General features: G+C 36.8%; 1 protein-coding gene across 1 annotated transcript; it reads right to left on the reverse strand.

The window, feature by feature from the left end:
• Positions 1–11,240: 11,240 nt before the first annotated feature.
• LOC131031516 (protein MODIFIER OF SNC1 11) lies at positions 11,241–89,498 on the reverse strand. The gene is made up of 5 exons (XM_057962635.2): positions 88,790–89,498; positions 12,818–12,901; positions 12,559–12,684; positions 12,360–12,443; positions 11,241–12,261 (listed from the first exon to the last, which is right to left on the reverse strand). Exons 1-4 carry the CDS (start codon positions 89,182–89,184, stop codon positions 12,362–12,364), a joined length of 687 nt encoding a protein of 228 aa, XP_057818618.1. The 5' UTR covers positions 89,185–89,498; the 3' UTR covers positions 11,241–12,261; positions 12,360–12,361.
• Between the last annotated feature and the right edge of the window lie 54,681 nt (positions 89,499–144,179).

The raw sequence follows: 144,179 nt of genomic DNA on the forward strand, positions 1-144,179 counted from the left end.
AGGGTGAAATATAGTGACATGTGTCTTTTTACCTTTTTAAAACTTGACTCCAAGCACCAGTTGCGCATGTCTACCACATAGCAACTCATTATTGTGCTTGAGCTCCTTCAAGTTATTCTCTTAGAAGAAGAGAGAAAAAAATTTAACATCCATGAGGATAAAAAAATCCTATAGGACAGTCGACCTTGTCATTTTTTCCTTCTACATTTTCAATCATGTTCCTATTTATGGTGATGATGAGCTCCCCCAACTTCTTGATAGTCTTCTCGTTGAATAAATGGTACAAAGAATCAAATGTCAAGATATATACATGATTTTCCCTAATGTCCTTAATGGCATCATGCTTCATAATGAAATGACTTTCTAATTCCACTACTCTAGTAGTGCAAATAATTTACACCCTTTCTTCCCAAACTTCTTTGGACTTTTCCACTACCAAATTTCACATCAAAGTTGATAAGATTTAGTTATTAATTGAGAAATAAAAAATTTTGCTCTCCATGGCATACTAGCCCCTATGTACACTTTTTGATGGTGATCACATGTGGGATTGAACACCTAAACATAATACTTCCTCTTTTTCCATAGCACTTTACCCCAAGTACGTTTGAGGAACTTATCCATAACAAAAGCATTTATGTCTTTACTATTCTTGGGGTAAGCATTTGAGTATATATTCCATTTAATCATCTATTTATTGTTATACTTCATCTGAGTCATCTTTCTTTCACCCAAGATAGCAGTGAAGACAACCTTAGGCCATATCCTTACTTACATTTGCTTAACTCTTTTTAAATATATAAGGAATCGTACCAAAGCAATTGCTTCAACAGGAGTACCCCCTTTTTCACTTAGCATAATTTCATAATGGACCAAACTTTTTATTTTGAACTTCCTTGTGATCAAGTGCTTTTGGATTTTCTCAATTTATTTCCTTTTTGAGTCTAAGGAGTTGCTAGCCCACAATTCACACTCATGTAGAACAATCGGAAGCACTAGAAGCCTAAAAAGAGTCTATGTAGTTTTTCAATCGCATAGCTATTAGAATAAGGTGTTGTACTCCTTGCATAAATTAATTATTATATGTTGTAATTAAAAAATTATTTAGTTGTAGTACATTTACAAGATGTGGTTATCCACAATAGGTAATTATTTAAGTCTAGTTTCAAAGTTTTTTATTAAGGAAAAATAGGTTTTAAGGGACCTGAAACCCACTTACATATCATAAAGAAAAACATTATAGAAGCAAGAAAGGACAGAACGAAGAAAGATAGGCAGCAAAAGATCAGCACAAAAGATAGCAGCCAGAAAAAAGAACAACAAAAGACCAGCGAGATATTGGCACACCTAAAACAAGTTTTAAAGTTGTACTCTAACATGTTCAGTTAAATTTTTTTTGTGTGGGAGATATAGAATAATTAGTTAATATTTGGAGAAATGTATTTAATAATGTGAAAACTACTACCCAATATTTGATGCAAGAGCATCCAGGAGTGTAAGAGAAATCTTGCATCACCCAAAAATATTTATTTAATTTGGTTAAGTTTGATGAATGATTATATCTTGAATAAGGGTTAAATTCAATCTTTTACATGTCTCCACATACATTGGAAAGTGTTCAAGGGGACATTGGAGATAAAATGATTTATTATTTAGGGCCTATGTCCAGTTCCATATATACAAGGTGATGTTCTAAAGTTTGTTTGAAGTTGTAAGATATGTAGTGTTAGCGAAGCCAAGTAATTGGAAGTTAGGTTTGTATTAACCACTTTTGGTCATATCTTGCCCATGAAAAGCATGATTCTCTTTAAGGTGCTTCATGGGCTGGCAAGATGTTGGACTTAATCGCATGCAAAAAACACTAAGGATGCAACCAAATTTTTATTTTTGGATGGGGGTGAGTTCATAATATTATATCAATCTTGGGTTCAAGTTTTCTTGATAAATTTTGTGTGCACTTTATGACACAAAGTGGATACATGATTGAGGAGAAGCATTAGTTTCCATTAGAATAGTCTAAGGTAATAAATATGGCATTGGTCCAATTGCTCTAAGGTTATAATACGAAACATCCTAAGATGTGGAAAGAAACTCTTGTGTATACATCCATGTAAATTTTACAATCATGTGATACATCCTTCAACAAATTTTTCAATGTTTGGAACATGTTATGCTTATTTATCTCCAAGAAAAGGAAGAAAAGTTGACTTGGAGGTTGAGAAACCTAAGAAATCTATACATGTCATATCCAACAAATACATCTTTAAGTGTAAGAGAAGTTGAACACAAGACAAGACATGATTAACACCACACTAAAAACAAGTTTAAGGTGGATGACAAAATGTGGTTATGTATTGGAAAAAGACTAGCAAAAAAAAAATGAAGTGATAATAATGCTTTTTCATTTAACTTGCCAATATTCATGAAAATTTATTCAATTGTTAATGTAGAAAGTCTATGTTTGTTTGAGCCCTCAATTTTGGATGATAGAGAGTTAGTGTTGCTTTCAATTGAAGATCTCACTCCAGCTATTTAGTAAGAATTGGAAAATAATATCACAAGAAACTTTGTTGGTTTGTTTGAAATGACTTTCAATTTTAACTGTTTTTGAATTTGATTGTGTTTTTTTTTTTTTTATCAACCTTTTGGATCACACTCTATGATCCATCATCAGGATGTTAGAGAGTGTCAAGAGATGTAGAATTAATTCTTCATCCCCAAAAATATCATAGAACATATATGTATAGTGTATCATTGACTACAACATCTCATAATTTACCAAGGACTTTCTCACATTGAAAAAGAACCCAATACGGACAATAATATGAAAATTCATAAAAGATGCATCCTCTCTTGTTACATGTGTTATATAAAAAAATGTGTTTTTATTAGTTAATAGATTAGAGAGTATTTTAGCTTTATGTTATTTACAAACCATATTTCAATTACTAAACAGATTAGAATGTATTTTAGCTTTTTGTTATTTTAAAGTCAATTTTAAATTAGTAAATAAATTAGATAATTTTTTACTTTAAAAAAACTATATTAATATATTCCATAATAATATCAAGCTGCCAGCGTTTCGATTTGAAGAAGTGTTGCTACTCAGAAAACAAATGACGATTCATAGAAATAAATAGAAAGGAGAAAGAAAACATTTTTTTGAAGTTTTAAAGTTGTTGCAGCTTGATTGAAGACCATATAAACTTGGTAATTGTTGTGTTTGTCGGTGTCCAAGGTAATTGCATGCCACTACACTATCTTATGCACAATAAAATGCAGTTGCATCTGCAGCATTCTTTTCTTTGCATGATCGATGTTTTTCTTTACTTAGTCTTTTCTCTATTTTTAGATGTAGTTGTGAACTAAGCCCTCCGATATTATTAGCATGATTGGGCAGCCAAGACTTAGAAAATTTGTTCTTTATGTTGTTTTTGAGAATGAATGAGCAGAGAAATAATTTAGTCCATGTTTTTTTTACAGCCCATTATTATTGAGAAAAACCCAATTAAGACTAAGCATAGATAAACGGAAAAGAAGAATGTCGAGTGCTCAACGTTTCCCACTTGAGTTTGCTGAGATTGAAGGTGTTGGGAAGGAAGCTTTTTGGACAGTAATTTCAGGGCGGGCAGAAATTCAGAAAGAACACCCTGAACTTTATGGGCAGGTCGAACATGAGCTTGAGTGGGTTGATGTTACCCTCTTCAAATATCCAGCAAACTGGCCAGGTGCAGAAGAACGTTGGCTACACGGAGTTATTAGAGAATTAGAATCAAATGGGGTTCCAGCAAAGACATATGTGATTCCCTTCAGAGGTTCAATTGTTGATGAGGTGGTATACTATGACGGAATTCCTGGGGATGTGTTATTCTTTAGGGTGCATGGAGCTGAGCCCTACCCCATGGTGTCCCTGAGGGATGAGCACGTCCTTGCTCAATCTTATTACAGTGAGAAGCTTGCTGAGCTTCCATCTTTCAGAAAAGAGAAGCTTCGTCTTAAACTTGAGCAGCGCATTGCCTCCACTTCTGATCCCCACTGGACTAGAGTTTACAACTTTCTCTACCCTGAGCTTCAAGAAGACAAGATAGAAATACAATCATGATTCGTTAAATGTTGTTGTTCTTTCATATGATGTTGTTGCTTTCTTAACATTTGTTGGATAAAAAATATTAGAAAGTTTGATATATATTTTTCATATATAAAACATATATTAAATTAAATAATGGTCAAAGTTAAACTAGTTTAAACTTACAGTTTTATTGTCTAGAAAACAAATGTTTAAAAATGGATTAGCAACATACAATCATCATTTTCATGGTAAATATATATTTTGTATTTTGTAGACAAATGAATAAGATTTCAAAAATCCATTCTTGAATTCTCTCTACAACAAGTACACAAGCATGATATCATAACATCATATTGCATGTATGTAATCTCTACTAAATGTGAAAAATGAATGGCCAATACTCCTAAAACAAACATAAACTGTAGAGCACAAATCTTAAAATAGTGAAACTTGGATCCACCACCAAACCATGTATATCCAAAATTATTAATATTGAAACATGTGCTAGCAACAATAGAACTAAAGTGTTGTACAATATTTTTCCCATGAAAAGAACATCAAACTCAGAACACTTTCGAATCTAAAATTGTCAAAAATAGTTTGTAGCTTTAGCAAAAGAATAAAGTCAGAAAATAAAGACTTTAATGACCAAACTTTTATGCATAATTAAAATAAAACATTAAAATATGATTCGAAATGCATTAAAACTAGAAGAGTTGTACAAAAGAATCAATCAAACAAGGTCACTTTTAAAATTAAAAGCAACCTTTTACAAGGGAGTGGCATAAAATGAGTGCTAGATTATAAAATGTCATACAATGCAATACAATGGTGTACAATATTGTACAAGATGACGCTTACTTATACAAGCAAGTTGAGATATGAAATAATATAATTATAAAAAAATTCACAATCATATGGCATAATAAATAAATAAATAAATAATCTAAATTTTCTCTAATAAGCAAAACTTAGGTTTGAATACCTAAGAAAAGAGATATTTGTTTCAATTAACACTCCCCTTAAGTGCAATATGGAGAGAAACGAGAAAAAAAAAAGCATGCAAAGATGGGTTCTAGAAACGAGATGCCTTTGTGCAAAAGATCTCTCACAAATGGAATAAAAGATGAAAAATCTCTCCCTTAAAAATTAAAAACATACAAAAATGTAGAAGTGATGAAGTGATGGAAGAAGAAATTGATGTGAATCTATAATGATTATGTCTGTCATGAATATACAATCAGTATCCACCCATTCAGAAGGAGTGAATCTATATATCCCCCTATAAAGAAGTAGCTCATGTGTCAATGATGAGTGTTGAAGATTAAAAAAAATTAGCCAGCAATATCTCTTCCTTTGGGGTAATCCCACAATAATAAGTTACAAAATTGGGAAACCAAAAAATTGTAAGCAGGGTTGAAAAAACTTTGCATCTACCTTTGAACAAAGGTCTTGGAAGGGTATTCGTTCCAAAGTGTTCAATCTAGGAACTTTCATTTGAACATAGTTTTTTATGCATTTGGCATTTTGAAACCATTGTCTTTCATGCACTTGACATTTTGAAACCTTATTTTTTCATAAACAATGAAAACTAGCATCTAGTCTTTGGTTTTTTATATCATACAATGGAAACTAGCTTCTGGTCATCAGTCTTTAATTTGGTTGTTTATCCAGTCGTTGGTTTTTTATCATACTATTGGCATGATTCCATTTGATGTAGAATTTATAATAATGATGAAAATTCAGTATATAGGAGCTTGATATGAACATGAATTGAAATATACAAATAAAGCTACTCATACTCTTAAATCAAGCTATTACAAATTCAACCAAGTCATTTGTGTCTGGTTATTTTTGTCAACTATTCAACTCTTTGAACTGTGCTAGATGTACCATGTCATTATACATGATACCCTTTATAATTGAGTGTAAAAGAAAATCTTAACATGACAACCAATCAATCAATAATAAATTTAATTTTAAACATTGATATGCATATTACAAACTAAAATTTAATGACCTAACCTTAAAAAAATCCTTCTTAGTCACATTAAAAACCTAAAACTAGTGAATCTAATCAAACATTATGACTTTGGAGGGAAACCTTTTCTTCTTCTAGTCACATTATAAACCCGACTGATGGATCTGATCATACATTTTGGAACCCTGAATCATAAGTATGTATGACAAGGACCATATATCTTTGAACCTATAGATGATAAAGTATAAAGAGTGTAAAATGCATATGTCAACAAGATTATAAGAAATGTATGACTACCAAAATTTGGCATTGATTTAAATAGCCCTTAGTAGATCAAAATAAATGCGCCACTCAAGTACATGATAAAATTTGGTTAAAAATAGGTTGTCATGTTCATCTACATAAGTGTGCAAGTGCACAAATAGATTTACTTGGGTGAGTTTAACTAATTGTGTTGTTTAATGAATCAACTACAAGGTGACACGATACTTTATTTATATGAAATGTGTGGAAAGCCTTGAAAAATCAATTCAATGTGAGGGTGGGATGTACGCGTATTTAAAATTAATGTGGTAGTAATCTCAAATATACCTAGGACTGAAATAAATGAATAAGAAATCAAATAATGACATGAATTTTTGTGTTGTGTATACGATTCAACAATTTCTTATTTGAAAATTTTCATCACTACCAACAAATTATTTTTGCTAATCACCTCAAACTAATGTATCATCATACAAAAAATCATATTTTTGAATTTCTCCTACATCTAAAAATAAATTATATTTTCTATAATAGTATTGTCACACAAAATCTTGAATCTATGACTTTAAATATGTTGAAATTTTAGTGGAACCATAATATATGTCTTTCCCATTAGTAGGTGATGATTGAAAATTATTGAAATTTTTATAAAAGATTGTGAAAGAAAATTTTTGAGTGATGCAATATTTTCCCACCCCAAAGATGATTATTCGTCAAAAACCTCAAGTAACATAATTTTGAGCAAGGTGCTCAAAATTAAGGAAGTGAAATAGGTTGCAATGGTCACCCCAATTGACTAAATGAATATTTTAAAATTTATATATTGTACTCTATAGATCCTTCTTTCTAACCAAATTAATGCCCCTTATACTCCTTAGAATTTTTCTTCTCATGTGCTTAATCAAAACTTTCTATATCTCATCTCTAATGCCTCTAATTTGGCTCCTCTTGTGAGAGTATCTTTTTATCTACTACTTTAATTTCATAATATTTATACTGTTGAATTTTACAACACAAAAGCTTCCAACACAAGTCTGGAAGATCAAATAACAAACTAGAACACCTTCCACAAACGAGAGTAGCAACAAAAATATGTCATATTTCTCAAAAGCAAAGATTACAGAATGAAATTGCAATGCATAATGATGGTTTTTAAAGTATGGTTGTATATTTTGAAAAAGACTAGCAAAAAAATGAAGTAGGTAAGAATGCTTTTTTATTTGACTTGCCACCATTCATGATTGTTAATGCAAAGAATCTATGTTTATTTGAGCCCTCAACTTTGGATGATGAAGAGTTTATTACTTTAGAAAGAATAGGAAAATGATTTTACAAGAAGCTTGGTTGTTTTGGTTAAAATGATAACTTTCAATTAAGGCAAAATAGTTCCTTAAATAAGAGGGAATAAATTCCCTAATTAGATTTGAGCTTTGGAGAAAGTGTAACTCCAAAAATGGATCTATGAGTCACTCGAGGCATGATCTCTATCTCATTTCTTATGGTGTTGGGGCCTTGCACTGCAAGAATCGATCTTTGTTAGGCTCATTCAAAACCATTCAACTTTCTCTTAGCCAAAGATGTTTCAACCTAAGACGCATGTTCCTATATTGAGTAGCTAAACAACTATGTAGATTTGATATAAAACACACAGCAAAAAATGGATCAATGCCAAGATCAAAAGACTACTTTTACATCAAGAAGTGATTTTAAATGTTCCTTCACCAAGGAGAATTTATTTTATGTATCAAAGCATGAGGAGCTTGTGTACAAGTCAAATTAAAACTCAAGAATGTCCATAGCATCCTAAACAATGTGACATTTAGTTTCATATTTAAGTAGTTTTCTAACTTTGGCAAAACTATCAATTGTTGTAAGCAATAAACTCAACAAACACTTTTCTATAGTGACAATCGTAAGAAATACTTTATTAAACTTTGTTATTACCCATGGGAATTTGTCAAGACTACAATGAATTCATGTTTGTGCCTGGTGAAACCAAAAATATTTACTCCTAGACAAATAAAGGGCTGGAATTTAAAGATTTATGACATTTCATTTAAATGGTTATGTATTAGTTAATGTTTGGATATCAATTACATATATTAAGGTCTATACCAAGCCAATGGTTGGCATTATTTTCCTCTTAATAGCTTCATAGTTGTAAGTTTGTATCACATAATAGCATGCCTTTAAGGACAAACTTTATTGTAGGACATATAAGCTCATTGATGTTGCATGTAGCGCGGTTTTATGGGTATGTCATACTATATTATAACTTCATAGTGGATACATGGAGCTTTTAGCTCTCTCGCTAGAGTTTTCTTCCCACACTAGGTTTCTCATGGTCAAAACTCTTCCCACACTAGGTTTCTCATGCTCAAAACGTTGTGTATTATATTGCCATGCATCCTTTTAAACTTATTAATTGTTATACATTCTTTTAAAATTGTCATTCTTCCCACACTAGGTTTCTCATGCTCAAAACGTTGTGTATTATATTGCCATGCATCCTTTTAAAGTTATTAATTGTTATGCATTCTTTTAAAATTGTCATTCATTTTCTCGCGTGTGTGATGTGTATTTGATATGCAACTCTTTTTTAAAAAAATTTAACAAATATTTTAAATTTTCATTCATTTTCTTGGTTGTGTGATGTGTATTTGATATGCAACTCATATTTATTTAAGTAAATGTTGTTGCAACAGATTGATAAGCACATCTAATAATTTAGAAGAAGCAACAATGAGCTATTTAGTGGTATCTCACTATTACAAATCAACAAAATCCTTTCTAACTCACCAATCTTAAACGATGCAGCTTTTTTCATTTGTTCAGAAGCCATTGTTCCTTTTCTCAATCCAACGAAAATAAATGCACCCCAAAAAGAGAAAACTTTCTACCAAAGAAAGTGACTACTAAACGGTGCCTAAACCAGCATTACTAACGTGTTGCCAATCTACATATCAACTATGTACAAAACTTTTAACAATTGCAAGCTATAATTTGTGCACTTGTTTTGTAGTTTACATCTCAATATCCATTCACATTTAATTAGAGCCATGACCATTGGTGACGAATCACATTTCACATGCAAGTAGTCTCATCTTAATTTTCTCCTTACTTCAAAGGTGCAATTTCAAATAGCAACTGTATCGGTATCATCATCAACAATATCTCATTTACCAGAGATGTTTTTATCTATAGACTAAGACCCAACATATATATACTCGGTCTTACGTGAAAAACGTAGAGCACGTAAGTCAGGTCACTATTTATTCCTTGTCCAATAAAATAATAATAGGATGCACTGCTTTTCTATAAATTCCCTTGTTATAGCAAAAGATGGACCTTGTATATGACATGTCATTTAGAAATCACTTTTTTGGTAGTTAAATTTGTGAGCGTTTAGCCCAGCAGGTAAATATTAGACGACTTCATTTGTGTTCTTACAATAATTCTAATTTTATTGGACCTACTCGCCCATATTGCATTGCTCTCGACACAATGGTTAACAAATGCTGACTTGTCTACAACGATACCTTAGTTAAAACATGATAATTCAATTAAAACCTATAAAAATAGCAAGGTTGCTCTAGCTCTCAAACCAGTATCCCTAATGCCAATGGCATTGTCGAGATGACAAGAATGCAAGGGGTATGGCTTGGCCGTCCCCAAATTTTTTCATAACCCTAGAACGTCCCTAAAAATAGGGATGAAACATTCCAAAACATCAGTGTGACATTTGCCCGCCCCTAGGTTGGCCAGGTACATCCCTCAACTATCCTGAGGACGTCCAAGCATCCCAAACAGATTATTTTTTAATATTTTCATCCCTTTATACTATTTAGGGTTTTACTCGTCCACTTTTCTGTCCTGCTACCTGTTTTGTAATTTACACATCTAGTTTATGAATAGTGGAGCATTGGATCACATAACCATGTTGTTTGCAGCCAGCAAATTTAAGTCCCAGATGCCATTTGTCACAGTTAGTAGTAGAGTAAAAACACCTTCAGACTGTTGTTCGGTGTTACCACACAAATTCAAGTCAATTACTAAATCACATTCTTCGACTTTGTATTGGCCTTTGTGTGATGCCCAAAATAGATAACTCCCCCTTCCACTCACTCCAAGGTAAAATATAGCCTAGTTCTCCATAGGCATTTTCCTCGTCCATAGGGCATTCCTTCAACACAATTGCTTTTTATTGTTTTTTTAAATTCCAACTTGTTTACAATTTAATCATTTGCATCTACCTCCTCCCACATTATTCTCTATATAGAAAAACTAGAGCACGATCTCAAATTCAAAGTGACCACACAAGATATGCTTCCATACGAAATCGAGGGCAATGTCTCATCCATTCAATGTGAACCCTATTCTTATTCTTGGAAAAGCATAAATCAGAACTGGGCTCAAGAAAAGCAATAGTAACTTGTAGAAATTAAGAGTAGTCGTAACTTGTAACAATTATACATACATATACTGCCATCCCCAAAAAATGGCCCACAGATTGCTGTCCCTGAAATGCATCCCCTGACATCTGCCATCCCCATCCACAAAATGTCAGAACATATATGATATATCTATACTGTATCATCGACTACAGCATCTCATCATTTACCAAAGACTTTCTGCCGCTGAAAAGGAACCCAACACAAACAATAACATGGGTATTCTACTATTCATAAAAGACACATCCTGTCTATTACATGTTATAAACAAAACATGTTTTTATATAGTTAATAGATTAGAGAGTATTTTAGCTTTATGTAATTTAACTTATTTACAAACCATATTTCGATTAGTAAACAGATTAGCTTTACATTATTTAAAAATCGTTTTTAAATTAGTAAATAAATTAAAGAATTTTTTACTTTTACAAAAAAACGGCATTAATATATTCCATAATAATATCAAGTCTTTGCATGCGCTCCAAAGATTGAGCAGAAAAGTGAAGGCATCATTTCTTCCTTTAACAACGGAACAATAAATGGATGCATATTATTTCCGTATATACACCTGGGTATTCATGAAGGATATACCTTGAATATTACATTAAAGCATATTTTTAATTAGTAATTCAATTAAAAAGTACTTCAGCTTTTACAACCAAAAGACATTTAAAGACTTCATTAGTAGTCTTGTTCAACTACAATTTACCATTCCTTTCAAATGCAATATAATTTCAAAAATGCATCATCCCTGCACTCATGGAGGAGCCGTGTCTTTAGATAGTAAATCGGTCAAACATACGCTTGAAGAGACCAGAATGGAAATGTCAACACCTCATGTTCTTACCACAGTAACTCCGCCATGGTAGGCATTCCCTCTGGGCTTGATAGAAAAACAGCCCAGCAAAGCACAAAAATTATCCCAACAGTTTAAAACAATTTAAGCGAACAAACACAAGTTAGAAACTAGGACACTAACAGCCAATTTGCAGAGAGCAACTGCAAAAGTAAAACACCACAACAAATGAGGGTAGAAAGACAAAGAAGTATAAAAAAAAGGTATTCCAGGTAGAGCAAGGAAAACCAAGACAAGAAAAGAAAGAAGTTTACTACATTAGTATGGATGGTGGAAACTACCCAGTACACAAGTAATGCAACAAAAAAGAAAGGGTCCGAAACCCACATTAGCATTGGTCAGGTTTATAAACTAGATACAAAAGTGAGATAGGTCAATTTCAATAAAATACAAAAAGAAAATGGAAGGGGAGAAAAATCAGAAGTAGATAAGCTAGTCAATAAAACAAAAAGAGCGTGGTTAGTCCAAAATAGTTGGAAGTAGTCAGTCTAGAAAACGAAGTTCAGAGTGTCAAAAGAGTAAAACAAAACCTAGATTAACCCTACAGCGCCCCTTCCCTAGAGTTGTTTCATTTCTTATTTCATTATTCTTTTCGAGTAGCTGATGAAAAGCTTTCATGATAGCAAGTGCATTCCCAAACCTGAAACATAAAGATGAAATTTAGCAAGAATTCACTCACAATGAGAGTAAATGTATCCATGCAAAATATATATGTCGTGTACAATTAAGTGCCCTTACCATCACACTGAAGCTACAGCACCTTGTGCATTACTACTATCATTGTTTACATCGGAAGTGCTATTGCTGGATTTTAATCCAAACCTAAATCAAATCAAATCCATAAACTTTAGGCCTCTCGTGTGTAAAAAAGGAATTCCAGAAGCTTTTGTTAAGGCTACTTGCTGCTATGAACAAAGAAGAAAAGGCTACTGTTTACCTTGCAGCCCTAGCTTCCCTTTTCTCTACTTCAGCAGAATCACATTTGATGCCCATTCCAAACCTTTCCATACGAGCTTTCTTCTTTGCCTCTTCGTCATGAACAGAACTTGCCGGAAGTCCAAACCTATCAAGATCAAAATCTTATCATGCCATGCACCAGCCACATTGTAACTGGTAAGTTTATAAACTACAGCAAGGAAAATTACGAAAATTAAAGATGAAGTGACCAATAACATGAAATTAACCAAGAAAAGAACCTTTCAGCCCTAGCCTTTCTCTTCTTTTCCTCTTCTACACCAGATGAGATGGTCCCCACAGTATCAGATGAAATTCCACCAAACCTGTAAGACAAAAGGAAAAAAATTTACCATGGGCAATGTTCCGAAGGAAAAAGTCAGAGAAATGATAATTGCTCATTCTTTACGAGCATAATATCTAAATAAGCCAATCACAAATAAATTGTGGCCAGAAAAAAAAATGTCAATTCACTGATTACCAAACATCACAGAAATGATAATTGCTCATTCTTTACAAGAATTAGATCTAAATAAGCCAATCACAAATAAATTGTTGCTGCAAATAAAAAAGAAAATGTCAATTCACTGATTACCAAAAATAGCTAATCATAATATACATTACATCATATAAAATAAGTGTCGTTATAAAGCATCTCCATCCAACTACATAGCCTGAGTTTTAAATCAAATAAGAGGCAACCATCACAGTTACCATGTGGAAGTGAGCATTGAAATACAATTAGAACATTTTGAAGATTATAAAATTATGATGTGTAAATCTACCATATCAATAAAGGACTCGGACTGCTTTTGATGAACTTTCCATTAACACTTCTAAACACAGACAGTTCTATAACATAGTAAGCAAAATGTAACTAAAATTACAAATATGCCCAGCAAATACTACTATTAAACCCACTCTGTTGCACAAAGCATCTCCTTACAACTCATGGGATAGGGACCACGGAAGAGAATATCCACCAAATATGAATTGATAAGGAAAAAAGATGATCACCCTATTAAGTATAGACAAACCCCAATTATACTTCCATGAATAACCCAAATCACCAGGAGAGAATCCAAATACCAGAATGGATGAAAGAATGATTTTTCAATTAGTTAATAGAATCAAATACATCTGCATGCATCATACACAATGTACAATCCCACAAAAATTAATGAAGGGATCAATCAAAAACAAGAGTTCTTTGAAGAGCGCTCAGTTATACTGAGAGGGAGGCTGAATCGGTATAACAACAAACTTTTACATTTCAAAAGTTAATTAATCACAATTGCATTACCTCAAAACTTAATCATCCACAGCAGCAACACAATTGCAAGATCTAGCAATTACGAACACAAGAAGAACATACAATTTACGTGGAAATCCTTGTGGGAGAAAACCATGGCAAAATCTTAATTGTATTAGAAACTTTTTACAATCTTTGTTAGAAACTTCTAACAATCTTCATAGGCACCAATCCCCTTTAGATGATTCGTAGGCACCAACCCATTGGAGACACTAATCCCCACAACTAAGCACTTCCTCAGCAAGAGACACCAATCTCCTTGAATAAGAGGCACCAACCTCCAAAAGATTGATGTGATGAATACTTGATCTTCTTCTGGAATCAGATCTAATTCTCCTTTACAAATTGGCTCAAAACTTTGCCAAAATCTGCCTTAACATATGCTCAATATATCTCTTAGATCTACCCAATATTCTTCTTCAAGTCTGCTTATAAACTTCACCAATTTCTGCTCATAGATCTGCAATAATATTCTTCATAAGTCTGTAATATCTCTAAACAAATCTGCAACAATGTCTTCCACAAATTTGCTACAAACAACTTTTATTCCTGCTGTAATGTAGAAGATTTCCAATGAATGCTTGTTAAATTAAACTCAAATGATCTTCTATTTATACATGCTAATGCACCTCTTCAACCAATGGTACATCCAATTTTCCACAGGGACGCATCCCCCCTAAAAAGTAGGTGTCTCTGAGAGGGGGTCTTCCCCAAGACGCAGAGACACCTAGGGAGCATCTCCCCGCCACCCCCCCATTGCGACCAAGTATCCATTGTTGTCTCTGAGTCGTTTACTCTGCTGGGGGATGTCTCCTAGAAGTTTCGTGCAAACAAGTGGACACCCTTAGGTTAGAATGTAGAAGCGAAAATTGATCAAGTCTAGGTGGATGAAGTTGAGGGAAATACAAAAGAGTACAAGTTTGTTTTCCTTGGATTTCCGAGAGGAAATTCAAGGATGAAACCCTCACAGTGACAGAATCGACCTCAGTGAAGGATGAAGTCCAAATGCAGTAGTAATTCCATATGAGTGCCCAAAATCCACGACTATGAAGTGAGGCGGTGACTTTTATCCTTAACATGCCAGAATCCATGACTTGGATGTTCACTGGGTCAAGATAAGTGAAGGTGACAAAATGAAGTGTTTGCCCTCCAAATCCACAATCAAGAAGTGATGATCAATCAACTGAGATGAAGTGCTTGATGAAGATGATTCAATACTTGGAATGATTATGGGAAGCAATGCAACACCAAGTCAACCTCACAACGATGCCATCTCCCACTTGGTGAAAACAGTGAACTTAAGAAGTGAGAGTGAGTTTGTCCACCACCTCAAGGAATCCACGCCCAGCCAGAATCCACAACCTAAGAAGGTAAGTGAGGAAGTTTGTCCTTGAGTTGCTAAAATCCACGACCTAAGGGAATCCGAAGATCTTTGAAGGCAATAATGATGAGGAGTTGTGCTATCCCTAAGTCTTGATGAGTGATGCTAAGCTTGTCTTGAGGTAGGTTGAATGAAGAAATCTTGATGATGAGGGTGAATGATGATGATCAATCTATGACTCGAGCACATCCATGAGGTGCAAAAATCCACAACTCAAGCATGAAAATGGCAAGATTGACCCATGAAATGAAGAAGAAACAATGAACTCACTTAATCTTGACTTGGAGAATGAGGATCAACAACATGATGAAAGTGAGTTAATTGACTAAGTGTTGGAGTTTACAAGCTTGAATGATGATGACTATCCATGGACTCAAGAAATCCATGCCTCACCAAAATCCACAACTCATGAAAATCAACGATGATCAAAAATCCACACTCAGAATAAATCCACGCCCTCCAAAAATCCGCAACCTAGGGTGAAGCAACATGTTTGGTGGGCAACGCTAAGGTGAGTAAACAAGTCAACCTTTGAGAGATAAACGTTTTGATTTTGAAAAAAGATAAACAGGTCGACTTCCCTTGAAAATCAAAAACATTGCAAAACATTTAACTAACAAGTCGCCCTCTTAGGAAAGCAAACAGCCAAGGGTCACGTCTCAAAGTGAAGCGCCTATATAGGATTGATTGAGCACTTCATTTGCTCAACAATCCAAGCGATTTTACCTTAAGCAAGTGGCAGATTTCTTCAGTCATTAATCAGCAAGCGAGTTTCCTCAATCAGCATAAGACCTAAGCAAATTTTGTGTGAGGGCGATTTCCATGTTATAGCAGCAATTTTGATCAACATCCAAAAGAGGTTCCAGCGAATTCAATTTTAACATTCAACATCCAAGCGAATTCCACCAGCATTGAAGGCAGATTTCTAAGCAACAGCGAAGTTAGAAGCATCATTTGATCATCAGTCAAGGCTTATAGAGGTCTGATTTCTGAGATTTTGAAGTCATTTATTAAGAATCAGGTCTAATTGTAGGTAGGTGCAGGCTCAGATCAGAATTATAAGAGGTTTTGGATTTTAGAATTCCTTAAATTTTATTCATTTCTGAGCTATCAATTGATGACTACTGTTCTTAATTGACTAAAATTGCATTAGTATGATCAGTATCAAAGTAAAATCTTAGTCTGATTGAGGGTTAGGGTTTGAGTTTGAAGCTGAAATTAAACCAATTCATTAGATTTTATGTTGATCTTCAATTTTCCAAGACCGAATTGCTCTCTTTGCTAATGAGTTTCCATCAGCGTATGGAAGGTCCTAGGTTCGAGTACTAGCTGGTCCATGTCTCAACATGGTATCAGAGCAAGGTCCAGGCTAGGAGCCCCAAGCACACGAGAGGTGTGGCTTAAGGGGGGGGTGTTGGTGTTGGAAATAAGCCACACCCGGACCGACGATAGAATGGTACAAGAGGGGCCAGTAGCTCAGTGGTAGAGCACTCCAGCAGCGTATGGAAGGTCCTAGGTTCGAGTCCTAGCTGGTCCATGTCTCAACATGGTATCAGAGCCAGGTCCAGGCTAGGAGCCCCAAGCACACGAGAGGTGTGGCTTAAGGGGGGGTCTTGGTGTTGGAAATAAGCCACACCCGAACTGACGATGGATTGGTCCAAGAGGGGCCAGTAGCTCGGTGGTAGAGTACTCCAGCAGCGTATGGAAGGTCCTAGGTTCGAGTCCTAGCTGGTCCATGTCTCAACATGGTATCAGAGCCAGGTCCAGGCTAGGAGCCCCAAGCACACGCGAAGTGTGGCTTAAGGGGGGGTGTTGGTGTTGGAAATAAGCCACACCCGAACCGACGATGGAATGGTCCAAGAGGGGCCAGTAGCTCAGTGGTAGAGCACTCCAGCAGTGTATGGAAGGTCCTAGGTTCGAGTCCTAGCTGGTCCATGTCTCAATATGGTATCAGAGCCAGGTCCAGGCTAGGAGCCCCCAAGCACACAAGAGGTGTGGCTTAAGGGGGGGTGTTGGTGTTGAAAATAAAGAGGGGCCAGTAGCTCAATGGTAGAGCACTCCAGCAGCGTATGGAAGGTCCTAGGTTTGAGTCCTAGCTGGTCCATGTCTTAACATCAAACCCTATCCTTTTTCACATTTTTTTATAAGTCATTAGTAGTGGTAAGCAAAGCAAGTCATTGAAGATCATGCGAACTTAAGACTCATAGGGCATTTCCTTGCTTTTGAGTGATTATCTCCTAGAACCATTACATAAATCCCATTGGATTACCAACAATCACATCAACCATTGAGACTATCCACACGTCAAGACCTGACAGTATAAACCTTGGAGTCTAATGTGGAGAACAAACCATAATTAATCCTGCATACAGATCGGGATTGTTACTATTTGAATCGCCTTCCTCCTACAAAATGCCTCTCCTTAATTTAAATAAGGGATCGTTTCCTTAATAGAATGGAGAGTTAAATAGAGTTAATATACTCTAAATTAAGAGAGGAGATTAGACATTGAAAAGGTACGATTGTAACTGAAAGACATGTTGCTGTCCAAGAGTCACAACCATAAGGGAGGGTCACTATCTACCGAAAGATATAAAAGAACAGGCCAAGCAAACCAAGGGGGATCATCAAAGGATATAGAGACTGAAAATATATAAGATATTAACTCTGAGCAAGTTTAATTGACTAAGACAGTTTGGTATGAGTTCTCTCTGTGTAAAAACAATAAGTACTATAACTGTATATATTATAATTCTGCATATTTATTATTTATTAATGACTGCTGCAATAATTGCTTATACATATCCAAATAGATATCAGTCTGATTTAATGACATTCTAAAGTTAATCTCATGTTATGTTACTATGTTCCTTCATATTTTCTGAGTGCTTCCAGCCATGGTAGAAGGAGTTAGGCCAGCAAGAGGGGTACAGTGATGGTGCACTTCTCTAGGTACGCCACCTCTAGGAGGGGAATAGATGGTTCCATGAGGCCAAGGGGGTACAGAGGGTACTGCCTTTGGGTCTAGAGGAGATGTCTTCCAGGGCACCCTGTTGTAGCCTCAATCCCCTACCACGGTGCACCAATACAAGGAGACCAATAATAGAGAGAGGGAAAGGGTTGGCAAGATGAGGGGATAACAGAAAGTGGACACCTCACTGAGTAGACCACCTTATATGGATGGCATGGGCCACATGAGGCCAAGAGGGATGGTATATCCGCTCTTGGGCCTAGGGTAGAGGGTCTGAGACAGCCCATCGAAGTTAGTCTTCCCCATGCTCCCCTATGATTACGCCTTCCTAATGTGTTTAGATGCTTTATGATTGAATTGATAATTCTGCCATAGATATACTAATATTTAAATATCATAATCTGCTCATTGGAATTCTTGTTGTAAGTGTTTTCTAATCTGTTTGCAGGGTTTCAATCAGGTGAAGGTACTCTCTATATCCACTTGCTTACTTGAAAACTGAGAATTAGGGCAAAATTAGGGCATTCTCAATTAGGGAACATTACAGAGCGCATATCCTAAATCATGATCAAGAGAACATTATTATCAAGCAAAAACATTATCATCTACTAGCTCTCTATCCGCACAAGCAAGCAAGCTTTCCTAATCTATCAAGTGCTATCTTTGCGCTATCATGGTTATGCTAGTTTGAAAAGCAACCCATATTTCAAGCATACAAGCAAATATCAAGGTAAAAAATGGAACCATCTAAGGTTATGCTAGTTTGAAAAGCAACCCATATTTAAGTATTTACAAGTGAACACTTTCTATGAAAACTTTTGCAAACACGGAGGCTGACTTTCTGTCGAACCATGCAATTGATCAGACTGGAGAATCAATCATCGCCTGCAATCCTCAGGCTTAGAATGGATTCAACTGGAGTAATGAACTGGAAGGATATGGGAGAAGGACATCTTTTCCGGACTTTCTATTTCTCAAGACAGGGACAGAGACAGTGTCTATCTTCTTTGGCAATGCCCCTGACGATGGAAAAGACAGGAAGAAGAATGTGATCAGACCATCATAGTCTATAAATTGGACCCAAAGAAAACAATGGACCAGACTTGTGGTGGTGGAGCGGGGCGACAACTATGGCAGGATCTTCAGAATTTATATCAATCCCGGGTTGCAAGTGTAGCTGTTTGTAATGGAGGGAGACGTGGAGGAGGGAGTGGTTCAAGGATCATTGGAGAGAAGATGTTACAGGGCTCCCACTCCCACAATGCTGTTCTGCTGGAATGATTCATTTATAACATCGCTAGGACAACAGGGGACCATGGGGCCATGGTGAAAGCCATCAGACGAATATTTATCCCCCAGTTCAGGGAACAAGCAATGGGGGCACTCAAGGAAATGAACACAAAAGCCTTTAAAGGTCTGGTGGCGGACACCTTCAGCATTAAGTGGGAATAACTTGGAAACTTATGAACATATGATGGCTGTAAAGGGGAGCATGTTCCCTCCTGAGCAGATTGAGAGATCACAAGAGGTCATAGAGGCCATCCGGACCCTGTTGTTCTCTTTCTGTAACTGATATGTAATATTTTTTCTGATCAATATATAGGTAGCTACCCCTAGGTAGCAATTCGCTTAAAAAAAAGAAAAAAGTATTTACAAGTGAACACTTTCTTTTAACAATCGCTGAATTTTTCTTTCCCAAAACCTAAGCCAATTCTGCTGCATGAAGGTGTTGTGCAACATAAAATCATATCAGATACAGCCCAAAAATGAGCTTGTATATAGATAAATCCAAATATGGTATCCATAACATATCTGAGTGTGTAATATCTGCATCCAGTATCTGATAAGAAAATATGAATATCTGAACAGGGGAAGGGAAGCATCGAGCAAATGTGTTTGTAAAGCCTCCACAAGTACATAGTACTTGTAAAACGTGAAACATGATACAAAAAAAATTTAAATATTTTAAGTACCAGGCATGTGAAAGATACTGCTAAATCAAAAACCGTAGACCTACACACAGTCCAAGATGCCCTAGCATTCACTAAATAGGCATGAGCATATTCCCGCCAAACAAAATAACTATAACCAGACTAAAACCATATAAGCTACACACCAAAACTGCTGTTAAACAATCTAGCTGCTAAGGATGCATGTGCAACCACTAGAGGATTGTCCAGAAAGCAACAGACCACATGAGGCAAATTTCTAAATAATGATTCCAGGAAAAGCATCCCACTGATCTTGTAGAAGCTGCAGCTCCATCTTTTTTCTTAACAAGTTTTCAACCCAATTGATGGCCCATAAAAATCAATTTAGTTACCATTTCCGAGGATAGTTTCCATTCACATTAAACATGGACACGGGAGAAGGCAAATTTTGATAATGTAATCTATAAAAAATTCACTTTAGAGATGATTCCCACAAACAGAAATTCCAAACTGAAAATTAAAAAGATTAAAAGACCCATTTCCACAGAAAAACTAACCTTTCCAAGAAACAAATCAACCAAGCAAACAAGAGGGAATGGGTAACCAAACAGCAAAAATCCTTAAAGTGACCCACATCACAAAATCATCCCTCCTAAACATTAAGCAACAAATAGAATTAGATTGAGATTAAGTTTGACTCTGTTACAAGATTTCTTATTGAGGCCTTTGAACAACACTATAAGTGTCACAACACCTTGTGACACATTTTTGGAGACAACTTCCCTAGTAATTACTTGACCTGAGAGATTTTAATAGACAACATCTGAATTCAGCTTATAAATCAAGTTACAAAGAGCACCAATAAGGGGAGAGAATAATTGCATCATCTCTACGAGCCACTCCATTGATAGATTAGAAATTGCAAACTCTCAGAAATAACTGGGCTAAATTTAGTAGGCATTTGTTATCAGAAGTTTTCAAGCTGTTTAAGCATCTCTTACAAATTTATAAATATAGAAGGTTAAAATTAATAAAATCATAAAACTTGGCATATGTGCATGTTTGTATCTATGTATTTATAAATTTATCATGTATAATACTCAAGATCAACCCTGTAACTGAGTATACAATTTCTGAGTTCGGGTACTGTTGACGTGTATTTTGTACACAATCAAACACAGAATAAAATACCCAAGGGTACCTTATCCTCTCTTGAATAAAGCCTCTGATTGCTGAAGATGTCGCAAAAAAAGGATCAATCAGGATGACTCCAAGGTTCTTTGATGTAGGGTCTTGTTGTGACGTATTCACACATCGCCCCATTGCAAATGGGGACCCTTGCTTTTTGCTTTTTAGGGTTTGTTTTCTAGGTCTTTTAGGGTTTTGTTAGTTAGCCTTTGCATTTTGAGTGCTGTCGGGGAGATCAATAGGATAGCAGGTCCTGCTGGAGTGAAGTCCTGATCTTGAAAATTTGGCTAAGTCTAAAAGTCCTGATCCTGAAATTTGACTAAGTCTGGAAACTGAAAAACCTCAAAAAACTAGATTTTGCAATATAACTCCTGGAGGTCTGAAACCACTCTCAAACATCCTGAAAGTATATATGGAATATAACTCAAAGATAGAAGGAAATGTCACTTATACTTAAATGTTATATTCCATAAAAATTATCCTGATAGAGAGTTCAAAAAGTCAAATTTCGCTCCTGTCCTTCACTAAGGATCCAGAGCGAAAACCGCTCCTGTCCCTCTCCAAGGGTCCAAGGCGAATCGCTCCTGTCCCTCACCAAGGGTCCAGAGCGAAAAGGCTTAGTGGAGTCATTCCTGACCTTGTTTGGACAAATTGAGACATCAAAGGCATGATGGAGGACAAAATGAACATGATAGAGCATCCAGACTTGATTAAGGACGATGAAATGATGGAGTATTTGTCTAGAAAGGTAAATTCGCTCCTGTCCCTCACCAAGGGACCAGAGCAATTTTATTCATATACACATTTTTAGACCTTGTTTGGACTCGAGCTTTTATTCATGGCGTGTAAAGAGATGATATTTTCCTCAGCGAAGGAAATTTGAAGTGAAAAGTAAAAAGATTTGGCCCTGAGAGCAAAAATCGCTCCTGTCCCTCACTGAAGGACCGGAGCTTGAATTCCAATTTCGCATTATCCTTGCAAGATTTAAGTGGTTTCCCGATTTGAGGAGGTCAAGGGAAGTATGTTTTGCCCGTTGAATATAACTTAAGTATGCCACAATGAAGAAAATCGGCCTAAGTAACAAAATCGCTCCTGTCCCTCTCCAAGGGACCAGAGCGATTTTCCCTCAAGGCAAGTTTTTGGCAAAAGGAAAGCAAGTTTCGCGTTTGAGGTGGATGGAGGAAGACACAATCGATCCATTGAAGATAATTTTCGAAGCTAGCAAAGGACGAATTGGCTTGTAATTGCAAAAGTGCTCCCATCCCTCACTGAAGGACCGGAGCTTGAATTTCAAATTTGCACTGTTCTTGCAAGATCAAGACAATTTTATGATTTGAAGAGACCAAGGAAAACATGATTTATCCATTGAATATAATTTGGAAGGCTAACAAAGGACGGATAAGCTTGGATTTGCAAAATAGCTCCTGTCCCTCACCAAGGGACCAGGGCGAAAATGGTTCTAAGGAGCATTCATTCCAAAAATTGGATAGATCGAACTCAAAGTTACGAATGAGAATCCCATTTTGGACGTCCAGGAAGAGATTTTGAACGTGAAAAAAAAAGAAGTGTGAGGTCTAGAATGAGATCGCTCCTGTCCCTCACCAAGGGACCAGAGCGATCTTGTTAATAGCCATTATTTTTCATGATTGGGCGCCAAATATCCTTCAAATTACATTAAATGCCAGATTCGATAAAACCTTGAAATATTTTTGGCATTTAATAAAAGCGCATGGTATTTAATAATTAATTTTGAGCCTAAAAATCGAATTTTTTTTATTATGAAGGCATTTAAAATTAATTATTATTAAATTAAAAAATAAAATGGGAGCGCTTGGGGTATTATGTAATGTTTTTTATCAAGTCGGCCTCTCCTTTTATTTAATTTTTATTTATCTTTTGGCCTATTTTTCAAGTCGGCCTATGGGAAATGAAAGGATGAGCGCCCATATAAGAGAGGTGTGTTGAGCGATTTTAATCCATCATTCATTCATTCACACAAGTGCGATTTGGAGAAGAACAACAAGGTGCGAAATCTAGCTTGTGTGGAGCGAATTCCTACCAAGTGTGGAGGCTAAGGAAGGCAAAATTCATCTTGAAGGCTATTGGAGAGGCGTATTTCTTGCTAGATTGGAGGATAATTTCCAGATTTTTGAAGACATTTGAAGGCGAATTTCCAGATCTTGAAGGCTAGAGGTGGTAGAGTTGATGCTTGTGAAGACTAAAGGGGGCGCATTTTGCTAAAGGGAGTTTTGATCTACATTTTACCTAGCGAATTCTCCTATTTTTGCATCATTTTTTAGAATTAATTCCCAAGTGGAGGTATGGCATAATCACCTTGGCACCATTTTTGAAGATTTAAATTTTGCTTTGAAAATCCTAAATTAGGAAATGATAACTCAAGATTTATCATGAAGTTTCTTAATTAAAATCTTGAATCTTCCTTTTAAAGTTTAATTTTTAGATTTCAAGATATATTACTAATTTTGAAATGTTGTGTAGGTATCAAGATGGCGACTCCCAAGCTCGAAAGATCTACAAGTCAAAAGACTCTCCTCAAGGAAAACCAAGCCAGATCAAGGACGGTCTCCTCCAAGAAGATCAAGCAAGGACTAACATCATCAAGGACGACCTTCTTCGATCAAACATCAACAAGGGCGACCTCTTCCAATCTAGCATTCCAAGGCGAGGTACATCAATCATCCTGCACATCAAGGACACAAGAAGTTAGAACAAGGGTTCGTTGAAGAAGCAGATAGTTCCCGATGAATTAATTAAAGCTAGCTTCTCAACAACATCAAGTTGAATATCTACCAAGTTACAAGTGTCAGACGAGGTGGCATCCTAGTCATCGCTCATCCAGTCAGTGTGGTCCACCTCAGCATGTCCAGATTCAATGTACCTAACTCATGGAAGGTGGCACAAACTCCGATGTACCTACCCCGGCTATCCATTGGTCGATTTTTTCAAAGAGGACATGTGTCCAAGCAATACAATTATTTCATTGATCGAGCATTAAATGTTATGTAATGGTTGTAACAAACCCTAATTAGGGTTTTCATTGTTGAATCTTGGCCATTGATCTCGAATTGATCTAAGCCATCGAATTGTATTGAGGGCACTATATAAGCCCTGGCATTTCATTTGTAAAGGCAATTAGAGAGAGTTGGAAACAGTTGGAAGCAGTTAGTAGATAGAGAGTAGTTAGAAGTTGATAGAATAGCAATTAGAGTAGAGTAGAGAGAGAAGGGAAAGATTGTTGCCAAGATGTTGTTGTAAGAGACTTGTAACTTCATTGAAGAAATGGTGAAATTTATGGGTCGATTCGACAATTTGCATGGTCTTTATACTTCTCATGTTTGATTTCATGTTATTAGATGAGTGGAAGAAATGTGCTTGATTGATGGTGGAATTCGTATATCCATACTACTAGCAGTTTGTTGATTGCAGACTTGCCTTGCGTAGTCAACTGGAATCATTCAGCTTAAGCTTAACTTCAATTGTCGCTTCTTCATGGATATGCATCAACCTGATGGTGTCTATGCCTGCAGTGATGATTTGAACATCATAAAGCTTTCCTTCGAAGATCGCACTAGCCTTGTGGAGATGGTCCTGGGATGTCAAAACAAGACTTAGTTAGAATTTCATCAAAGATCATTCATTGCTCTTACATTCTTAGTGTTAGGATTAGATCCTTTCCTCGCCCTCATCTTTTTTCCTTTTTTTTCAAATCGAAGCTAGTAAGAGCCTGTGTTCCAACAATATTCAAAGCAAATCAGAAGTTCAGGCATCAAATGTAAGTCCCCTTGTGATTCCAGCAAATCACATCATACCACAGAGAGCTTATCCACACGTAGAGACCCTACATACAAGAACCTTGGAGTCATCCTGATTGATCCTTTTTTGCGATATCTTCAGCAATCAGAGACTTTATTCAAGAGAGGATAAGGTACCCTTGGGTATTTTATTCTGTGTTTGATAGTGTACAAAATACACGTCAACAGGTCTCTACGTGTGGATAAGCACCAGTGGTCGTTGTGAATATTGTTTCATCAAGGGGCCTTACGTTTCCGTATTGTAGGAACAGGATTTCCTAAAACTAACAAGTTCTCAAAAAGATCAAAAGGAAGAGTTTGCAAGGGATGAATTCTAATCTAATCCTAAGAATGACTCAATGTAGGCTAGACTTGGTAAGATTCTACCAATTTCAATATTGCCAAAACATAACAACTCAACTGAAATTGATGCGATCTTCTAAGGTGACTAATAATTTTCCAATTCGTCAAGGATCGCAGACACTACCATGAAGGTACATATCAATAGTTCAATGATGATTGAAGGTTTAAGTAATCCAAATATCTCCAGTTGACCACACAAGGCGTTCTTACAATCAGTAAGAAGCTAGTGGTTTGGAACGTGAATCTCACCAAAGATCAAGCCCAACACTTAGTCCTTCAAATTTAAATACTACTTCGACCAAGAATGATTCAAGAAAGTAAGCAACCATGAAAGTAGCCACAAGAATTGCAATAAAACACCATAACTTCAATATTTTATTGATCTCAAAGCCAAAATAGACAACAATTGCTTGAAATTCTCTCTTCAATGCTCAATCTTGCAACAAAATAACTTTCTTCTCTCCAAAAGCTCTAATCTTCTAATTTCTAACTTACTATCTTCTAATCTCTAATTCTAATGACAAAATGAAAATGAATGAGGGTATATATAGCATCCTCAATTACAATGAACGGCCCAGATCAAAAGAAGATCAATGGCTGAGATTTTGACACCTAAACCCTAATAGGGGTTTATTACAAAAAGTTCCCCTTTTATTGAACAATATTAAATGCATAGCCAAATATTTAATTGGCACAAAAATCTAGGAAACATAGACCAATGATAATTAAGGTGCCACATCATCTATAACAACTTCTCTTCTAGAACCTTGTTCCCTTTCCAATGCTCCTTCTTAGCATATGCAATGAATCTGGACACAATTCCTTCAATCTCAACAATAGGAATCTCGGGAAGATTCCTCATTCGTTCCTCCAAGTGGATGACCTAATCGAAAGCCTTGAGAAGAGCTGCATCCCATCCAAGTTCGAGTTCCCTAATTTTCTCAATCAAGAGCATAGTAGCGAACATTTGATCCCTTTGCTCATCTGTGATAATATTCTCATCTTTGCAAAAGATGACTTTAACCTTCTCTTCCAACTCTTGAAGATTCACATCTGTCTCATCTTCAATCCTTCTGCCAAGAATAGAACATAACACCTCAAACACCTTGTCCTGAATTGGATGGATGACCTCCTCAACTTGATTGCATTTGGTACTAATGTCTTCGAAAAGAACTTCCTTCATCTGGAGTAGAGTTGACCACTGGAGTAAATTATGAGCTCCTCCATCCATTATCTTTTCTTGTGCTAGGATCTTCCTTGGTGTTTGCCTGATTACTTGCAGAACAGGAATGATAACATCTCTAGTGTGGGCAAAGGCGGCAACTGTTATCATTAGGTTGTGGATGATCTCAAGGACCTGGATAGCTCGATGGGTGGTCTGCATCATTCTTGTTGTGAATTCAACGGCAACTGATTTGTCAATCCAAGAGCTCATAAGCTAGACCAAGCTCTTAACTCTTTCTGCCTCACCAACTGATTCAAGGGGAAGTGCTTGCACAGGAGATACTGCTGGATCCTGACGTCCCAAAGGCTGATTGAGATGGCTAAAGTAGCCTCTCCAAGCACCGACCTCTCGCTCAAGCTTTCTATTCTTTTCCATTTCTTCTTTAAGCTTGTCTTTAAGTGCCTCAAATGAATCAGTTGCCTCATCCAGTGTCTGCTCAACTGTGAGTGGACCAAGCTCAAATGTTTCTACATCATACTCTTCTGCAAGGATTTCACCTTCATACTTGTCCACTGCCGGTGTAGCTATCTGTAACTTCCTGGACCCTGTCTCATCTCTGATCATCTTGGACATCTTGGTGGCCTTCTTCCTTTCTGATACTCCCTGAGAATTTCCTACAAGGCACTCTAAGTCAATTACATTATCTTCATCTTCGATCACAATCACCCTTTTTAGCCTCTCCTTCAACCAATCTGGAATGGCGGATCTTGTCTCTCTAACTTGTATCTCTTTAGGCAATGGTTCTTCTTCTTGTCTTCATGTAGCTCATTATCTTGAGGAGATTGACTTGATGAACGTTGAGACGCCTGCCCTTCTTCGTGTGTATCATTTTGTACCATTGATTCCATAGATTCCTCAACTTCAGGTACCCTCTTCTCTTGTCCTACATTCCGACTTGTCCTTTTTTCATGTCGAGAAGATGTACAGGATGAGCGATCTCGATTGGCCTCTTGTTTCTTCTTGGAGGGTTCTCTTTTCTCAGGTCTTTCTTTTCTCTTCGCACCTCTAGGATGGGGATTGCCTTCACTTGCGCTTCGAAGATTACCTTCACTTGTGCTTCTAGGATGAGGATTGCCTTCACTTACACTTGCTCATCCTTCCCCCGGTCTTCCCTCCAAAGTAAAGTCATAGGTATGTTCTGTTCTCTCAACTTTTGATGTTGCACATCAACCCATCTGCGAGTACAAGACAAAACTGGAGCCATCAAAGCTTTTAAGTCAAAAACCTCAGGTTCATTCCAATCTATCTTCACTGCTTTGTCTTCTCGGTCATAAGATGATTGGAGATGTCTGCCACTGTCCTGAGCTTGATCAGCCACTCTGTAAACTTTGCATTTCCTGATGAGATCTAAAGGTAACCTGGAATGCATCTTTCTTTTCACTTCTAAATCATCTGTGAGATTCATCAAAAAGTCCTCTATCTGAAATTCGTGCTTGTACTTTCTACCAACTGTTTCTTCTATATATCCATAAGGATCAAAATTCTCCCTCAAGGCAAAGAATGAAAATGAATATAAGGCCAGCTCCTTCTCTGCGTCATCCATGGCTAGAGCATTAGGACATACCTCAACTGAATTCCCTAGTATGATAGGCACAGGAATTCCATTTCCATGCCTGTGTCTGAATGCCTTTGCATAAGCTGCCAACTGCCTAGTCACCTCAAGTAGCACTATCCTGTCTGTTGGATATCTTGGCAACATATAGGGAGGTGAAGGACACCCATGAACTCTAATATATGTAAACTTCTGGAATTGGATAAACCAAGCACCATACCTCTTCACAAGCTCCTGTGCATCTTGAGATAACCGGTTGTGAATCCCGCCTTGCAATGTCCTGGTGATATTCATCGTGAAGGTATCATTGACTAACTTGTAGTCACTTCCAGGTGGATGATGCAAATGGACATAAGAATCACAAACTCTGACTTCTCCGGGCCCTCTTCCGATCACTCCTCTGTGAGGTAGTCCTGCATATTCAAAACTCCTGATCAAGGCATATATGATGTACGAGCTCGTGTGGAAGGATTTGGTAGCCTTCAGTGTTCTTAACTGCACGTCCAAGCAATGGCTAATAATTCTAGCCCAATGAATTGTTCCTTTTCCTTGAACTATCACTTGGATGAAGTAGAACATCCACTTCTCAAAATAGAAGGCTTGAGGAGCCCCTGTAACTCGATTGAGTAAAGTTATCAAATCTCTGTACTCCTCCTGGAAGTCGATCCTATGTGGTGTGTTGGGAATCTTGCTCAGGCGAGGACGACTTTTGAGTAACCAATTCTTATTGATGATGCTCAAGCAAGTGTCTGGATCATCTTCATACATGGACCTGGCTCCTTCTAAGCTTTTGTAAATCATATCCCTATGTTCTGGAAGATGAAGAGCCTCACTTATAGCCTCCTCTGAAAGGTAAGCCAAAGTGTTTCCTTCCTTGGACACGATTGATCTTGATTGTGGGTTATAATGGCGGGCGCACTCGATCATCAGCTCATGGCACTGGACTGCTGGAGGGAAACCGGCCGCCTTGATAATGCCACTTTCAATTATTCTCTTTGCGACAGGTGATGGCTTTCCAATGTAAGGGACCTCTCGAAACTTCTTCACACTGAAGTTTCCCAAGTTGGTATCTCCAATGTTGCTCCATTTTGACACGATCTTGGTCTCCAATTCTTCATTCCTTTGATCTTCCTTCATGAGAGTTGGACGACTAGTGGATGCTCCTGCCTTGGGGTTGCCATCTTGACATCTACACAACATTTCATAATGAGTAATATATTTTGCAATTTAAACATTTAGGAAACTTCATGATAAATCTTTGAATTATCATTTCCTAAATTTAACTACGCAATTTGAAATTCAAAATTCAAAATTTCAACGTTGGACTAGGAAGATCTCGCCATACCTCCACTTGAGGATTAATTCTAAGATATGATGCAAAATTAGGAAAATTTGCTAGGCAAAATGAAGATTGAAGACTCCCTTTAGCAAAATGCGCCTCCCTCTAGTCTTCGCAAGTATTAATTCTATCACCTTTATCCTCCAAAAAAATTCGCTCCTCTTAAATCATATTTCGCACTCCTCCTTGATCTTCCAAATCGCACTTGAAACAATAAGTGAATGATTTGAATAATGAAAACACACCCCAAATATATAGAGCGCTCACCATTTCAATTTCCCATAGGCCGACTTGGAAAATAGGCCAAAAATAAATAAAAATTAATAAAAGAATAAGGCCGACTTGCCAAAATATTAAAATAATACCCCAAAGCGCTCCATTTTTAAATTTAATTTAATAAAAAAAATTAATTTTAAATGCCTTTATAATTGAAAATTTTGATTTTTTTTTTTTAAGGCTCAAAAATTAATTATTAAATGCTATGCGCTTTTATTAAATGTCAATTTAATTTTTAAAATATTTTGGAGTTTTAGCGAAATTGGCCTTTAATGTGATTTGGAGGACATTGGCACCTAGGCATGGTAAAATATCAATTTGTTAATAACCTTGCTCTGGTCCCTGGGAGAGGGACAGGAGCGCCTTTTCTTTTTTGGCCTTGTATTCCTTGCCTTCACGTTCAAAATCTCTTCCTGGACGTCCAAAATGGGATTTTCATTTGGAACTTTGAGTTTGATTTATTCGATCTTTGGAAGGAGCTTTGCCTTAAAGCATTTTCGCCCTGGTCCCTTGGTGAGGGACAGGAGCGATCTCACCCTTTGTCCTTGGTCTTTGTCTTTCAGTGCATGCTCAACTCGTTTTCTTAAGGCAAAATAGACTCTCCAAAGATTTTCGCCCTAGTCCTCCAGTGAAGGACAGGAGCGATTTTTACATTTGAGCCTAAGATTGTCGATTCTTGGGGGCAATTCCTTGTTCATCATCTTTCGAAAGATATTTCTCACCTTGCACAACCTTGTCTTGGCGTGATTTTGGAGGGGATTTGTTGATTTTATGAAAATCACCTTGGTCCTTCAGTGAATGACAGGAGCGCCTTTTAGTTTATTGTACGAATTCTTGACCACATCGACCTCCAACTACCCTCAAGGCATAAAACATGATTCTCCATTCTATCTTGAGTCCTGGAAACAAGAAATAGCATTTCAAACGTTAAGTGTTTAGGCATACTTGAAGATTTCGCTCTGGTCCCTTGGAGAGGGACAGGAGCGCCCTAGCCCATTTTCATCGAATTTTGTGGTCCTTGCAACTCCATTCTTCCTTGAAGCATTTTTAAATATCACTCCAATCTTGTGCCTTGACCTGGATTCGTCCCAATTTGAGGAGGAAGGCTTGTTAATGTGTTTTTCGCCCTGGTCCCTTGGTGAGGGACAGGAGCGCCTTGGCAATTATGAGATCACTTATGTTTTGCTAACTTTCAAAATTATCTTCGATGGACCGATTATGCCTTCCTTCATTCATCCCAAACATGAAACTTGCTTTACCTTTGCCAAAAATTTGTCTTGTGAGAAAATCGCTCTGGTCCCTTGGAGAGGGACAGGAGCATCCTTTGAAAATCGCTCTGGTTCCTTGAGGAGGGACAAGAGCGCCTTTTGTCATTTGAGTTGATTTTCTTCATTGTGGCCCACTTAAGTTATATTCAACGGACAGAACACATTCCCCTTGACCTCTTCAAATCGTAAAATCACTTAAATCTTGCAAGGATAATGCAAATTTGGAATTCAAGCTCCGGTCCTTCAGTGAGGGACAGGAGCGCCTTTTGTCCTCAAGGCCAAATCATTACAATTTTCATCTCAAATTTCCTTTGCTGGGGAAGATATCATCTTTTTACAATCCATGAACGAGAGCCCAAATCCAGAAAAGGTCCAAGAAGGTGTGTACAAAGAAAATCGCTCTGGTCCCTTGGTGAGGGACAGGAGCGAATTCATCTTGCTAGACACAAAGTTCAACCTTTCATTGCTTTTAACTAAGTCTGGATACTCCATTATGCTCATTTCATTCTTCCTTGTGTCCTTAATGCTTCAATTTGATCAACCAAGGCCAAAAATGACCAAAATAAATCATTTCGCCTTGGTCCTTCAGTGGAGGACAGGAGCGATTTGTCTTGATCCTTCAAACTTCATTATTTTCAAACCTTCAAAATCCTCAAAATCTTCAATTCACGTCAATCATCTCCCCTGGAGACCCTGCACAAAACAATTTAGAGGAAGTTAGAGACAAATATGCACTAAATAACATTTTCACCTTGGTCCCTGGGAGAGGGACAGGAGCGATTTCACCTTTATAAGCCAAAATATCCATAATTTAAATCTTCAATCACTTCACCAGGCAGGGTTAGATCATCTTCAAGGCCAGGGACCAGTTAGCAAGCCTTCAAAAATTTGGTCAAAATTTATCCAGACAAAAAAAAATGTACAATTCCATCATCAAAATGCTAACACTTAGACATGGCTTGAATTTGCCTCAAAATCCTGATTAGACCTAACCCGAGACATACTTGACTTTCTGACAGGCTCATCCTATTTCAGAAATTGCAATCTTCGGGAGGATGCTTAATAATCTTCAAAATTTGACTGGACTCGGCTTGAAAATATCCAAAAGAAACCCCTAAGGCTTAACCCTAGTCCAAACAACACCACTCACTTACTCAGAACCCTAAAAGCAGAGAGAAGAACAGGCAAAACAGAAGCAAAAAAGAGGGGGTCCCCATTTTAATGGGGCGATGTGTGAAATGGTCACAACATCTGGTGACACCACTGAGAAATGTTGTTAAACATTTGGGAATCAATCTTTCTTGAAGAAAACTCAGAGAACCTCCCTCAATAAAACAAGGAGTTAAACAACACTTACAAGAAGAGATCTTCATATTGAGACAAAGTATCAAGTCCACAGTTACCCATGTGTGTGCAAATGAGTTAATTCCTCTCGACAAGACAATCATGATCCTCCAGGTTCCCCTGTGATAAGCTACGTAGTTTATCTGGACCCCAAAAGCATCCTGGATAGAGCCTCGCTGCCGGTCAGACGTCCATAGTCCCGACGAGGTTATCGCCGCAAGCTCACGAACATTGCTCCATTGCCAGCCAGGCGTCCATAGCCCCGATGGAGTTACTCGTATATTCCCTTTAGCCAATTTGATATTTTCTTTTCGGCTCATTTTCTTTTCTTTTGATTTTTTTTTTTTTTTTTTCGATACTGCTTTTTAGTTCCGTCAATTCTTTTGGCTTGTGAGCAATGAAGCTCACTAGGGTTTGAGGATTGCAGTGGCGCTAAAGTCAGATTTTAGATTTTTCACCGATCACAGCTTTGCCTGGAAACCACAACGACTCGGAGATTATAAGTGTGAAAAGATATAATAACTGGAGGACAAAAATAGCTAAGTTCAATAAGCTAATCTTGCTTCATTGCAAATACGGCCTGACTCAAAGTTTTATCAAAAGAAACCCCTTTGTAATTCCAAAAGACCTCATAATTGCTCAGATGCAACCAACAACCTAGCGAGAAGTCAGAGTGCTACATGACAAAATCGCCCAATTTCCAATGAATACCCCTCAAGACAAACAACTAACCTAAGACAAGACACCTAAACTAAGACCCAGAAAGCAAAGCGAAAAACAAACAAAAACAAAACAGACAAACGAAAAAAAAACAACGAAAGCAAACTAAACTAGCTATGTACAAGGGAAGGCCTTTTTCACCCTAAGACTGGAAATAATGTTTGAGATAACTCCCATTGACAGGCAATGGAACATCTTCTCCGGTTAAAGTCTTCAATCTGAATGCATTTTCTCCCAAAATCTCTGAAATTTGATAAGGGCCTTTCCAAAGCTTATCAAATTTGTCATGTAGACCCTTCTCTCGTGTGCTTTATCCCAGTATAAGACAAGATCTGACATCCGGAACGCCTTGACTTTAGCTTGCCGATCGAACCATCTTTTCACCACTCCTTGATGTTTCGCAAAATTTTCCAATGCTTGATCTCTCTTTTCCTCAAGATTCATTAACTGTGTTAATCGAGCTTGAACAGCATCAGTGTCTTCCATGTACTCCTAAATAAATCTCAAGGTCGGGATCCTGAGTTGCATGGGGAAAACTGGGTCTTGGCCATAAACCAGAAAGTAAGGTGAAATTCCTAATGCGTTCTTGGTCCATATTCTGTCTGCCCAGAGGGCAAATCTCAATTGGGTATGCCATTCTCTTGGACTTCTTTCTAGCAACTTCTTGATAACACTGAGTAGGTTTTTATTAGTTGACTCAGCTAACCCATTACCCTGAGGATAATAATTTGATGAGAATTTGAGGGTTATCCCATACTCAAAAGCCCAATTTGAAAATCTCAATGATGTGAAGGCTGAGCCATTGTCGCAAACCAATGCATAAGGACATCCAAACCTCGCGATAATGTTCTCTTCAGGGGTCTGACTATCTCGGCAAATCCGGTAATGAATTTTCTGACGAAGTTAATCTTGCCGAAAAATGATTTGAGTTCCTTCTTGCTAGCCGGCAAATTAATAGTGGATATGGCTTTTACTCTTTCAGGATCGATGGAGATTCCTCTTTCTGAAATGACATGTCCTAAAAGTTTTCCTTCTGTTACTCCAAATATGCATTTCTTCGGATTGAGAGAGACACCATATCTTCTGCACCTTTGGAAAACTCTTCTTAAGTCGTCCACATGATCTTCTCTTTGCCTGGAGAAAACTGTGATGTCATCCATATATATAACAATGCATTTACCAATTAAGTCCCTGAAAGCGATATTCATGGCTCTCTGGAATGTGGCCCTGGCATTTATAAGTCCAAAAGGCATTCTCTTGTATGCAAACGTTCCCCATTTGGTGGTAAAAGCAGTCTTTAGTCGATCTTCGGGCTCGACCAGAACTTGGTTATATCCTGAGTATCCATCCAGAAAAGACATCATCTGTGACCCATTGACAATTTGTAACACTTCATCTAGTGATGGTAGCGGATAATTGTCCTTTTCTGAAGCTCGGTTGAGATTTCTGAAATCAACACACAATCTAATCTCTCCATTTTTCTTTCTGACAGGAACCAAGTTGGCGACCCACGTCGAATGTCTTACCGGGAAGATGATCTTGGCCGAGAGCAGCTTCTTCACTTCTTGGTAAATCAAGGGTTCCAATAACGGATTAACCGGTCTTTGTCTTTGCCTAAATGGCTTGCTTCCTGGCTTCAAAGGGACTGTGTGAGTGATAATTGTAGTGTCGTAGGTCTTGAGATCTTCATAACTCCATGCAATGACATCTGGGAAATCCCTCATGTTTTTTAGGATCCCATTTCTTTCAGTTGTTGTGCAAGACTTACCAATAAACACATTCTTAGTTTGTATGTCGTCACCTACGTTGATGGTGTCACACATGTTTCCTTCCATGTTGTGGTTCCTTTTCTCTTTCAATTTGTCGGGATCAAAAATTCTCTCCAATTCTACCATTCCTTTTGGAATAGTGTTTGTCTTTAAATTCAGGACACCTTCGGCATCAAATTCTGCTTCTCCTACTTCTTCTTCATCAATGATCTGGGTTAAGAAGACATCTGCGTTGGTTAAGAAATCCAGGATGTGCTTGTCGTCTTCGAAAACTTGAAAATTGGTGATGTTATCTGGGACCGAAGGGACTAACGTTAATTCAACTGTGAACTTCTTCAATCCTTCCATTGCCAATGGTATCAATGAGTTGGCGGCTTGTGCAAGGGAATTAGCCACTTGATTCTGATGTCTGTATATAGAATTGATATTGAAAGCTTCAAAACTCTCAATGAGATCCCAGACTCGATTTCTGTATCTAGTCAATCTTTTGTCATGGCAAACATACTGCTTCCTGATTTGCCTTATAGCTATCTCTGAATCTCCATATACTTGTAGTATTTTCGCCCCCTTTTTGATGGCTAATAATAGTCCACGAATCAAGGATTCATATTCAGCTACATTGTTGGTGCAAGGAAATTGTAATCTGTGAGCGGCAAGGTAGGTTTCTCCTGTTGGGCTAATTAATTCGAAGCCGGCTCCAGATCCTTGTTTAGACTTAGATCCATCAAACCTTAATGTCCATATTGTATTTTCTTGATTTTTTGTCTCTGGGCCTTCCTGACTTTCAGTTGATGTATCGGATAAGGTTTCATGTTCCACAGAACTCTCGGTCTCTGAATCTTGAATTTCTTCTAAGATCAATGCCTGCGGGGCTCTCTTGTATACTTGTTCTAATGCGGTTTGACATAAAGCACAAGATAGTTCTGAATGGACGGCATTGTGTATTCTACACCAATTTGGAAGAAGCAGATCTCGGACGGACGCCAAATTACCAAGTTGCACACTTTGCTGTATGTTTCTATGTACGAACCTCCTGAAATTTTCAAACATTCCATCATCCTCTTGGTCAGATCCTTGATCGCTTTCGATGACAATTTCTGTAGATTCCATCACTTCTTGCTGGCCATCTTCATCTTGTATGTTTCGTATCATCAGGACTTCCTCCACTTTGGGCTTGTATGTCCCCAGATCGGATTCTAAGAAAAGGACTTCATTGTCTTCCCCGTACTTGGTTATCATAAGTCTCAATCTTGGAGTGCTATCAATCTTGATTTGATTTGGGACTCCTCTCCATGGCAACCACATGTGTGCAAAGTCTGTCGACACATACCCATTCAATTTTCGTGACCAATCTCTACTCAGAAGCATCCCATATGAATCAAGGATATCCACCACTGATATGTCTATGAAATTTTGAACTCTTGGGTCCGCGGCCAATTGCATGTGAATATTGTTCAACTCGCCCATGACTGGAACTTCGGTCTTGTCTAGCTGAGTGACCTTTCTTTTGGTAGGAGCCGGAGTTATTCCTAGTCTTTGACAGACAGCCAGGGGCATCACATTACTGGAAGCTCCTGAATCATAAAGGCAATTGTGTAATAATTTCCCAAAAATTCTAACTGATAGCAGGAACGGGGCGGGTTCATCTTTTCCTTGAGAAGGGGCTGAAGAATCCCCATTGTGTTCTTGATGTTTCACTTCATTGACTTTTGGATAATCGTCTTTTGCTAAACTCTCCTCTTTTGAGTGATCTGTTTTGTTTAAAGATTTCGCTTTCTTGACCACATCCCTTTTAATTGCGACTTCCTTTTCTGGAAGAATCTGGTTAGTGGCGAGGCCTTCTTCGATGGTAGGTTGAGTTTTCTTAGTCTCGCCCCTTTTGAGTAATACCTTTCCTTCCAAAATGTCTTCCTTTTTAGCCGGGAAGGTTATGGTCTGGACCGAGCATTCATTTTGTTCGGATTGTCCTTGGTCATTCGTTTCCTCTTGGGTCACATTGATAGTGGCTTGAGCTCTGTTGGTCAAGTCCTAAACATTTGACCTTACTGTACTAGACTCACTCAAACTATTGATCACTGCATCTTTGATTTGTGACACTTTGAGCAACTCGTAGAGTGGTAGACTAACTTTAACTTTCTTGAGTTCATCTAACACCAATGCGGCCAATCTTTTCATTTCACTGCCTACAGGGGGTGCAATATTCCTCTGTCTGTATTCTTGTGTGTTTTGTGGATATTCTGGATTGTTGCTGGCTTGGGGATCGGGAGGAGTAGAGAAATTGTTCGGAGGAATTGATGTAGTTAAGGGCTCTTGATTCCTCTAATTTCTGTGATAAACCCTTTGGTTCACACCTCCTGAAGATTGGTGAAATACTTCTTTTATCCCTTCTACTAGGACACTATTGTTCAAAAGTGGAAAATAATACTCTGAGTCTTCTATAGGTCCATTTGCTGATGCAGGTGGGAACTGGGATCCTGGAGGTACCATTGGTCCATTAGCAGACTCTGGTGGAAATCTCCCATTTCGTGTTTGATTAACCTCTTCTTGTGAATACTTGCAGCTTTCAACAATCATGGCTTGACCGTACTACGTGGTTGGGACCATTTCGTATCCTGTCGTGGGTGGATTTTCAGGTGGATCAGTGCTACGCATCTCCTGTTGGAAAATGTCGGCCGCAATCTTGAATTCAGGACACTGTAACTCGGAATGTTGGTTTGTATTGTGGAGTCTACACCAACTGGACAAGGCCGCCTCTGCTAGAAACACTTTGCTGGTGGAAGGATTTTCTTGATTCTGTGAATTGGGCGGGTTATCTAGTGGCGTCACCACATTTCCGTTATTGGGAGCAGTATTCCATGGCCGCCTCTGGAAACCTTGATTATTATTTCCTTGAAAGTTATTTCTGAAACCTTGATTGTTATTTCCTTGGAAATTTTGATTGTTCGTATGTTGGCCATGGTTGATCCTTTGCATACTTTGGAGTTGATTATTCTGGTTCCTCAGGTGAGTTACCTCGGTTGATAGTTTCTTGACTTGTTCAATCAATTCTTTCATTTCGTCCTTTTCTTCTTGTGTCCTTGACGAGCTTGTGGCATTTTGCAGGTACACAGGTTGTGCGGGTGGAGCTTGTGAAATTGGAACTCCAGGGTGAAGGACCAACTGGTTTGTAGGCTGTACGTTTGAGTATGTTGCTTGTGGAATAGGATTCATAACTGGAGTCTGGTTAGCCAATGCCATTCCAACTGCCTGCATCTGGTTCGGTGCTGCGACAGGTCCCATGTGCAGTAGTGGTCCGGTGATATTCTGTCCCATGTGCTTACTAACTTCAATAGCCTTTGCATATGCTGCATTTAGATCATTCGGGGTCGGATGCGTCCTTACAAACATAGCAGTGAGATGATCTAAAGCTCCATAGTAAATTTCCCTTGGGTCCGCAATGAGATAAGGGTGTCGTAACATCGTGTATGCGCGGTGAAACCTGTTGTTGAAAGAAGTGATGGGCTCATGTTCTCTCCTTCGGACTTCCACAAATTGTCTATATAACTCAGTTGGTGTAGTTGGTATACCAAACTTTGCAATGAATGCATCTTTCATTGCGTCCCAAGTTCTGATTGACCCTGTAGGCAAGTGAACGAACCAAAAGTATGCCTCTTCTCCTAATGAGTAGGGAAAAAGCCTACATGCTACATCTCCATATTCGATTCGCCTGTTACGAAGAAGGTCTTCGAACATCTTGATATGATCTTCTGCTGTGCGATGGAAATCACTGACATTGAACTTGGAACAAAAATGTTCAGGATTCTTTGGCATATCATGATAAACTGCAAATTCTAATGGTGATGGGTTGTTGATTAGCCAAGTTGCGCCATTAAGCACATGAGGAGGAGGAGGAGGAGGCGGAGCCTGGTGAGCCATCATACTCTTCGAGGCTTGAGAATTTGAAGCAGGACTTGATAAACTGGCTTGGCCCTTTGTCTGAGAAATTGCTTGGATACTTGATTGGATCGCCGCTTGTACTTGTTCTTGAAGAACTTGTGATGACTCAATAGATTCCTCCAATCTTAGTTCGAATTCCTTGAGAGTGTCCTCTCTTTTGACTCACTTCGCCTTTGAAGTAAACTGAAGTTCACTTAGATTCTTGATGCCTGGTGTTGATCTCAATAATCTTTGATGTTTCTCGGGCGAGAAAGAACCAATGCGATCCAGCATGAAGTCTTGCAAGGATTATTGTGGGTTCCTTTGATTGCGAAGTTCTCTAGCTGCGACCCTTTGATGTTCCTCGGCTCTATCCTCTTCTTGCTCCAAGATGATTCTGACTCTGTTATACTCAACTTCACTTCTCCTTATGTTCCACGCTAGATGATTCAATCCTGAAACGATATCTTCTTGAGTGTTGCCTATCTGTAAATTTGGTTGTACTACTTGATTCAATCCTTCATGTGGCAACACCATCGTGATTCATGATTGTGCTAGGAATGTATTCTTCTCCAAAATTTTCGGACTTCGGAAACTAGGGCCCTCCTTCTAGCGCCAATTCTGTTGTGCGCGGGAGGAGGGACAAAAGTCCTGCACAACTCCTTGCGAATATGATTATCTATGAACAACTTGATAATGATCGAGGCGTGATAGTACTGCCCTCCTTCTAGCGCCAATTCTGTTGACGTGCGCGGGAGGAGGGTGAAAAAAGTCTTAAAGATTACTCCCGCAAACATAAATAGATAGAATTTGAAGTCTGGCTCTTAAACATTGATCGCGATCATGCCCTCCTTCTAGCGCCAATTCTGTTGACGTGCGCGGGAGGAGGGTGAAAAAAGTCTTAAAGATTACTCCCGCAAACATAAATAGATAGAATTTGAAGTCTGGCTCTTAAACATTGATCGCGATCAGGCCCTCCTTCTAGCGCCAATTCTGTTGACGTGTATTTTGTACACAATCATACACAGAATAAAATACCCAAAGGCATCTTATCCTCTCTTGAATAAAGTCGCTAACTGCTGAAGATTTCGCAAGAAGGATCAGTTAGGATGACTCCAATGTTCTTTTTAGTAGGGTCTCTACGTGTGGATAAGCACCAGTGGTCGTTGTGATTGCTGTGTCATCAAGGGGCCTTACGTTGCCGAAGATTTTGCTAAACTAAACAAGCTTTTCAAAAATATCAAAAGGATAGGGTTTGCAAGAGGTCTAATCTAGTCTAACCCTAAGAATGACTCAATGTGGACAAGACTTGGTGAGATTCTACCAACTTCAATATTGCCATAAATTAACAACTCAATTGAAATTGATGCGATCTTCTAAGGTAACAAATGATTTTTCAATACATCAAAGACCAAGGACACTACCACGAAGGTACATATCCAAGATACAACAACGATTGAAGGTTTAAACGATTCAAATATCTCCAGTCGACCACGCAAGGCGTTCCTACAATCAGCAAGAAGCTAGTGGTTTGGAAAGCGAATCCTACCAAAGATCAAGTCCAACACTTTGTCCTTCGAATTAACACACTACTTCGATTGAGAATGATTCAAGGAAAATGAACAACCATGAAGATAACCAAAAGAATTGCAACAAAACACCATAACTTCAATATTTCATTGATCTCAAAGCCATCATGTACAACAATTGCTTGAATTCCTTTCTCGAAGCTCAATCTTGCTACAAAAGTAAATTGCTTCTAAACTCTAATCTCTCTAATACATCAATAATTTCTAACTCTCTCTAATTTCTAGTTTTTCCTTCTTACAAAATGAAAAGAAATGAGGGTATAAATAGCATCCTCAATTACAATGAACGGTCCAGATCAAAAAGCAGATCAATGGCCAAGATTATGACACCTAAACCCTAATTAGGGTTTTATTACAAAAGTTCCCCTTTTATTGCACAACATTAAATGCATAGCCAATTATTAAATTTGGCACGAAAATCTAGGAGACATAAACCAATGACAACTAAGGTGCCATGTCATCTATAATAACCTCTCATCTAGAATCTTATTCCCTTTCCAATGCTCCTTTTTAGCATATGCAATGAATCTAGACACGATTCCTTCGATTTCAGCAATTGGAATCTCGGGAAGATTCTTCATTCTTTCTTCCAAGCGGATGACCTGATCAAATGCCTCGAGAAGAGTAGCGTCCCATTCAGGTTCAAGTTCCTTAGTTTTCTCAATCAGGAGCATGGTAGCAAACATCTGGTCCTGTTGCTCATCTGTGATATTAGCGTCCTTGCAAAAGATAACCTTGATTCTATCCTCCAATTCCTGCAAATCCACATCTGTCTCAACTTCGATCCTCCTGCCAAGAATAGTACGTAGTACCTCAAATATTCTGTCCTGGATCGGGTTGATAACCTCCTCAACATGGCTACATCAAGTACTGATGTCCTCGAAGAGAACTTCCTTCATCTGGAGTAAGGTTGACCACTGAAGTAAACTGTGAGGTCCTCCATCCATGATCTTTTCCTGTGCTAAGACCTTCCTCGATGTTTGTCTGATTACTTGCAAGACAGGAATGATAACCTCTTTGGTATGAGCAAAAGCAGCTACTGTTATCATCAAGTTGTGGATAATCTCAAGAACCTGGATAGCCCTATGAATAGTCTTCATCATCCTTGTTGTAAATTCTATGGCAACTGTATGAGATTTGTCCATCCAAGTACTCATATGCTGGACCATACTCCTAAATCTCTCTGCCTCACCAATTGATTGAAGGGGAAGTGCCTGTATGGGTGATCTTGTTGGATCCTGACGTCCTAAAGGCTGGTTGATATGACTGAAATATGTTCTCCATGCACCGACCTCTCTCTCAAGCTTCCTATTCTTCTCCATTTCTTCCCTAGGCTTGTCTTTCAAGGCCTCAAATGAATCGGTGGCATCATCTAGTGTCTGCTCGGCTATGGATGGACCTAGCTCAAATGTCTCTATATCATATTCCTCTGCTAGGATCTCACCTTCATACTTGTCCACTGCCGGTGTAGCTATCTGCAACTTTCTGGATCCAGTCTCATCTCTAATCATCTTGGACATCTTGGTAGCCTTCCTCTTCTCTGTCACTTCCTGAGAACGTCCAACAAGGCTCTCCAAATCAATTACATTGTCCTCGTCCTCAATCACGATCACTTTCATTAATCTTTCCTTCAACCAATCTGGGATGGCAGATCTTGTCTCTTTAACCTGTATTTCCTTGAGCAATTCTTCTTCTCTGGGAGGAGATGTTACTTCATTATCTTCCCCATCTTCATGCAACTCATTGTCTTGAAGAGATCCACCTGGTGCCTGTCCTTCTTTATCATTCTGTACCATTGACTCCATAGACTCCTCCACTTCAAGTGTCCTCTTCTCTTGTCGAGAAGATGTGCCGAATGAACGATCTCGGTTGGCCTCTTGCTTCTTCTTGGAAGATTCTCTTTTCTCAGGTCTCTCTTTTCTCTTCGAGCCTCTTGGATGGAGATCGCCTTCACTTGCACTTCGAAGGTTGCCTTCACTTGCATTTCTGGGATTAGGATTACCTTCGCTTACGCTAGCTCCACCTTCGGCTGGTTTCTCTTCCAAAGTGAAAGTCATAGCTATGCCTTGCTCTCTCAACTTCTGATGCTGCACATCAACCCATCTGCGAGTACAAGACAAGACTGGAGCCATCAAAGCATCTAGATCCACGACCTCGGGCTCATTCCAATCTAACATTACTGATTTGCTTTCTCGGTCATAGGATGACTGGAGATGTCTGCCACTGTCCTGAGCTTGGTCGGCCACTCTGTAAATCTTGCATTTCCTGATGAAATCCAAAGGCAATCTAGAATGCATCTTTCTTTTCACTTCAAGATCGTCTAGGAGATTCATCATAAAATCTTCTATCTGAAATTCATGCTTAAACTTCCTACCGACTGTCTCCTCTATATATCCATGTGGATCAAAGCTTTCTCTCAAAGCAAAGAATGAAAAAGAATACAAAGCTAACTCCTTCTCTGCGTCATCCATGGCTAAAGCATTAGGACATACCTCAACTGAATTGCCTAAGATGATAGGTACAGGAACTCCATTTCCATGTCTGTGTCTGAATGCCTTCGCATAAGCTGCCAACTGTCTTGTTACCTCAAGTAACACTATTCTGGCTGTCGGATATCTCGGCAACATGTATGGAGGTGAAGGACATCCATGAATTCTGATATAAGTAAACTTAGGAAATTGGATAAACCAAGCACCGTACCTCTTTACTAGTTCCTGTGCATCCTATGATAGCCTATTGTGAATCCCACCTTGCAACGTCCTGGTGATGTTCATTGTGAAGGTATCATTAACTAACTTGTAGTTACTTCCTGGCGGATGATGCAAGTGGACATAGGAATCACAAACCCTGACCTCGCCGGGTCCTTTTCCAATCACTCCTCTGTGAGGTAGTCCTGCGTACTCAAAGCTCCTGATTAAGGCATATATGACGTATGAACTCATGTGGAAGGATTTGGTAGCCTTGAGTCTCCTTAACTGTACGTCCAAGCAATGGCTAATCATTCTAGCCCAATGAATTGTTCCTTTTCCCTGAACTATCACCTGGATAAAGTAGAACATCCACCTCTCAAAGTAGAAGGCTTGAGGAGCTCCCGTGACTCGGTTGAGCATTGTAATCAAATCTTTGTACTCCTCCTGGAAATCGATCCTATGTGGTGTGTTCGAGATCTTGCTCAGGCGAGGACGACTCTTGAGTAACCAGTTCTTGTTGATGATGCTTAGGCAAGCATCTGGATCATCTTCGTACATGGACCTGGCTCCTTCTATGCTCTTGTAGACCATATCTCTGTGCTCTGGAAGATGGAAAGCCTCACTTATAGCTTTCTCTGAAAGATACGCCAAAGTGTTTCCTTACTTGGACACGATTGTTCTGGACTGAGGATCATAATGACGAGCACACTCGATCATCAACTCATGGCACTGTACTGCTGGAGGGAAGCCGGCCGCCTTAATGATGCCACTTTCAATTATCCTCCTGGCGACAGGTGATGGCTTGCCAATGTAAGGGACCTCTCGAAACTTCTTCGTACTGAAGTTACCCAAGTTGGTATCTCCAATGTTGCTCCACTTAGACACGATCTTGGTCTCCACTTCTTCGGTCTTTTGATCTTCCTTCATGAGAGCTGGACGACTGGTGGATGCTCCCGCCTTCGGGGTTGCCATACCTACACAACATTTCATGATAAGAACTAGATTTTGCAATGTATAACATAGATTAGATTAATTTTAGGAAACTTCATGATAAGTCCTTGAGTTATCATTTCCTAAATGACGATTGAGCTACTGAGATTCAAAATTTCAAAATTCAAAAATTTCAAGCTATGACGATCAAAAATTTAAAACAAAACAAGAAGAAAACGCCATACCTCACTTGAGAGCTAACTCTAAAAAGCAAAACAAGGAAATTTGCCTAGGCAAAATCAAAATTTGAAGCTTTCCCACGTGATCTTCCTCAAGCGAATGTTCAAATGAACGTCCTCCTTAACAACTTCGCCACCTTTGGGGGGGGGGGTCTTTGACGTGATGATAGCAAGTTCGCCTTACTCCTAACCAAGGTTCGCACTCCCCTTTTAATGATGCTCGCACCACTTCCTTTGCTAAATTCGCTCCTTGCTTGGAATGGAAATCCGCTCCACTTTGAACACAATTCGCACCTCTCCAAATCGCATGTGAAGGATGTTTGAATAATGATTTGAAAATGAAATAAACACCCCCCCTTTATAGGCGCTTACCTCATGCATTGCCTTAGGCCGACTTGGTAATTAAAAGATAATTAAAAACAATTTTAATAAAAAAAAACAATGGCCGACTTTGTAAGAATTTAAATCCAAGCGCTTAATTTGATTTTTTACTTGAATTAATAATTAATTAATTAATGCCTTCGTTTTTTATTAATTCGATTTTTTTTTTAATAGGCAAAAAATTAATTAATAAATGTCATGCGTTATTTTTAAATGCTATTTAATTGAATTTTTTAAATTTATCGATTTTTAGCATTTAATAAAATTCAAAAAATGTTTTAGCGCCAAAATTTGAAGTTGAGAAATACGAACCATATCGCTCTGGTCCCTGGGAGAGGGACAGGAGCGAATTGTCATTTTAACCTGGATTCTCCCCTTCGACGTTCAAAATCACCATCTCCACGTTGAAACTGGCATTTCCGCTAGGAACCTCAAGCTTGATCGACTTGATTTTGTGGATGAGTGCCTCCTAAGGCTGATATCGCCCTGGTCCCTTGGTGAGGGACAGGAGCGAACCTTATGTTTTCTCCTTGACCTTAGCTCCTTCGATCACCAGTTTTCATCATGAGGAAGAAACAACGTTAGTCTTTCACTCCACGCTTGCTTTACTTGGCTTTTACGAGGCATATTTGAAGTTTTAAGGATTTTCGCCCTGGTCCCTTGATGAGGGATAGGAGCGAACCTGGTGCTCTAGTCTAAATTTGCCGTCTTTCAACCTTTGCTCATGTTCATTGCCTTCCAAATGACATTTTCAACCTTATATAATCTTGCTTTGACATGATTTTCGAAGGAAAATGATAGATTTAATGGAAATCGCCCTGGTCTCTGCCTGAAGGACAGGAGCGATTTAGCTTCTTGGCTCAATTTGATCACCTTTTGACGTTTAACTTCCTCGCATATCATCTTCTTAAGAACACTTTGACCCTGTGCAACCTTGTACGTCCTTGACTTAGCGTGATTTTTGAAAGAACTGGCCAATATGGTGAATATCGCCCTGGTCCTTCACTGAAGGACAGGAGCGAACTTTGGTGTCTTGGGCGCATCCTTGTTCTTATCAACTTGCAATTGCCTTCGCAATATAAAACGATGTCCTTTGGTCCTTCTTGAATACTTGAAACGTGATCAATATTCAAAATTTAAGCCTTCATAGAAATTTCGCTCTGGTCCCTGACTGGGGGACAGGAGCGAACTTGAGCATATAGTGCAATTCCTTCATCATATTAACTTGCAGTTGTCTTCAAGGCTCAAAAATGATGCTCTTTACTCCCTTTCGAACACTTAAAATGTGAGTGGCAACTTAAATTTGGACACATTTGAATATTTCGCTCTGGTCCCTTGGTGAGGGACAGGAGCGAACTTGGGCATTTAGTGCAAATCCTTCATCCTTGGCGGTCTTTGCGACTTCGTTCTTCGTCGAGACACCTCAAAATGTCCTTGCCACCTTATACTTTGACTTGGAATGACTTGAATTTGGGTGGAAGGCAAGATAGCTACCATTTCGCCCTGGTCCCTGACTGAGGGACAGGAGCGAATTTTCACTTATAGGCTCCATCACACTTCACTAACTTCCAAAATTATCTTCAATGGTCTTGTAGTACCCCCTTTCATTCATCTTTGCCTTGGAGTTCATTCTAACTTGGTGAGAAATTGACCTAAGGCAAAAATCGCTCTGGTCCCTTACTAAGGGACAGGAGCGCCTAGGCCAATATGGAGTTCACTTTGGTGTCTTGCACTCTTCAATTTGTCTTCAACAGGTTCATTACGCCTTCTTTGTTTGCCTCAAACTTAAAACTTGCTTGATCTTTGCCCAAAACATGCCTCATGAGGAAATTCGCTCTGGTCCCTCGGAGAGGGACAGGAGCTACCACTGAATTTCGCCCTGGTCCCTGATTGAGGGACAGGAGCGATTTAGCTTCTAGATCAAGTTTTCCTCATGTTTGTGCTTTCAAATTATATTAAAATGATGAAATATATCTCCTTTGATCTCCTCAAATCGTCAAATTGTTCGAATCCTGCAAGGACAAGGCAATGTTTGATTTTGAGCTCCGGTCGTCCACTGAGGGACAGGAGCGATTTTTGCTCCTGGCACATTTCCATGCTTGTGAAATTCTTCAAATTATATTCAACGGAAAGATCATGCCTCCCTTTATCATTTCCAGTCAAAAATTTGTCTTGATCCTGCAGAGACAGTAAAATCTTGAGAAACAAGCTTCGGTCCTTCACTGAGGGACAGGAGCGATTTTGCTCCTACAGGCCAAAATATCAAGATTTTGGGAGTTTAATCACTTCACAAGGCAAAAACAAGTCATTTCGAATGCCCGGGATCAATTATCAAAATTTTCAAAATTTGGTCAAAATTACTCAATCGAACGAAAATCAAACACTCATCATCAACACTTAGACAAATTTTCAGAGTTGCACTCAAAATCCCAATTGAAACTAGACCAACTTACTTAGCCTTTGGCGAATTCACTTTATTTCCAAAATTGCATCCCTCGGGAGGAAGCTCTCAAATTCAAAATTGGACTGGACTCTGGCTTGAAAACACAGTAACAGAAACCCTAAGGCTTGACCCTGGTCCAGACAACTAACAAACTAAACCAAAACCCTAAAAAGCAAAGCGAAAGGCGAGCAAAAAAGAGGGGGTCCCCATTTAAATGGGGCGATGTGTGAAATGTTCACAACACTATCTCAGCAAATCCGGTGATGAATTTTCTAACAAAGTTGATCTTGCCGAAGAATGATTTGAGTTCCTTCTTACTAGCTGGCAAATTGATAGTAGATATAGCTTTTACTCTTTCAGGATCGATGGAGATTCCTCTTTCTGAAATGACATGTCCTAAAAGCTTTCCTTCTGTTACCCCAAATATGCATTTCTTCGGGTTGAGAGATACCCCATACCTTCTGCACCTTTGGAAGACTCTTCTTAAGTCATCCACATGATCTTCTCTTTTTCTGGAGAAAACTGTGATGTCATCCATATATATAATAATGCATTTTCCGATTAAGTCTGTAAAGGCGATATCCATGGCCCTCTGGAATGTGGCCCCAGCATTGATAAGTCCAAAAGGCATTCTTTTGTATGCAAATGTTCCCCACTTGGTAGTAAAAGCAGTCTTTAGTCGATCTTCAGGCTCGACCAAAACTTGATTATATCCTGAATATCCATCAAGAAAAGACATCATCTGCGACCCATTGACAATCTGCAACACTTCATCCAGCGATGGTAGCGGATAATTGTCCTTTTCCGAAGCTCGGTTGAGATTTTTGAAATCGACACATAATCTGATCTCTCCACTCTTCTTTTTGACAGGAACCAGGTTGGTGACCCACGTCGAATGCCTTACTGGGAAGATGATTTTGGCTGAGAGCAGCTTCTTAACTTCTTGATATATCAGGGGTTCCAATAAAGGATTAACCAGTCTTTGTCTCTGCCTAAATGGTTTGCTTCCTAGCTTCAAAGGGATTGTGTGAGTGATAATTGCAGTGTCATAAGTCTTGAGATCTTCATAACTCCACGCTATGACATCTGGGAAATCTCTCATATTTTTCAGGATTCCATTTCTTTCTGGTGCGGTGCAGGTCTTTCCAATGAACACATTCTTAACTTGTATGTCATCACCTACGTTGATTGTGTCGCACATGTTTCCTTCCATACTGTGGCTTTTCATCTCTTTCAGTTTGTCGGGATCAAAAATTCTTTCTAACTCCACCATACCTTTTGGAATAGTGTTTGTCTTCAAATTCAGAACTCCTTCAGCATCCAATTCTGCTCCCTCGGCTTCTTCTTCGTCAATGATTTGAGCTAGGAAGACATCTGTGTTGGTTAAGAAATCCAGTATGTGCTTGTCATCTTCGAAAACTTGAAAATTGGTGATGTTATCCGGGACTGAAGGTACTGATGTTAATTCTACCGTGAACTTCTTTAACCCTTCCATTGCTAACGGTATCAAAGAGCTGGCGGCTTGTGCAAGGGAATTAGCCACTTGATTTTGATGCCTGTATATAGGTTTGATGTTGAAGGCCTCGAAACTCTCGATGAGCCCAAACTCGATTTCGGTATCTGGTCAACCTATTGTCATGGCAGACGTACTGTCTCCTGATTTGCCTTATAGCTATTTCTGAATCTCCATATACTTGCAGTATTTTTGCTTTCTTTCTGATAGCCATCAGTAACCCATGAATCAAGGATTCATATTCAGCTACATTGTTGGTGCAAGGAAATTGTAATCTATGAGCGGCAAGATAAGTCTCCCCTGTTGGGCTAATTAATTCATAGCCTGCTCCGGATCCTTGTTTGGACTTAGATCCATCGAACCTTAGTGTCCATATTACATTTTCTTGGCCTTTGGTTCCATATTACAGGAGCGATTTCACCTTTATAAGCCAAAATATCCATAATTTAAATCTTCAATCACTTCACCAGGCAGGGTTAGATCATCTTCAAGGCCAGGGACCAGTTAGCAAGCCTTCAAAAATTTGGTCAAAATTTATCCAGACAAAAAAAAATGTACAATTCCATCATCAAAATGCTAACACTTAGACATAGCTTGAATTTGCCTCAAAATCCTGATTAGACCTAACCCGAGACATACTTGACTTTCTGACAGGCTCATCCTATTTCAGAAATTGCAATCTTCGGGAGGATGCTTAATAATCTTCAAAATTTGACTGGACTCAGCTTGAAAATATCCAAAAGAAACCCCCAAGGCTTAACCCTAGTCCAAACAACTCACTCACTTACTCAAAACCCTAAAAGCAGAGAGAAGAACAGGCAAAACAGAAGCAAAAAAGAGGGGGTCCCCATTTTAATGGGGCGATGTGTGAAATGGTCACAACAGGTACCAGGCATCAGCATCCTGCACATGATTGCACAAAAATTCATAGCACTTAACAGCTCTTTCTACAAAAACTTTGGCAACAAATTAGCAGCACAAATTGCAACTAATTCACATGTTATAATTGTTTGGTACAAATAACAGTTATCATGATTCACTTGCTAGAAAGCTTGGTGCTCAAAATGATCATCATAAAACAGCTTTATAAAAAAACACACAATTAATGTGGCCCTTGATAGTTTTACATAACATTACCTTTCTGTGCAAACCCTTCCCAGTACAAAACATATAATGCTACAAAACACTGTAGATTTGTATTGTTATCATCTAATGGCAGATTGATACCGTCTTTAATACTGTAGAATTGCTGAAACTGTGGCGTAATAATATTGTCACTAAAATTCATTCTGTGTGAGATCTACAAGCCACACAATCAAAAACAACTAAAATACAGGCATGTATTCAATCAAATGCAAAAATATGACAATGTTGACAGTAGCAGCATGATCTGAAAACAGATTCTTGTTAAATGAATAGATTGGATGTTTCTCCACTAAGTCAAGAAAACTTAACTTTTCAGAGTTCCTTCACAAGAGAGTTTACATTACGTCTAATTGAAGCATAAAGAACTTGTATGCAAGGTTGTTGAAGACTTGGGATGATCTAGAGCATCATAATGAAGAAAACAGACTTATGTGCAGGCATCAGAAGACATCAGCTTTTTGAGTTTTGGAAAAGATGCCATTTGTCACGGGCAGCGAACTCATCACACACCCCAACAAACTCATCACATGCCCCAATCAATAGGCAACCATCCACCTGGAAGAACCAGTGAATTCACAATAGTCTAAGAAATGTCAAGGGTTTAAAATGTTCAGTTTAACTTCTTGGCATTGATTTGCATGTTTGAACACAAAAAGGATGTGAAATAGTCTACATTACCCAAATTTTAGACATAGGCCAAAGGTTGGCACTCAAAGTTTCCTCTTGGAGCTGAGATTTCGTAAGTAATTCTCACCATTGAGCAGGGTTCTTGGAGTTGCATATCATATAGTGTATGATTTGAAAGCTCTTATACATGGTTGTGGAGCTTACATGGCCATATTCTGACCTTACTACACTGTAATTTGACTGATGGGTAGTGGAGATGAAGCTTTTGCTCCTATTACTGGATTTTTCCCCTTTTTAGTGTTTCTCAGGCAAATTTATTCTTACAGACATTGTCACGCAGTTTCTTCTTGTTTTATGCTTCTATACTCTTTACTACAAAACTGTCTCAAGAGGATATACAACTGAGAAAGCTAACAACAATGTCTCACAGGTGTGCATGAAAAGCGAAATGAAGAGAATACATAGTTGATGAGCTGCTCAAGAATGTCACTCAATTTATGTATCAAGTTGGTACAATGAGTATGCATGGGCCAAAGGTTTTGCAAGTTATTGTCACCATTGAGCAGGGATCATATAGTGTATGGTGTGCAAGCTCTTGGACATGATTGGTTGTATTGTGACCTCACTTCATTGTAACTTGAGTGGTTGGTAGTGGAGATGAAGTTTTTGCACCTCTTGCTGGATTTTTTTAACCCCCTATTTAGGATATCTATAAGACAAATTCATTGTCACAGACATCATCATGCAGCTTCTTCTTCTTTTATGTTTCTATCATTCTATGCTCTTTTTGACAATGCATGAATGCAGACACATGTTAAAAGGAAGTACAACTGATAACAATAACAATATTTGTCTAAAGGGTGTACATGAAAATCCAAACAAAGAGAATGTGTAGTTGACAAGCTGTTCAAGAGTATCAAACTCAATTTAGTATCAAATTGGTATCAGCGCAGGTTTGAGACACCAGAAACTTAATCAAATATAGTCATTCGGTGGGTATTTTGGATATGCCCACCACACAGTCCAGTAGAAGTAAAATGTAAGCACTTTTGAGTCTGAGATAGGACCTGAGAATGGAATAGAGCACAAAGGAAGATAGCATAAGAAAGGGACAGAGATATGGATGACGGAAAAGAGGGTTCCACAAGTTAGAAGAGGTTGTTACCATGACTTCAAGGCATATGGTAAAGATAGACATGTTTTTTGAGGGTCTTAATTGCCATTACCCAAAAAAATGGGGATAGAAAAGAAACTCAAAGATGAGGAACAACAGAAGTCCACTTACAAGAATGGAAAAACTTCCATTTAAAGAAAATGGCAAATATAGAAATCCAGGCATCAGGTGCGAAATGAATGCAGAAAATTTGGACCTATATATCTCTCAAATGGAGGTACACTTTAACTTGCATAAACTAAACCAATGCCAACAAATTTCATTTGCCCATTTTAAGTTATATGTTCATTCCTTGATATGTTATGAAGCTCATGCCACCTTGTTGCAAACAAAAAGAGCTCCACCCATTCCAAGATGAGAAGAATTCAAAGACTTGTTTGAAAATGCAGTTTTACCTTATATTGCAAGGAAGAGAGAGCAATCCAACATCTCTTATCTCACCAAATCATCCAGGACTTTGCAAACGAGTTGCCAAAGAAGGCAATGCAGCCTGATAGGGATGTAGTGGACATAGATGTACTCATGAAATACATTTCCAGATTGTTTGGAGATCCAAGAAGGCCGTTTTGATGGCCAAGCCCGAAAATCTTTAAGAGGATCTTGCACAAGCCCACTACATAGAGATGGATAAAAATTAATCCAACTCCTTGAAAGAAAAACAGCAGAGTGGTGATTTAAAAAGAAGTTTGTACAAACAGAAGGGCAAGAATAGTGCAAACGCTACCATGACACACTGAGAAATGCAAAGAAAGGAGATTTTTCAAGTATTCTGACAAGGTGGTCTACCAAAAAAAAAAGAATGCTTTATGTAACAAGAAAGTGAAAGAAATAAAATGTACTTGGAATGTCGATAAACATTTATCTTGTGCAGCTATATGAAGAGGAGTAAATGTGGTAAGAGATGGTGCTCAAAATGAGGACAAGGTTACTAAGTTGTTTCATGTCAAAGTGGAGCTTAGAGGACAAAAGGATATTTTACTCTTTGATATTTGCTATGAAGTGAACTTAATTTCTCAAAATTTGGTAGAAGACCTTGGCTTGCAAACAAGGAAACATGCAAATCCTTGAATCAAGGTATGAAGATTTCAGACAAAACACAGTGGGTAATTAATTTTGGGCTCTCCATAGACATCAAAGATAAGGTATTAATAGATATCATTCCTTTGGATGCTTATGAGATAGTTGTTGAAAGCCACTATCTCTATGAGAAGGATGCAGTCTTCGATAGATGATGTTTGAGGACTCTTCGAGTACTCTCCAGAACTCTCCAAACTCCCAAGTCCTATCTCTGGTCAAGTCCATCCACCACTGACTCCAGAGGTGAGTCCGGAAGAGTTCTAGGGAGTACTCGTACAAGTCTCGCCCCGGGACTCTCCAAGTCCCAGACTCGGATTCCCAAGTTTTGGGAACAGACTCTCAAGTTCACACTTAGGTGCAACTAGGGAGGTTAAAAAAGAACATTAAAAAGTGACTTTTTCTTCACTTTTTTTTGTCCAATCTTGTCCAAAATAGGTCTGAACAGCAAAATAGGAAAGGAAGGAGAGAAGAGGAGGAGCATTCAAGATCCAAAAAGACAATGTTAAAGAAACAATTCATCATCATTTTGATATTATAGCACCTTTTAGTTCGAGGTCTGAAAAACTGAATTACATTAGGAGGGGCAAGAGAAAGATGTAGATTGTATTTGGTTGTTTTTCTCATTTATAAACTTATGATTCTGTTATGCATTTGAAAGTTCTATGAGTACAAATTATGAAATTTCAAATATTGAGTGTTTGAAGATCCTGTGACGTGTAATTTTAGAATTATGACAAACATGATAGTCAAATTAGGCTTTTATGTTCTCTAAAATTCTAAATGCATTAATTTCTTTTTGTTTTTTGTAAAACCATGGTTTTATTTTTGCCAAGTCCAGAGTCCAAATCCAAATTTTGGGATGCCAAGTCCAAATCATCAAACTTTGGCACAAATATCATTTGGTCAAAAGATGGGGAAGAAATAATGATCAAATCTTATGCAGGGAAATCCAAAGTTTCTATGATATCTCAGTCCAAGCTCTTATCATTGCAAGTGGCAAGCTTGTGCTATTGATGTTGAGGGGTAAACAAAAAGACAATGTGGCATAACTTAAAATCTAAGTCACAGAGTTCGCCGAACTTCTGGCTTAGAGTTCGAAATTCGGCGAACCCATAAACGCTGCCAAAAAATCGTAAAAATACGCCTAAAGTTCGTCCCGGTTTTCAAAGCATTTTTTTGTGGGCGCTTTTTAGGGTTTACGTCATTTTTTTTAATAAATATTATCGCACCGCACGGAATAGGGTTTTCTGTTTGTTTTTCCGCTCGCGTCGTGCCTGTGCGTCGCGTGTTTGTGCTTGTGCGTGCTATGTTTGTGCCTGACCCTGCGTGTTCATGCCTGTGCGTGTCATGTTCACGCCTGTTGTTGGCGCCTGTGTGTTCGCAGTTCGCACCCTGCGTGATCTCCATTCGGGCGCCTGTGTGTTCGCGTTGTGATCTCCATTCGAGCGCCTGTGTGTTCGTGCCTGCTGTTTGCGCCGTGATCTCCATCACCCTGCGTGATCTCCATTCGGGCCTGCGTGTTCAGGTACGCCATTATTTCTTCCCACCTTTTTTTTTTATATTTTATAATAATTTATCAGATATTATTAATATTTTATATTTATATAGATTATTATTTATTTATATTTAAATGTTTTTATATTTTATATTTATATTAAGATATTAAGATGTTTTATATTTATATTTATATTTATATTTTTTTATATTTTATATTTATTAGATATTAAGATATTCTCCAATCTTTTATATAAATGTTTTTATATTTTTATGTTTTATTAGATATTAAGATAAATTTTATATTTTATAATAATATTTGTATTTTAGATAAATTTTATGTTTTCTAATTTATATTTTAAATAGATGTTTTTATATTTTATATGTTTTATATTTTATGTTTTATGTTTTACATAAAAAGATAAAACATGTTTTAGAAGATATATTCAGATTTTATAATAAAAATTGATATATTTTTGTTTTATGCTTATTGAAATATAATTTAATATTACTTTTCCTTTTTAGAGTCAAAAGTAAAAATTTCATATATTTAGTTTTGATGTTTTTTAAATAGAATGTAAATAATTTAAATACTAAATATTGTTTTTCTTTTGAAACATTACAGATTGTAACAAAATGCCTCCTAAAAAATCAGATTCTCTAGTATGGAAATATGTGACACGTGATGGTAATGAGTTGTTTTGTAAGGAATGTAAGAAACCTTTCAAAGGAAGTTTAACAAGGGCAAGAGACCACTTACTTGGAATCAGTGGAGGTAAAGGAGGAGGTGTTAGTGCATGTCCAAAAGTGACTGCAGAAATGAGAGCTGGTTTAGAAAGAGAACAGTCCTCTTCGATTGTAGGAATGCTCAAGACGACACAAAAAAAAACAAAGAATTCAAGAGGATGTGTCCAGGTTCACATCTATCTCTTCCTCTTCCAGTTTACCCAATGCCCCTTCCAGTTTACCTAAGGCCACAGGTGCATCAGGAGAAAGTGGAACATTGAAAAGCTTTTGGAAACCGGTAGAGAAACAACAAGTGGATGATGCATTGGCTGATTTGTTTTATACAAGTGCCATTCCATTCAACGTGGCAAGAAATCCTCATTTCCGTAATGCAATTCAGAAAGTTGCAGAGTTTGGCAAAGGGTACACACCTCCAACTTCAAAGGCTTTCAGAACAACTCTTTTAGAGAGGTCAAAAGATAGAGTGACAGAAAAGTTAGCTGAGGTCAAAGCTTCTTGGAAAGTAACAGGTTGCACCATATTGAGTGATGGATGGTCAGATATATGTCAAAGGCCATTGATTAATGTTTTAGTAGCTTGCCCTGAAGGTGTTGTCTTCTTGAAAGTGATTAACACCATGAACCAGAAGAAAACTTCAGAATATATTTTTCAGATACTAGATGAAGCCATTCTTGAAGTAGGGGTGGAAAATGTGGTTCAGGTGGTTACTGATAGTGCAGCGAATTGTGTAGGTGTTGGGACGCTGATTGTAGAGAAGTACCCACAGATATATTGGAGCCCATGTGAAGCCCATTGTCTAGATTTGCTACTTCATGACTTGGCAAAATTCCCATGGATACATGAAGCAATCCATAGAGGAAGAGCAGTGGCAAATTTCATTAGAAACCACCATCTCACATTGAGTCTATACAGGCAACATGCATCTAGGGAGTTGTTGAGGCCTTGTGACACAAGGTTTGCTTCATTTTATATCACTTTGAAAAGAGTGATTGAAGAGAAAGCAGCTTTGAGATTGGTTGTTTGTTCCAATGAGTGGGAAAGTTCAGCACTTTCTAAAAGTGCTAAGGGGAAGAACATAGAGCAAATCATTTTGAGCAACAACTTTTGGGAGAGTGGAGCAAAAGTTTTGAATATATGTGGACCAATTGTTGATGTTCTTCATATGGTGGATGGTGACACTACTTGCCTTGGCATGCTTTATGAAAGCATGGACCGTTGTAAGGAATCTATTCAGCGAGCACTAAATAATGTAGAAGCAGAGTACATGGAGATTTGGGAGACAGTTGATTCCAGATGGAAGATGATGCACACACCTTTGCATGCAGCAGCATGCTATTTGGAGCCTAAGTTATTTCATATTGATAGACAAGCTGATCCTGAAATCATGCCAGGGTTTTATGAAGCCATTAGCAGGTTTGAACAAGATAGAACAATTGCAGGGCTAATTAGAGACCAAAGTTGGAAATACGGGAGAGCAGAAGGGTTGTTTGGAATAGAAGCAGCCCGAGATGATATGACACGAGATGAGGTACCTGGTTATAGATGGTGGATGAGCTATGGAGCACAAAATCCTGAACTACAACGCTTTGCCATTCGAATATTGAGTCAGGGAGCCAGTTCATCAGCTTGTGAGAGGAACTGGAGTTGCTTTGACCACATCCATTCCAAAAAGAGGAACAAGTTGCTGTCCGGAAAGTTGGGAGATCTTGTCTACATTCGAAGCAATTTAAAATTGTTCATGAATAGATCAGCAAATGACTCCACATCTTCTTCACAACAACAAATTTCAGAAGGCATGGTAACTGGAGTTGCAGATGAGCCTGAGGATGACTGTGTGGATGATGAATTGGGCAGTGATACTGATGATGATGATGCTACAGCAGCAACTCAGCCATGTGCTCTTGACGACCTGGAGCTTTTTTGAAGCTCTATAGTCTTGAATTTTGATTATACCTTTTTGACTAAAAACATCTTCGCAGTCTTGATGACTTGTAGGCTTGTAGCTTTTTTGAAGTTCTAAAGTCTCGACGTTTGATTGTATCTTTTTGATAAAAAAAAACTTGACAATCATGATATCACATGTTTCCTATGGTTTATATTAAGAATGTTGCATCTTTCTATAATGATTTTGAATCTATTCTGCAATCTTAAGTATATTGATAATTTGTTGGATATATTACTAATTTTAAAAAAAAATTATATAAGGCGAATTTGATGCCGATTTTTTTTTCCGAACTTTTTGCCCTTGCCGAACTTCATCCGAACTCCATAGCTGCCAAACTTGAACTCGAACTTGAACCTTGTGACTTAGCTTAAAATCATGCATGAGCAGCATACTTAAAATCATGCTATTGATGCTGAGGGGTAAACAAAAAGGCAATGTGGCATAACTTAAAATAATGCACGGACTGCATCTAGCTATAATCAGCTCATATGCCAATTTAGTGAATTTTTTTAAAATCCTTCCTGGCTACCCCTCAACAAGCATATTGAGAACAAAATACAACTCTTCCCTGATTGTCCACAGCCCTATGTAGGTCTCTATTGGCAAAGCGTGGAGAAGACTAATGAAGTGAAAGAGCAGCAATGAGAGTTATTAGAATGTGGTGTGATAAGACTTCATTCATACTTCAATGTGGAGTTCTCCTATTGTAGTGATGTGTAAAAAGATAGTACTTCGCAAAAATGCATTTATATAGAGTGCTAAACAAGATCATAATAAATAATTGGTACCTTCTTCCTTGTACTAATGATTTAACAGATCAAATGCATAATGTTAGGTTCTTCACAAACTTGAAGTTGGATTTAGGGTCCAGCTATCAACAACTTCAGATTACAAAGGAAGAAGTATGGAAAACAGAATTGAAGACATGACAAGAGCTGCTCAATTTCCACTCGAGTTGTGTAATGTACCAGAAATCTTCAAAAGGTTTATGAACAAAGTACTAGACCCTCTTATTCAATAGTGTGTGATGGTCTACTTGGATGACAATCTTATTTTCAGCCAGACATGTGAGGAAAATGATGCACACCCAAAGAAGATATTGCTATTTTGAAGGAGAACAAACTTGTTTCAATGGTAAGACATTTTAATTTGCAAAAAAAAGTTTGTTTCAACTTGTCTTAGTGATGTTGTGGTCCATAGTGAATTGGCCCAAGCCTACAAGCATCACCAAAACAATGAGCTTTGTAAGGGCAGCTCAATAGTTACCATAAATCATTAAATCCTTTTCCTCCATGGAAGCAACCTTGAATGCAATAAGAAGTATTGGAAATAACTTAAAATGGGGTAATATGCAACAAAACTGTTGGTTGTAATTAGGGCGGGCAGATTCCAATTGCCTTGGGCAACATTGGAATCCGCCTCCTTAATATATAGGGCATGGCCCAATACCTTTCGGTGCACCCAAAAGGTTCCACACTTCACTTAAACCCTTCACGCCTCCTTGATAGGGCCGACCCTAGCTAATAAGGAATTAATATTTTTAATTAAGTTAAAAGAAGGCCGACATGTTAAAAGGGATAAGTCTCCTATAAATGTGGCATTTGCTTCTCATTATCAACACACCAGAACAAGCAGATGAAAAGTATTTTTCGGTGAAAAGTGAATTCCATATTCAGGGATCTGGCAACCAGCGAACTACCCTAGATAGGGGCAGTAGACAGCGAACTCCATTAGGCAACTTCAGATCCCCAACAGCAGCCAGCGAACTTCATCAAGACATCTACAGATCCATAATTAAAGGCAGCGAACTTCATAAGAGGCTACAGATCATATGTAATGTCCAGTTGAATTAAAATCATAATCAGATCTGAGGATCCTTTGGCTGGGTTTTTCCTCCTAGGTTTTTCCTGGGTTTTTCCTCCTAGGTTTTTCATAAGAGGCTACAGATCATATGTAATGTCCAGTTGAATTAAAATCATAATCAGATCTGAGGATCCTTTGGCTGGGTTTTTCCTCCTAGGAGGTTTTCCCAGGGTAACTGTGTTTTGTCTTTTGCATTTCATTTCCTTTATTATTGCTTAAGTCTGGAAAACAATAAGCTAATTAACCTTATTCTAAGTTTTATTCAATCTGAAAGTATCAAATTTAACATGGTATCAGAGCTAATTGGTTAGATCAATCTTCAGATTTAAAATTCAATACTCCTTTATTTCCAGATTGTTGTAGCTTTTGCAGATCAGGTCAATGGGGCTGAAAGTTGAAGATAGGCTTGATGGGAATCTAAATTTTACTGCATGGAAAGTTCGAATCAAGTTGGCTCTTGAGGAAGAAGATCTTCTCCAATTCATTGAAGCGAAAGAGCTAACCGAGCCTTCGGATGCAGCTGAATTTAAACAATTCAAAAGGGATGCTATCAAAGCCAGGAAGATTCTCATTGATTCAGTCAAAGACCACCTCGTCACCTCTATTGCTTCATTCACCACTGCAAGGGAAATGTTCAGCCACCTACAAGGTACATATGAAGTTAACAATCTTAGTAAGGCAATTACATTAAGACAGCAACTACTTAATATCAAAATGACTAAAGAAGATTTTGTTATTTCCTACTTCATAAAAATTTCAGAACTAAAGAATCAGCTAGGTTTAATTGGCCATAACATGGAAGATAAAGACCTTGTCATGATTGCCCTTAATGGTCTTCCTCACTCTTGGGAGTCATTTATCCAAACCGTAAGTGGTCGGTCGGAGTTACCTTCTCTTGATCGCCTTAAGAATGATTGCATCCAAGAAGAGTCTCGCCTCTTCTCAAGGAGTCAATCCAAGAGCCCCCATGTAGATGAACATCACATACTTGCAGCTCAATGCAAGAAAAAGGGAAATTGGAATCAACCTTATCCTAAAAGAAATAGGGATTCCAGATCCTTTAGTTCCCATCACCCTTGGAAGAAACCAAGAGATACCTCGCGTGTGCGATGTTTTAGATGTGACAAATTCGGTCATTATGCTAAGGAATGTCAGTTTAACCCTAACCAAAGTGAAGCAAACCTAAATGAAGTCTCAGAACAAAATGATGACTTCTTATTCATATCCGCTCTATCTAGCAGTGTTCCATCAGATAGCAATACATGGTTGATTGACAGTGGTGCATCCAGACACATCACAGGTTACTGCGATCATCTTTCAGGCCTAGTAGAAAAGGATACCAGCCTTCACGTGGTAATTGGTGATGATGCTCGTTATTCGGTAAGAGGTTCTGGCTCTACTTCTCTAAAATTAGATTCTGGTATTTCCTTGCATCTTAGTGATATATTGTTTGTTCTTGGAATTAAAAGAAATCTAATTTCCATTTCTGCTCTAGAAGATAAAGGTTATCAAATTGCATTTTCTGAAGGAAAAGTTCTTGCTTGGCCTAAGAAAGATAGTTTTAAATCTGCTCATATAATTGGCCATAGATATGATAGTCTTTATAAGCTCTCTACTAACCCTATTCAAGCCCTCATTAATGAGGCCTCGGGATCATGTGAACTATGGCATAGAAGACTTGGACATCTACATTATCAAGCCCTTCCATCCCTTGAAAGGTCAGTCAAATTCATGCCTAAACTCAGTCAAATTCATGATAACACTTGTAAAGGTTGTGCTATTGGTAAGAATGTTAAAAGTCCATTTCATAAAAGTGAAAATAGAGCTAAAGACAAACTAGAACTTGTTCACTCTGATTTATGTGGTCCTATGTCTATAGCATCTCCTAGTGGATTCCTTTATTATGTAATCTTCATAGATGATTTCTCTAGGAAAACTTGGATCTACTTCTTGAAATCTAAAGAATCCGATGAAGTCTTAAGTAAATTTAAGGAGTTTAAAGCATTAACTGAAAACGCCTCTAGTAAAAGAATCAAATGTTTAAGATCTGACAATGGAGGTGAGTTCACCTCGATAGCTTTCATGATTTTTGTGTTGAGTCAGGAATTAAGAGGGAGTTTTGTGTTCCATACAATCCTCAACAAAATGGTGTTGCTGAAATAAAGAATAGGACCATTGTGGAGGCTGCAAAGGCTATGATCCACGATCAAGACTTGCAGACTTTCCTATGGGTTGAGGCTTCTAGAACAGCAGTATATATCCAGAACAGATGTCCTCATCGTACTCTAAAGAACATGACCCCGGAAGAAGCCTTCACGGGATTCAGACCAGACATTAGTCACCTCAGGATCTTTGGAAGTCCAGTCTATGTTCATGTGCCCAAGGAAAAGCGATCAAAGTTAGAACCCTCCGGAAAGAAAGGCATGCTAGTCGGATACAGTGAATCCTCCAAAGCATTCAAGATTTACATCCCAGGCCAAAGGTATGTTGACGTAAGTAGGGTTGTTAAATTTGAAGAAGACATTGCGTTTAAGAAATCGAAAGGTTCCTGTGCTATTGATGAATCTAATGATAATCAAAATATAAACGTTGATACTAACCCTGAGATTCAGAGGGAGCAAGTTGAACCTCCACCTCAAGATGATCATGATGATCCTCCAGAACCCATGAATCCCACTGATATTCCTAATGACATTGTCGTTACCAAGAAGAGACCACTTTGGGTAAGAAACACTATTCAAGAAGCTGAAAGATTTGCTGCTCCAAGTGGCACCTTCCGTGAAACTAAGAGACCTCAAGTATTTTCCAACTATGTTTCTTTAATGTGTAATCTCATTGAAACTGAACCTTGCAATGTTGAAGAAGCCTTAAGTCATCATGCCTGGAAGCTTGCTATGGATGAAGAATATCAGTCTATCATCAAGAATGATGTATGGGACCTTGTGCCCAGACCCAAAGGTAAGTTTGTTGTTTCCTCTAAATGGTTATTTAAAATTAAACATAATGCTGATGGTAGTATTGAAAAATATAAAGCTAGATTTGTAGCGCGTGGTTTTTCCCAAAAGGAAGGCATAGACTATGAAGAAACATTTGCTCCTGTTGCTAGATATACTTCCATTAGAACAATTATTGCTATTGCTGCTTCTAAGGGTTGGAAACTTCATCAGATGGATGTTAAGATTGCCTTTCTCAATGGTGTCATTGAGGAAGAAATTTACATTGAGCAACCTGAAGGATATGAGATTCAGGATAGATTAACCCATGTGTGCAGGTTAAAGAAAGCTCTATATGGTCTTAAACAAGCTCCTCGTGCTTGGTATGAAAAAATAGATAAATATTTGCTAAGTCTAGGCTTTTGTAAAAATGATGCTGACCCTAACATTTACTTTAAAGTAGCCAATGATGAAATGCTAATTCTAGTTCTTTATGTGGATGACTTATTTCTGACTGGTAAAGATGAACTCATTATTAGATGCAAGAACGAATTAGCTTCAGAATTTGAAATGAAAGATTTAGGCCTAATGCATTATTTTCTAGGTCTAGAAGTATGGCAAAGATCTAACGAAATCTTTCTAAATCAAGGAAAGTATACTATTGACATTTTGAAAAGATTTAGAATGATGGATTGTAAACCAATGTCTACTCCTATGGAATCTAACTTAAAGAAGTTAAGTGTTTCTGTAGCTAACTCTGAATTTGCAGATCCATCCGAGTACCGGCAGTTGATTGGATCACTGATGTATCTAGTTAACACTAGACCAGACATATGTTTTGCTGTGAATGCTTTCAGTCAGTTCATGAGTTTGCCCAAGCATGTTCACCTTGTTGCAGCCAAGCATATTCTAAGATACTTACGGGGCACAGTTGGCTTTGGGCTGAAGTATCCACGTAACACTCCAATAACCTTGGAAGGTTATTCTGATGCAGACTGGGCTGGAAGCGTCAAAGACAAGAAAAGCACCTCCGGTATTTGTTTTAGCTTGGGTTCTGCAGTGATCTCTTGGGCCTGCAGAAAACAATCCTCAGTGGCATTGAGTACTGCTGAAGCTGAGTATATTGCAGCAAGTGTAGCATCCAGAGAAGCAGTGTGGCTTCGCAAGCTTCTTGCTGGACTGTTTGGTCAGCCATGGGACCCTACAGTTATTCACTGTGATAACCAGAGTTGTATTAAAATGTCTATCAATCCAGTGTTTCATGACAGGTCAAAACATGTGGAAACCCAATATCACTTTATTCGGGATATGGTGCAAAGGGGTGCCATTCAGCTGAAATACGTCAACACTGATGAGCAGGTTGCAGATATCCTTACCAAGCCTCTATCCAAAGTAAAGTTTGTGTACTTCAGGGATAGACTTGGTATTGTGGAAAATGAAACTCCGATTGAGAGGGAGTCTCAATTTTAGTGATACTTTGCATTGTATAAAACCACCCTCTGCGGGCAATGTAAGGTGGTATTGTAAACTTCTTAGGGAGAAGTATAATTCTTAACCATCCTCTGCGGGCAATGTAAGATGGTATTGTAAATGTTAACCACCCTCTGCGGGCAATGTAAGGTGGTATTGTAAACTTCTCAGGGAGAAGTATAATTCTTAACCATCCTCTGCGGGCAATGTAAGATGGTATTGTAAATGTTAACCACCCTCTGCGGGCAATGTAAAGTGGTATTGTAACCTTCTGACCATCCTCTGCGGGCAATGTACGATGGTAGAAAAGGATCCTCTCCACCCTCTGTGAGCAATGCAAGGTGGATCCAGTCTATGCTTGTGTGCAAGCTAGAAGATTATGATTATGATTCTATTCCCTAATTAAAAGGGAGTGTTGGTTGTAATTAGGGCGGGCGGATTCCAATTGCCTTGGGCAACATTGGAATCCGCCTCCTTAATATATAGGGCCTGGCCCAATACCTTTCGGTGCACCCAAAAGGTTCCACACTTCACTTAAACCCTTCACGCCTCCTTGATAGGGCCGACCCTAGCTAAATAAGGAATTAATATTTTTAATTAAGTTAAAAGAAGGCCGACATGTTAAAAGGGATAAGTCTCCTATAAATGTGGCATTTGCTTCTCATTATCAACACACCAGAACAAGCAGATGAAAAATATTTTTCGGTGAAAAGTGAATTCCATATTCAGGGATCTGGCAACCAGCGAACTACCCTAGATAGCAGCAGTAGACAGCGAACTCCATTAGGCAACTTCAGATCCCCAACAGCAGCCAGCGAACTTCATCAAGACATCTGCAGATCCATAATTAAAGGCAGCGAACTTCATAAGAGGCTACAGATCATATGTAATGTCCAGTTGAATTAAAATCATAATCAGATCTGAGGATCCTTTGGCTGGGTTTTTCCTCCTAGGAGGTTTTCCCAAGGTAACCGTGTTTTGTCTTTTGCATTTCATTTCCTTTATTATTGCTTGAGTCTGGAAAACAATAAGCTAATTAACCTTATTCTAAGTTTTATTCAATCCGAAAGTATCAAATTTAACAAAAACGTCTTTGAGCAGTTGAAGAAGAAAATTAGGAACGCATCAGTGTTGGCTTTTTCAAATTTGAGGTAGAGATGGACACTAGTCAATGCTATAGGAGATGTCCTAATGCAAGGAGGCCGACCTATGTGCTACCATTTATAAATATTTCATGGATCCATCCTTGGCTATTGCACCTATAACAAAGAGCTCTATACATTTCTGTGGGCACCAAAAATGTGAAAGCACTATTTGTTGGGCAAAGAGACCATCTATCACACAAACCACCAACCATTGCAATATTTGCAAGCATGCCACTACAAGCACATGAGGTTTCTCCAACAATTCCATTTAGTTATAAAGTCAAAGAATTAGAATTAAAAAGCTCGCAAAATTAGAATTAAAAAGCTCGCTGATTTGTTGTCAAGATCATCATTGTCAAAGTAGTTAGTATTTTATCTCTTACAAGATCCTTTGCAAGTGAAGTATATGCAGAAGTTTACAGGCATGACAAGAATTTTGGAAAGCTATATCAGCAACTTAAGAAAGAAAGGAAAGATGAATTGATTCCTAAGACTTATTTCATGTGCAAGATGATTTTCTACAAATTAGGCTTCTTGTGTATTCCAAATGAGAAGAGATTTGTCTTTTTGAGAGAGGCTTGCAACTTTGAGGTGGATGAACACTACAGGGTCGCAAAAACTAGAGCTAATTTGCAGCAGTATTCAATGACCATATGGCCAAAGTGATGTTGCCAAGTTTATTCATAGTTGTAAGGTGTATAGAGTTAGCAAGCAAAGTACCAGGAAATCAGGATTACATCAACCACTTCCAGTACCATCTTACACATGAGAAAGTATATCTATGGATTTTGTAGGTGATTTGCCCATGACAAGGAAAGGGGATGACTACCTCTTCCTATTGATTGATAGGGTTAGCAAGATGTGAGTCTCAATCCCATGCAAAAAGACACTATTGGGTGTAAAGGTGCAGCTGAAGTTTTCTTTTCATATGTGTGGATACACTTTGGTTTGCCTTAAAGTATCATGCCAAACTAGAGCTCAATGTTCATAAGTTTTGGTGGCAATATATGGGACAAAATGGATGGCTGATTGAGAGCAAGAACTGCTATCCATCCTCAAGTGGATGGACAGACTGAGATAGTAAATAGAACATTGTTTCAGTTGCTCAAAGGCTGCAATATGAAGCATCCTCAGGCATGGTGGGTTAAGAGTCTTGTGCATGTCCAGGGTTCCTACAACCAGGCCTTACAATCTTCAAAAAATCTTTCAAAATTTTAAACAAGTTATTGTCACTGACCTCCCACAGCCCACTTGATGTTGTTACAGGACAAACACAAAAAAACGAAGGAAATGCTGACTTAAAGGTTGAAAAGGCTTAGAAATTCATAGAGCATATCTCAAAAATGCAACTTCAGGTGCAAGAGACTTTCGAAGCGAATAAAAAAAGGTAAATGTGAAAACATGTTGAGCATGGCATTGAGCATATGTTTAAGTTGGGTGACAAGATTTGGACGTATATGGAAAAAGATAAACTCTAAAGAGCAGCAGGGGAAATGAAACCCATAAGGCATGGACCATTTACTAGAACAGATCAATAAGAATGTTTTTTGACTTGATTTGCCACCATAAACAAAAATCTAATCAGTGGTGTTGGAAACATAGTTGCCATTGATGTCAAAGGAGAGTAGAGCTTATTGATGCTGTTAAAAAAGAAAATTGTGCCCAAAACTTGCTTTGAGTATACAAATCAGTCCTCTTTATTCATGGCAGATTGCATCGTTCTAAGGAAATGAAGACTTTACATTGTTTGAGGCAGCACTGGAGTTAATCAAAAGATGACCAACCCTCTTGGAATTCATTGAGAATTAATTTAAATAAAAATAAAATGGACAACCCCATTCTAAAAAAAACATACTCGCTGAAAAACAACTCAGAAATACTGAGAGGGGGGTGGTGAACCAGTATTTCATAGACTTTTACGAGACTAAAAGAGCCAAAATACAACTGACTGCTTACTGAAATGAAAGAAAAAGTATTAAGAAAGATGACACAAGTTTTATCTCATAGAAAACCCTCTCGGGTAAAAAACCACAGCACAAATAACTTTCATTAAAGAAGAATGGGCTCCAACCCAAGATTACAAAAAGAGCACCAACTCTTAAATGAGCACCTACTCAAAACACCAAAGGCTCCAACCTCTATCTGAGCACCAACTCTATAAGAACCATTTCCAGATTTTTGAGGAAAATACAAGAGTAATATCACTATTTTATACAGAAATGTATAAAACGATTAATAATTTAATATCATCTGCAACACTTTTTTTTAAAATTTATTCACAAATCTGAATGTATTTGACACAGTAAGTAGAAGTGCTAATAATCATAATTTTTTCAACAAGAGTCCAAATATTCAAGCTATCTCACACACTTGAAAATAACCGAACCAAATATCCTGCCTTTTGAAAATTTGTTCATCCATTACCCTATTTTCATAACCCACACAAGCACGTCCCATTTTTTTTGCAGATAACGCCATTTTGAAAGTTTAGAAGAAAATCATAAAACCAAAAAAAACGCCTAATTGCTAAAACGTTTTTTTTTTCTTCCACACAAAAACTTCCAGTAAATCGCACACGCACCTTTTTCGCACAAAAGAAAGAACTGACAAATCAATCTTGGCAACACGTCACCATCCAATATGAAACAATAGTGCAGAAGAAACGGCTCTGAAGATATGGTCTAACTGGCAACAAAAACACAATCACGTGACCAAATACGTGCAACTTCTTCATACTAAAAAAAAACTATCTCTGCATAAAAACTCAGTTAGAGATTGTTGAAGCCTCTTCAAAAAAAATCATGGCAGCTCACATCAACTCGACAAAAATCCTTCAAAATGAAACGCACCTTCCTGAAATAAAAAACAGACCTGATTTCCCCCACATAAGCAAAGGTCTCAAAAAAAGAACAAACACTCTTAAAGCAATGTATACATCAGGAAAATTAGCCCAAATAAATTATTGTGAGTTTTTATGACTCTTCTCAACCTCACAACTTGATGCAAATTATCCACATTTTTTTTTTTGGAAGACATATCAAACTCACCAAAAAAAAGGTATATCATTCTATTACTCCAAGGAATAAGAAATTTTAATAACAAAAAAAAACACTCCTTATGGCTGCATCTGACAAAACACTGACAGCTGTATCTAACAGCTCTGAATCGAATAGCATTATGCACCTCTCTGCCAATGAAAGAAGAGAAAAGAGAAAAGCATCTCTTTCAAAAACCATTAAGCATGAGTCGGAAAGAAAACAAAGCTTTCTTAGGAGAAAAGAAACGCACAGAGCAGACATTTGGCAAAGATATCATCATACGTGGCCTGTAAATCAAGGAATGAAATGTACAAACCAAATTCAAACTAATGTGTCAAGTTGCAAAAAGACATGCTGACAGCCATAAGACCAGATCAAACAAGAAGGCAGCACAAGCTCTTCAAACTGTACAAACTCCTCTTACACTTAACAAAACTCGACATCAATGACAATATGCTTTAACAATCTCCCCCTTTGTCATTGATGGCAATCCAAAATGAGCTTAAACTGAAACAAACCAACACAGAAACAAACTGAACCAGGATGCTCCCCTCGTCTCACTACTCCCCCTTTGACATCAATGACGAAACCAAAACTGAAAACCTAATCCGAGGCATTAAGTGTATCATAAAGAACTCCCCTTGAGTCCATCCAGTGAATTAGTGATGGAGTGAAATCACTCCAAGTTTCTGCCTTAGAAATTCAAAAGTTTCTTGTGGTAGTGGCTTGGTAAATAAATCAGCAATCTTTTCTTTAGAAGACATATTCCAAATTAACAACTTGATTAGTAACTTGCTCTCTCAAAAAATGATACTCAATTGGAATATGTTTCGTTCGAGAATGCATAACTGAATTTTTTGAAAGATTGATTGCACTCGTATTGTCACAAAAGATAGAAATAGGATGCTCACATTGTACCTTAAAATCATGTTAAGTGCGTTTGATCCAGATGACCTGTGTACAACAGGATACAGCTGCAATGTATTCCGCTTTAGCTATACATAATGAAATAGAAGCTTGTTTTTTGCTTAACCATGAAACAAGATAACTACCAAGAAAGAAAGCACCACTGCTCATGCTCTTTCTATCATCAACTGAACCTCCCCAATCTGCATCAATATAGGCTGTTAGTGTAAAATTTGGACATTTAGGATACCATAAGCCAAAATCCATTGTACTCTTTAAGTTATTTAAAGATCCTCTTTACTGCTTGCACATGAGTATCTTTAGGTGTAGCCTGAAATCTTGGAACATGCCCAACTACCTACATAATGTCAAGTCTAGTAGCTGTAACATAAAGCAAACTGCCTACCATAGACCTGTAATAAGTTTGATTAACACTAGGAGACTCGTCATTTTTACTAAGTTTATATCATGTTACCATAGGTGTACTTACTGGATGTGCAGTCTTCCATTCAAAACCTTTTCAGCATCTCACTTATATACTTGGTTTGGGAGATAAAGATATCTTTTTCAATTTGAAATATTTGCAATCCCAAAAAGAAAGACAACTCTCGTAGCATGGACATTTCAAACTCATTCTTCATGTTAGCCGCAAATTCTTTGCATATATTTATGCACTCACTACCAAAGATTAAATCATCCACATAAACCACCACATAGAGATCGTTGTCCGTTATTCCCTTTATGAAGCCTTGTTGTTGTAGGTACTTATCCAACCTGTCATACCAAGCTCGTGGAGCTTGTTTAAGGCCATACAATGCCTTCTTCAACTTACAGACATAATCAAGATTCTCTGACAAAACAAATCCATCAAGCTAATCAACATAAACATCTTCACTTAAATTTCCATTAAGAAAGGCAGATTTTAAATGCATCTAAAATACTTTAAAGCCTTTAAAGAATTGCTTCAAGACGTGCTACGGGAGCAAAAGTCTCATCATAATCTATACCTTCCACCTGAGCATACCCTTTGCAAACTAACGGTGCTTTATTTCTAGCCACTTGAGCTTCTTCATTCAATTTATTTCTAAAGACCCATTTCATACCTATCGCGTTCTTGTCTTTGGGTTTGGGCACAAGTTCCCATGTCTCACTCTTATTCTAAATTTGATCGAGCTCTTCTTTCGTGCCTGCTATCAAATGCTTATCTTCAGCTGCTTCTTCAAAACACTTAGGTTTAAACATATAGACAGCAAGGAAACATCTTCATCTTCAAAATAATTAACATTCTTTCTAGTAGCTCTAGTTCTATTTTCAGGTAAGATTTGATCAACAAGGTGATTTCTTTGCACAAACTTAAGAGTCTTAAAAGTAGTCTTACCATGATCATTTTTTGATTCATTTTCAGAATGTATATCTATTGTTCCAAATTGCAAACTAGAAGAAGAAGATGTGCTTGTTACCTTTGATTGAACATTTTTAGAGTTGTTCTGGACATTATTACTTGTTCCAACTTGTGTATTAGAAGAAGGTTGGGCAACACCTCCTACTTCCTCCTTTTGAGTACTATTTACACCATTTCCATGCTCATTACAAGTGTTAGTAATCTCATGAATTTAAAAATTAACACTTTCTGCAATTTTATGCAATCTTTTATTAAAGAATCTGTAAGCTTTACTTTTGAAAGAGTAACCCAAAAAGATCCCTTCGTCAGATCTAGGATCAAACTTACCTAGATTATCATCATCTCTTTTTATAAAAGAGGGGCTACCAAAAATTCTGAAATATTTAACTGTAGTTGGCTTACCTTTCCAAAGCTCATAAGGAGTTTTGTTATACTTTGCTCTCAACAAACCTTCGTTCTGAATATAAACTGTTGTATGAACAGCCTCTCTCCAAAAAGTGTCACTAATTTTAGCCTCATTCATCATGTTTCGAGCCATTTCCTGAACTATTCTCTTTTTCCTCTCAACCACACCATTTTGTTGAGGAGTTCTAGGTGCTGAACTTGTCTCTTAATTCCATTTTTCTCACAAAAACTAACAAACTCATTAGAAGTAAATTCACCACCATTATCAGAACGTAAACACTTGATTAATAAATCTTTTTCATTCTCAACTAAAGCCTTGAATGCTTTCAATTTTTCTAGAGCTTCAGATTTCTCTTTCAAAAAAGTCACCCAAGTCATACAAGAAAAATCATCTACCAAAAGCATGAAATATTTTCACCTTGTAAACTTGTTGTCCCAATAGGTCCACACCGATCAGTATGAACTAATTCAAGTGGTTTAGTGTTGGATAAGTCTTTTGATTTAAAACTTGTTCTAGTTTGCTTACCCATCTGACAATCCTTGCAAACAATATATGTTGGTTTATCAAGCTGCGACATGTCTCTAACAGCCTCCTATGCCACAACCAAGTTTCATCAAGCTGACTCAAACAACATTTTTCACCATTAGAATCATCAAGAATATATAAATTATTTGCTGCTCTAGTTGCATTAGTAATATGCTTTCCACTTTTACTTATGACACAACAATCTGAACTAAAAAAAAGATCATATCCTTGATCACATAACTGATAGACACTCAATAGATTGTGTTTCAAACCTTTAACATACAAGACATTCTCAATTTTAGTTTCTCCATCATTTAAGACAAGAGTACCTATACTTGCAACTCTTGTTGAAGAGTTACCCCTCCAAATCTGACTTAACCTCCATTGATTCTTCAAATTTCTCTGGTCACCAGTCATATGCCTGGAACAACCGCTATCAACGTACCAGATGTCTTTCTCATTTTGTGCTAGGAAAGCAGTTTGCACAACTAAAGACATTTCAAAACTTGGTTTCTCCTTTTTCCTCCAAACTCTAACATTCTCCTTTGCTTTTCCTTTCGCATCCACCTTTATTAGACACTTTTACAAAACTTTGCAGAATGACCAAAGTTACTGAATTTATAACAAATAATATTGTAATTCCTTAAAGAAGCAAAATGACTTTGATTCACGAAACTGAAATTTCTTCTAGGAAAAATTCCACAATTTACAGCTTTGTGACCAAAATAGTTGCAAGAAAAGTGGTAACCATAAAAATTAGCATTGTTAGATCTAGTCTCGTGAGTTTGTCCAGCATAAGAAATCTTATTGAAATTACCATTTCTGTTTTTAGAATTTGAACCAACATTAGGCTTCTGTTGTTCACCTTCAGAGGATTTAGAACAGTGTCCTTCATCATGGCCAACTCCACTTTTGTCAAGTGACTGTTTTTGAGAATTCAACAGACCATCCAGAGTCATAGTACCTTTCTGAAAAGTGTTCTCAATACTAAACTACTGTGAGGATTTTTCAAACTTTCTTAACAAGACAACTTCATTTTCAAGCTTTTCACAATCAAGCTCCTTGTCCTTGAGTTGTTTTCTAAGGCCTTCTTCAACCCTTTTGGCTTCTTCAATCTACACTTTCAGATCTTCAATTCGTTTTTCAGCAACCTCTAATGCAAAAGTTTTTTCAGAAACCTTGTTACCTTCCTCTTGTAGTAGCATTTTTAGATTTTGTTTCTTCTTTCTAAGCTACTTAATTTCATTGACTGCACAAATAAGTTCTTGTTCCAAATCAATTTCAACTTCTTCATCGTTTTCAGATAAAGTTTCTTCTACAACCATAAAAAGGATTTCATCATCTAGTGACTCTCCTTCACTAGCTCCTGATGAGTTGCTTTCCTCTTTCGAATAGAGACTTCTTTTGGAATAACGAAAGTTTTTGCCTTTCTTCAGGAATTTCTTCTTGCTGTTTTTGTACTCATTTTCACAACTGCTGCCCTCTTCCTTCTCATAAGGACATTTTGAAGCAAAGTGACCTTTCTTCCCGCAATTAAAACATGTTAAGGACATGTTGCCCTTATACTTACCATAACTTTTCTTAGATTTTATCACAAAATGAGCTTCTTCACCATCACTTTCTTCCTCTGAACTATCACTAGATACAAGACTCTTATCTTTGCCCTTCTTTAATACTTTAAAAGCAGTCTTCCTTTTTGAAGATGTTTCAACATTCGTTCTCATTTCATAAACTATTAAGATCCCATGCAACTTATCAACCGTAAGCTTATCAAGTTCAGCCATCTCTTCAATAGCTGAAACTTAGCATCAAATCTTAGTGGCAGCGACCTTAAGATTTTTGAAACAACTTTATCATCCATTTTCTCTCCCAAGCCTTTCAGGGAATTAACCACTTCATCGACTCTCAAGAAATATGCTACTATTCTTTCCTCCTCTCTCATTTTGAGACTTTCAAACAGCATCCTATGTGTTTGAAGTTTTGCATTTTTAACCTTCTCATCTCCTTCATAAGCATTCTGAAGTTTTTCTGACATAGCCTGAGCCGACTCACAATGCATGACTTTAACAAACTCTGACTATGACAACCCACATGAAATCGCATTCATGGCCTTGGGATTATTTTCAAAGGCCTTATTTCCATCAGCATCTGTAGGTGGGTTAGAAGGAGGTGTGTAGCCATTAACAAGACTCATCCAAAGATCAAAACCTAGAGACATTATATATGTTTTCATACAAACACTCCAAAGGGCATAATTTGATCCATCAAACAAGGGATCGGGCCCTCAGGCTTTCAAGCTTTGATAGAAGGTGACCTGCTCTGATACCAATTGAAAAACAACTCAGAAATACTGAGAGGGGGGGATGAATCAGTATTTCATAGACTTTTACGAGACCAAGAAAGCCAAAATACAACTGACTACTTACTGAAATGAAAGACAAAAAATTTAGAAAGACAACACAAGTTTTATCTCGGATAAAAAACCACGGCACAAATAGCTTTCATTAAAGAAGAATAGGCTCCAACCCAAGATTACAAAAAGAGCACCAACTCTTAAATGAGCACCTACTCAAAACACTAGAGGCTCCAACCTCTATCTGAGCACTAACTCTATAAGAACCATTTCCAGAATTTTTAGGAAAATACAAGAGTAATATCACTGTTTTATACAAAAGTGTATAAAACGATTAAATATCATTTGCAACCCTTTTTTTGAAATTTATTCACAAATCTGAATGTATTTGACACAGTAAGTAGAAGTGCTAATAATCATAATTCTTTCAACAAGAGTCCAAAGATTCAAGCTATCTCACACACTTGAAAATAACCGAACCAAATATTCTGCCTTTTAAAATTTGTTCATCCACCACCCTATTTTCATAACCCACACAAGCACGTCCCTTTTTCTTTTGCAGATAACACCATTTTGAAAGTTTAGAAGAACATCGTAAAAAAAAAAAAAAAAAAAAAAAAACCTCATTGCTAAAACATTTTTTTTCTTCCACACAAAAACTTCCAGTAAATTGCACACGCACCTTTTTCGCACCAAAGGAAGAACTGACAAATCAATCTTGGCAACACGTCACCATCCATTACGACACGATAGTGCAGAAGAAACAGCTCTGAAGATATGGTCTATCTAGCAACAAAAACACAATCACCTGACCAAATTCGTGCCACTTCTTCATATTAAGAAAAAATTATCTCTGCTTAAAATCTCAATTAGAGATTCTTGAAGCCTCTTCAAAAAAAATCACGGCAGCTCACATCAACCCGATAAAAATCCTTCAAAAAAAAACGCACCTTCCTGAAATAAAAACCGGACCTGATTTCCCCCGCATAAGCAAAGGTCTCAGAAAAAGAACAAACACTCTTAAAGCCACGTATACATCAAGAAAATTAGCCAAGATAAATTATTGTGAGTTTTTACAACTCGATGCAAATTATCCACGTTTTTTTTTGGAAGACATATCAAACTCACCAAAAAAAACGCATATCATTCTATTACGCCAAGGAATAAGACGTTTTAATAACAAACAAACAAAAACGCTCCTTACGGCTGCATCTGACAAAACACCTAACAGCTCTAAATCGAATAGCATTATGCACCTCTCTGCCAGTGAAAGAAGAGAGAAGAAAAAAACATCTCTTTCAGAAACCATTAAGCACCAGTCAGAAAGAAAACAAAGCTTTCTCAGGAGAAAAGAAATGCACAAAGCAGGCATTTGGCAAAGATATCATCATACGTGGCCTGTACATCAAAGAATGAAATGTACAAGCCCAATTCAAACTCATGTGTCAAGTTGCAAAAAGACATGATGACAGCCATAAGACCAGATCAAACAAGAAGGTAGGACAAGCTCTTCAAACTGTACAAACTCCTCTGACACTTAACAAAACTGGACATCAATGACAATATGCTTCAATGCTCACCAACTTGGGTGCTCCATTTGGACTCATTGTATCGATTTAAATATTTCTTATGGATTATAATTGATTAGGCTTCAAGGGAGCGGACCGATGGAGAAGTTGCAAAGAGAGGGGAAGACAAGAATGGTGATAAATCTGTACAGGAAGAAGAAGGATTTGGAGGGGAGGAAGAATTTTTTTGTGATAAGAATGACCATAAGGGCCTCCAGACAATTAATGTCTCAGAAGAAATCTCAATCAACAAAAACCTCATGGAGCACTTGGCGGTTATATGCAGCGTAATAGGCCCACAAAAGAATAGGGAAAACATTAGAAATTGGGCAAAGGAATCCTAGAAAGTGGATTTCATATTAAAAATTTTACCCAAGGACTTTTTTGTAGCAATTTTTACAAGTGTAGAACAACGGCAGAAAATTCTCGAGGGAGGATTATGGTGTATACAGTAATCCCTGATTTATATGCACGGATGGTGTTCAAACTTCAATCCTGTAGTTCTAAACCCGTAAATTCTACAAAATGGATTAGATTGTACAATCTTCCAATAGAATATTGAAAGGAGGAGTGGTGTTCAAACTTCAATCCTGTAGTTCTAAACCCGTAAATTCTACAAAATGGATTAGATTGGACAATCTTCCAATTGAATATTGAAAGGAGTGCTTGGAGAAGATAGGAAGATCTTTGGGCACTCTAATGGAAATTGACGCAGATTTGGCCAACGGAGATTCCTATGTGTACGCAAGACTCAAAATTGCTGCAATAAGAGAGATTCCAGAAGAAATCATGTTATGTGCAATGGGAAAACATAGTACACAAGCAGTTGAAATAGAAGAGGAAAAGTTCTTCTGTGTCCGATGTAGACGAAGAGACCATTGGGAGACCCAATGCAAGATGGGTTTGAGAAACACGAATCAAAGATGGACTCCCAAGAAGAATGGTAACTCGAATCGGACACAAATAAATAGGTTGAGTTGAAGTCTACAGAAAATGTGATGAGAAAAGAGGGAGAATGTTTGAGATCTCTTGAAAGAAGAGATCAACCAGTAGAAGCAAGAGGAAATCTCAAAGGAGGAAAAGGTAAAAATTTAGTGATAAGAGGGAACCCTCCTCAAAATTCTGATAAAGTTGTTCCTCCAATTACTAGGCAAGCAAAATAACCTTTTAAGGATCCTTTAGTGGTGGACAAAAGAGGAGAGATCAATCTAATTTCTATGGAGGAAGAATGCATAGAAGAAACAGATGGAGATTGGGATTCGGATACTGACCAGGAGATGGAGGATCTTGGGAATCTAGAACCTCAAGGGCTGAACCAATCAACGGCTTCTTTCTTTGGTAAGACAATGGGGGGAGAGGCAAAACACCAACAAACAGAAAAGAGAAGAGGAGGCATTGGAGAAAGGCTTTCTAAGCAACAAGAAATTCTTATCTACATCCAAGGGAGCACAGAATTCCCTTGGACAGCAATGAAGTTCATTACGTGGAATGTCATGGGTCTCTCAGCCCCTAACAAAAGACGCTTAGTTAAGTGTCACATGGAGAGAATGATGGCGGATGTTTTTCTTTTGCCGGAGACAAAAATAGACTCTTTGATGGGAGAAAATTTTGTAAAGTACTGTAAAATTTGGAAAGGAATTTTTATTGATGTTGTAAGGCTTTGCAGGAGGCCTAGGCCTTATGTGGAATAATAACAATTTGGATGTGAATCTTGTAGATTATACATACCAATGGATGCTGTGTGAAGTGGAACATAGAATAGACAAACAGAGGTTATATATCTCTTTAATGTACATGGACTGACTAAGACTGAAGATAAAATGAAGTTGTGGAAGGAGTTAGCAAATAGGAAACAAAAGTTGCCAGATGGGAGGAATGTAATTGGAGGAGACTTTAATGTAATCCTGGATAGCTCGGAAAAAAGCAGAGGTGTATATGGTATGAATAAAGTGATGTTGGACTTTAGATCATTTGTGGAGGAGGTAGATGTCATTGATTGTATGCCAAAGAATGGGGTTTTCACATGGAACAAGGAATGCAATGCATCAAGTTCCTGCCAAAAGTGTTGGTAAAAGAGGTGAGAGAGAGAGATGAATATATAGAGAGGGAAAGATGTCCATAAGGGGAGAGTAAGAGGGATAGGGAGAAATAGAGATCGAAAAAGGGAGATAATGAGAGTGGAGGGATGGAGAGATAGAAAGGTAAAGATATAGGAGGTGATATAAAGAGAGTAGAGAGAGGTAGATATATACATAGAGAGGGAGAGAAAAAGAGAGATAGAGGAGAGATGGAGTGAATAAGAGAAATATCTAGATAATGAGATATAGATAGAGAGGGAGAGGGGAGATTTGAAGAAAGAGATAGAGGAGGAACAATAAGAAATAAAGATAGAGTAGAGAGGTAAAGATAGAGATAGGGAGGGAGAAATAGAGAGTTTGTGTGTGAGTTAGAGGATATAGAGATAGAAATAGTGGGGGGAGAAACATGGTGTGTGTGTGTGTGTGTGTGAGTGTGCACACACACACGTGCATGAGAAATATGGAGATAGGGAGGGAGAAATAGAGTGTGTGTGTGTGTGCAAGTTTGTGTGAGAGAGAGAGATGATAAATAACTAATATAATTATATTGAAGCGATTATTGCACTCTCACTATTATAGAATATAATAAATAAAATAAATATAATTATAATACTTTTTAAAATAAATTTACATTATAAAATAGAAATAAAATATAAAACCAAAAAAGTTCTTTATATTAAATTAAATCATTTGTTTATTTATTTATTTAAGCAATAAGACTTTTTTTTTAAATACATGGAAAATAAAAAAACAATAAAAAGATGTAAATGTTACTATTAAAATGTACGTTTTGAAATCAAAATTATTTGTGAAACAAATTTTTAATACCTTTTAAAATTATCATTTTAAATTTTTACAACATCTATACGACCTTGTCTTAAAATTTTGATTGTATTTTATATGTTTCGATTGTATTTTACATATAAAACCATCATATTTAGGCCCTATTTCTTCTTCCAAAAAAAAAAAAAAAAATTTAGGCCCTCTTCACGAACACAATTCTCTTATGACAAAATCATGAAAAGAATATAAATGTGAACATGTGAAAATGATAATTACCCTAAGTTAAAAATATAACTCATTTTATTTTTTAATAATAATATTATGAATATGTATATCAATTATTTATATATTATATTAATATGATAATTATTGAAATCTTTAAAATAAAAATAATAATTCAAAATTTCTAAATATATAATAATTTAATTATAATTATAATATTATAATTAAAAGAAATCTATTAAATAATTCCAAGAATTAAATGCATTATTTATTCACAATTAGTTTCTTGAAGTTAACATTGTTACAAATTTACCCAATTTTACTAGTTAAGTTAATTGTATGTTTATTGTTAACATTATTTACTAATAATTACCCTACACAATATTTTAGTGAAATTGTATTTTCATTGTAATATTCAAATAATCAAAGAATTATTTTGAAACAATGCATAGGACCATAAAAACATATCAAATTCATTAGAAAAGATATAATAAGATCATAAAAATAAATCAAACTTATTCAAAAATAATTCAGAAATAATATTGATAATTTAAATTAAATATATATAATTATTTTTATTTTTTTTACTCGTTCATGGGTTCCCCAGGATTAATCCTTTGTGTGCTTCTCTTGAGGAGGAGGTTGTGAAGTGGTCAAAGCCGAAGAGGGGGTGGGTGAAAATAATTTCGATGGGGCCTCAAAAGGTAATCAGAGTACTTCAGGTGTGGGATGTGTGGCCTATGACGATGAAGGGAAGATCCTCTTCACAGGAGCAAGAAGGCTTCAAGATGGAACCAATAATGAGGCGGAGGCTCAAGCGGCCTTACTTGCGGCTGATTTGGCAGTAAACATGAAGGCAACGAAGGTACACCTGGAGGGAGATTCCCAAGTTGTGGTCAATGCCTTGATCAAAGGCGATACCTCGTGCTGGAAGTTGAATAAATTTATACACATAATTAGTGAAAAGCTAAAATTTGTTCAAGATTTTTTTATCTCCCATGTGAAAAGAGGAGGAAATGCCATTGCTAACGACCTTTCAAATGTGGCATGTGAGCTTGCTATAGGGGAAGTGAGGTGGCACAATTGTAAAGATGGTATCGTGCGATGGAGTTAAGGTTCCCTGCCAAGATTGTACGCCTGCAAATTCAAATTACATGTCTTTCAGCTGGCCTTTCAAAGATGTAAGTTTGGCGTGTTAATGCGCATTTATTGCGGAATGTCCTCTGAAATGGCAGCGGTGGTGAAGGAAACTGGTTTTTGGCAGACTCCGTCGGGTTTTCTTTTATAGTGTATACTTCCTGTGGACGCCCAGAATGGAAGCAAATTTTACCTTGCAGTCTTCCAAGTTGATGCCAGCTTTTCGAGGTCTCGTCCTACAAAAAAAGCTTGAGAAAATGTTTCTAGCAAAAGACCAGTTGTTTTTGAAGGCGGTTCAGTTGGTCTTGGGGGAGGAGGTGGCGGTTATCGGCCACAGGTATAGATGCAGAGCTGACATCTACTCCCTAATCATGGCTTGGGGACTGGAATTGGGATATACATGCGCAGATGTGAGGAAGGTTTTGAAGAAGATTATTCCACAGGAATACCTGTTAAATCTGGAGTCTCTGTTGGAATGGGTCGTGCCAAGTTGGGGCTTCAACCTCTCTGAAGGAATCCCAGAGGAAAATGCTGAAATGCGGGTGAGGCATTCCCGAATTCAATTTATTCGTCGTCAAGAGGAAGTTCAAGCTCGTTTCAGGGACGATGTGAGACGAGGTTGGGAAGGTTTGGTGGTTTACGTCCAGATAATGGAAGTTGAAGATGTAATTCGACAGGCGGGTGTGGAGGAGAAGATCGTGGATGAGATGAGAAGTACGAGGCCAATTACGAGATGGCTATCGACGAAATTGGCAAGGCAAGTTGAACTGGGTGGTGTGGCCGGCCGCGCTAGTGGAGTGGCGGAAGGACTAAATTCTCGAGGGGCTGCTGCTGAAGATACAGGTAGGACCAATGGAGATTCAAACGCCTCAGCTAGAGTAGTTGTGAAGAAAGAGAGATGAGGTGTTCTCCGGGCCAAGGTACTTCTAGGTGCCATTTTTTGTTTAGTTAAAATTTTATTTGCAAAACTTGAATTTTATGTTTCTGTTATAAACTATTTGAACAGTTTCGGCTAGAATTTTGATTGGCATGATGTAAGTTGTGAACTTCCGTTCTTGAAGCTATCGGTGTGGGGTAGTGTTTGAGCAAGCCACTGGTTTTGGAAATCATGGTTTTAGATGGGTGGTTTGGATGGTTTTTGTGGGTGGTTTGGGGAAGTGGTTTGATATTGGAAATTTTTTATGAAGTTGTATTGTTTAGCTTTAAATAATAAAATATAAATATTACCGATCAAATAAAAATTAAATATATATAAATAAATAAAACATGTTCAATAAATATAATTATACATTAAATGCAATTTTAAATTTTAATAATTCAATTATTCTTAAATAAGTAATAAGATTAAATTGTGTTCATATATTAAATAATTAAAAATAAAAAATAAAAAATGAAAAATAAAAACATTGTGCTAATAAAATTGAGATAGACTAACTATTTATAACCATTATATAGTTATTCTACCCATAGTTGAAAAACTCGGACTCGGCAATGACTCGCAAGCCCAAAAAAATTAAAAAACTCGAGACTCGCAAAAACTCAAGAAAAAACTCGGCAATAACTCGATAACTTTATCGAACATTTGAAAATACAATCATATAATTATATTACATTTTAACTAGTTATTCAGTCATATAATCATATTACATTTTTATTCGCGCTCAAAAACCAGATGAAAACCTTGGCGCATCCTGTGTCATGGCCAAAAAATAGAAGTTGCAAATCAAATTTGTAATTCTTGACGAGTTTTTCTCAAGAAATAGGGTTTAACCCGCGTAATTTTGCGAGAATTTCCTCAAAAACGCTGCATGTTTTTATAGAAACTCAGAGCCGAGTTTAATGGTGAGTGACTCGGCTAGGGTTTTGACCCGCGAGTACTCGCGAGTTTTTGAAAAACCCGTAGAGTTTTTCATCTATGATTCTAACCATTAAATGATTTAATGTATATGGCACTCCCCACGTGAGCGAATGTCACACATTTCCTAGAAAAAATATTAATTTAACGTTAGGTTCAAAAAAAAGAAGTACGACATTTTCTCAACTTGTATTTGCCGTGCTCTTTGGAAATAGAGAAATAGGGTTCTATATGCTCTAACAATTTATTATTCAGCAAAGTTTATAATTATGTGTACTTGCTTGTTGACGTACACACGAAGTGGAATTTTATGTTTTTATATTAAATGAATTAAAATATATAAAATTGAATTTTGAGCTTACACAAACCAATAGAAAAGTCGAAAAATGATATTTTTAAATTATTTAAAATAAAAATTAAACATAAACATTAAAACTTTTTTTAAAATTTTTTAATTCTATTCAATGATTGGTTAAACAAATGAAAAATAAGAATGCAATGAATGCAATAGTATCTTGCCTTGGCAGAAACTAATAACCAAAGGAGGGGATTCACCAATATAGCAAAGAGACTTGATTGCTTTATGGTTGGTTTTGAGTGGTTGGTAGATAAGTTCAATTATAAGTCTTACATCCTCCTGATCTCTATTTCTGATCATTTCCTGGTATCGAAGGAAATCAAAGACAGTGGAAGACCGAGGAAAGGTTTCTTCAAATATTCTAACATGTGGTAGAGATATGCCTCGTTGATAGAAAAGCTCAAGTCTTGGTGGGAGGAAAGTGACATTTTTGGGGGAACGGTGTCCTTTTGTTTCATGAAAAGAATGAATTTTATGAAGCAAAAGCTAAGATCATGGAATAAAGATGTTTTCATGAATATTTTTGAAGAAAAAACTTATATTGAAAATGAGCTGGCTGTTTTCAATGAGAAAGTCATTCGATTTGGCATGTTTGAGGAAGAGTTTAAGAGGGAGAAAGAATTAAAAAAGATTCAGTCATAAATTCTATCCAGGGAGGAATTGTTCTGGAAAGAAAAGACTAGGGAAAAATGGTTGGCGGCAAGGGACCTAAACACAAAAAAATTTCATGCCTCAGTAAAGAGCAGAAGAGACAAAAACAAAATAGGTGAAATTCTCACCAAGGATGGAGATTTAGTTAGCGAACCTGAAAAAATTGAAACAAAAGCTATCAACTTCTTCTCTAAGCTATAGTCCGGAAATATGGGAGGTAATTTATTGAAAGGGAAGGATATTTTTAATTGCATTCCGAAATGTATTGATAAAGAAGACAATAAAAGGTTATTGTAACCCTTCTCCATGGTAGAACTTAAGAAGGCCACATTCCCATTATACCTAGGAAAAACACCTGGCCCGAATGGTTTTTCAGCTAGCTTCTATCAAAGATGCTGGGAATTTATAGGCAAAGATGTTCACAAGTTGGCAGAGGACATTAGAATTAAGAAAACAATTGTCAAAGAGTTTGAAATAATACTATCATTGCATTCATCTCGAAGAAGAAGGATTGCTTTAGCTTCAAGGATTATTGGCCCATATCCCTTTGTAACACAATTTATAAAATTACTACAAAGGCTTTGGCAAATAGATACAAAAAGATCTTGGACAGGACCATTTCAGAAGAACAAAACGGCTTTGTTCCAAGTAGAGAGATTTTGGATAGCATCATTGTAGCTAATGAGGCTATTCATTCCATCAATAAGCGGAAGATAAAAGGTATGTTGATCAAACTTCACATTATTAAAGCCTATGATAGAGTAAAATGGGAATTTTTGTTGGTAGTAATGAGGAAATTTGGTTTTGGTGAGGATTGGATTAAGATCATTAGAGCTTGTGTCTCCTCTATGCGATATTTTGTTTTAGTCAATGGATCCTTAAGTGGGTTCTTTGAAGGAACTAATGGGATTCGTCAAGGCGATCCTATCTCCCCATTCTTGTTTGTCACTATGGCAAAGGCGATGTGGCGATTCTTTAAGAGATTGAAGGAAAAATGTATATCTGTCTCAGGACAACTTCTGAAAAAATCAAATCTTCCAGCAAAACATCTAGGGGCTCCTTTGATCAACGGGGGATGTAGAACGAGGCATTGGGAGGAAACCATCAATAAATGCAGAAACAAGGTCTGTCCTAGAAAAATAAGTGGTTAACGTTGGCTGGACGGATCTTAATGATCAAGACGATTTTAGATGTTGTGCCAATTTATGTTATGTCTTGTTTCAAAATGACTAACAAGGCCAACAGTTTATTTGAAGGGGCTAAGAAAATATTTTTATGGGAAGGAAGTAGGGAGATGAAAAAAAATCCACTTATTGGTTGGGATAATGCATGTCAATCAAAAGATATTGGAGAAGCTGGTCTAAGGAGAATGAGGAAGCAAAACTTGTCCTTCGGAGCAAAATTGATATGGAAATTGTATAAAGAACCTGATAGGCTATGCTCAAGAATTATGAAAAGGAAATGGAAGTGCCGCATTGAATTTTTACTCAAGCAAATTTAGAAGGGGGTTCGACAGTTTGGAAATTTTTGAGGACCTGCAGACACATCATAAATAGTCATATTTCGTGGAAACGTGGAAATGGGAAAACTGTGAAGTTTCGGACAGATTCATGGGAAGGGGAGGAATCTCTAGATAAAATGTTAGGATATCTGGAATGGATTCAAGAAGTGATAGGCAGACACGGAAAAGTGGTCACAGGTTATGTACACAGAGTTCCAGGCCTGTTGCATGAAGAATTTGCTTGGAAGGATGTTGACAGATTAGGTGTTCTGAAGCGAGAGTCGGTGTTTCGAAGCAAGAGATATTGCTTCCTTCTTACACCAAACACGAGACACCAATCTCTTGCTAAGTTGCTGCTTAGTAGTGGAGATTGATGTCTCTTGCTAAGTTTATACCAACTAAGTTGATAATCTCTGCTAAGTTTATACCAACCAAGTTGATAATCTCTTGCTAAGTTTATACCAACTAAGATTGGTGTCTCTTGCTAAGTTGGTGCTTAGTAGTGGAGATTGGTGGCTCAAGTGGGGTTGGTGCCTGAAAAGATTTGTAAGAGAATTTCATTTTTGTGGCTGGATTTGGGCAGTATATCCAAGCAATCCTTTTTCTGGTTTTCTCCTGAAACAGTTTCCAGGTAAACCTTGTGTTTCTTAGTTGGTAGACCTTATGTAATTTCTCTATTGTGGTTGTTGAATTTTTGATAATTTAAAGATTATCTTATAAAGATTCACCCCGCCACCCTCTCAGTATAAGTGTGTCCTCATCAAGTGGTTAACATAGAAAACCTACAATTGTTTAAGCCCTCTATGTATGTCAAATGAGGAGGAAAAGTTGGTGTTACCTTCTATTGAATATCCTACTCAAAGTCTTCTCAACGACCTAGAACATGATGTAGTTTTCCAAAAGGAAAGGAAAACATGGTTGGTTGGTTTGGAAACCAAGGTAAAATGATACCCTAAAGAGAATGTTGGAAAGAAATTCCCACATCAAATGAGTCAATCTTTTGTGTGACAAAATCCTCCCAGTTGGAGAGCTATAATCCAAAAAAGGAACCTTGTTACAATTAAACAATCAGATGTTTCTCCACTTAATCAAAGAAAGACTTCTTTTAGGAATTCCTTCACAAGAGAGTTCAATTTTCATCAGTTTTTGGAGCATAAAGAACTTGTATGCAGGGTTGTTGAAGACTTGGGATGATCTGTAGCAAAATTGCTATTTGTCACAAGCAGTGAACTTGTCAAATGCTCAGGCAAACTTGTTAAATACCACAGTAACATTTGCTGTATCACAGCAATAGCGAAAAAAAACATCACAGCAAGAGCACAATTGCCCCCCAGCAACACAGGCAATTTCGAACCAATCTAAGATAGTTTGGAATGTGAAAATTTTAGACTGCCGTCATATCCCTGCCTGAGTTCAGAATCGCAGCCCTAAATAATAAACAAAGGCAATTAATCATGCCAGGCCAACCCAGCACTAGTAATAAACATTGCCTTAATCATGCCAGGCCAACCCAGCACTAGTAATAAACATTGGCAAAAATTATTTATAAGGGGGCCGACCTAGATAGTAATATAATTAGGATTGGCTATGACCTTTTTTAAGAGGGCCAACCAAAACTAATCAAGGGGCCAACTAGCTATACAGCAATTTTTAAATAATAATAATCTCTTTAAATAGGCCGACTCAGATTTGTTAGAACGATGCTCAAGAGGTGTGATTCTTGCCAAAGAAGAGGTATTATGAAAGGGCGTGCCTCTATCCAAATAAGAGGCATAAAAGGAAGCACTAGTCATCCAATAAAGGCAGGCAGAAAATAGAGGAAAAGAAATGATCTAAGTATATACTGTTGAATCAGAAAATTAGAAGAAAAAGCAGAAATCATGGAATGAGAATTAAAGAATTTTGATCTGGAATAAGGAGGTCTAATTCTGATTGTTGCATCGAATATATCAGAAACAGGAAGACGATCAAGAGAAAAAAGTACATCAGTGAATAAGGAAGAAGACTAGATCGGATATTTCACCAGAAAACAAGAAAGAGACCAAATCAGATATTACAGATCGGATATATCAGATCCGATAACCATTCAGGAAAGCAGACTTCTAACCCAGCCAAGTTTGGTATGCGATATTAATAAATGATGTAATATATCTATAATCTTTGTTGAAGTTATAGCTGCGATAGAGATTCAAGATGCAACGTCCCTTATTTATCTCGTGGCTTCAGTTATCTTTTTCTATCTTGAATCATTTCATTGGCTTCCATTTTTCCTTTCGATATTCTTCTTTTATGATCGCTTTGGTGGCTGTCAGTGAAGATGTCTTTGGCTGTCGGTGACTTTTCCTCTTCCATCGTGGAGTCTCTTCACTTGCTATTCGATTCTTTATATTCATCGCTCTTCCATTTTCGTGTATCTTCTTCTTCGGCAGATTGATATCATATTGCTGGCTTCCAATTTTGTTTCGTAGCAAGTTGAGAATAATGTGTATGGAGTCTGTCAGATCAGTAATATTTTATGTTTTCTGTGTTCAGAGTTTTCAGACTTATGAAGGTTTATAGAATGTATATGTGATGTATCATTTGACTTCATTGTCATGATTGATTTTTAGAGAATCAAACTTATCTTATCTTATTGTGATTGATAGTAATCTGAAACTATCAACAGTTGTATTCATTTTCAGAGATATAATAAAGTTCATTTTTTAGTGGGCTGGGTTTTTCACCCTCAAGTGGAGGGTTTTCCCAGGATAAGTTCTTGTATTTGTGTTGTTCATAAGTTTAGTTTTCTGCTATCTATTTATTCTGGTTCAAATTTAAAAATCTTAAGCTTGGTATGCAATATGGATAATGATGTCATGTATCTATAGTCTTTATTCGTCTTTGACCAAGATATTAACCAGCTTTGCCAATCTATGATATATCTATAATTAATGAGTTTATCTATTCTTGTCCCACAAGCAATCATACATGAAATTGAAGGAAATATGTTAGGGAGAGGCAGCAGACCAGTTCCCTCGAATTAAGCAGGCCACCCCAAGTGACGGAATTGTCTTAGTTGGATAATCTTGCCCCTTGTGGACCAAGGAATTGAGTTGTCTTAGTTGGATGCTCCACACTCTTGGGCTTAATTGGGCTGAACAGTCTTCAAGCACCCTTTCATACTTTCCCCTCAATAACCCGGGTTGCCTCAAATTAAGTAGGCCACCCAAAGTGATGGAATTGTCTTAGTTGGATGTTCCCGCCACTTGTGGGCCAAGGGGCTGAGTTGTCTTAGTTGGATGCTCTGCGCTCTTGGGCTTAATTGGGCTGAACAGTCACTGGGCATCCTTTCATACTTTCCCTCAAACCCTTACTATGATTGGCTCCAAGAAACAGTCTATAGTTTAGTTTCAAGTAGAGATATTATTTATCATTTCATATGAAGTTAATTTGTTCATTAATTCTCCAATTCAATAACTATTAAATGAGTTATCTTTAGAATATGGTTGGAATTATTAATTTTGCGTGAAAACAAGTCTATCCCAATTTGTAAACATAACTGTGCAGTTCAGCTTCTTGACATTGGATATATTTGAGCATCAAACAGCTGTAAAGGAGTCTATATTAACCAGTTTTGGATGTCAGTCAAAGGTTAGCACTCATGGTTTCCTCTAGGAACAAAAGATTTACAAGTTATTGTCACCATTGAGAAGAGATATTGGAGATGCATCAAATAGCTTAAGGTTGGATGAATTCGTGTGCATGATTGTGAAGCTTCAATGGTTGTATTGAGACCTTACTGCATTGTAAATTGACTGATGGATAATGGATATGAGATGTTTTTTCCCCTCTTGCCGGAATTTTCCCCTGTTTAGGGTTTCCCCAGGTCAAAATCATTGTTACAGCCATTGGCATGCAGTTTCTTATTGCCATATTATGTTTCAATGCTCTTTATCATAATCAAAGTTGAGTGGACACTGATACAGATACAAATACGGATACGGTTTCGGATACGGATACAGCCATTTTATATGACCCCCAATATGGATACAGCTGGATGCGACATTCATAAAAAATAAATAAACGTATATTCAGCACAATTTTCTGAAGATTTTCATTACTTCAAAAGCAATATAGCATTATAGACACAAGATTGCTACATAAATTATTAAAAGTTGATTTAACAATTTACAATATGCAAAAATAGTAGAGTTGCATTGGAAGATAACCCAACAAAATGGGTCGCTGAAAAAGAAAAACATTTCAATTATCTTTCTTATTTGGTCTATGTTTTGTTTATACCAAAAAAAAAATTTTAAAATTGTATAAATGAAATTTTTTTAAATTAAATTTAGAAAGTTCACGTCAAATTTTAAAAAAATCAAATCACATAGTATCTAGCACAGTGGGAAAATCAAGGTTTTTTGGGCATGCATGGGTGCAGTATCCGACGTGAATCCAAGCTGTATCGGATACGTATCTGTTTCAGATACGGGGATACACACGCCCAGGGAGGGACAAAGGAGTAACTGGCTACTCTGATCATAATGCATTGATGCAACTTATTGTCGCCATTGAGCAGAGCTATTGGAGAAGCATCAAATAGCTTAGGTTGTACGAATTCGAGTACATGGTTGAGGTTGTACGAATCCAAGTACATGGTTGTGGAGCTTCAAAGTTGTATTGAGACCTCACTACATTGTAAATTGACTGGTTGATAGTGGACAAGAGATGCTTTTGCCCCTCTTGCTGAAATTTTCCCCTGTTTAAGATTCCTCCAGGTAAAAAACATTGTTAGTCATTGGCGTGCAGTTTCTTGTTGTCATTTTATGTTTTGATGCTCTTTATCATAATGCATGAATGCAAACACATGTATGTTAAGTGAAAATGCAACTGATGACACTTAAAAGCACTGTCTAAGGACTGTGTGTAAGAAGCCAAACAGAAAGAATCCACTGCTAACGAGCTGTTTGGAAGTATCTCACTCAATTTACGGATCACCACAAAGAAAAATATACTTTGCATTAACTACTCTGCCCTCGCTAATCTCCCCCTACCTCTACCTCCGCTTTGCCCCCACCCGCCGCCCCCCAGACAATCATGGTTGAAAACTTAGATACCATTTTTACACGCACTCTTGCTTGCACTGGACAATTATTCTAAATTCAAAGATTAATTAAGTTCACAGTCCAAATTAAGGTTTACAAATCTAAATTTTGGTGCCAAAGGCAGTTTTTACAAATAGTTTGTATTGCAAAGCAGTTGTGTGCAGCACTTCCAGTTGTATTTGCAAGTAGGAAGTAAATTCAAAAAAATTAATAATTAATAATTAGTTAGATATTTTTTGGTTGGCTCTTCACCATATAGACTATTTTAATTCTGGCGTCATCATTTCTGGAATTTTTTCATGAGAAGTCGTTTCTTTCCAAATGCAGGAGAAATGTGGCCACGTTGTGATCTTAAGATAATAAGGGTGCATTTTCGGTATGGCCCACGTTCACAAATCTTAATGATATGATTCAAGATAGCCCACACCGCATGGAAGTCACTCCATAACTTCACTGAGAATTTAACATAAAAAAAAATACAGCCAATAAATTCATCCTTAAATACGATTCCTGATCTCAACTACATCCTATGTTAATTTTATCTACAGAAGGGCTTTCAAACAACAGCACACCTTGCAGCTCGCGCCTTCCGCTTCTCATCCTCGGACATTTGAATCGAAACCCCGAAGCGCTCTGCTCTCTTCTGCTTCTTTTCCAAATCAGAACCAAGCTCCACACCGGACTGCACCAGGCCTAAATCTTTAACCGTAGTCGAAACATCTCCAGGCTGGGCCACATTATCCTGTACTGCAACAGGTTGAGCTTCTTGATCCTCTTCCTGAAATTCCTCGGATTCGACCTCAGGTTTCTTGGAAGAATCATCTGAGGGTTGACTTAGGATTTCTAGTTGGCTTACGGTTGTAATCGAGGGTTTGGATCCTGCGACCTCCAGGGAACTCTGCATTTCCTGGACTGTTAGTTTTTTCCAATGAGTAGCTCCCTTGACCGAACCTTCTGACGTTGCCATTGGCCTAACCCAAAGCTCGGAATCAACAAGCCTTGAAGAAAGAAAAATCCCTGTCGAGAAACAGCATATAAAATCCCTGAAACCCTAACCAAATACTATCTGCTCAAAAATCTTGCTGAGTCCAAAGCGCGAATATGATTAGGAGGTTTGTGAGAATAAACAAGAGGGGCAAATTAAGAAGAATAAAAAATAAGGAACCGACAGTATTTTATAATAAAATAAAACGGCAAGATTACTACACACTCCGATATTTTTTACATGATGGTCCGTATATTCTGTGACGCAGGTGCACACGAATGATTGTACGACAGCACTGGCATTTGGAATAATGGACTGATAACTCTCATTTCCAACATCTTCATCTTCACAATCATCATCACGTTGGCCTGTATAATATTTTATTAGTGGGTCTTATCAATTTATCTTTTTCATTAAAAATAGATGGTTTTTATTAATTATTAATTTAATTGTAATAATTTTTTAGTTAAGAATTCTAAAAAAATTCAACCAAACCCTATCTCATTTAGGTCTGTTTTTTTTCCTAGCATACAGTTATGTCATTAGCCGGAATGTTGCCTCACACAAGAATTAGTGTTCAACGTCACATTCTCTTGACAACGCATAAAATAAATCTACTCTACATCAATATGGTAAACGCAGTTCACTTTAGAGAGTGAATATTTGGTTTGACTTGATCTTTTAGAGATATTTTATTTTATTTTAATTGTCACATCATCGTCTAAATATCTTAGCCCCCTGCAATCTTTATAGGTATATTGCATATTGTATAAATTAAATTCACCACTGTTGTTACTCAAAACAAGAATACAAATAATCATGTGATCAATGTTTTGTGGGTGTTTGTGTACCTCTGAGTATACCATATAACTTCTCAGGGGCACTAGAATTACTTACATTAGTGCTCTGCTTCTACTAGAATTGGGCCTAGAGCTCTAAAGTATGGGACACACAATGGATTGGGAAAACTTGGTACTGTCAGCGTTTGGTCAAAATAAATCCAAACCTGATCTTTTTTTTTAGAGCTTCTTTGCCATGGAACCTCATCAAATCAAGGTATGATTCTCTTCTATAATTGTATTTTTACATTCTTTTATTAGAATAAAACTTATTAGACTGAAGAGCCTTAATACCTTTTCTAATTTACATCTGAATTCTTTCTCATATTTACAAGGATTCAAAGGACCTTTTTAATTAATAAAAACTTTGGGTGAAAATATGACAATTCCCTCTTGTTATTTTTTTTGAGATTTGATTTCTTCTTTCTATGCATCATTCTTTTGCTTAAAATTGAAACCATAACCAACAAAGGTAGAATTCGTTCAAAGATGTAATGTAAATTGCAAGAGGCCTTTTTTCTCAAGTCACATGTGAATGTGAAAGTAAACAAATTGTTTTTCAAATCGCCATAATGGAGGGCTTGTTTGTCTCTAGCAAGGAGTTTGCCACTTTCAGTGCAAAATTAATTTCTTTTATGATTATAATGAAAATTATAAAAATGTTATTTTTTTATAATAACAAAGCAAGAAACTTTTTAAAACATTGATTTTGATGCACATTTTATTGGCATTATATTTTTAGATGAAAGGCTGACAACCTACTTAAAAATTCTACTTCTGCATAAGTCATCTTAAACAAGGTTACTTCTTGTCTATGTAGTGAACCGCTTCCAAGTTATGTGTGTTCAAGTTAAAAGTCCCCAACATTTTGACTCTTTGTCTTCAAGGGAGAATTATTTTGGGAAGTTAGTCTTTATTCTTAAGTTCATGTCACATTTATGATGCATTTTGTTTAGTCGCATGAAAATACACTATACAACAATAGCTATAGATTTGTCCTTTTGGAATTAATACATGCATCATGTGCAGAGCTTGTTTGAGGTGCTTGTGTGGAGCATTGGTATGATTTTAATCTAGAAGCAAGAGTTAACAAATCAACTATTGATCCATATATTGAATAGCCAGTCAATTGAGAGGGGGGTGAATCAGTTGATAACTTAAATCAATTTCTTAAATCTTTTTAAACATGTGGAATAACCAATAGATTTAATAAATGCAAATATAACAAGAAAGCACATACACAACACTGATCACACAATGAACACCAGATATGACGCGGAAAACCCAATAAGGGAAAAACCACAGAGAATGTTAGTTCTCAATATAAAACACTGGTTAAGGTGATTTGTACAAAAGGTCACTCACTGCCAGAATGCTCATTGTAGGTAGGCTCACTACCAAAGAAAGAAAGAAAGAAAAAAAGAATCCACCATGGTAACACAATCTACAAAGTCGGACTCCTTTCGATGCCTCAATACCAATCACATACTTCACACAACATTAATAATCAAATCCTTCCTACTCAATCTCGCATATCTTCAATAACAATGTCGTACTTTTTCATGCTAACACAATCAGATCACCCTCATATAAATACTATCTTCCGGGAAGCATAATCTTCCAAGTCAGCCAAGATAGGGATCTAAAATAGGTCAACACTAAACATTTCAGTGGTGGGAAGGAATGAGAAGTAGACCATACCACAAGCACGTCATCGATTAGATCAACATGTTACAACCATTACGAATTCTAGATCCAAATCACGACTCACCCGCTATACCAAAGCCACTACACATCCTCAAATTTTGAACTTGATTCGGACCCAAAAATCATTGCCCAATACACCAAAAATAAGAATGGGATCAAGATATTCATGAATGCAAACGATCAACTCCATATCCAATAAACAACAATATCCGGATCACCATCAACTCAACTAATCCATGCTAAAACACAACTTCTGGAGCACCAAAGATTCCAGGGACACATCTTCTGGATCACCAACACCAAGAACACATGTTGACACTAATGACAACCATTATGTTGATACAGTGTTTCGTAGCTCCTTCCAACAAATACATGTTTCCACCAGTCCTCTTTCTTGTTGCAATAACAATTTCAGATCCCTTTCGAATCTCACAACCATCATCCTGAAAGATAACATTGTAACCATTTTCGCACATCTGTCCAATGCTTAGAAGATTATGATGCAAACCCTTCACATAGTAAACATTGTCAATATTATGTTTTCCATCAAAAGAAATAGAACCAATTCCTAGAATCTATGTTGTTTGATCATCTCTGAACCTAATAGATACACCATCACACTTTTCAGGTTTTACAAACTTACTTTTATCACCAATTATATGATTTGAACATCCACTATCAATCAACCATTCATTTCTATCTCTTCTAACATGTAAAGCAGTAGCAACAGTCTTAGTAATATCAATTTTAGGTTCATCCTTTTCTACCAAAAACAAGAAATCTCCATCTTCATAATCTTATTCATCATTTGAAATACCAACATTATCTTTGACATAATAGGCTCTAATAGACATAAGGTTTCCATAATCCATAAGATCTCAATCAGTTGTTTTCGAATTCGATTGTGTGTCAATCCATAATAGGCTCTCTTGTTAAACTTTCCTTTACCTTCTCTGGATTTTTGTCTTGATATTTTCTCCAGACATCTAGTAGAAATATGACTAATCTTTTCACATCTAAAGCATTTAAGAGGTAACATACCTTTGTATTTGTCAGTGCCTTTCTTCCGTTTCCTTACGAAGTTTTCTTTCATCTCATCTGAACTTTCATCTTCCAAATCTTCCTCAGATGTTATAAAGGTAGTTTCAGTCTTAGCATTGTCTTTTCCAAACATCCTTATCTCAAATGTTGATAGAGTACCATAAAGCTACTCTCTGGAAAACTTCTTTGAATCATAAGTTTCTTCAACAACTAAGATCTTGTCACTGAAGCTTTCCGATAGAGACATCAAATTCTTCTCAATTGTGTCTTAATTTGTCAAAGTGCCACCAAATTCTCTGATTTCATTTATTGCACTATCAACCTTCTGAAAATAGTTAGTTATGTCTTCTCTTTCTTCCATTTTCAAATTCTTGAATATCCATGCTTGCCTGTTAGCTTCTTTGATAATTTAACTATGTCATTTCCTTCATAGATATCTCTCAACTTTTCCCAAACCTCATAAGCAGTATTCAATGAAATAACCTTCGTCGATTCAGTCTTTGATAAAGCACTAAAGATTGCATACCTTGCCTTTTCATTCTCTTCATAAGCTTGAATCTCATCAGGAGTGGTAAGATCATTTGTTGATTGAACATACTAAGTTTCTATAGCCATCCAAGTATTGTATCTCAAAGAGATCATATAGCCTCTCATCTTCACTTTCCAAAAACTATAGTCGGATCCTTCAAAGATAGGAATAGTCAATTTATGTGCCATCAAATCAGGATCTACCTGAAGCGGTTAATCTAGTTGATAACTTAAATAAATTTCTTAAATCCTTTTACACATTCAAAATAACCAATAGATTTAATAAATGCATATATAACATGAAAGCACATACACAACACTAATCACACAACGAACATCAAAGATGATGTGGAAATTCCAAGAAGGGAAAAACCACGGAGAATGTTAGCTCTCAATATAAAACACCGGTTAATGTGATGTTTACAAAGGGTGACTCGCTACCAAAATGCTCACTACAAATAGGCTCACTACTGAAGAAAGAAAGAAAAAAATAAAAGAAGAATCCACCACTATAACACAATCTGCAAAGTCAGGCTGCTTCTGGTACCTCAATACCAATCACATACTTGACACAACATCAATAATCGGATCCTTCCTACTCAATCTCGCATATCTTCAATAACAATGCTGCACTTTTTCATGCTAACACAATCAAATCATCCTCATATAAATATTGTCTTCTGAGAAGCATAATCTTCCAAGTTGGCCAAGACAAGGATCTAAAATAGGTCAACACTAAACATTCTGATGGTGAGAAGGAATGAGAAGTAGACCATACCACAATGCACATCATTAGTTAGATCAACATGTTACAGCCATTACAAATTCTAGATCCAAATCATGACTCACACGTCATACCAAAGCCACTACACATCCTCAAATTTCAGACTTAATCTAGACCCAAAAATCATTGCCCGATACACCAAAAATGAGAATGAGGTCAAGATATACATGAATGCAATCGATCAACACCATATCTGATAAACAAAAATATCTAGATCACCATCACTCAACTAATCCATGCTGAAACATAGCTTGAGATACATCTTGAGAGGGCATATGCAAGTTTCTACATTTTGAAGTCTTATGCCCATATGCATTACATCTTTGACAAACTAAATTACTATTCATGGGAGAAGCACTTTGTCTACTCCTAGACCTTTTTTTACATTCATCTGCCTTATGACCATAATATTAACATGAAAAGCAGTAACCGGAGAAGGAGGGCTTACAACTTACAAAATTATTTTGCCAAACATGAGGTGATCTTACCGGTTTGGCTACTTCATTTCTACTTCTCTGGGGACTTGTCTTGAGTTGTTCGGTTTCCACAGTCCTTTCATCTGATCCCTTCTTTTCCCACACTTTCTTTGTCTTGTGGGCAACATCATTTCTTTGTCTTCCATCGATTGAAGATCCTCTAGGTTGTCTTCTCATGTTCTTATTTCTGATGAAGCCTTCTTCTCTCGGCTTCCCTTTCCCTTTTGGATCAACATTATTCCTCCTTGCAACAATGATCTTCATCGGTTGTAGTTAGGTCTATATTCCTTCTTGGAGCATTTATGACTGTGAAGGTTTGTCATTTGTTGTTTCCATTTGAGGAGACAAACTAAATTTCTTTGTTGGAGATTTTCTTGCTTGTGGAGCACATATCGACACCAAATACTAATCCTTTGGTATCCTTGGAGTGTTTTTATTTATTCAACATTTTATCCAAGGCTTCAGTGCTGCCATCGTACCAGATCCTCACATTGAGTTCATCTTGTAATTTCTCAAGGCCCTTCCAGAGATTCTCCATTTCTCCTTTTAACTCCCGACACTCTTTATCTTTAGTCTCCACTTCTAGCTCCAACTCCTCACATCTTCTCTTCTTGGCATCAAAGACTGGTTTTAATTCATCAGTCATTCCTTTGGCTTCTTCTAGTTGAGTGGTCAATATGCTGATATTTTTGTTTGACTCTTCAAGGCAGATTTTCAACTAACTGCATTCTTCATGAACTGAATTTTTGTAACTCTTAAATTCATTTCTAACAATTTTCAACTCTTCAAGAGCACTTACCAATTCACCTTCAAGGTCAATTTCAACCTCAACTTCTTCTTCATCCTCTTCATCACTGCCAAACACATCTTGCCAGTAGGATTGATCTGTGTTATCTCTTTTTGATGTGTGCATCTCACCTTCTGTCTCTTGAGCCATGAAAAGATGAGTTTCTTCTTCATCATTGTTGCTGCTAACTGATCTATCTTCATCTGCATACTCATGTGTTTCATTTCTCTTCTTGCTTTCATAAACCAGTTCAGTAGTGCTAGGTCCATTTCCATATAGTTCTTTCAATCTATCCCACAAGCTCTTTGTAGACTTGCACTTATCTACTTTTGAATAAACATAACCATAAATTCCACTGAGTATAGCTTTCATGGCTTCAGCATTGCACTTAGATCTTCTTTCATTTTCAGGACCGGTGGGAGGACTGACAGGACTAGAGAGACCATTAACAACTGACATCCAGACATCATAGCCTAAAGAGGACATGTAGACTTCTATTCTACAACTTCAAATAGAATAGTTTGAACCATCAAACACCGGAGTAGGGATAGAATCAAAATTAACCATTGTGTTCACACACTAGAATCTACCCAAGCTAGAGAAAGGTTATCTAACCGGGAACCTAGGCTCTGATACCAATTATAGAACACAAGATGCCACTAAGAGGGCAGGTGAATTCGTGGTTATCATTATTTTCAATCTTTTAAACTTGACTATGTGTATCGGTTAGCAGTTCAAACACTAAGTGAATATACCAGTGAGATAAGCGAAGAGATCAAGATGCAATCACACACAAGGATACATCACATAACACCAAATATACGAGGAAAACCCAATATAGGAAAAACCTCAGTGAGAAATGTTGTTGGAGTCTACTGCTCCAATCCAGCCTCACAATAAATGACTATGTTACAACATTTAGGGCACCAACCCAAGGAGCACCAACCCCTACTGATTTAAGGCACTAACCCAAGGAGCACCAACCCCTACTGATTTAGGGCACCAACCCAAGGAGCACCAACCCTTGCTGATTTAGGGCACCAACCCAAGGAGCACAAACCCCTAACTGTTTATGGGCACCAACTCAAAGGAGCACCAAACCCTATACCGAGCACCAACTCAGTGATATACAATGAAGTATAAACTTATTACAATGAAAGCACCTTGTTACAAATGATTTTGTAACACCTCCAATGAATACTCTCTACTGGATTTTCTCTTCATAGTCTTACTGCTTCTATTCTCTGCCAGTTCTCTGTCTTTCCTTACTTCTATTCTCTGTCGGTTCTATGATCACTCTGACCCTCTACTACTTGTCACTACCAATACTATGCTCACCCACTTTGTGTCTTCTTATACTTAACCTCTACCATGTCTGACCTCTTCTCACTCACTCTTTGCTATCCTTTGCTCACTATTGTTGCTTTACTGATTCAAATTCTACCGGTTAGATGAAATGTCAGACCATGCACCTAGTTACCGGTTACTCTGCTTACCCGTTAAACCCTTCTTACCAGTTCTCTCTTGAAGCACTAAGTCACTTCAATGTTCTTTGATTAATTCTTTGACTGATTAATTCTCTGATGCACACTCACGCTCTGCTCTCTTGCATACGACATCATCAACATAAGTCTTCAGTCTGCATATTTATACTTCTGCTTTCCCGCGAAAACAAAGATTCAAGCTTGGTGCGTTAGAGTTTTATCCACCAACCCAGATCTATAGCAGATCAAATCAAATCTCATCTACGAGATGGACAACCTACCACAAACTAGACGACACCGCCATATCTCTTTTCTTCCAATACACATTTGCTATTTTTAGCAAACACCGACCTTGCTTTTTGTCAATCATAATAAATGAACCAGCGAGTTCCTTCTCCAGATCTAAAAGATGATCAAATATCTTGCTTTGATCAACTCACCAAGAGTTTTTCTTTGAACTGCTTCAAGCCGCAATCCTCTGCACTCCACCCGTGATTTTCGCAGTCTGTATTAAATACAGACTTAGTCGACAACCACCTCACCGACGCACTCTTCACCACTGCATGTTAGCCATCTGGATCCTACGTGTCATCTTTGTCGGCATCCACCTCAGTTCACTATGTCGATTTCAGCAAAAGCACCAACCAAAAACACACTACCGGTATACACCTACTGGTTCATCTTACCTTACCACTTACACTAATCGGTTAACCTTCTTTCTGGATCTTCTCTATCCTTCCAGTTAGGTCATGATGACTTAGACAACACCCGGTTCAAAGTTTATCACTTCACTATGCACATCTCCATCTGATGAGAGCTCTTCATTGTGTTTCTTTTTATCTTACCAGTTGCCTTGCCTACCTGCATGTTGGACTGATATTTATTCTTCTTCACAGAGCACATATCTTAGTCAATTATTAAAGTGCTTTCTGGTTCACCAAACTTGATGCGGTTTCAATCATAAATACATATCGATGTTATGAACATATTTTTTGAACTGCAACACTTGAATATTCTCCAATCGTTCGTACCAGTGGCATGAGCATGACTTTGTTCCTGTTTACTAGTTGACAGTACTCTTGCCTACATACTGGTAACACCTATGAGAACATCATACCATCAATCTCCAACTGTCACCAACTATGGTAACATAAATCTCCATCTGCATCTCGATTGCATACTATGTATGCAATGCTAAAACTTTCCTTTCTCTTTATCAGCCCAGACATCATCTCAACCAGTTTGCCAAAGTGGCAAACTCATCACTACTTACTCTTCCTCTTATGTCCTGGTAGCTCATCTTACCTTCTCTTGTTGATCTGATGCATATCTTTGATTTCATACAGTCGAGGCATCTTTATGTTTCACTTAGTTCATCTGGTATAGGGCTTCAATCGCCTGCCTTTAACTTCTTTGACTGTCTTATCTCGGAGGGTTATGATACATTCCATGCATGTTGTGAGATAAGCTAAGCATTACCACTAACTGGTGGGAGTAGATGGATCAATTCACTTAACCTGCCAACACTTGATGGGAGTGGATCTTTGTTGCTCATTATGCTTCTAGCATTGCACTAATAAGCAGATACATCTTCAACCAGACATATGACCCGGTAGACTTCCCATATGTCTTCCTTGCTATCTTGATGCAACACACTTTCTATCAGTCTTCTCTTCATCCAGTGACATCAACTTTATCCGGTGGGATTCTTGCTGACTATCATCAATCAAACTACATACTGGTTGCCTGCCCTTCTTCATTAGTTCAACTCTTGTTTCTTACTAGTCACATGCTTACCAGTTGGCAACAACACATTGCCAACACATCACTCACCGGTTGACATTCATTACTCATTGGTTGATAGTCTATATCGGTAACATGCTATACCGGTTGACATCAATGACAACAATACCAACTGACATCAATGACAACTAAATTCCAACAATATTATAGCAAATTATTTATACATTTTTAGTGTGGTTTCCTATTGAACTTGTTGAATTTGGATGAAATAAAATTAAGATTCGATCATTTGTTAATTGTGTTTTTTAATCAAAGAAGTCTTTAGATGGTGTTGATGTTTGCATTGGGATTTGGTTGCAAAGATAACTAGGTTGGATTGTGTTTTGAGTACTTTAAGATGAATTAATTTCACATGTGTGCATGGGTAATGGCTATGTGATTCGATGAATTTTGAAAAATTTACTTTTTGTTTAGATTCCTTTAATGATTGCATCACAATTATATGAATTAGGTTATTCTAATTATATTTGTGTGGTTTCTATTAATCTAATCTGATCATCATGTGCGATAAATTGCTTTGTGATTATCATTGTTTGATAGTTGATTCAATTTTCATTTACCTCATCTCTTGTTATTTATCTTATAATTATTGGTAGATTGTTTTGTTAGAATGTATCTTGTTGGATTAGAGTAGTATTATTAAATGTATGATCTATGCAAGTTCATTCCAAAAAATACCAAAAATAGATCATCAAGCTTAGAGGAGATACAAAGATTCCATTTCTCAAGTCTAGCTTGAAGAGTTAAAACACCAACACCCCCTTGAAAATAGTCACATCATTCCTATTGATTTTTCTTGCATGACCAAGATCTAGCCTTCTGTAACCTTGTCTTAAGAAATCTAACTTCTCAAGAGAGGAGATCCATCCTAGACCTCTTATTGTTGTTTGTACTAACACTGCAGTTAATAGGCATCTTGACACATCTCAAGTGACTAGATATTTTAACTTATTTGTATGGAATCATACCTGAACTAGTCACTCCAAGAGGTAGATCAACTTGCAATAATATTATAATCCATGTCATAGGATTGATTTGTTCTAGTGTTGATCATGACACCGTGTGTGCTATATCGGAGCTTGAGTGTCCACACTCACTTTGGACTACACTTTGGGAGGTGCATGGAGATTCCGATATCTCTCCATTCCTATAGGATCTTGTAGTATATTGTCTTCTTCCCCTTTCCCATGCAGATGTCATAGCCTTTAATGTCGATACTTTGGAGGAGCTTGAGTATATCATAGGTCTTGCATATTTTGATGGATCAAAGTCTTATCTTCTAGTTCCCACTCCTTACATTCAATACCCATCTCAATCATCTTCATCTTTTGTTGTTTCTGATGACCTTGTCATTGGATCATGTATAGCCCCCATTGATTCAGTGTTGTTGGACATTGTTCTTCTAGACATAACTACTTGGGATACATATCTTACAAATATATCATCCTTGTTTTTTGGAGTCTCACATTACAGATCTAGAGGATTATCTAGAGGGCATTCATCTCCTCTTTGTTGATAGCCTCATTAGTGTTGTCAACCCACCTTCATTGGCCATAGAGATTGTTCTACAGTTGCTTTCGTAGAGTCTTGGATTTTCACTTTCTAAATTGATTGGGCACGTGCCTGATTTGTTTGTGGCATCATCATCTTTCATGGACATAGCAACATTTGAATAGTTTCCTGACGCACATACTATTTGGAGTTGTATTCCTACTTCTTTCAATTTATGGGAGTGGCTTCTCATATCTCTAGTGGATTTGTTTCTTCCTAAGGGGAAAAATGTTGTTTGTAGGTAGTGGATTGTGTTCCATCTTCAGGCTTCATCATTGGCAAATGAGCTACTTAAATTCATTAGGGGGATTCATATCTTGATTTTCTCTCTCTCTTATGGGGGAGATATTGATTGTACTTAGGTTATTTATTCTATACTTGGGATGACATATTGAGTCTATTCTTATCACATGCACTCTTCTTTATTTATTTTTCTCTCTTTTGGAGAGGAATTTTCTCCCATTGGGTTTTTCTCATTTTCTCCATTTATGAGAGTTGCATTGGTTTGTACATGGGTACCTTATTAGGCCTCGTTGTAAGGACCTATTCATGCTTGCATCATTTCATTCATCATTAGCTTTTTAGCTTCTCCCTAAGTTAATCTCAAGGGGGTGTTAGAGTAATTAGGACATTATCTAATTATTTGATTAATTAGGTCCTTTAATTACTTTATTCATTTAAGCTAAACATACGTGATTTTTATCTTTTATTAGATTATGCTAATAATAGCTTAACTTCACTTAGTTGAGCTAATCTTCAGTAATTCGAGCTAGTTTAAGTTTCCTAATATTTTTTAGGTTTCTCTTGCTTTCTATAAAGGAAGTCTATAACGTTGTAAATTCCACCTCATGCAATTCCAGGCTACATAAGCACCTTCGCTTAAGCTAATTGGAGAACCCCTTCAAATTTTGTTCATTTGTTAGCTTGGCTTGCTTTGTCACCCTTGGTTTTGTCTTCTTTTTTCTAATTTTGTGGACTGTCTGAATCATGAAAACTTACGCACTATAGAGACGTCCATACACCACACTAGCGTCCCTCGAAAATCTACTTTAAAGGTGGTTGTTGGAGCATTACGCCTGTGGTTGGTAGAGGTTGTAATATCTCCCGTAGTGTACACCAATGTCAGATTCACTTCTGGGATGTTTATCTTCCCTTTCTTGCTTTCATTTGGCTCTTTAATTAATCTCTCTCACAACTTGAAGCATTCTAAGCAATCTTTGATGCATTCTAGTAGATCTTTTTGCTCTCTCACATTCTGAAGGTTTCTCTTAGCTCCCCTTGTTACTTTGTGCTTGAGACTCCATTGTCACCACTTCGTTATTCAATAGGATTTTGTGTTTCTTCTTCTCTCCAACAAACCTTTTTGATTTTTGGGTGTGGAAGGGGAGCCTCTTTCCTCTTGCTTTGTTCTCTATAAAGTATCTATCATTTTGTTTACTTTGCATCTTGTTTATCAAATTACCAATTATCCATCTTGGCTATTTGTGAAGGTGGAAACACCAAAACGGGGGTTTGATTTTAGCAATTTTAGCAGACCTCTTAAGCACAACCCCAACATTTTTGTCTCTTTTTTTTTTGTGTAGGTTGTTGAGAAGAGCTATCTTTGTTGGAGGCTCCATTCATGGACCCGTTGTATCATCTTCTTTGCCTTTTTGTTTTTCCTTTATTTCTTATTTATAAGTAGTTTAATTTATATTACATATTTAGCATACTCATAATGCATTAAAACCCTTAACTTGTCACTTGACATTTTCTAGTACAAAACCTTTGTTCGTAGAAGATGCCAACATGTCATGATGTCATCTACGACCTGTGTTCATATCCTTGGACAAAGAACTAGCAAAGGTCACTAGAAGATCTTTGTGACATCCTCTTTCAAATTATGTTTAATGGAGAACAAAGCAAGAGGAAAGAGACTCCCCTTCCACACCCAAAAATAAAAAAGGCTTTTTAGAGAGAAGAAGAAACACAAAATACTCTTGAAGCACAAAGTGGAAATAATGAAGTCTCAGGCACAAAGTAGCAAAGGGATCTAAGATAAAGCTTTACAATGCAAGAGAGAAAAAAGATCTACCAGAATGCTTCAAAGATTTCTTAGAATGCTTCCAATTGTAAGAGAGATCAATTAGAGAGTCAAATGAATGCAATAAAGGCAAGATAAACATCCTGGAAGTGAATCTAGCATTGGTGTGCTCTACATGAGGCATTACAACCTCTACCAATTACATGTGTAATTCTCCAACGACCACCTTCAAACTACATTTTCGTTAGATGTTAGTGCACTACGAAGATGTCTCTATGGCACATAGGTGTCCATGAGCCAGGTAATACAAAAAGTTGGAAATAAGAACAAAAGAAAGGGTGATAAGGCAATCCAAGCAGGAAAATGGACAAAAGCTAAAGGGGTTCTCCAATCAGCTTAAAGCGAAGGCGCTTAGGTAGTGTGGAATTGCATGGGGTGGAATTTACAACGTTACATTTTGCTCCAGCTTTAGTGAGCATATCATTATCATGAGATATGAGATAAAAGTAGAGAGAATTAAACAGTTTTAACAAGATACAAAGGGGAAGCAGAATCCTCTATCCATGTGGAGTTTCCGCCAAGGAAGAGACTTAAGCCTTTGTGAGATACTATTGCGTTGCTCCATCACAAACATGCTAGTTGCATACAAATATCTTAGATGAAAAAGAAAGAGTTTCAAAACAAAAAATGATATGATTAGACATGCATATAGTGAGATAGTAATCACTAAGATAAAAAAAAAAATCGTCGATATGGGTAGCAACTTGTGTTATGCTAGATAGCCATATGATAGGGTGACTAAAGATCAATTAGATAGTGGTTTGGCCCTCGTGAAGATGATAAGATAATAAAGATCAATTGAGATAGTGGTTTGGCGGCTAGACAAACGAATTAGATACAAGATACGGTACGAGATCATTAAATAAATAGATACTAAGATAAATATGATGCAAATGCATATGTGCAAAAATGCAAAGATATGAAATCCTCCCTTAGAATGGTATGTGTTACATGCATGTTATTCTAAGGAGAAGAGATGCTGTGTCGCTTCACCATAACGAGATGTTTCCATGGAATGCCACCTTGCAATAGATGACACATGATACCCACAACATCAACAAGAACACAAAAACACAAGGAGATCCAATAGTTTGACATTAGAAGAACTAAAAATAATAAAAGAAAATCATGCATTTATCTATGTATGATTTACTCATCATGGTCCCAAAGTTTTCGGATCTGAAGAAGGCACATAAAAACAAAAGATAAAATAAAAATATGGGTCAACATGGAAGAAGGCCTAAATGCCCCCAATGCTTTGCATTGTCCTTGAATATCAAAAATCAAGATATGACAGACAAAAGAAATACGATTAACAAATAGAGGAAGGTTGTGACACACAATCCCCTATTTCCAAGCACTTGCAGAGTGACTTGGGTCTTCTAGGAGAGCACAAACATATAAAGACAATCATCACTCCCTATTTCCAAGTACCTACAAAGTAACTTGCATACTTCAGAGGGGTATAAAATATATACATCAAGTACGAGAGAACACAAACATGTACACTCTAATACACAAGATAAGAAGGTTATTGTCCTTATAGTCACCCACCATCAAATCATCATCCTCCCAATTTTGATCATATGGGAAGTGAGGACGATCCCAAATAGGAACAACTGCAAGGGTAGTATTAGGTGCTTCACCAACATCAAGAGCGAAGGATGGTGTAGCTTCCACATTCTTATCCAACAACACCGGAGAGGCGAGGGTCAATAATCATGTGAATATCATAGACAATGCTAGGATATCCTCTAAAGAGTCAAACAAATGCCCCTCAATGGAAGAGGCAGGTGACTTGGCTCAAGATAGAAAAATAAGAGTTGAACTACCAGCCTCTAGAAGAGGGACAAAGACAAACTCCGAAGAACGTGGAACCTCCTCAGCAACACAAAAAGATATAGACAAAGAAATATGTGTTGAAATAGGCAAAGAAATGCAAACAAAGGTCGCTAGAGCTAGATTTTGATGATGAAACTTAGGAACAAGGCCATGCTCAAACTTCTACTTGGGTTTTCGTGGAGGTGAAGGCCTCTGATCAACTGTAGCAAGTTTAACTACTCTAGGAAAGCTTTGATAAAGATGAGGTTGCAAAGCAAGTGAGGAAGACAATGTTGCACTGGACACAACTTATGTATGCAACATGTTAATGGGCTAGGAAAATGGAGGGATATCAGACAAGGAAGTGATGAGAGGTGGCTCTAAGAGGGGAGCAATGAAAACGTGCACCCTTTTAGAGAGATGCTCATTGACGGTCCCCAGAGCGAGAGGTAGAAAAATGAAAGATGGAGAAAGTGTAGATGCAATAGGAGCAATAGGAACAGGAGCAGACACAAAAAAAAGAGTAGGAGTGGACATTGATGAATCACCCTCAACCCTTAAGGCGACCTTAAATTCATGGGCAATTGCCCATCAACAATGCTTATGCTCGTACACAAGTTGGTTTCGACGTAAATGGGGACCAAGAGAAGAACTATGAGAAGGCTTAGCGACATTATTCTCCATTGGAAAGGCCTCTCGAGCCATTGTTGGTAGAGGAGAAGGCCCAACTGACGAGGCAAGAGGTGCTACTAAAACAAGCTCTATGGTTGTAGTCACGGACACCCTTTCCCAATTTTCTTTAGGGGCAGATGAAGGAATAAGGGGTACTCTTGGAGGCTATAATGTAGGAGCCAGAGGTGACAAATGACCTTGAGGTGAATGCCTACTCTTATTGTACCGATAAAGATGAGGGATATCTGCAATGATCAGAAGCTCAAAGGGAGTGCTAGTTGTGGATGTTGACAACGAGGGTGTCTTTCCTTTCCTTGCACTAGGTGCAAACACAAAAATAAAAGACACCAATGAGGGTTGCGTAGTCCGAGGTGGGCAAGGAGGTCTACTTTAAGGAATGGGTCTATCCTTATCCCTCGATGAAGAAGGGGAAGAGGGTGTGACCAGTTGTGATACAAGAGAAAATAAGGAAGGAGTGGAGATCGATATAGGAAAGATTTAAAGAGATTGTAGGCTAAACCAACTTAGGAGACAACTCCCCTATCTTATATTTATAGTAAGATTTATACAAGTCTCCACAGAGAAACATAGGCCTAATATAAGCAGACAAAAATGATTTAACAAAAAGCCCCCATGATCAACCAACGACTAATATCTAGTGTCTTGGATAACATGCATTGTGTCCTCATGAGGAAAATTTGAGCACTTATGAATAATTTAGGGGACCACTTGCATGGTGATCAACTAGGCTTTACCTAGGTTGACTCAAAATGGGTCCAACTTAGGAATAACAACAAAGTTACTCAACACTACCTTGGGTACCACAAGGACTGTTAAGGTAGTGTTACCTAGAGGAGGAGCGAACAACCCGTCATGCACATGAACAAGGTACGACACTTGACAAATCTCGCCCTATGTAAATTGTTAATGAATACAACCTCCTCTGTAATGACATCAACTTGGCATGTGGGATCGACCATCACACCTATAACAGTGTGACCATTTATCTTAGTTTGGATGTATAATGAAGTAGACCGTCCACTATAAGGAGCACCGAAAGGTGTAAGAGATATATCATTACTATTTAACCTCTGTTTAGCAGGTGAGATCAAAGTGATAGTGACCATATTAAGATACAATCCACCACTTGATGCAGTATCTGAAGACACACAAATAAAGTTTGAGGAATGATAGGAGTACTTGGTCTAAAAGTTATCCTCACGACAACCCTAGAAGTAGTCTAGGTCGTAAAGTTCATAAACAAGCCCTACAACACTTCAACAACTCCAAAAGAGTGCAATGGAGGAACTCCACACAAGCATTAAAATGATATTTTAAATAAACCATTAAAATAATTTGAAACAAATTGAATAAACAATAGACAAGCGTTCATGTCAGGTTCAACAAAATATAAAGGGGGAAAAAGTAAACCACACCAAAGGGGCTTTAACAACCTCTTAGGGAATCACTCAATCTACTTCTTGATAGCCATTTGGAGGAATTGATTATGTGTTGCATCGATGTTTTGTCATTGATGTCAACACTAGCTATTTTGGCTGCTTTACTGACACCCTTCTGGTCCCGGTAGGTTGTGTGGTTTATGGTTGGTTTGGATCCGACATGATCCGGTATGCTTTGGTTATGGAATTGGCTTAATAATGTTCATATTCAGTCAGTTGGTTTTGATCTAGTGATCTGATGCTATCATGTTTGCTTGGAAGCTTGGTTTGTGGTTCCGACGAGGGTTTCACCAACAGAGCTTTGATGAAGATCTTTGATGACATGCATAAGTGGTGTTGGTGCGGATTCTGGTGGAGTTTCAGGATGTTGATGGTGATCATGTTTGAGACTTGGCGGATAGGGATCATTGCTTTAGCGTGTGGACCTAATTTGGGTCTTGGTGTATCTAGGTTATGGACCGGCTTAATGTAACATGTGGATTGGACCTCTCAATGTGTTTCCAGGATGTCTTATGGGTTGGATATTATTTGTTTGGTCTTAGGTCAACATGTTTTGTAATTATGTAATTGATTTATTGTCTGGTGGCCGACCTGATTGTTTATGGTCGATGGTTTGTATATATATGATGTAAGATCTTATTGTAGATCATATGTGAGGATATGTAATGTGCGGATAATGTAATATCATTCAGGCAGAGGATTTGGTCGATCATTGGAGATCGAGTTGGGTTTATGTAAGAGGATTTTTCCTCTGGTATTGAGCTTAACCGAAATTGTACTCAGGCATAGGAGATGTTATCTTTGCAGTTAATTCCTTCTTTCGGATTGTTGTCTGGATTTCTATGTAGTCAGTGAGACTCCTTTTGTGATGAGTAGTGCGCTCTAGGCTGTTGACCTTCTTGCTAGTGCAGGCCCCTCAATTATAATTTGCATACTTACTGCATAAGTATTATCTGACTTTGGGTAGGCTTCCCACCATGGTTTTTCCCTTTATCGGGTTTTCCACGTATAAATATTGGTGTCATGTGGATGATATTTATTCTCTGATTTTATGATTAATTGGTTTATCTGCTATTTTGGTATTTGGTTTATGCATTTTGGTATTGATCTTTTGGGTTCCAATAATCTGAGACAACTGATTCACCCCCCCTCTCAGTTGTCTTCTTGTTATTTGAACTGTTTAACGATTGGTATCAGAGCTATGGTCCTCTCTGCAGAAAGCTTAATTGCTTGAGGAAGATCCTATAGTGACTAACAGTTCAAGTTTATCTAGTTCATCTGGAGCTATCTTTCGGAGAGATATTCCTAGGCTTGATGAAACAAATTACACGGTATGAAAGATTCATATGGAGACTCGTCTAAGATGTCTCGGTAAGGAGATTTGGAAGATCACACAGAATGGTGTTACGCCTCATAATCTGGCATATGGAAATCCTCCTTTGAAAAACTTGGATAAGGAGCTTTAGAATGATTGTAGAGCAAGAGAAGCCCTCTTGTGTGCACTTTTTGATAAACAAATAATGGGATTAATTGACAAATCATCTGCAAAGGCTATATGGGATAAGTTGGAGCCTCTTAATGAAGGCGACCCTACTGTAAAGATTGCTAAACTTGATGGATACCGGGTGAGATATGAAAACTTGAAGATGGAAGAAGATGAAAGGATTACTGCATTCATGGAGAAGGTAAATGAGATTGTTATGGGAATTCAATGTTGTGGTGGAAATCTGAGTGAAGATGAAATTGTTTCTAAAGTTCCGAGAGCCCTACCACCAGCTTACAAGATCAAGGCTACTACAATTAATAAATTGAGAACAATGGTTAATACGTTTGTCAACATAGATACTTTGGTTGGGAAATTATCTGCTTGTGAGCTTGAAGAATCTGCACCTTCTGGAGTTGTGAAGTTTGAACCTGCTTTTTATGCATCTCCATCATCAACCGGTAAGCAAGATTGGAAAGCTTTATATGCAAAGGAATTGGATGATATGAAGAGAGAAGATGATGAGTTTGAGAAACTTGAAGCATGATTTTCTAGAAGAGTACCTAAAGGACCGATAGGAAGTAAGTATGAAGGAAAAACACCTTTTAAATGTTTTGCATGTAATAAGATTGGTCATTTTGCATCTAGATGTCCTGAAAGGAATTCAAGATTTTAAGAAAGAGTTAGAAGATCTTTTAAGCCTAACCCTGGATATCAAAACAAGTACAAGTACATGAAAAACAGAGATAAATCATGCTACATAGCGGATAAGGAAGGTGTGACTGATTCTGATGATGAACTGGCAGAAGACTCTGCTAGTGGTTCCAACAATGGAAAGGAATGGGTGTTCCTAGCTAAGGAAGGTGTGACTGATTCTAATGATGAACTGGTAGAAGACTCTGCTAGTGGTTCCAACAATGTAATAAGATTGGTCATTTTGCATCTAGATGTCCTGAAAGGAATTCAAGATTTTAAGAAAGAGTTAGACGATCTTTTAAGCCTAACCCTAGATATCAAAACAAGCACAAGTACATGAAAAGCAGAGATAAATCATGCTACATAGCGGATAAGGAAGGTGTGACTGATTCTGATGATGAACTAGCAGAAGACTCTGCTAGTGGTTCCAACAATGGAAAGGAATGGGTGTTCCTAGCTATCGAGGAAGATGTTTTGGCATTGGAAGAGAATGTACCTAAAGAGAAGGCACTTGCTACTAAAATTGAAGACAAGGATGAATGGGTAATTGACAGTGGATGTTCACATCATATGACTGAAGATAAAGGGAAGTTTCTATCTTTGCAAGAATTTGATGGAGGTCTGGTTAGATTTGGAGATGACAAAGCATGTATGATCAAAGGAAAAGGAACTATATATCATTGGATGGTAAGCACAATACTGATAATGTTTATTTTGTTGAAGGTTTAAGGCATAATCTTTTGAGTGTATGACAATTGGTGGATAAGGGATTTCAATTATAGTTCAAGGATGGAAAATGCAAAATCATTAATAGATCTGGTTTGGAGATTGCAACCGATACATAGACAAAAGGTAATATATTTCATTTGAATTTCGGTGAGAAGACATGTTTGATTGCACAAATTTATGAGAGTTGGCTATGACATAAGAGGCTATGTCATGTGAATTTTGATTGCATTGTTAAGATCAGTTCAACTAAGGCAGTTAAAAATATACCTAAGATTGTGAAGCTCTATAATCCGGTGTGTAAAGAATGTCAAATGGGAAAATAGGTCAGAACCTCTTTTAGGATTATACAAGATAAATCTAATGATGTTCTTGATCTTATTCATATTGATTTGTGTGGCCCTGCTAGAGTTTAAAGTTTTCAAGGTGATAGATATTTTATGCTAATCACTGATGATTATTCTAGAATCATGTGGGTTACATTTCTAAGGGAGAAATTTGAAGCTTTTGTAAAGTTTAAAATATTTAAGGCTAAAGTTGAGACAGAGACATGATTGAAGATTAAATGTTTGAGGTTAGATCATGGTGGAGAATTCACATCTGGTGAGTTTAATAACTTTTGTGAGAAGCATGGTATTAGGAGACAATTTTCTGCTCCTCGGACACCTCAGCAGAATGGAGTTATGGAAAGGAAGAACAAAACTATCTTGGATAATGATGATGGAAGATAGTCTACCTCATATCTACTAGAGAGAAGTAGTGAGCACAATGGTTTATACATTCAACAAAGTACATATCAAAGGAGAAACCAGTAAGACACCTTATGAATTATGGTTTGCCAATACACCTATAGTTAAGTATTTCAGAATCTTTGGTAGTAAATGTTATATCAGGAGAGATGATATCATTGGCAAATTTGATCCTAGATGTGATGAAGAAATATTTCTTGGTTATTCTAATGAAAGCAAAGCATATAGATGTTATAACAAGAGATTGCAGAGAATTGTGAAGAGTGCTAATGTTAAGGTGGATGAGCTGAATAGAAGTCAAATAAGAGTTTATGAGAAAGAACCGGTAGTGGAAATGATTATATTTGAACTAGTAACACCTTTACTGGAACAAAATGTTGAACCAGTTACTCCGGCAGTATCAAAAAATTCAACAGTAACTGAAGAACCGGGAAGAGGAGCAGAGAGTCAGAAGACTCCTAGGTATGTGAGATTGAATCATTTAAAAGATCAGATCATTGGGGATAAGAACAATGGAGTGATGACAAGAAGAGGACTGACAACTAATGAGGTATGTTTAATTTCTCAAGTTGAACCGGTATTAGTAATTGAAGCATGTAAAGATGAATGTTGGATGAAAGCTATGGAAGAAGAATTAGATCAAATTGAGAAGAATAACACATGGACTTTAGTTCCCCGACCTAAAAATAAGAATGTTATCGGAGCTAAATGGGTTTTTAGGAATAAATTGAATGAAGATGGACAAGTTGTAAGGAATAAAGCTAGATTGGTTTGTAAAGGATATTCTCAGAAGGAAGGAATTGATTATGGTGAAACTTTTGCACCTGTAGCTAGGATTGAAGCTGTAAGATTATTTCTTGCCTATGTTGCCCATAAGAACTACAAGGTTTATCAGATGGATTTTAAGTGTGAATTTTTTAATGGGGATCTTGATGAGGAAGTTTATATTGAGCAACCTGATGGTTTTTCACTTTCTGATGATACCAACATGGTTTGTAGGTTAAGGAAAGCTTTATATGGATTGAAACATGCACCTAGAGATTGGTATGCAAGGTTGGATAAATATCTTTTGAAGCTTGGTTTTACTAAGGGTAATGCTGGCAGTAATATATGTTTTAAGGCCACTGATGATGATACATTGATTATTGAAGTATTTGTTGATGACATCATTTTTGGAGGTGAAGATAAGTTGTGCATAGAATTTTCTAAGAATATGGAGAAAGAGTTTGAAATGTCTATGATTGGGGAAATGAAATTTTTCTTAGGTTTACATATTACTTGGATTGATAAGGAATTTTCATCTGTCAAACTAAGTATGCTAGGGAATTGTTGAAGAAATTTGGTATGGGAGACTCTAAATCGGTAAGTACTCCTATGATTACAAGTGAGAAATTAACAAGGAAATATGTTTATGCACCGGTAAATCCTACAAGATACAAATTTATGATTGGAGGTTTTCTATATTTCACTCAGACTAGGCCTAACATAATGAATGTTGTTTGTATTGCATCTAGATATCAGAGTGATCATGGAGAAAATCATGAGAGTGCGAAGAAAACAATTTTTAGATACTTCCAAGGCACATTAGAATATGGTTTGTGGTACCCTAAGGATGATGACTTTACTTTATGTGCATACATAGATGCAGATTGGGCTGGTGATGTTGATGACTAGAAAAGTAGTTTTGGTGGAGTTTTTTTCTTGGAAAGAAGTTGGTTTCATGGATCTACAAGAAACAATCATGTACATCTTTATCTACTGTTGAAGCTAAGTATGTTGATGTTGCTACTAACTGTACACAAGTTCTATGGATGAAGAAAATGTTGAAGGATATTAAAGTGCATTGCATTGGACCGATAGTTATTCACTATGATAACTCTACTACTATTGGCATATCAAAGAATCTGGTATTTTACTCTAAGAGAAAGAACATATTTATCAATTATAACTTTTTGAAGGAGAAGGTGGAAGAAAATAAAGTTAGACTGGTTTATGTGAACACTAAAGAGTAGATTGTAGATATTTTCACTAAACCTTTGCCTAAAGAATCATTTGAGTACCTGAGAGACAGGTTAGGGGTTTCTGCCCCTTCGACAATGAACTAATTTATGTTTTTTGGCATTAGTCTGGTTTGCATTATCAAAGATATCATTCATTCTGGCACTGATGTGGGGATGCTACTGCTTAGGGGGAGTAGTTAGCCTTATGATTCAGTGGTTTATGTTTTTGCTTTGATATTTTTGTCAGATTTATGGCATTGATGTCAAATGGGGAGAGATATATGTGAAAACAGAGCTTTACAAAGATATCATTCATAGGGGGAGTTTGGTCTTTGTTTCAAAACTTCATTGCTATATCTTTGAGTGGGAGATTGTTGGCTGTCTTCCATTGGGGGAGACTTGTTTGGCATTTCTTGGTACTTAGATTTTTTTCACATCTAGTGTTGCCATCAATGCCAAAGGGGGAGATTTTTGGCCATTTGGAGGAATTGATTATGTGTTGCATTGATGTTTTGTCATTGATGTCAACACTAGTTGTTTTGGTTGCTTTACTGGCATTCTTCTGGTCCCGGTAGGTTGTGTGGTTTCTGGTTGGTTTGGATCTGACATGATCCGATATGATTTGGTTATGGAATTGGCTTACTCATGTTCATATTCATTTAGTTGGTTTTGATCTAGTGATTGGATGCTATTTTGTTTGCTTGGAAGCTTGGTTTGTGGTTTCGACGAGGGTTTCACCAATAGAGATTTGATGAAGATCTTTGATGATATGCATAAGTGGTGTTGGTGCAGATTTTGGTGGAGTTTCAGGGTGCTGATGGTGATCATGTTCGAGACTTGGAGGATTGGGATCATTGCTTTAGCGTGTGGACCTAATTTGGGTCCCGATGTATCTAGGTTATGGACCGACTTAATGTAATGTGTGGATTGGACCTCTCGATGTGTTTCTGGGATGTCTTATGGGTTGGATATTATTTGTTTGGTTTTAGGCCGACATGTTTTGTAATTATGTAATTGGTTTATTGTCTGGTGGCCGACCTGATTGTTTATGGTCGAGGGTTTGTATATATATGATGTAAGATCTCACTGTAGATCATATGTGAGGATATGTAATGTGCAAATAATGTAATATCATTCAGGTAGAGGATTTGGTCGATCATTGGAGATCGAGTTGGTTTTATGTAAGAGGATTTAGTCCTCTGGTATTAAGCTTAACCGGAACTATACTCAGGCATAGGAGATGCTATCTTTGCAGTTCATCTCTTCTTCTGGATTGTAGTCTGGATTTCTATGTAGTCAGTGAGACTTCTTTTGTGATGAGCAGTGCGCTATAGGTTGTTGGCCTTCCTGCAAGTGCAAGCCCCTCAATTGTAATTCACATACTTACTGCAAAAATATTATCTGACTATGGGTAGGCTTCCCACCGTGGTTTTTCCCTTTACCGGGTTTTCACGTATAAATCTTGGTGTCATGTGGATGGTATTTATTATCTGATTATTGCTTATGCTTAATTGGTTTATCTGCTATTTCAATATTTGGTTTATGCCTTCTGGTATTGATCTTTTGGGTTCTTGTATTAAAGTTTAAATTGCTTAAGGTTCTGGTAATCTGAGACAACTGATTCACCCCCCCCCCCCCCCTCCCCTCTCAGTTATCTTCCGGTTATTTGAACTGTCTAACAATTCTACACTTAGGATAAGCATAAAGTGTGATAACTGTCAAAGGCCAATAGAGGTTCATTTGTGGACCAACTATATCATCTTTTACCCCTTGTCCTTTATCCTTTGTTTCTTATTTATAACTAGTTTAATTTCTATTACACATTCATCATACTCATAACACATTAAAATCCATAATTGGTCACTTAGCATTTTCTGGTATGGAACTCCATACTTTGTTCGTACGAGACACCAATGCTGTCATGCACGACCCCCGCATGCATCCTTGGGTAGAGAATTAGTGGAGGTCACCAAAAGGTCTCTTGTCACAATCATATTCTTTTACTTATTTAATCATTTCATTAATTGTAATTTATGAATATATATTAATTACACCGAAGGTGTATTACACTGACATGATGGATGCAAAAACCTCCGTAAATAGAAACTAGAAACATTAAATTTGACATTCTTGTTGGGTGTCATTCTTCCACTTCAACAATGTTTTGCTTTTAATTTTTTTCATCCACCACATAACAATATGATAATAATATATTCTTAATACATTTTTTTGCTTTTGTCAAGAGTTTAATAGAAATATAATAATATAAAATAATAATTTTGTACTAAAAAGTATTTTTCTTTTTCTTTTTTTTTTTTTGATTGGTAAGAGGCCGAGGCCAAATTTTTTTTATTAATTATTTGAAATTTACATTGCTCCACTCGTGCGGGTGCCGGTAGGAAAGAGTGGAGGCGAGAAAACCTCCGGCCTTGCCTGGGACCATAGTCTAGCTAGTATTAACTTAATACAATAAATTCCAAATTTTGATACAACACTACCCCGGGCCAGGGTGATTAGGAGGGGTGTTTCTATTTTACCCCTCCTTTACAAGCCCTAATTTACAAGTTTCTGATTTTGAATTTCAGAAATCATTTGTCCCTTCAACTCCTCCTGCATGGCTCTGAATATATTCTTCAATTGTAAATACTATCCTTAAATAGCTCAAAAAAATACCTGTTTGGCCTGCATGGTTAGTAATTAAAACACTAGGCAGATATGTTAGTATCGATAAATCCTTTATCATGAAAGAAATTTTAAGTGTCCATCTAGAGTGATTCTTTAGTGAAATATTATGTGAAACCTGTCCTCACAGAATATGCATAAGAGATGAAAAACTCGAAACTGAGTGTATAGCTAGGACTTTATCAGTTAGGGGATCTCCATCTTACCACTCTTGTTAATGCTCCTAGATGTGCTCCTTGAGAAGGATAAGATCCAAGCTACAATAACAACAGTAAGTAAGTGGGATTCAGTCATTCTCCCCTCCCTATCCCCATTATTTCTAGCAAAGAGGATGACGGAGTGTGATTATACCCTGCAGGCAATAAATTTCTATCCAGACCCCGAATTAGCTCCTTGAAACCATAATCTTAAGATATGATAGGCTAGTGGTGCTAGAATACTCACATAGAAACAAATTCTAAAATAGATATCATCAGAGTAGTAAATACCAGAAAATCCATACGATCAAGTGCTTTGCTAATGTCTAAAGTAAATATACAATTTACTGGGTTTGCAGAGCAAAATGCTACATTATGACTATGTATACATTTGTCTTAAAGAATCAATGCTCACTACTATATTGCCTCATTCACACTTAACTATAGGTAAAATCCTATTTTACTAGGGATGGTAGACAACTTAAAAAACCAGTATAATCAGACATTTTAGTGGAGAAATTATCGCCTGCCACAGTGACCTTGATCTATTATCTAGAGTGATACCTTATTAAGACTGAAGATAAGAATGTAAGAATATGAAGGCTGCATACTAAGAGAAGGCAAGAATCTGCAAATTTACCTTACTTAATGTAAATATAGCTATATAGGTTGATGTTTAAGAATATATATATATATATATATATATATATATATATATATATATATATATATATATATATATATATATATATATATATATAAATATATATATATATATATGTATGTATGTATATATATATATATGTATGTATGTATATATATATATATACATACATATATATATATATATATGTATGTATATACATATGTACATATGTATATATATATGTGTATATATATATATATATGTATATATATATATACACATATATATATACATATGTACATATGTATATATATACATATGTATATATATCTATATGTATGTATACATATATATATATATAGATATATACATATAGATATGTATACATATATACATATGTATATATATACATATGTACATATGTATATATACATGTATACATATATATATGTATACACATGTATATATGTATACATATGTATATATGTATACATATACATATGTATACATATATACATATATATACATATACATATGTATATATATATGTATATACATATACATATATATATATGTATACATATACATATATATATATGTATACATATGTATATATATATGTATATATATACATACATATATGTATAGATGTATATGTACATATATACATATGTATATATATATATGTATATGTATATACATATATATACATATGTATATGTATATACATATATATACATATGTATATATATATGTATGTATATATATATATACATATACATATATGTATATATATAAACATATATGTATATGTATATATATACATATATGTATATGTATATATATATACATATATGTATATGTATATATTTTTTATATATATTTATATATGTACATATGTATATGTATATAATATTTTTATATATATGTACATATATAAATATATAAATATATATATATATATATATATATATATATATATATATATATATGTATATGTATACATATGTATATATATATGTATATGTATACATATGTATATATATATGTATGTATATATATATATACATATACATATATGTATATATATAAACATATATGTATATGTATATATATACATATATGTATATGTATATATTTTTTATATATATTTATATATGTACATATGTATATGTATATAATATTTATATATATATTTATATATGTACATATGTATATGTGTGTGTGTGTGTGAATATGTATATATGTATTAGTATATGAGTTTATATATATATATATATATATATATATATATATATATATATATATATATATATATGAAATATGTTTGTATATATATGGGAATAAATATGAATATCTGTATATATCTATTTATATATATATAGATAGGTATGAAGATATGAATGTGTATATATCTGTAGAAAGAGATTTGTGTTAATGAGGGTCTTAGGATGATTCCTGGAAACTAAGACTACCAGTACCCGAATCAAAGCACAAAAACCCTTATAAACGCAGCCTCAAAGTATAATTGACACTTCCCCCTTTTTAGCCTAGAAACATAAGAAAGACTCAGAAAAGTAGAATTCTTTCAGAAAAAACAAAGATTGAAATCCATATTTTGCCTTTATGTAAACACTTAATTTATATTCCTCCTAGCTAAATAGCTCCATGTCTTCGTAAATCAAAAAACAGCCAAATAAAAACCAACTCAAGTCTAAAAGTTTGAAAGATCATCTATGCAACATTCCTTTTCAAAAAAGGATAAAAAGGTTGTTAAGCGTAATGTCTCTAAGTATTCTTTAACTTCTAAAAACAAAAAATATTATATCTAATAATGAGACCTCGTCCTTGAAGAAAGCCATTCCAGGGCCATTATCCTTTCTTGCTCGGCTTGTGGGGGGGACGAGGCCCGAAGCCCTTTGGTGCTTCTGCTGAGAGGGCCATAGGGGAACAAGGGATAGGCATGTGATCAGGGACGATCATGATATTTTCTGCCTCCAAATAATTCTGCAACCACTTCTCCCATGGGGGTTTCTTTACTTGGAGAATCCAAGAGAGAAATAGGAAATTCCTGCTTCTGATAGAGCGCAGAGCTTTGAAAGCCACTAGGTCTTCAATAACCAGAATAGGGAAACACGGAACCGGGTTATTTTTCCTGATTAGGACATCATAGTCCCGTGGCTTAGGAGCTGTGAGTTCTTCATCTATATTAACCATAACCCGTTCCAATTCACCAAGAATGTCTTTAATGAAGGCCTTTTTACATAATTTCACCACCGTATCCCTATCCCTCTCAAAATACATTGTCAGGGCTAGAAACATTGCAGAAATATCTGAGTTGGCTCTAGTTTGATCCTCGTTCATAATGAAATCCTTCCCAAGAAATTTCATTACCGCTCCAGAAATCAAAGGGTTCTGTTGAACAAGAATACCTTTCAGCCTCTTGTCCTTAATCTCACCAACAAAGGCCATCTGACGTTTCAACCCCATAAGTCTAAGCATTGTATCCATTGTTGCTTAGCAGGAAGAAACTTAGCATTCCAAAATAGGACTCACACTCTACAAGCTAAATAATGAGCAATTACTAAATAGTAAATATCAAACATGGAGTGTGAATTTCAAGGCGTAAGATCATTAATATTAACCTTGCAGCCATCAAGCCTAGGGTAACTCAACTGTCCCATCACTGCGGAGACATAAACTCACCTTTCACAATTAGCCGTCAAAAGGCATTGATCAAGAAAGGAAGCTGATGTGTGATATCCAACAATAATGATTCATACGACCACTAAAGCTCTCCAGCTAAAGGGGTTCAGACAATAGAAAATATAGCTACGGATACCTAGAAAGGCTTAAATCTTAGAGGAAGGCTATCCTTACACTAATAATGTTAGCTTTATATCCATGCCACATATACTTAGATGAGATATGAAATCATGTTTATAATCCTGTACTTATTTAATGTATGGATTAGTCTTCTTCTAATCCTCAAGCTTATCTAGGCGTGACATCGCGGCAATAGCTAAATTTAGGTATAGCCCAGAAAGAAGGGAAAATGATACCAATTACATCACAAAGTATCCATATGATTTAGAGCCTATCTGAGTAAGGTTAAAGGAGAAATTCCTCGAGGATTATTAATTAAATTTGAATATTTAAACATTGGCTTTAAGGGTCTTGGATAAGCAGTATGGGGGATTTGAGCAATTAGGGCTGACTCTAAATCTAAAGATAGACTTGCTAGGATCCGAACCTATCTTAGACAAATACGTTTGAAATATAAGTTTATATATATATATATATATATATATATATATATATATATAAGTTTAAATCTTAATAAATATGAATATATATATATAAAACTTATACATGAAAATGTATTTATATATATATATATATATATGTAGATATATGTATATAGATATATCTTTCTCAAGGATATGTGTGTGTGTATATATATATATATATGTATATATATAACTTGAAGAAATATATGTGTGAATGTCTATATATACATACATTTGTGCATGCATACATCCATACATACATACATATAATTGTATATATATAGCTATCTATATGTATTAATGTATGAGTGTGTGTATGTAATTGTATCTATGTATATATACACACATGCATATATATCTAAACATGTATACATATACTATATATATTCATACATCCACATATATATATTAGAGAAATTTTTGAGGTCGCCTAGAATCTCTTCATAGATCTAAATATGGAAATGAGAACTCTCTAGGTATGCCTAGATATATTTGAGAGATTAATGATTCTCTGAACTGCACGATTCAAGGGATGGTTTGAATATGGAGCTAAATCGAGGAGACTAAGGTCCAGACACGCGAGATGAGAGGGAATGAAGATAGAACTTGTCTTAGGTTGGCAAAGACAGGAGCTTGATGCCATCAGCCCCCATGTTGGCAAGCTCATCTGCCCTTTTATTACCTTCCCTATAGATGTGATTAATTGTGAACCTATCAAAACCTTTGCATAGGTCCATAGCCTTTGATAGCAAGGTATTAAGTTTCCAATTGGGCATGCTACCTTTTCTTAGAGCATTGACAACTATAGCCGAATCTCTCTCAATATCTAAGCATTTAGCTTCAAGTTTCCTGTATAAGAGCAAGCCTTCCACCAGGGCCAACAATTTTGCCCAGTTGTTTGTATTGATGCCAGTCGGAGAGGCTAGGGATGCTACTTCCTTGCCTTCCCAATTATGAACAACGCATCCTATCCTTGCTTGCCCTGGGTTGCCTCGGGAAGCCCCATCAAAGTTTAACTTCAGCCACCTTTCACCAGGGGGCTGCCATCTGCATGTTGCTCTAGATCGGAGGCTAGCCGGAGGGTCTTCACCTACAAAGGGGGGAAAGGACAAGCCCTTCCATCGATTTTTAATCCTTTCATCCCAATAAGATATAGAAGCATTTTTAAGTGAACCTGAGGTGAGTCTATTATTCACAAGCTCAGTGAAAACTGACTCTATCTTATTGATGATTCTTAGGACATCTAGTTTTTCATTCTTAAAGATGCGCCTATTTCTTTCTTTCCAAAGTTCCCACATTATGGATGATGGGAGTGCTCTCCATAAACCTTCAAAGAGACAACCACGCCTAAGGAGAGGCCAAGCCATGAGCATCCCTAAGATGGTGTTGGGGAGGGTTGCAGACCATTCAAGTTTATTGGTGAACCAGATCCAACATTGATGAGCAAAGGGACAGTTAAGGAGTATATGATTGGTGTCCTCCTCCTCTGCTTCGCATAGGGGACATCTACTAGGACCCTCATAGCCCATACGCTTAAATTTGTCCGCAGTGAGGAATTTGCTTTGGATTGCTAGCCAGGAAAAAATGCCTGCCTTGGGTAGACAATTTCTATCCCAGCAAAGATTCAATGGAAGTTCTACCTTAGGTCTTAAAACTGATTTGGATATATGAGAGTACCCATCCTTGGAATTGTATTCTCCTTTTAAGGAGCCTTCCCAAACGAGCTTGTCCTCATCATAACTTAGGACAAAGTTCCTAGAATTGAGAATTGACAAGAGTTTATGCTTGTCCCCCTCCGAGATGGCTTCATCGTCCCTTTCGATCCATTGCCAGCCAACCCCTTCCTTTGAAGGGGAGAGATAACTATTTAACAGGGGACCTCTTTTTGCTTCAAGAAGGGCCCGGGTAATCCCAAAGTCATGGATGTTTTCAATGGCTTTATATCCTCCCAAAGAATCTGACCAGAAGAGGGCTTTGTCCCCAGACCCTAGGTTCCAGGTTAGCCTATCTGAGATGATCTTCCTACAATCAAGCATAAAATTCCAAAGGCAGGAACCTCTGGGAGGGTTGGGCTCCCTGAAGATTTGGGATGGATCATCTCCATTAAGGTACTTGAGGTTAAGTAATCTTGCCCATTTGAGGTCTGGAAATCTGAATAATCTCCAAACTAGCTTTGCCCCCAACGCTCTACCTTGGTCTCGAAGGTTTTTGATGCCAATACCACCGTCCTCTTTGGGTGAACATATCTTGTCCCAGGAAATGAGTGAGATTTTGTGGTTGTTATCAGTTCCTTGCCAGAAGAAAGTTCTAAGATGCTTATTGATCTCAGCAAGTTTGGAAGAGGATAGCCTTTGAAGGGAAAGTTGGAAAATGGGCATAGCTGATAAGACCGATTTAACCAAGGTGGCCCTGCCCGCTGAGGAGAGCCATTTCCCTTTCCAGGTGCTGATTCTAGATTTGATCTTATCCACTAAGTTGTCCCATAAATTAGAGGGTCTCCTACCTTTGTCAAGGGGAATGCCTAGATATTTGCAAGGAAGGGATCCTATACTAATTTCCAGGACTTTGCAGATTTCTTTTTCTAAAAGGGGGTCTATGTTGAACAAAAAGACAGTAGATTTAGCTAGATTAACCTCTTGACCCGAGGCCATCATGTAGGAATTGAGAATTTTTTTAAAGGCACGAGCCTCCCCCGTGTCACCTTGCCCAAAAAGCATAGTGTCATCCACGAATTACTGGTGGGTAAAGGAGGGGAGGCCACTGGTGATGGGAATACCTTGGATCATCCCCTTCTCTTTGGCCATCGAAATAGCTCTGCCTAGGGCTTCAACCATAATAATAAAAAGGAAGGGAGATATAGGGTCACCCTACCTAAGCCCTCTCGAACTACTAAAGAAGCCTTCCGGGGAGCCATTAACTAGAACCGAGAATCTAAGGGTGGATATGCATTCTAAGATAAGGTTGATCCATGTTTTGGAAAAGCCAAAGGCCTCCAAGCATTTACAGAGGAAGTGCCAATCAACTTTATCATAAGCTTTACTTATGTCCAATTTGATTAGCATGCTTGGTGATTTGTTAAGCTGAACCGAATGAATAGCTTCCTGGGTGATAATCACCCCATCATAAATTGATCTGTCCATTACGAAGCCAATTTGTTCCTCGCTAATAATTAAGGGAAGGAGATTTTGGAGTATGGCTGCTAAGGTTTTAGTTAAAAGTTTATACAAAGTGTTGCAGAGAGCAATTGGTCTGAAGTCATTGAAGCTCTCCAGGTTTTCTTTTTTTGGGATGAGGGCAAGGAAGGTATTGTTGACTTCTTTAAGAATCTTTCCCGAATTCCTACCCCCTCCAAGGCCTCCGTGATTTATGTTCCCATAAAACCCCAGCATTTTTGAAAAAAGCTGGTGGGGAAGCCATCTGGGCCTGGAGCTTTATCTAGATTCATCTTGAAGAGGGCAGATTTAACCTCCTCCACTGAGAATTTCTTTAAAAGGATTTGGTTGTGGTCATTGGTAATAAGTTTCAGGATATTCCTAATGATATTGAGTTGGCCCTTAAGGTCAGAGCCTTCAAGATTGTTTAAGATATTCTCATAGAACTTAACTACTTCAGACGCAACCTTATCTGGTTCAGACAGAATGGAACCTTGGTTGTTCATAATTTTAGAAATTCGGTTGACCCCTCTCCTCTGCTTGGTGCTATTGTGGAAGAACTTGGTATTCCGGTCCCCATCATTCAACCAAGTCTCCCTGGATTTTTGTTTCCAGAAAATTTCTTTGTAGGATAGTATCTTTTCATACTCTGAGAGTAGGGCCTTCTCCTTAAGGAAAAGATGCTCATCCATCCTCTTCTCAAGGACCTCAGTGTTAACCATATTAAGATCATTCTTTAGTAGGGTTTTTTGTCAAAGATGTTACCAAAATTGGTCTTATTCCACTCTAAGAGCTTCCTTTTTATAAGCTTTAATTTACTAGCTACAATAAACATCTTCGAACCTGAGAAAATGGAGCTACTCCACCATTTTTCAAGTAAGTTTAGAAAGTTGTCATCTCTAAACCACATATTCTCAAATTTGAAGGGGCATTTTTTAGGGGTATTATTGGATAATAAGTTTAATTGGAGTGGGAAATGGTCTGATCTAGATAAAGGGAGAGGCTCAACCTTCAAGGAGTAATTCAGCTTTGAGAGCCCACCATAGATAAAGAACCTATCAAGTTTCTCTACTATATTACAAAAACCAGATCTTCTATTGTTCCAGGTAAAGGCATTCTCTGTCATCTGGATTTCCAACAGGGAATTCCTATTAATCCAAAGATTGAAATCTACAGCTGAAGGGGGAAGCTTGCTACTTCCTCCTCTCTTATCTGAAGCTTTAGTGATGGCATTAAAATCTCCACCAATGATACTAAGGTCATTCGGGAAGCTTTTAAGAAAGATCTCAAGATCCATCCACACTTTCACCTTATCCTTGTTCTAGATCCAGGGCCATAAACATTAATTAGTTTGAATCTAAGGTTATTTTTATAGCTTACAACCTCTCCTCCTATCCAGTTTTGCTGAATCTCTAATGGTGTGAACGAAAGGGTTCTAGGATCCCAAATGATAGCTAAGCCCCCTGAAGCACCTGTGGCTAGGGAATGATTTAGTTGTCTAACCCCTAGTTTTTGCTCAAAGAGAGAAATCTCAGATACATTCATTTTTGTTTCTTGAATTAACATTAAGTCAGGTTTAGAATCAAAGATGCAATGCTTTAAGATGCGTTGTTTGTTAGGGGCATTCAATCCCCTAACATTCCATGTTATGATTTTCATGGCTCCGTGGGAAGGAACTTCCCCTGCCCTACATTAAAAAGAGTAGATATTTTGGATTGGCCTCTAGCCTCTCCATCCTTCAGTCTTAATTCAGCAAGGGATTTTCTGCCCCTTCTTTTACTGAATTTAGCACAATCCAGAGAGTCTTTGCTTTTACCAGAACAAAGAATGCCAAGAGTGTTAGGTTGCTGATTTTCCAAGTTCTCTGAGGCTATGAAGAGTTCATCTGTTTCTAAGTTAACTCTAGTAATATTTACTAGATTGTTAACGAGGAAATCCCTTTGTCTTTCCAATTCCTCATCATCATAGATTTCATCCACCAGTTGATCCATGAGGTCGTTTACTACTTCTTCCCCTATATAATTGGCAATGATGTCCACTTCCTTAGCCACTTGGTCACTTTCAGAAACTATAGTTGAAACAGGGTCAGCCCGCGACGAAGCAGGGTAAGCCTCCTCCCCAAGAGGAGTCTTAAGATTTGAGACTGGGGAGAATTGTTGATAATGTCGAGAAGCCTTTTCTAGATCTGGATCTAGGGGAGAATTATCCTTCTCTTTTGATAGCGATAGGGTGATGAGATTCTGCAGAGGGGAAGTTTTTGAGGAGTTCACTCTCTCTAGTGGTGTAAGAGAGCACAATGGTAACATATTTGTCATACCGAGCTGTTCTTTCTGGGGGAGCCCTTCACAGATCTCCCCCTCTTCCAAGTTGCAAACCCCGTGAGAAGGATCACCTCGTGGGGAGATAACAAAGGGAAGTGGTTGGGGCGAGGAGCATAGGGTTTTGATTGGGGATTGATGACACAAAGACCTGGCAGGGTGATTAGTGCTAGAATTATTAAAACCCTTAATGGAGAAACCCCCTCCATCCACAAATCTGATTGGAACTATTCTTGACTCAGAGATTGATTTAGGGAAAGCATTTTTAAAGGGAGTCTTCCTTGGTCTTTCAAAATCGAAAGGACCATTGTAGAAGGGTAATTCAAGGGATAAACATAGATTATCATAACATAGTGTTATTGGTTCGATGGTTTTAATGTTCATATTCATGTTAACAATCAGAAGATGGTTAAAGAAGCTTAAGGTTGACTTTTTAACTCCTATAAATTTACCTATTTTGTTCCCTAAAATTCTTAAGAAATCATTGTTTCACAATTCAACCGGAATTTTTTCGAGTGATATAGCTCTATTGACCATGCATGAATTTAATTGCGAAGGGTGAAAGAGGGTTTGCCATCCCCAACAGTCAAACCCTAAGCCCATGAACTCTGATAAACCCTTATTTAGCAATGAATTTCTTAAATTTTGATTACCGCATTCAATAGCTAAGAACTGATCAGGAAGGATGTCAATTTTTACCTGGTTATTGAGAGAAGACGCCACCCAGTTAGCAATTTGTTTAGTCAGGATCCCCCAACCTTTCCATCGGGCAAAAAACATTCTGTCGTTGCAATGCATTTGATATATATCTATCATTTGGGAATTAATATTGTGAGGGACATTGTGAGATAGAGAACCATGGGACCCTCCTTGGGAAGCTGAGTAATACTACGTTACTCCATAGCTTGCACCAAGAAGTCCTGTGTGTGTGTGTGGACTAGTATTTTAATAATATTTTCACATATTAAGGTTTATTGACCCACTTTTCCCGCATACAAATATCAATGATTATTTCACTGAGGCTGGCTTTGGGTAATTTGCCAATGGACATTTTAGTAACGGAAGTCGAGGGTCTGTTTGTCTAGTTAGGTTTTACAGAACCTTCCTTCCACCCAAGTTTGGGATTTCGTTTTAGACAATTTGATTGCCCTTCTGCCTTGTTATTTTGGTGCCTTATCAACTGCCAATTTCGATCCCTACCTTGGAGCGAAGGAAGGGGAGCCCTAGCCGAAACAACCAGTGAGTATTTTGTTTTTGCGAAAAAAGATTCTTGCTTGATGATTTGAGAATTTACTCCGCTCATCTTGTTTGCCCTAGCACCACTAGCTAGAACTGCAAAACAATTTCCATAGCCCTGATATACACCTCGCAGTGGAAAGGGATGTTCGCAGGGGAAAGAGACTTAATTCTGCTTTTCGCATGTCGAGCCATCACATTTTCCTCACTTAAAATTGATAATATAAATTATAAGTATTTTTCTTTTTAATTTTAATGGAATATAGAAATATAATAACAAGAATATATTAAAACTTAATAACATAATCACATCTTTATAATAATTTAATATTAATTGCAATATCACTATATATTAATTTTTGTTAATAGAATAACAAAAAAACTTTACCTATATTCCTCTATAGATAGGTATGCTTGTGATTATGTTATCTATGAACATCAAATTGTAATTAAAATATTTTTGTTATTTATCAAATATTATACTATTATGATATTTAAAATGATTTTCGATTTCTTTATTTACCTTAAATTCTAAATGTAATAAGATAAAAGTATTATATCAAAGAAAATGAAAGTTGGTGAACTAAATGACTATGTTGGAATCAAGGAACACTGAGAGGGGGGGGTGGGGGTGAATTGATGTTCTACTGGTTAATGAATTTTCAGACTTATTCTCAGACCATCGGAAGCAAATGCAAGAAAGTAAAATGCAGGAACACAAGATAATCAACCACAAAATCATAACACCAAGATTTTTACATGGAAACTTGGAAAGGGAAAAACCACGGTGGGATTGGAACCCACAATATTCATATACTGTGATCAGGAGTACATAAATATTACATAGGGAATGCACTTGCATTCAGGAACACTACCTAGAATCAAAGGTTCAATTACAATATGGAAGTCACACTGACTTACAGATCATTTACAATGATAACTACAATGATTGAACTCCAAAATAGCATCAAACAATGCTTGGATGAGTTTCAGTTAAGTGCAACAAATCTGACTATAACTACTCTGCAACTCTACCCTGTTTTGCTTCTTAGTTAGCTATTTGATCAAGAATGCGCACGCGAAATTGCGCCAAATAGGTTTCTCGATGTAATGTCCACTTCTCAGTGATGTGCATTCAGTGGTCCGTTGGCCTATTTCGGAGATCTGCGGGCTATTTGGAAAGGAGAATTGGGGTTTCCAACTTCTATGGAGTTCTGCACGATCTTTTTAGGGTTTTTCAGGAGGGAATTCTTCAGTTCTTCTTATGGTTTCCTTATGGGTTTTCCATGAACTCCCGGGTGGTATAACATGCATGTGATTCTTTGGTGAAGTGAGAACTTACTATTTTTAGTAAGTTAGGGTTTGGCTGTTTGGATGATGCAGTTCTATTGAGCTTTCCAAGCTCTTTCTCTGGGTGTGAAGATCATGTTTTTCGGAGCAGTATTTCTTGACTTACTATTTTTAATAAGTGGTTGTGTTGAGCATTTCTATTTTTGGCAGTCTCGGATAGGGTCCTGATTCAACATAGTTTAGTGGTCTTCATCGTACAACTTCATCCTTTATTTTTTATGATAATCAATAACGAAGTTATAAGTTATTAAATTAAATATTAATTTCATATTAAGGTTTAATATTTAATTATTTTATTACTGATTAGCTATACTATGGGTGACTTAGGGAAAAATATCTATCGGCCATCAATATTGTTATTTTCCTAAGTCAGTGGCATTAAAAAGGTGGCATTGAGGATGATAGGACAATTCATGTTTATATTATTTTATGTTGCAAGTTATCATCTAGGAGAAAGTTCAAACTTTGCCTAGGGAGTTGGGGAAATTCGATGCCATGTCTAGTGGAGGTTATGACATGAAATGAAATTGAATTTCAATGGATTGTGGGTGCCATTTGAATTTGAATTTGAATTTGGAGAAGGAGAGTGTTATAAATAAGATCCTTGGGCTCTCATTTTGGTATCTTATAAAATTGCGTCATTATGCTGTCAGTTTGGCTACTGAAATTTGAGCTTCGAAGTGTGGCTTCCTAGCTAAGTCTCAGTTTCGTACTTGGGAGATAGTATCTAGATGTGTTTCTTGTATTTCCAGTGTTGTTGGAGAGTGTTTTGCTAAGTGTGGAGTGTTTAGTGTGGATTTTGGAGTGTTTCCTTGCTACTGGTCGCGAAGTTGCTAAAACCTTATTTTGCTCGTATCTTTTGACCAAGTGATTCCTTCATTCTGGGTATTGGCTCTATCAAAACGTGGCATGGAGATGATATAGTCTGTAATTTTATAGTCGCTGATTTGGACAAATTATATTTTTAGTGGGAAATCATACCTTTCAGCTAGGTCGTACCATTTCAGGGGTGCATCGGGATGTGTGCTAATATTTTGAGGCGATAGGATTGCAGGTTTTGTGTTCATGTTTCATCATCCAGGTTATATCTTTGATTCACATTTGATTTGGTGTGTTTCCAAATTCATTTGAGTGAGTTATGATTATTTTGGTGTTGATGGTTGAGACTAGTCATGCCTGTTTGACTTCAGATTTTTGGTACGATAGTAGTAGCATGAGTTGAGTCACTTTGTTAGTTATTTTTTGCTGTAATCTAAATTGGATATCATCTCTAATCTTCTCTTTTTAAATTGTAAGGTTAAGTAGTAGTACTACTAACCATTTTTGGAGTGTTGCTTGCCCACTGCATAAGTGGAGGAGGCTGGCTTAGTCGCCTTCTTGTTATGTAATTCAGTTATGAAGTTCAGCCCTCCCACTGAGTAAGTGGTTGAGTGATTTTATATTTGTAATGGTCCTCCTGTTGAATAAGCGGCCGAGTTGAGCTTTGATGTGATTCAGTCCTCACACTAAAACATTGTGGTTAAGTGATTTGTGTCTTGGTGTGTTGTTCTCTTGGTTGGTTTGCTGCCAAATTTCTTGTTTACCTGTTGGATAAGCGGAAGGGGATGGCTTGTCACCCATTATTGTATTTAGCTTTCAGTTGGTTTACGGTACTAACGATCCTCGAAACACCGTATGCTCTGACCCTCCCAGATTGAGCTCTCAGTGAACAAAAGGTGGAAGGGTTCCTTTCAGTTATTCTAGATTATTTCTCTAACCTTAACGAGTTACTGTGTTTGTTCTGTTAATCTTCTTGCTAAAAACAAAAAAAAATTATCAGGGATATTACACTCGATCACTACTCGCTCATATCACACACCAAAAAGATCTTCTACATCGGTCATATTATCCGCAATCACAAAGTAAAACATTCATCAAGTCGACCATCCATATTATGCAATGTAACGTGTAACCAAGTGTCGGCTTAGACCGGATCTCTAAAACATATTTAGATCAACCAAATGACGTCAAAATGATTTCTACATGTCGGCCCTATCATCCCATGCATGAATCTGTCCACCGAAATCACTACAAAGATTCTGAAACAAAAGTGTTATGCTATAATAAAATACAGGTGACAGATTACCAGACCACTCCCTCTGCCAGTTACCAAAATCCATAACAACCAGATAGGATTTCCATGAAGAGTTGCCATCAATGACAACCCTAATCCATTATACATGCATTGGTATCCATCGAATGAGTGTCAATTGCCAACAGACTATGCAAGTTTAATAATTTATTTTTAATGACCATATTTGCGTCAAATAGTGGTTAGCTTAGCTGTTTTTTCAATATTGTTTATTTAGTCAACACAATAAGATATTATTAATGACTAAATTATTATTTTATTACTAATATTAAATTTTACCTAATATTTGTATTTACAAATATATTTTATTTAGACCAAATTATTATTTTATTTTAAAAATAAAATTCTATATTTTATTTTGACATGTTATCTAATATTATAAACATTTATTTATAAATTAAATATTAAACTTTTACATCCAATAACAAAATTATCATTTGGCCCATAGGGCTGAGCCAAAAGACATATCAGAGCATGAATGGAAGTGCGCAGGCAGATTTGTGAATGCAATGTGCATAGAGCATAGAAAGTGTGCACTAGAAAAGAGACAACTATGTGAGCAGAGTATGAGAAAGTCTTTGGAGTAGAGAATACAAAGAATGAGAGTTGGAGAATATGCCATGGAGAAACTGTCAAGAAATGAAAATTAATCCCAACATTATTTGTAATACAGGATAGAAGGGATTTAGTGCACAGATAATAGAGTGTGGACAGATTAGAATGCGCAATAGCTATTCTTCATATAAAATAGTATTTGATAAAAATACAAATTCCTTAAATAAAAAAAAATTAAAAAAAAATATTATCATTTTATATAAAATGAATAAAAAAATAGAAAGGAATCTTTACTAGTTTAAGAAAAGAAGAAGAGAAACTAATAATTAAAGGAAAGGAGTAAAGGACTATACGTGGGAAATGTAGTTTTAATTTTAACTTACAAAAATTAAGCCTTTCATGTGAAGGTGAGTTGGTAAATAAAAAAGTGAGTTGGTATGAAAGGATAAGAAAAAACAAGTTAATTATTATAGATTTTATATTTTATAGTTTTTATTATTAATTAAGATAATTATTATTGGGAGGATAAGTTTAGATAAAAATAGACACATTTTTTTAAAGGATAAAGTATATCTTCTTAGATAAGATAAGATGAGATGTAATAAAACAATTTTAAAAACAAATAAATCTAATCCTCTTTCATGTTGTTCATATAAAATAATGAATTGGCTCTCATTTGGGGTTGTTTTCATTTATTATTTTGTGCAGCAATAATTATATTCAGAAAAAAGATTTTGAATATTAGTATTTTGTCTTGGGAAAGAGAAAATAATAGTTTTGTTTGTAGAAGGAAAGCAAAGTTATTGCCTATGCAAAAGTGAGGTATGTAAATTAATTGTTAGTTTGATCTTATCTATGTCATGTTGCTGGAATCCTTGAGTTGTCATTTCCAAATCATGTATTCACAGTTCATTCATGTATTTTTGAGGTCAAAGTTTCCCTACGGATGTGAGTACAAAGATGTCAAGTATATAACAATAGTGTTCTGCAAGAGCTTAAGCAAATATTTTCTATTTGACTCCATTCCACAGACAACCTATGACAAAATCTTTATTTTATATTGGAACTAAAGATTTATGCAGAGATAGAGTTATATGAACTAAAACTTCCACCCTGACATGAATAAGTATGCACAGTATAAAGTCTATCTCTACTTGGCTGAAAAGATAATTTATTTATATATATTAAGAGATAACATCTAAATGATTTTCGTAACTTAATGAATTATGTGATGGGATATAAGGATATCTCCAATAAATGAAAATTATCATGTACGCTAGGAAGGGCATTATACAAAATTGTCTCTTGTAGGGGTTAAGAGATAATCTATTATATACTTCTGGATTAAATAATTTTAGATCATCTTCCTTTTTGTCAGTAGGTTGGCATGATAGTATGTGGTATTCAATTTATAGCTAAGGGTTAAGTAGCTTGAATAAATAAATTATTATATTCAAATACTTCTATTTCTTTGCAATTGAGAGTAGTTAAATCCTTGTGGCGATGAAGACCATAAGTCCCACGGCTTGAGTCAATATGAAATGGTATGCTTAGGGTCAAATTAAGAAAAGACTCTCGTTAATAGTTAGATTCCTTGGATATTAAGTATATAGTGATAGGAACTATAATATAAAGAAATCAATTGGTTCGGTTCCTTATATTAATGTCTAAAGGTACTCATAACCAATAATTTATATATGATATTAGTGACAAATATTGTTGGTGAATTATGGCTATATCTTGCTTAATTTGGTTATTTGAAGGTTAGCAATATGTAGTATGAATATGATTAACAAAGCTTGATCTCTCAATAGGTCTTGAAAGGATGTTGACTGCTCATTATCAATGCCTATTAAGGATTATTATTATTTTGTGAATTCAATTACTTCACATATCTTCTTGAAATGACTATTTAACTAGACTTGTGTATAAGCATAGATTGATGCATTTGAATGCACTTATGTGTTTTTACTTATTTAATTTTAGTTTGTATTAAGGATGAAGTTGTCATATGCATATGTGTAGTCGTGAGATTCTATGTTGAAGAAGCCTTTTTGGAATTACTAGATATGATGAGCTCTCTATAAGAATCTCATGTATGTAATTCTTAACCATAGACTAAATTATGGCTTCAAGAATAGATGCATAGAAGCATCATGTGTTTTCTCCATGTTGAGATAATTCTTGTTACACTTACCTATTGGGATAAATGTGGGTATGTGCAGGATCATGGTGTGCCAAAACAGGCCCTTAAGTGGCAATGAAATTTCAAAAAATCAGAGTTATGCAACTTGACATGAAAAATTGAATAATTTACGAACATTATTTTTAAAATATGTAAGAAGAGAATCTATAGAAAATTGAATGTAGTTTCTAAGCTACTAGTTTTTTTTTGAAAAAAATAAAAAATCCTATTTGATGAAAATTTCAAATTTCAATACAGTGGTACAAAAATTTCAGGAAAAAGATAAGATGTAGGTGTATGTCTGACCACCCTAATCACAATCAAATCATAATATTTTTTTATAATATTTATAATATAAGTATTAGACTCATGTCTAGATGTGACACGTTTTTTTTTATAATTTTTAATAAAGTAAATAATTATTTATGAATTTTTTACTACAACTTTTCAGAAATTCAGAAACTCCTATGTCTGACCACCTTAACTTGGTCAAAACCTTATGAAATTCATTTTTTAAATTTTTTTCCCTATAGTAGACGAAGCATAGGATGTGACGCATGTTTCAGATTAAAAAAATGTTATGCAATTTGAAAGTTATGAGTATTTATCAATTAGTCTATCAATCAGGACTTTTGTTAGAATTCAATTAGAAAATAAATAATAATTATTTATTAAAGTCAAAATAAGACAAGCCTTATATTGTTGGAAAGTTGAGAATGTCCTTAAAAAACCCTTTTTGTTTTATCAAAATTGGCCATAAAAAAAGTCGTCAGCCACCAGTATAAAGTCTGGAAAATCAAGGAATATTGAAAAACACATTTTTTCAGTTGACTTTCCAGGCTTGTCACTTCCAAGCCAAATCCCAAAGCAAACCCGAACCAAAATATGGAGGGAAAAATTTATGTTTTAAAATTGGATATCCAATAAAATCGGATATCCAATTTTTGAAAAAATAAAAAAAATATATTTTGGTAAATTGGGCATAACTTTTGCGTTTTATATCAAAATTTTGATTTTTTACAGGTGCTGGAAAGGTAATTAAGAGCTCTTTGATATGGAATAGGTAGATTTTCAATTATTTGTTTTAAAAAATAATTATAATTCATTTAAATTCATCCTTCATTTTTAAAACATAAAAAACTCATGACTTTTTCATATGATATCCCTATTGCATGAATTTTTGTAGCAATCATCTCAAAATAAACTAAATAAGTAATTAATTAATAATAGAAAATTTATGAATTTTATTGAGTTTGATAAATTTTGATAAACCATGTTATCTATGTTTGTTCCTTTCTCCACCTCTCTCTCCTAAACCTATCACTCCACCTATTTGTTTCTTCCTCCCTCTCTTTTGTCCATATTTATACATCTCTCTCTAGACCTATATCTCTAACTATCAATGAATATCTTATTAAATCTCTCAAGCTCTACAAGGTGCTTATATTTCTACCTCTTCATAATTTCCTCCTCTATGTCACTCTCTCTTCCCTAAGATCTAGACTAGTCTCTCTGCATTTCCTTCTCATCTCTAGCAACAAAATTCAGAGGGGACAAGGAGAGGCGTAGGGAAGTATAAAAAAAAGGAGAGGGGGAGAGAGGTGAGAAGGAGATATTAATTGGGGGGAAGAGAGAGTGAGAGAGAGAGAGCTATAGGTAATTAGGTAGAAGGTGAAGAGAGATGGGGACAGAGGTGAAGAGAGACATAGAGAGTAATTAGGGGGTGGGTAGAGGGTGAGAGGGAAGTATCTATAAACCCATAGGAGGAGAGAGGCGATCGATGGTAATTGAGGGAAAGAAATAATGCGAGAGAGAATATGGTGTCCTAAAGGGTCATATGGTGTCTCATGAACCTTTAGGACACCATATGACACCTTAAGACACCATATTATGTTGTTATAAGTCTTATTGTGTCCTACTGGGTCATATGGTGTTCTATGAGCCTTTAGGACATCATATGGTGTCATTGGGGGTCGTATGGTGTGTTAAGGGGTCATATGATATCCTATGACCCCTTAGGACACCATATTATCCCTTAGGTATTGTTAGGGGTCATATTGTGTCTGAACAGATCACATGGTGTCATTGGGGGTTGTATGGTGTGTTAAGGGGTCATATTGTGTCCTAAGGGGCCACAAGACATCGTATGACCCCTTAGACACCATATGATCCATTAGGTTTTGTTAGGGCTCATACTATGTCCTAAGAGGTCATATGGTGTCCTATGACCCTTTAGGACACCATATGACCCCTTAGGACATCATATGGTGTCGTTATAGGTCTTATGGTGTCCTAAGGGGTCATATGGTGTGCTATAACCCCTTAGGACACCATATGACCCCTTAGGACATTATATGACCCCTTAGGATACCATACGATACCTTGGGACACCATATGACATCGCAAGGAGTCGTATGGTGTCCTAAGGGGTCATATGGTATCCTATGAACCCTTAGGACACTATATGACCCATTAGGTGTCATCAGGGGTCTTATTATGTCCTAATGGGTCATATGGTGTCGTACGACCCCTTAGGACACCATATGCTTGGGAGACTATATGATGCTATGGGTCGTATGGTGTCCTATGAGACCTTAGGACACCATATGACCCCTTAGGATACCATTTGGTGTTGTTATGTGTCGTATGGTGTCTTATGACCCCTTAGGTGTCATTAGGTTTTATTTTATGTCCTAAGGGGTCATACGGTGTCCTATAACCCCTTAGGACACTATATGACATCGTTAGGGGTCATATTATGTCCTAAGGGGTCATATAGTGTCTTATGACCCCTTAGGACACCACATGGTGTCGTTGTGGGTCGTATGGTTTTCTAAGGGGTCATATGGTGTTCTATGACCCCTTAGGATACCATTTTTATGTTGTTATGGGTCGTATGGTCTCGTAAGGGGTCATATGGTGTCCTATGACCCCTTAGGACACCATATGGTTTCATTATGCGTCGTATGGTTTCCTAAGGGGTCATATGGTGTTCTATGACCCCTTAGGACACCATATGGTGTCATTAAGAGTCATATGGTGTGCTAAGGGGTCATATGGTGTCCTATGACCCTTTAGAACACCATATGACCCCTTAGGTATCGTTAGGCGTCATTTTGTGTTGTTGGGGTCATATGATGTCCTATGACCCCTTAAGACACAATATGACCCCTTAGGTGTTGTTAGGGGTCATATTGTGTCCTAATGGGTCATATAGTGTCCTACGACCCCTTAGGACACCATATGGTGTCGTTTGGGATTGTATGGTGTGCTAAGGGGTCATATTGTGTCCTAAAGATTCCTAGGACATCATATAACCTCTTAGGACACATATGACCCCTTAGATATCATTATGGATCATATTGCGTCCTAAGGGGTCATATGGTTTCTCGACCCCTCAGGACACCATATTGTGTCGTTATAGGTCTTCTTGTGTTCTAAGGGGTCATATGGTTTTATATGACCCCTTAGGATACCATATGACCCCTTAGGACACCATATGGTGTTGTAAAGGGTCGTATGGTGTGCTAAGGGGTCATATTGTGTCCTAAAGGTTCCTAGGACATCATATAACCCCTTAGGACACCATATGACCCTTTAGGTATTGTTAGGGGTCATATTGTGTCCCAAGGGGTCATATGGTGTCTCTTGACACCATATGACCCATTAGGACACCATATCATGTTGTTATGGGTCTTCTTGTGTTATAAGGGGTCATATGGTGTTATATGACCCCTTAGGATACGATATGACCCCTTAGGACACCATATAGTGTCGTAAGGGGTCGTATGGTATTCTAAGGGGTCATATGGTGTCCTATGACCCCTTAGGAAACTATATGACCCCTTAGGTGTCATCATGGGTCGTATTGTGTCCTAATGGTTCATATGGCATTCTATGACCCCTTAAGACACCATATGACCCCTTGGGACACTATATGGTGTTATGGGTCATATGGTGTCCTAAGGGGTCATACGATATCCTATGACCCCTTAGGATACTATATGATGTCGTTAGGGGTCATATTATAACCCAAGGGGTCATATTATGTTATATGACCCCTTAGGACACCACATGGTGTCGTTATGGGTCGTATGGTGTTCTAAGGGGTCATATGGTGTTCTATGACCCCTTAGGACACCATTTTTATGTTGTTATGGGTCTTATGGTCTCCTAAGGGGTCATATGATGTCCTATGACCCCTTAGGACACCATATGGTTTCATTATGCGTCGTATGGTTTCCTAAGGGGTCATGTGGTGTTCTATGACCCCGTTGGACACCATATGACTCCTTAGGACACCATATGGTGTCATTAGGGGTCATATGGTGTGCTAAGGGGTCAAATGGTGTCCTATGACCCCTTAGAACACCATATGACCCCTTAGGTATCGTTAGGGGTCATATGGTGTCCTATGACCCCTTAGGACACAATATGACCCCTTAAAACACCATATAGTGTCGTTAGGGGTCATATGGTGTCCTATGACCCCTTACGACATAATATGACCCCTTAGGTGTTGTTAGGGGTCATATTGTGTCCTAACGGGTCATATGGTGTCCTACGACCCCTTAGGACACCATATGGTGTCGTTAGGGGTTGTATGGTGTGCTAAGGGGTCATATTGTGTCCTAAAGGTTCCTAGGACATCATATAACCCCTTAGGACACCATATGACCCCTTAGGTATCGTTAGGGGTCATAATGTGTCCTAAGGGGTCATATGGTGTCTCTTGACACCATATGACCCCTTAGGACACCATATCATGTTGTTATGGGTTTTCTTGTGTTATAAGGGGTCATATGGTGTTATATGACCCCTTAGGACACCATATGGTGTCGTAAGATGTCGTATGGTGTTCTAAGGGGTCATATGGTGTCCTATGACCCCTTAGGACACTATATGACCCCTTAGGTGTCATCGTGGGTCATATTGTGTCCTAATGGGTCATATGGCATTCTATATGACCCATTGGGACACTATATGGTGTTATGGGTCGTATGGTGTCCTAAGGGGTCATATGGTGTCCTATGACCCCTTAGGACACCATATAACCCTTTAGGATGCCACATTGTATCATTAGGGGTCCTATGGTGTCCTAAGGGGTCACTTGGTGTCTTAGGACCCCTTAGGACACCATATGGTGTCATTAGGGGTCTTGTTGTGTCTTAAGGGGTCATATGGTGTTTTATGACCCCTTAGGACACCATGTGACCCCTTAGGAGACAATATGGTGTAGTTAGGGGTCATATTGTGTCCTAAGGGGTCATATGATGTTCTATGACCCCTTAGGACATGATATAACCCATTAGGAGACCATATATACTAAGTTTCAAATAAGGAGAGATATAAGGGTGAAGAGAGATGAAGAACTAAAGAGAGGGAAAAGAACTAAAGGGCAAGGACATAAATAGAGATATAGATATTAGGGAGTATGAAGTGAGAGGGAGAAAAACTAAAGGACAAGGATGGATAGAAAGAGGTAGACATATCTAGATATTAAAAAGGAGAGAAGACGATAGAGATAAAAAATGAAGATAAAGGGAGAGGGAGATGAATAGATATAGAGAAAGAGAGAGGTAAAGACAAAGATAAATATATGAAGAGATGGGGAAAAAAAGATAGAGAGGGGTAAAGAGAGAGATAAAAAAAGGAAGAGATAGAGAGATATAAAGGAAGATAAATATCGATAGATAGAGAGATATAGATAGTGCAAGAGAGTGAGAAAGAGAGATAGGGATTATAGATATCGATAGATAGAGAGGGAGAGAGAGAAAGAGGAAGGTATAGGATATATAAAGGCACTATAGAGAAGGATGTGGGGAGAGAGATAGAGATATATAAAGATGGAGCAAATAAAGAGATAAAGGTAGAGAAAGGGAAAGATACTTCAAGAGGGCGATAGAGGAAGAGACAGAGAAGTAGATTAATCATGTATAGAGGAAGATATATAAAGATAGAGGAACATATAAAAAGAGAGATTGATAGGGAAAAAGATGGAGATAGAGATAGATATGGATAGAAAGTGATAGAGAGAGTAAGACAAATGGAGGGAGAGATGGAGTGAATAAGTGAGATTTAGAGATAATGAGATATAAATATACATGAAGACAAATCTATATGGATATAGAGATAGAGGGGACAAGATAGGGAGAGAAAGGAGGTGATAGAGACAAGTAATATATAAGTATAGGTAGGATAAAGTATAGGAGGGAGATAAATAGAGAGAAGAGAGATTATTAGAGAGAAATATAGAAATAAGGAGTGACAATGATGGAGTGGGAGAGGGAGAGATAGGAATAGAAAGATGAAGATATATGTAGAGATGTATGTAACTTGGGAATTTTTTTATCTAGATGGGATGAGAAAATAAGTGACATAAGTAGAGAAGAAAGAGATAGATAAGATATATTATATAAGTATAGATAGACAAGTGATAGATAAAGCAGGGGATAGGAAAAAAATGAGACTTTGTATGCAAAATTTGTGAGTATTTAAAGTTTTAAAATTTAAGGACTAACTTCAAATGATTATAATTGATTTTTTTTCTATAATATCATCAAACTAACTCATCCATTTGATAGGTCTCTAAATTACCTTTCCAACGCCTGTAAAAAATCAAAATTTTGATAAGAAACACAAACGTTATACCCATTTTACTAAAACCAAATTCAAATTTTGGCCGACCCAAACAAAAAGTCAAAGCGGATTTTGGCGTGTTTGGAAAGGTTTAAAACGCTTTTTTCTTTTTTTTCTTTTTCCATTGCCACTTTTTGGCCCCCCATGATCTTGCACATACCCATGTGATTGAGATGGAATCAAGATGTTGAAATGATTTTAGATGGATAAGAAAAAATATTATGTTTTTCTTCTTATGTATTTAATATGCATCTTTTGTGCCTATGCTCTCATTACACTAGTGTTAGAATGAAGATATACCATATTGTAAAATTCCATTACTCTTGCCAGATTGGCGTGGTTAGACTCCTTCGTGTTGGGTCGAGAATCTTTCATGTCATGAAAGATTCTGGGGAAGTGTAACTACTTCCTGGTAGGCTGGATACATGCTTCGACAATGTTCTCGCCCATAAGGAGCTCAAAGCAGGCAAATGTCAGAGTTCCTGTCATTGTGGTCTTCATGATTTGATCCCTATGTATTCTTTGTAATTGACCTTGTGGTCCAGTGTAAATGAATATGTTCTTTGTGTTCTGCCTTGATATTAGCTTGTCTACTAATCCTTATGTACTCTAACTTTATGTTAAAATATAATTTCTCAATTATAATCTTGTATATTTGGACATGTGGTATTGTTATATGCTTGTTTATGTGTAATTTTGTGTATTATGTTATTTTGAAATGATGAAGGTCCTCCATCTCTATGATGTGGACTATTTAAGATTCTGTAACTAAAACTGTAATGTCTACTAACACTTGACAACTATCACACTTTGTGCTTATCCTGAGTGGAGAGGTAGATTGATTGAGTCCCCAAGAAGTTGTTGAAGCCCCTTCGATGTGGTTTACTTTTTCCCCCTCTAAAAATTCATTAATTCATTGTAATCTATCCAATTCATTTACATGTTAATCTCAATATCAGATTTCACTTTGGATCAATCTCTCTCAATGTAATGTCCCCTTTTTGGGATCACCTTATACTTTGCCCTAAATTCACAAATCTAGAATGAAATAAGGGCAAACATAGTTAAAGAAATAATCTTCATTTGAAAATTAGATGAGATAAGGCTATTTTTTTGAAACCCGCAATTAGATTAGACAATAATTTGTAGATATGACTCATGAAATATATCCAATTATAGGGTTAGGATATGTATAAACCAATATCAATAATTACATGGAACTCAACCATAACGAGGGTTGGAAGACATGATGAGCTGCCTCAAGTATCCTCTACTCTAGGCCCAATAACAAGACCTTATCCTTTGTGGTCTCATGTGGTCCTTAACCGATAGTCTTAAACCATCATCATGAGGCGGCGTACCTAGTGAGGGCTTTACACTGTTCCCCTCCCTCATATCAACTTCTCATCTCTTATGATTGATTCAATTCAACAATTGATCCATGTGGAGATAGTAGGGAAGCTACAATATGATGCCTTTGACCCTCAACCTTAGGCCCAAGGTTAGGACCTTATCCTCCTTGGCCTCATGTGGTCCTTAACCATCATCATGAGGTGGCCCCGTGGTCCTTGACCATGTTTAAGAGGCATTGTGCCTAGTGAGGAATCTCTCACAATTCCCCCATTATGTCCCTTCCTTCTATCACAATTCCAAACAATGACAAAACATACAAATTATGATAGTAATTGGTATTTGCTAAGCCCATTCATCAAATTGATATTCACAGTGTCTCTAATAATATTATTTTGTGTTGTATTATTCACATTATTTTATGTTACTTACATTTTATTTTATATTATATTACATTTCAATATTGTGTTGCATTGAAAATATTTTACTCTATTAAGAATATTATATCAAATTTGATAAATTTTATAAGCCTCAGAATTTATTAATATCATTATATTATTTTGTTATCTTAATATTATATTACACTAACCATATTACTATGTTTATTACATTAATTATATTAATAATGTTAAATTATATTAATATTATTAATCATATTAGGAGTGCTAACTCTATTAACAGTAAAACAACAACACACGATGTTGTAGATGTATGCGGGAAAAGTGGGCTGATAAAACTAAATATGTGAAAATATTTCAAAATACTTGTCCACACACACACAAAGGACTTCTTGGTGCAAGCTATGGAGTAACGTAGTATTACTCAGCTTCCCAAGGTGGGTCCCATGGTTCTCTATCTCACAATGTCCCTCAAACCAAAGTTTTTGCTCTCAGATCACTGAGCAAAATGGTTTAGGGATGGCAAATGCAAGAACAAGGGATGCTTTGATAGATTTTAGAATGAAAGGTGTGTTAAGCTATGTATGATTCTAGAAATGCAATAAACTAGATGATAAGATGACAAGATTAGTATGAATACTATTTTTAACATGATATATTTATTCTATGATTGAGCTAAATGATAAAGAAAGTATTCTAAACATGCATATTTAGACTAATTTCTATTCCAAAGAAGCTAAAATGATGAGCATAAAAATGATATGAAAGCTTGACTGTATTTGAGCATAAGTGTGATGCTACAAATTTTAAGGATGATTAAAATGGAGGAATGAGAGCTCTATTTATAGCAAGAATAGGGCAATGGATGGTCAAGATTGAATGGTTTAATCAAGGGTTGAGTTTGAAAGTTGGGGATCCATGTTTGTAATTGGCACCAATGAAATGGTGACAAGTGTCAACATAGGGTTGGGTTGAGAGAAGGGGTTAGAGGCATTAAATGCCTGAGAAGACCTCATGGTTATCTAGAGGGTAAGGGTCAAGTCCAAGTTAGGATTACCCACTGGATTAAGACTTAATCCAAGGATAAACCTTTGTGCAAATGATTAAGAGATAATCATGGTCAAAGCATTAAAGGCCTGATGAGACCCTTGGGTTGGATGAAGGTTGAGTCAAAACAAATGTTTTAACCATGTAGGAGGGTTTGAGTTAACCATTAATGGTTATTGGAGACTTTGGGGGATTAAGTGGTTGAAAGTTGGAAGCCTTTAATGGTTATCAAAGACTTTGAGGAATTAAGTGGTTGAAGGTTGAAAGCCTTTAATGGTTATCAAAGACTTTGAGGGTTTGAGAAGTGACTTCCCTTTGCTTAGGGATGTGACAAAGTTTAGAGGAGGGGTTAGGTTAATTAGAAGTGACTAGAAGATTCTAGAAGGGATTAGAAAGGGGTTTAGGATTTTGCAAGTGGATGGAGGGATAATAGGATTTAATTGAAATAAAGTAATTTATTCAATTTGGTTGCAATTTGGAGAAATTAAATAAATTAGATTTATTCAATTTACGATAACTATTTAATTAAATTTGAATTTAATTAAAAGTGGATAGGGGGGATTTAATTGAATAAAATGATTTATTTATTAAATGGTAAAAAGAAGTCTAGTGAATTTAATTTAAATAAATTGAGTAATTTACTTAATCAAATAGAGGAATGTGGATAATTTAATTAATCTGGATTTAATTAAATAGAGAAATAAACATAAAATATTCATTTAGGAATATGGTCATTTTTATACGTCTACAGTAGATAACCACACATTCGTGTTATTTTCATAGTCTTAGTGACTACCAAACTCTCCTTAGTCCTCCTTCCTTTCTATTTTCTTTTTCTTACTTTCCCATATGTATTATAAGTGATTACCACTGCCTCATTAATAGGCCTTTAGGATGAATAGTTGCAACTCTTGCTAGTAAGTGGACACATCATTATCCTTTCTTAATCACACACTTCCATTATAAATAAAATTTGTTACTGTATACAAATTGTGTTTGTTTATTAATGAATATGTAATAATAATAAGAATATTAATGAATATGTAATATTAATAAGAATATTGATGTATATGGATTATTAATAAAAATATTAATGAATATTAAATATTAATAAGAATATTAACATGTGATGTGTAACATTTAATGAATATGTAATATGAATGTGTATAATAATCTGTTTATTATTAATATTTTATGAATCTAACTATTGGGTAAGGGTGGAGACATGACACTCAAGGTTGCATAACATTAATCATGTCTTCTTCTCTTAAGATGTGATAGGTGTTTTGCTTGCAGGTGATCCATGGGATTTTGAGGTTGAACAAACAACTCCAACAACTTTTAGAATAGTTTGAGATGAAGAAATTGGGGGTAGCCAAGTTCATATTGGGGATGTGGATTAGAAGAAATAGATCTAATAGAAATATTTGGTTGGGCTAGAATAATTATGTGAACTCAATGTTGGAGAGCTTCAACATGTTAGCTTGTAAGCCAATATTTGTTTCTATCTTAGTGGGGGATAAAATTTATCTTTATTGAGTAGTGTATAACTTTTCCTAGTGAGATGGAGGATAAAGCTAATTCTTATAGGAGCTTAATGTATGCTATGATTTGCATGTCTAGACATTGCCCAAGTAGTGAGAGTCTTTAGCGATTTCATGTCTGATCCTGGGTAAATACATTGAGATGCAATGAAGAGGGTCTTTAATTATTTGTGAGGTGCTTCAAGTATTCCATTTATTATCATGGTACCCAATTATACAAAGAATCAACACTCGATGATTATTCATGGATTTAAATTGGGTTGAGATGTTAACAGTAAAAAAAAGCCAATGGATATATTTTCAATATGTTTGGTGTTGCTATCAATTAAATGATTAAAAATTAGGTTGTGGTCATTTTGTCCATTATGTAAGCAGAGTACATGGCAGCTAGTCATGCTTGTAAGAAAACCATCTATCTTAAGTGATTACCTTTAGATGTAAGGTTGAGCCTTAGATCTATTATAGTTCTATGTGATCGTCATAGTGTCATAAGTTTGGTAAAGAGTTCCAACCTTTCCTATGAAGAAGAAGCATATTAACGTCCAAAACCATTTTGTTTGTGATATGGTGGAGGATAAAAAGGTGACGTTAGATCAAGTTGACACTTTGGAACTTATTGCAAATGCATTCACAAAGTTAGTGAACATAAATTTTTTAAGGTGGTGGTACGAGTTTATAGGTCTCTCAACCCCTATCAATTATTTTAAGCATTGGCATTCCCTTTTCTCTTGTGAGGTTTTTTATAAGTGGGATAATATTGAGAGAGGTGTCTCAACCAATTGCTTCTAATGCAAGTGTATGGAGAATATATTTTTTGAATTGTGAAACATAAAGAAAGAAAATTTTACATCGTAAAATTTATTTTTAGGGAAAAAATTTTAGGATTACTTTTAGGGATGTCTATTATAGGTGTCCTAGAAGTTATGCTTGTCTTCTTAGGGTTGTATTGATGAATTACAAATATTTTGTAACTTGTTTCTCATTATGTATTAAATTTTAATAACTGAATAATGTAAATAGTTTGTCTTTGAATTTTGTTTTATTTTTTACCATATCATAAGATAATTTTGAGTCATGAAACTAATGACAATTTTCTCTTTAAGTTGTCCATATGTTTATTTTCCTAGTGATATAATTAATGTGAGATATCAAAAATTCCAATGGTGTTGCAAGAACTTGATAATGCATGCTTATGACATTAGAACTTTCATCATTTCTACCAATATTTTGATTTCAATTTGATTATTTTCATTTTTCCCTAAAATATTTTCTTATGTTTTGGGAGGATGCATGAACATTGTAGGAGAAGTTTGCGGGGGACTTTAAAGGCTATGTTCTTTTGCTTCATTTTCTTCATACATTTAATAAAATGAGGAAGTTTTTTAATTTATTAAGAAGAAAAATTCAACAAATCAAAACTAGTGTAACAATTTAATCTTAATGAAGATTATAAAAAAAATGATATAAATTACTTCTTGTATGTTAAAGAATTGTTGACGAGGCAAAGATGACTTAGATTCATCTAAGAATTATGATTGTGTTTTTCCTTGTTTGCATTTCATTGTCA

Source organism: Cryptomeria japonica, chromosome 10 (genome assembly GCF_030272615.1).
Source record: "Cryptomeria japonica chromosome 10, Sugi_1.0, whole genome shotgun sequence".
In the NCBI taxonomy this organism is placed as follows: domain Eukaryota; kingdom Viridiplantae; phylum Streptophyta; class Pinopsida; order Cupressales; family Cupressaceae; genus Cryptomeria; species Cryptomeria japonica.

Excerpts from the sequence above, each read along its gene's own strand:
- LOC131031516 (XM_057962635.2), bottom strand. The coding sequence starts at position 89,184 with ATGGCAACGTCAGAAGGTTCGGTCAAGGGAGCTACTCATTGGAAAAAA. Across the intron at positions 12,685-12,817 it reads AGAAAGGCTAGGGCTGAAAG|GTTTGGACTTCCGGCAAGTT; the intron begins GTTCTTTTCTTG and ends TGATCTTGATAG. Across the intron at positions 12,444-12,558 it reads AGGGAAGCTAGGGCTGCAAG|GTTTGGATTAAAATCCAGCA; the intron begins GTAAACAGTAGC and ends GATTTGATTTAG.